General features: G+C 46.5%; 2 protein-coding genes across 4 annotated transcripts; both read left to right on the forward strand.

The window, feature by feature from the left end:
* The first annotated feature begins 6,557 nt into the window (after window positions 1-6,557).
* SEMA4A (semaphorin 4A) lies at window positions 6,558-74,517 on the forward strand. 2 transcript variants are annotated; one of them, XM_030187062.1, is made up of 16 exons: window positions 6,558-7,042; window positions 43,483-43,791; window positions 51,115-51,263; window positions 57,335-57,495; window positions 59,573-59,641; window positions 61,356-61,454; window positions 61,549-61,660; window positions 62,441-62,557; window positions 63,580-63,719; window positions 64,111-64,280; window positions 65,095-65,245; window positions 67,530-67,719; window positions 69,862-69,981; window positions 70,421-70,586; window positions 72,725-72,825; window positions 73,627-74,517. In XM_030187062.1, the coding sequence occupies exons 3-16, from the start codon at window positions 51,161-51,163 to the stop codon at window positions 74,319-74,321; spliced, it is 2,394 nt and encodes a 797-aa protein (XP_030042922.1). In that variant the 5' UTR covers window positions 6,558-7,042; window positions 43,483-43,791; window positions 51,115-51,160; the 3' UTR covers window positions 74,322-74,517. The 2 variants fall into 2 exon arrangements, with proteins under 2 accessions (XP_030042922.1, XP_030042924.1); XM_030187064.1 differs by lacking the exon at window positions 43,483-43,791.
* Window positions 74,518-81,951: 7,434 nt separating this feature from the next.
* Window positions 81,952-110,241, forward strand: SLC25A44 (solute carrier family 25 member 44). 2 transcript variants are annotated; one of them, XM_030188039.1, is made up of 5 exons: window positions 81,952-82,041; window positions 84,061-84,216; window positions 99,616-100,253; window positions 100,377-100,504; window positions 109,243-110,241. In XM_030188039.1, the coding sequence occupies exons 3-5, from the start codon at window positions 99,629-99,631 to the stop codon at window positions 109,432-109,434; spliced, it is 945 nt and encodes a 314-aa protein (XP_030043899.1). In that variant the 5' UTR covers window positions 81,952-82,041; window positions 84,061-84,216; window positions 99,616-99,628; the 3' UTR covers window positions 109,435-110,241. The 2 variants fall into 2 exon arrangements, with proteins under 2 accessions (XP_030043899.1, XP_030043901.1); XM_030188041.1 differs by lacking the exon at window positions 81,952-82,041 and having other exon boundaries at window positions 84,057-84,216.
* The last annotated feature ends 33,470 nt before the right edge of the window (window positions 110,242-143,711 follow it).

A 143,711-nucleotide genomic window follows, 5' to 3' on the forward strand; every position in this document is an offset into this window, starting at 1 on the left:
GATTTTATTATTGTTTAAAATGAACACAAGTGTGTATTTTGGTTAATTGTGAATTAATTAGCAAATCACAATTGAATCCAGTGCAATTCCTGATTTTAAATGGAGTCCAGGACTCGGAGAAACAAATCCCACTGAGTATCAAAGTCAATTTGTGTTGCGTTTTCCCTATGGTGCTGCCAGTGAAGTTCTATCTTCCTGGGATGAGGCCTCTGCTGGCGATTGCCAGGGTAATCTTACTACCTTTTTGCTAGGTAGGGCTGTGTGGGCAGGTGCTATGTTCTACAGAAGGTAGGTAGGGTGATTTTAAAGTGTGGAGACAGACAAGAGGTGTAAAGGAAACAGGGCTGGAGGAATTAGCCATCAGCGTGTAAGATTCAAGACCATGCATTTTGGGTCCAACTCCGAACAGAAGCAAAGGTATTAAAAGATCTGTTAAACCTTTCAATAAGTCTGGAAGGCCTGCTGGATCTGACTGTCACTTGAAAAACAGCAGTTTCTAGTCAGCCAAGTTTACATTTAAAAACAAAATCTCTGGCTAACTGTACCCAAGACACAAAGTCCTGGTATTTCTCAGCATCTGTATCCTGCTATAGTTTCAGGCTTGTGAGTTTAGGACACTAGTTTCTAAAAAAAGCTATACAATTAATATTGTTACATTAACAGAATATGTGGTCGTTACTGTCATACTGTAAGTATTTTGGGTCACTACAGCACCAGTAGCCCTGGTCAGAATCTGTTTCATGCACTGTTAGAGGGGTGGTCAAATTTTGTTGACCCCAGTGAGGTCAAAACTCTAGGGTTACTTAAGCATCGTAGGGTCATCACTGTAAAACACACTAAAATCCTTGTTCTGTATTGGGGGTGGGGGGGGGGGGGAATAATGTAGTTTCTCTTCAAAATTGCACTAATCGAGTGTTGGACACCCATTGTCCAGTCAACACTAGGGTCCACAGAGCTTCTAGGATCCATTTATGTTTGCAATATTGATTGAGTGGATAGGTCTAGGCCTCCAACGAGAGCACTTACAAATGTCTTATCTGGTACTGAAGGAACCTTGCATGAGTAGCAAAGGAAAACATCATTCCACTACCAAAAATGTCAACACAAATGTTGTTTAAGAGAATTCTATATCATTTTGAAAATCTATGCAAAGAGTAGTTTGAAATAACCAAAACGGTCCTTCTGGAGGGAGCCTTAGCAAAACCCCTATTGGTGCCTTTTTCTGTTCAGCTTGGAAGGGGCGTAGCTAGGTGGGGCCACGGGGGCATGGGCCCCAGCAGATTTAGCCCTGGCCCCCCCTGCTTTCACTTCCCCCGCCACATTCGCCCCTACTGCCGGCATCAGATACCATTGCTGATGGGGTTCCCCAACCCCCGCCAGCTGAAGTCCTCTTCAGCGCCGTTCTCTGGCGCGTTGCTGATCTGGATTCTGTTTCTCTGAGTCCTGACGTCCCGCATGTAGGAACGTGCAGGACGTCAGGACTCACAGAAACAAAATCCAGATCAGCGAATGCGCCTGACTTGAAGACTGGTGCTGAAGGGGACTTCAGCTGGTGGGGGTTGGGGACCCCCGCCAGCAAAGGTACATGGCGGGGGAGGGTTGGTGGCAGCAGGGGCGGGGGTCAAAAGTGGCAAGGGGGTCGGTGGCACCAGAGGGGGTGGGCTAAAATGTGCCCCCGCACCTCGGGCTCTGGACCTCTCTCCCACCGAAGTCTGGCTACGCCCCTGGAGACCTGTTGAGCTGAGCGGTTGTACTGTGGCCTCATTCCCTCTCGCTGCTGGCTTCCTCTGCTCGCCTTCTGTCGCTTGTAGCTTGGCTGCCAGTTCTGTACTGTAAACAGGTTTAACACACAGTGCTGTAACCTGAAGATTTTCATAAACCAATACAAGGAACCAAAGAAAAACCTGTGTCCCGTGTCTTTCTTTCGACGGCGACGCTCATCCTGGCTGTGACCAGTCAAAGAACAAACTCATCTCACTCACAGCTTGAACACTCGGCCTTGCGCTGGGTCTCTGCAGATATGGTAATGCTTCTGCCAACATACATTGGTCTGCAAAATCCCTAAGGGAAGGGGGGATGAGATTTGATATACTGCCTTTCTGTGGTTACAATCAAAACAGTTTACATATTTACAGGTACTTATTTTGTACCTGGAGCAATGGAGAGTTAAGGGGTCCTTTTATTAAGGTGCACTGAAAAATGGATTGCGGTAGTGTAGGTGCGTGTTTTGGCAAGCGCGTAATCATTTTTCAGGGCACCTGTAAAAAGTGCTTGGGGGGGGGGGGGGTGATGAAAATGGACGTGTGGCAAAATGAAAATTGGCCCATGTCCATTTTGGGTCTGAGACCTTACCACCAGCCATTGACTTAGTGGTAAGGTCTCAGGCATTAACTGGACAGTAATTAGAGCTGTGGTCAACCCGCGTTCAAATGCCAATTACCGCCCATTTTCTGATGCATGTATTGGACGTGCGTCAAAATTACCAGAGAAGGGCGATGAAAATGATAAAGGGGATGGGACAACTTCCCTATGAGGAAAGCCTAAAGCGGCTAGGGCTCTTCAGCTTGGAGAAAAGGTGGCTGAGGGGAGATATGATAGAGGTCTATAAAATAATGAGTGGAGTTGAACGGGTAGATGTGAATCGCTTGTTTACTCTTTCCAAAAATACTAGGACTAGGGGGCATGCGATGAAGCTACAATGTAGTAGATTGTAAGCTCTTTGAGCAGGGACTGTTCTTTTATGTTAAATTGTACAGCGCTGCGTAGCCCTAGTAGCGCTTTAGAAATGTCAAATAGTAGTAGTAGTAAATTTAAAACGAATCGGAGAAAATGTTTCTTTACTCAACGTGTAATTCAACTCTGGAATTTGTTGCCAGAGAATGTGGTAAAGGCGGTTAGCTTAGTGGAGTTCAAAAAAGGTTTGGACGGCTTCCTAAAGGAAAAGTCCATAGACCATTATTAAATGGACTTGGGGAAAATCCACTATTTCTGAGATAAGCGGTATAAAATGTTTTGTACATTTTTGGGATCTTGCCAGGTATTTGTGACCTGGATTGGCCACTGTTGGAAACAGGATGCTGGGCTCGATTGGCCTTTGGTCTTTCCCGGTATGGCAATACTTATGTACCACCCGGGCCGTGCGGTAACTGGCCGGTACTCGGAATTCACGCACATTGGGCACACGTAGGCGTTTACGTGGCTTTAGTAAAAGGGACCCTGGGTGACTTGCCCACAATCACAAGGAGCTGCAGAGGGAATTGAATCCAGTTCTCTAGGTTCTCAGGCCACTGTACTAATCATTAGTCTACTCCTCCACTTGAGGAAAATATCTATAAATACTAGGGCTGTACCGATTATTCATATTAGATTCAAAGAGTGCCCCAAATATATTATTTGTATTCAGCCAATTAGTGATTTAAATTCAAATATGAATAATCGGGCTCTGCTGTGCTAAATCCTACTGAAATAAACACTCGATCTCTGATTTCAAGTTGCTTCTTTTATTTATGTTAAAGCTCAATACCCATTTTTCGTATTTGACCAAATAGTAAAATACTAGTAAAAAAAAAAGGCCCGTTTCTGACACAAATGAAACGGGCGCTAGCAAGGTTTTCCTCGGAGTGTGTATGTTTAAGAGAGTGTATGTGAGAGTGACTGTGTGAGAGAGAGTGAATGTGCGAGTGTGTCTGTGAGAGAGTGTGAGTGTGAGAATGAGAGTGTGTGCAAGTGCATATGTGAGAGACAGTGTGAGAGAGAGAGAGTGTGTGTGAGACACAGACTCTCTGTGAGTCTGAGTGTATGAGACCAAGAGAGTGTGTGAGTGACTGTGTGACACATAGAGAGTGAATGTGATACAGTGTGAGACATAGAGTGTGTGAGAGTGAGAGATAGAAAGACATTGACTGTGAGAGAGAGTGTGTGTGTGACAGAGATACCTCCCCCCCCCCCACCTCCCTTTTTCTGGTGTCTGAGCGTTACTGTGCAGGACGCTGAGCTCTGGCTGTGCTTCAAGGAACTGACCAATCCTATTTAATAGAATGCACCTCCAACATTCTGAAGCCGAGAAACCTCGTGTGGTTGGTCACTTCTGCTTGTGACGAACCCGGAAGTACGTGATGTCAATTCAGGAGATGGATACAGAGAGCAGGTATGCCTCAGCCATGCAGTCAGCTTCAGAATGTTGGAGGTGCGTTTTATTATATAGGATGGTATTCGGTACAGCTCTAATTAATGCAGTTATAATGAATAGTTCACTGGGAAAACATTACAGAAATGTTCCAGTGTTCTACAGAGTAAGGAGAAGGCAAACTATGACCTGCTTATCCACAGAGTAGGGGTTCTCAACCCAATCCTCGGGACAGAACCCAGCCGGGTTTTCAGGATGCCCACAATTAATATGCATAAGATACATTTGAATACAATAGAAGTAGCTGCTTTGTCCTCTTGCCCCCGTTCCGAGGCAGACTTTCCATTGGAGGGGGCAAGACACTAGCAGTTCCAGCCAATGCTCTTATCATTTTTAAGTTCAGGGCTGGTGTGGGTGAGATAGGGGTCAGCAGCAGTGGCCCAAAAGGGGAAAAGAAAGGAAGATGAGATGCTGGCCAACCGAGAAGGGGGATTAGAGGGGGAAATGGAGATATTTATTTATTTGTAGCATTTGTATCCCACATGTTCCCACCGATTTGCAGGTTCAATGTGGCTTACATTTGCTGTTATGGCGGATGCCATTTCCGGGTAACAGAGTTACAAATGGTCTTGCATTAATGTGTGAACATACATGGTAAGAAGTATATAATGGGACATACATGGAACATAGCATAGATATTGAACTATTGGGGGGGGGGGTAGGGCCTTAAGCTGCCCTTCGGGGGGAGGGGGGACACATGGCTGAAGGTTGGCCTAGGACATCCAATACCCATGGGGCCAGCTCCATGAGGTGTTTGTTCCTTCTGCCCTTCAGAAGCCATCATGCTTATTTTTTAAGCATCAAATGGGCAAGGAGATTTTCCACCCCAGAGGTGGCTACGCGTGACCTTCTGAAGCAAAAGTGTGAAGCATGTTGGAAGAAAGATGCCTGGTGGTAAGTACATTAAGCAAGAATGAGAGTCTTTTAAAGCCAGGACACCGTCTACCAGTAAGAGGCGGGATCATCTTTAAAGGGTAGCGGATCTGACAGTTACAGGATTTCAGGAATCTCAGTTCTGCCTGCATTCCTGCTTTTGACGTATGTATGAAACTGACCTTCCGTGACCATAAAATCACACTGTATAAATCCACCAGAGGACACCACTGGGGCAGCCCCCATCTTCCTTCTGTCCTTTTCTACCCAAACTCAGGACAGAAAGGGGGAAGTGGATGGTAGGAAGAGCCGCATGCTTGAAGGACAGGGTATTTCTCAGTAGACAAAGCGAATGCTTTTGGAAATGCAAACCTCCTTGAGGATACCACCAATGAAAACGTTTGAAGATGGGCTGGAAAGGATGGGTGCCATTTTGAGACACACTGATTAGCAGTTCTGCGGCCCCCATATAGGAAGGTATTTGGCAGGGCTCCTCTTCAGCTCAGTTGGAGACTTAAGTGATAGCACCAATTCAGCAGGAGGACAGGAGGAGTGGTGGGTGAGGGAGTTAGGAGGAGAGAGACGAGTGAGAGGGTTAGGAGGAAAAGAGAAGAGAGCTGGGGTGAGGGGGTTAGGAGAGAGAAGTGAATGGCCTGTGTCGCTGTCGCCATTACAGCACCACAGCTGCTAGCACGGCTTACTAAACGGGGGGGGGGGGGGGAGACAGAGGGGAGGAGGAGTGGCCTAGCGGTTAGGATGGTGGACCTTGGTCCTGGGGGACCAAGCTCAATTCCCACCTCAGGCACAGGCAGGTCCTTGTGACCCTGGGCAAGTCACCCAACCCTCCATTGCCCCAGGTACAAATAAGCACCTGTACATGTAAGCCACATTGAGCCTGCCATGAGTGGGAAAGCACAGGGTACAAATGTAACAAAAATAACAATAAAATTCAGCTCCGTGATGCTCTTGATCAAATTACAATTGAATCTTTATTCTTTCCAAAAATACAAGAACTAGGAGGCACACAATGAAGCTACTAAGTAGTACATTTAACAACAAATCAGAGAAGATATTTCTTCACTCATCATGTAATGAAACTGTGGAATTTGTTGCCAGAGAATGTGGTAAAGGCAGTTAGCTCAGTGGGGTTTAAAAAAGGCTTGGACAATTTCCTAAAAGAAAAATCCATAAACCATTATTAAGATAGACTTGGGAAAATCCACTGCTTATTCCTGGGATAAGCAACATAAAATCTCTTTGTCTTCTGAGATCTTGCCAGGTACTTGGACCTGTTGGGAAACAGGACACTGGGCTTGATGAATCTTCAATCCGTACCAGTATGGCGATGCTTAATTACGTTCTTATGTGCAATTCAGACTTGCACTGCTAGGGGGCGCTTTCAGTGTGAAAAATGGCATTAAAAGAAAGCTGGCAGAGGGGAAAAAAGGGGGGGTGGCAAAGATGTTGTTCTTTTTACTTTTAACTAGGAACTGAAAGATTTAGAAATCGCTGCATTTTGTCTGCTGGTTTTAATCACTGGAGCCTGCTGGGACTGGAATCCATCCACTGGGTGGAAGCAGAACACAGAAAGGAATGAGAATACGCCAGGGGAGCCATAAGAGAGGGACAGATCAGGAGTGGGCTTCTGGGTGGCAGCTAGCAAGACGGGGACTGGGACTACATTTCTGCATGAGAAGGACTTTATCCATTTTGTATGCTTGGGAAAAATAGTCTGGAATGTCTGGGCCCCGTAATGTGCTGCTCCTGGTTCTCCATGCCGACTGACGTTAGCGGAGAGGGCTGCCAAGCTCGTGGTAGTGCTTATCCAGCCTCGAAAGCATCCTAAGCTGCTCTTCTGCTGCCCTCTCACTGCATTAAAAGGGTTCCAAGAAGTATTAACCTAGCTAAGCTTCCGGGAAGGCAGCCTGTCCGGTGATAGCCCAGCGAGGTATGCTGGGGACGCGTCATCCGGCTGGGGAGAAGGTAAGCATCAGCATCTCTTCTCGCACCTCCACTACATTTCTGGGGGATGAACACACTGTGCACGGTAGTGAATCTATACCAGAGACACTACAGGCTCGGGCGATTGCATCGTCCTGGTCCTTGCAGAGAGAATTATTCAGGAGGTTCTCGGGGGGCACTTTGGACCACGTTAAACTACCCTCCACACAGTGGCGTTCCTAGGGGGGGTGGTGGGTGCGGTCTGCCCTGGGTGCACGCCGCTGGGGGGATGCCGCGCGCCTGTCTGCTCTGCTCGTTCCGTGCTCCCTCTGCCCCGGAACAGGTTACTTCCTGTTCCGGGGCAGAGGGAGCATGGAATGAGCGAAGCAGACAGGCGCGCGGCACCCCCCAAGCAGGTAAAAATGCACCCGGGAGGGGTGTCCTTTCGCTGGGGGGGAGGTGTGTCCTTTCGCGGGGGGGAGGTGGCCTTTTGCCGGGGGGGGGGGGGAGCACATCGGCGATCCACCCCGGGTGTCAGCCACCCTAGGAACGCCACTGCCTCCACAGGAGGGTTCTGCAGCTCATTCGTGGGAGCAGGAGAGAGACCCACCAGCTTGGGGATGTGCTCATGATGGGGGTCGTGCATACACTCATGTACAGGTGCTGTGTATTCACACCTGTCTGTGGTGTTTTGGTGTGTGCTCTCACATGTAGTGTAGTGTGGCTGCAGTGTGTGTGGATGTTAATAATTATGAGGAAAACCCGTAGAGGTGCAAATTCTAGGATCTGGGGTAGTCTGACAGCACCAGCCTTGGCATGGTATAACCCTTTCTGGCAACAAAAAAAAAAATCAGGTATGTGGGGGTACTTCACTCAGTTTGCACCCTAAGTCAGATTTCCAAACTCTTCAGCTTGGGTTCAAAGAATGGACTGGGGAATGATCCCAGTTGCAGTGACAGGTAATTCCTCAGTTCAGGTTTATAATCTGCGGGGAACATAGAAACAGAGAGGAATGTAGGCAGATAAAGACCGTATGGCCTATCCAGTCGGCCCATCCATCCCATCTACCCTCCCTATCGTTCCCTTAAGAGATCCTATGGACTTGTCCAAAGCTCTCTTGAATTCAGATACTGTTTTCACCTCCACCACTTCCACCGGGAGGCCGTTCCACAAATTCACCACCCTTTCTGGACAAAAAACGAACGCTCTATACTTGATTGCTTAAGTTACACTGTCACTAATGAACTTTAACGCAATACTACTTTATTTCTCATTCCGGAAATGAACTCTTTATACCTGACTGCCTAAATTACTCTGTCATAAGTATAGCCATAGTGGGACAGACCAAAGGTCCATCGAGCCCAGCATCCTGTTTACAACAGTGGCCAATCCAGGTCACAAATACCTGGCAAGATCCCCAAAATGTACAAAACATTTTATGCTGCTTATCCCAGAAATAGTGGATTTTCCCCAAGTCCATTTAATAATGGTCTATGGATTTTCCTTCAGGAAGCCGTCCAAACCTTTTTTAAACTCCGCAAAGCTAACCACCTTTAGCACATTCTCTGGCAACGAATTCCAGAGTTTAATTACAAGTAGAGTGACGAAACATTTTTCTCCGATTCGTTTTAAATTTACTACATTGTAGCGTCATCGCATGCCCCCTAGTCCTAGTATTTTTGGAAAGCGTGAACAGACGCTTCACATCCACCTGTTCCACTCCACTCATTATTTTATATACCTCTATCATGTCTCCCCTCAGCCGTCTCTTCTCCAAGCTGAATAGCCCTAGCCTCCTTATTCTTTCTTCATAGGGAAGTCGTCCCATCCCCGCTATCATTTTAGTTGCCCTTCTCTGCACCTTTTCTAATTCCACTATATCTTTTTTGAGATGCGGCGACCAGAATTGAGCACCATGGAGCGATGCAAAGGCATTATAACGTCCTCATTTATGAACTTTAATGCAATACTACTCTGTATTTCTCGTTCCAGTAATGGCGATCGCCATTATGGCACAATGTAAGCCACATTGAGCCTGCAAATAGGTGGGAAAATGTGGAATACAAATGCAACAAATAAATAAATTATGTCCTCAGGTTACTTCTGAGTCTGTCCCCTTTCACCTGAGTTTGAATGCCGACATATAATGTCAGGCAGATATGTTTTGAGAGGCAGGGGTCATTGAGCTGTACTGAGGAGGGTGGGGGGGGGGGTGTCCACATGGTGTCTCAGGTAAGAAAACCCCCATAGCTGGTGTCTAACAAAACAAAATACAAATTGTGGGGTTTAAAGACTGAACTGATCGTATCTAAACTTGGGGAAAGACAGACATGCAAAACACCAGCCTTCGTGAATCACAAGCGGTAAACAACTGTATTTATTTGGGTTTGTTTACTGCCCAGGGTGGTGTACATAAGTCAGACATAGGCAATATGGTTTATGGTTTAGTTTATTTGATATACAGTCTTTCCTAATAACAGAACAAAGCAATTTAGAATAAAATAGCCAAGCGAAAAGGAAAAAGATGCCATTTCAATCTAGGAGGGAGGAACTAAAGAAAAATCATTACAGCAGTAAAAAGATTTAGGCTTGTTTTTCTGAAGTGGGTTGTTTTATTTTTATGTCTTATCTTTTCCTTACTTTTTATTCTTTAATTTGTTTAGGGCCGCATTTCAATTAAAATTTGTAATTAGGATTAATCATGCAATGAAAGATATTTTTTTCCCCACTGTAGTGACTCTGGATGAGTCACTTAACTCTCTATTGCCCAGAATCACAAGGAGCTGCAGTAGGAAAATAAATAAATAACCATACCTTTCATCGCATGATTCATAGCAATTAAAATTCTGATCGAAAAGCAGCCCTAAAAATATTCAAATAACAGTACATAGTATATAGTGCATTTTATGCTACTTACAATGTCAACAGAATATGCAGTAAAACACCTTAATGGACAGCACAGGGTGCAACATTTAAACCTTCCCCCCCCCCACCCGCTGTGTGGTGTAAGTGGGTGAAACCTCCTGGAACTATTCAGTAAATAAAGCTGGGCTGTGGACCCTGCTGCCCCCTTAGGTGAGGACTAAAGTTGGAAAGGGAGCCCTCAGCAGCCAGCTGTGCCACAAAAAAAAAAGTCCATCTACACCTCTGGACCCTCAGAGGTCCCATGTTTGCTGGATCTCTACTCCTTTATTCCATGCCCTGGGAACACTTCCCTCCTCTGGCAGGACTCGATGTGCCACACAAGGAGCTGGGAAAGGACACTGAAGCAGCTTCCTCTCTTTACTATGGGCCTGGCAGAAGCTTGGGACAAGGCCAGGGCATTCTTAACCTCCCGTAGCACCAGGGCTTTTTTGAGGGGGTACTGAGTACCGGCTCCTTTTCCATTGTCTGCTAAAATTGACCCATGGACCCCAAGTTTTAACGAAAGAGCTCAGGCTCTACACACCAATTTTGCCCTGTCGTAGATTCTGTGACTGGATGCAGGGGGCCTGGCTATTGTGGGGTAGTAGGTCCTTCAGTGATCATCCCACCCCTGAAGGGTGGCCTAGCATTTCAGTACCGGCACCTTTTTTGCTAGAAAAAATGCACTGCGTAGCACCCATCTGACCAAAGTGAGAAATCAACCCCGGGTAGAAGTGGGAAAGAGAGATTCAGGGACTTCAGGGGATGTCCGTTGAGCTCCAGCGATGGATTTCCCAGGTTCAGGAGTCAAAATCCATGGCAATTCAGAGCCTAAATTATGAGATTGCTCCTATAGAGTTAATTCCCTTCAGATTCTCAGGTTCTTATGTTCTTTTTCTGTTGTTTTGTGGACTGTGTTCCATCTGTGACACTGCCTACTCGGTTTCCCACCATCTCCTGCTGGCTGGGAGAAAAATCTTGATTTTGTTTTTCTAGTGTGTAGGAGACAGTGAAGCCTGTAACCCTCTGTCAGTCTGTTCTGCTCTTCTCCAAGTCAGAGTTGGCAGCACAGGCAGGGGAGGGATGGGAGGGAGGCCATGAGGGTCCCTGAGTGCTCCAGAACAGAGGATCCAGGAGGAGAGGAAAGAGTTAACCTGAAAAATGCTTTGCAGGCTTTTTATAGCTTTAATCTGGCTCTGACCCCCCACCCCCACCCCTTGGTTATAGGAGTCCACAAAGAAGGATCTTCTAGTTCAACCAGGCCAGCTTCAGTCCTCTTCAGTGACTGACGGCAAAGTTCCCCTAGACCCCCTCACTTTCGCTTTCTGACCATGTAGCCTTAATTTGATACTGCTGATCAACATTGTCCATCATAGGAGCCGACTCTGTGTTGTCATCACTGCCTCCCTACGTCTACCACCGGGCCGGGCCCCCCTGAATTCAAATCATAGCGCCTCATCTCGACCTCGCTCCGTGTGAAAGAAGCGCAGCAGCAGCAGTCTGTAGATCACCTCCCTTCGGGCCTTCCCTCCCTGTGTCCTGCCCCGCGGTGGAGGGGACTGCGGTACCGGGCCCCCCTTGGAGGCCCGGGGAATTTTGCCCCCTGCCCCCCCTCTCAGTGGCCCTGAGTAAAAGAGTCCCTTAACTCTCCCTTGTCCCAGGTACAAAGAAGTACCTGTATATACTATGTAAACCACTTTGAATGTAGTTGCAAAAACCACAGAAAGGTGGTATATCAAATCCCATTGTCTTTCCCTTTCTCACCCCTCAAAAACATTGTAAGGCACAATGTATGTGAAGAAACAGAAAGAGACCTCACTCAGAATAAAAGCAGGAGACAAGAACCCAGGGACAGATGAACAGAAGCTCTGTCTGAAGGGTCTGGCTAGGTTTAGGATTTGGGAAGCCTGGAGTTCAGGGGGATAGGGACAGCTCTGTACACTAAGTACACCAACAGAAGCGTGACATGCAGAATCTGCCTGGCACGCGTTTTGTGGGTATGGGGAAAATATTTAATACATCAGGCCCTGGAGGGCGGCTCTGCTACCTGTAAGGAGCCAGTGTTATCCAACTGGTCACTCCTTGTGCCCATCACATGGCCCCATCTTCTGTTTTCTTCTGAATCTACCCATTAATTTTTTTTTTTAATAATGGGCTTATCGGCTGTATTACCCACTGCAGTATTTCACTTTTCCACGGACAGACTTATTTTGTAATCATGGATGGACAACATAGGAGCCAACTTTTCAAAATTATTGGGGGTGCTAAGCCCAATGGAAATAACCCCTCCTTGGACACATACAAGGAATTTTCTCAATACTGGGGGTGCTCAAGCGGGGGGCAGGACACAGGGAGGGAAGGCCCGAAGGGAGGTGATCTACAGACTGCTGCTGCTGCGCTTCTTTCACACGGAGCGAGGTCGAGATGAGGCGCTATGATTTGAATTCAGGGGGGCCCGGCCCGGTGGTAGACGTAGGGAGGCAGTGATGACAACAACCTCGGAGGGGGGGGGGCGGGGTGGTGCCCCGGGGGCGGCCTTGCCCTAGACCCGGCCCAGTCTCTCGGCGGTACTGCTTTTACTATGCCGTATAAGCATCTAGGCATGCTCAACGCGTGACAATTTGGACTTACCACCCAGCTACCATGTGGCTCTTGTTGTAATTTCATTTTTGGCGCACGTCTGATATGTGTGTCTGAGAAATATTTTAATTTTCTGGCACATGTCCACTACATGCTCCAAGCGGAATTTGACACGCATAGGTCATTACTGTGCGGTTAACTCCTGAGACCTTACCCCTGGGTCAATGGCTGGCTGTAAGGTCTCAGGCCCAAAATGGATGCACACCTATTTTTATTTTGCCATTTTTGGCAAACATTTTAAAAAGGCTTTTTTTTTGTAGGTGTACTGAAAAATGGATCTGTGCATGCCCAAAACATGCGCCTACACTACTGCAGGCCATTTTTCAGTGCACCTTACTAAAAGGACCCCTAAATGAATTGCCCAGAGTCACAAGGAGCTGCAGTAGGAATCCAAACCAAGTTCCCCAGGATCAACACCCACTGCACTAACATGCACATGCTCAGTTTCATTACAACGAGCGTGCACAGCGACTGAAAACAGAACAGGGTGCCAGACAATGTGAGACCAGTGCAGGACAAATGCTTTAGGTGGTGGAGGTTGGGGACCCCTGCCAGCCAAGGTACCTTTGCAGTGGTGGTAGGGAGCAGCAGGCCAAAATATGTCCCGTTCCCCCCCCCCCCCCCCCCCCCAGTTGAGGTGAGCTCACAATCTATTTTGTAACTGAGGCAACGGAGGCAGAGCTGCCAAGTTACCCATTTCAGGAGGGAGACTGTTTGGCCGGTCCTGGATTTCTGCCAACCTCATCCTGGTGCATGATGGGACCTGCAGCACTGATTGCATGGATAGAATCATGGACTACAAGTCCCACACTGCTTTGGGATGTAAGTTTAAAACCAGGACCGGCCGAAAAGTCTCTCTCCTGGAATGGGTAACTTGGCAGCTCTGCAGAGGGTTGAGTGATTTGCCCAAGATCACAAGGAGGAGGAGGAGGATTTGAACCAGCCACCTCTGGATATCATGACCAGTGCGCTAACCACTAGGCCACTCATTGTACTGTGTTGTGTTGTGTTATATTGTATTGTACTGATAGTAAACCTCTGGAAGACTTTCTGGGTTACCCAGTCCCAAGAATGAGCTTCAACCAGTCCAGGATTTCTGACAGCCTCAACCTGATGTATTATGGGGCCTGCAGCATTCATTTCAATGAGTAGAATCAAGGCCTGCAAAGCTCACACTGCTTTGGAATGTAAATTTAAAACCAGGAGTGTCAAAAAAGTCTCCCTCTCCTGGAACTGGCAGCTGTTATAGGTTATTAAAATATGCTATACTGCCATTAGCTAACTAGCAGATCACAACAGGTAACAATCTAAAAGTAAAGGAAATAGGAAAGAAACAATTCACTCAGGCAGAACTCAGTCAAACATAAAACTAACAGTAAGAGACAGGGGAAGACAATAATTAGGGAACAAAACAAAGGAAAGAAAATGGTGCTATTAACAGAAAATAAACCTAAATGGAATTGAATGTTTAGTGAAAAATCCAGGTCTTTAGGGCAGATTTAAATTTCATAAAAGAAGATTCAGCACAGATTTGGAGAGGCAAGGAATTGCGTAGGGAAAGGAGCAGCAAAATAGAAGGCATGATGTCTAGCAGATTCTAACTGGGCAAGTCTGGGGCCAGGGAGGCCTAAGCGATGATCGTTAATAGACAGAAGAAGTCCAACTGGAGAATATGGAACGGTAAGACTGGCTTGATAAAAAGGAAGGCCTAGTCTACAGGCCTTAAAGGTAAGTTTGAGGGGTTTAAAGGGGGACATTAAAGACCTGGTGGGTATACGGACAATTACTAACAGCAATGATTGAATCGCGGTGAAGGAGCCACAAGAGCAAGGGCTCCTTCCCGGGGTAGTAATTGCCCACCAGTCATTAGCGACTCTGTATAGAGGCGGGCCACGTCCAAGATAAAGGTCAAGAGAATTGATAAATAATACGAGAAACGTGCTGGCCCTTGCACAACAAGGTTAACCCGTCCAACTCATGACCAGAATAAAGGGGGAAAGGGGGGAAGATAGGGGGGGAAAGGGGGGGGGGAGAAAAATGAAAAATATATTGATGGCAAACCTTACTCATTCTGTACTAATGTATGAGCTTAGCCGAGGTTGGGAGGCGGGGATAGTGCTGGCCAGATGTATGACAAATGTACTACACTGTTGAATTTGAAGTTATTTGGTTATGTATATTAGATATTGACTCATCAATAAAAAAGTTGAAACATAAAGAAACACAAGATCAAATTTTTCAAGCATGGCATAATAATTTTATAGCCCCCCATGAGCGTTACACTCATGATTGGTTCTGCAGCAGCTGTGACGACAGGAACCCTGTCCAGAACCAATGGGATACCACTGGGGTGTCCCCTTCCCTGTAACTCAGGTGCTTGGAGACTGACTCACCAGTGCAGTGTGATGCCCCTTCATGTCACCCCATCCTCCCCCCCAGCTTGGCACCATGAGCAGTTGCCCTGGTTGCCCAGCGCCTGGGAGCAGCTGTCTCCGACACTGTGGTACAAACGGCCAGTGCCCTCTGCCTCTGGTGTGATGTCATCTGCTGCTGACCAGTTCTGAAAGTACAGAGTGGCAGATAGGAACCAGGCAGGGGAAACTGCGGTTTCATTTGAGGAAGTCAGAGGAGAAGGGAGCACCAAACCTTCAAAGTAAGACGGAAGCCCTGACACTCAAATATTTATTGATTTTCCTTTTTTTGCACAGCTGAAATAGTTCCAGTCAGATGGAGTAAGTTCACTTTCAAGAAGGTATATTGTGAAATCAGGTCTCCTTCCTTATATGCATTCTTTAACATCCTATCATACTTGCTGACCTGAACATGTATACCCTGGAGGAAAGGAGAAACAGGGGTGTCCTTTCTGAACATGCTATCAGAACCCTCATCCACACTCTCATCACCTCCCGCTTAGATTACTGCAACTTGCTTCTCACAGGTCTTCCACTCAGCCACCTCTCTCCTCTTCAATCTGTTCAAAATTCTGCTGCACGACTAATATTTCGCCAAAGTTGTTATGCCCATATCAGCCCTCTCCTGAAGTTACTTCACTGGCTCCCTATCCATTTCCAAATAAAATTCAAGCTCCTCTTATTGACTTATAAGTGCATTCACTCTGCAGCCCTTCACTACCTCTCCACCTTCATCTCTCCCTACACTCCTTCCCAGGAACTCCGTTCACTAGGCAAATCTCTCCTAACTGCACCCTTCTCCTCCATCGCTAACTCCAGACTCCGTTCCTTTTGTCTCGCCTCACCTTATGCCTGGAATGGGCTTCCTGAGCCGTTACGTCTAGCTCCATCCCTGGTCGCCTTCAAATCCGGGCTAAAGGCCTACCTGTTTGATGCTGCTTATGACTCCTAACTTGTCATTGCTCGTAACCTTTATCTTGTCTTCCTCTCTTCAATAGTCCCTTTCCCTATGTGTCCTTCTGTCTGTCCTACTCTTATCCTTATTGGTCCTGTCTATCTGTCCTGATTTAGATTGTAAGCTCTTTTGAGCAGGGACTGTCTTTTCTTCATGTTCAATTGTAAAGCGCTGCGTACGACTGGTAACGCTATAGAAATGATTTATAGTAGTAGTAGTAGTGATATGATACAGACGATCAAATATTTGAAAGGTATTAATCCGCAAATGAACTTTTTCCGTAGATGGGAAGGCGGTAGAACTAGAGGACATGAAATGAGATTGAAGGGGGGCAGACTCAAGAAAAATGTCAGGAAGCATTTTTTCACGGCGAGAGCGGTGGATACTTGGAATGCCCTCCCGCGGGAGGTGGTGGAGATGAAAAAGGTAACGGAATTCAAAAATGCGTGGAATAAACGTAAAGGAATCCTATTCAGAAGGAATGGATCCTCAGAAGCTTAGCCGAGATTGGGTGGCAGAACCGGTGGTTGGGAGGCGGGGCTAGTGGTGGGCAGACTTCTATGGTCTGTGCCCTGAAAATGGCAGATACAAATCAAAGTCAGGTATACACACACATAAAGTAGCACATATGAGTTTATCTTGTTGGGCAGACTGGATGGACTGTACAGGTCTTTATCTGCCGTCATCTACTATGTTACTAAATTTGTCTTATGCAATATATAAACTGTCTTTTGTTACATCATAGATTGATATGTAATCTAGCTTTTCTTGGTTGTAACGCCTTTGAACTTATTTTTTGTATTAGCAGGCTATAAGTCAAATATATGGATCCTCAGAAGCTTAGCTGAGATTGGGTGGGAGGCGGGGCTGGTGGTTGGGAGGCAGGGATAGTGCTGGGCAGACTTATACGGTCTGTGCCCTGAAAATGGCAGATACAAATCAAGGTCAGGTATACACATGAGTTCATCTTGTTGGGCAGACTGGATGGACCGTGCAGGTCTTTTTCTGCCGTCATCTACTATGTTATGTTATCTAAATATCTAATATCTAAATCTAATACCTAAATCTGCACTACCCAAGCTGCAAAGGACTTAAATTCAAAACAACTTACGCATCTAGTTTTTCCTACATAAGCACACAACTGTGGAACGCATTACCAAAAGCCTTAAAAATTACGTACGACCACCTAAACTTCCGGAAATCACTAACCTGTTTAAAACGTTATACCCTACCAATCCAACATAAATGCCTGATCTCTGCAACACAACAAAACTAAAGAACGTAATGGACATAACACAACTCTTCCGTTGTACGATTCCCTAGTATGGCTGTGCCACATGAACTTGATCTTACCACAACATCACCCTGTATTTGTTCACACCGGAGCCTGCAAAGGCCTCTCCGGTACTATGTAAGCCTCATCGAGCCTACAAATAGGTGGGGAAATGTAGGATACAATTGTAACAAATAAATAAATAACGGTATCCCTAGATGCAGTGGGGGGTATGACCAGGACTGGCTCAACCTGTCCCTGAAGCAGGGAGTGATCTGGTCACTTTATGTCCTATTTTTCCGTTTGGTTCCTACCCCCCCCCCCCCCAACCCCTCATCTTATCCAGATCCTTAGCCTTTCGCATCATCAGTAAAATTCCTGCGAAAATCTCCAGCACATCTCCACAAAGTCTAGGAGCTGGCTGCGGAAGGGAGAACAAGGCAGGTCACGGATCCAGGAATCCTAGATTAAGAGTGGAGGCGAGTCCTCCGTGAAATTCGGCAGTGTGTGACTATCGGTTATCCAAGAGCTGAACCATCCACTTGGAGCAAGAAAAGGGCTTAAATCTTGGGTCTCGATGCACAACCTTTTCTGGGGGCAGTGGTATGAGTTACCCCCAAATCATCACTGGATTGTAGGATACAGGACAGCAACCAAGATCTCCCTAACTCAAAGCCATGTGTTCACTTTGGTGCAATTTCTCTGGTTGGGTTCCATGTGGAAACTACCAGGGTTTTCAGCAGGGCTTTTTTTGAGGGGGTACTTGGGGGTACTGAGTACTGGCACCTTTTCCAGTGTCTGCTAAAATTGACCCATGGACCCCAAGTTTTAATGAAAGAGCTCAGGCTCTACACACCAATTCTGCCTTGTCATAGATTCTGCGACTGGTTGCAGGGGGCCTGGCCATTGTGGGGTGGGTCCCTCAGTGATCACCCCACCCCTGATGGGCGGCCTAGCATTTGAGTACCGGCACCTTTTTTGCTAAAACAAAACGCACTGGTTTTCAGTAGCAGAAAGGATTCAGTTCCTATGCCATGTCTTCCCGTCCCACGTTGCATGATATCCATTAAAACAAAGGATTGGGACTCAAGATCTCAATCACAAGTCCTGTTGTTCAACCAGCCCAGAAATGCAGGAATGGGAGGGTAGTTTGGGCAATTGAGACCCAAAAGTAGATAGGAGAAAAATCCCCTCAGAACAACAACAACAACAACAACAACAAAAAGTAAAATGAAAGTGATTCAGAACAATGCATAATTGGAAGAACACATTCCCCTAACGTGATACATAACCTAGATGCTTTCACCTTGGTTATCTTGGACTTGAGTTGGGAATGTGGCCAGGAGATTGTGAAATTCAGAATCCTGTTTTTTCAGCCTGTCCCATGGCCAAGGTCTGTATACATATGAACACCCCCCCCTACATACCCTGCAACTAGAAGATCCTGAGGCCTAAACATGTGGACAGAGAGAAAGGGGCACAGGAGGAAGTATGAGAGAAATATTCAGATACCTCACAGGTGTAACTAAAGCACAAAGTGATCCTCCCTCAGAAGAAATAATGTTCTAGAACCACAGGTGACCCCCCCCCCCCCCAACAGGCTAGATTTTTTGGATATCTGCAATGAATAGTCATGAATGCCATTTGAAGACACTGCCTTCATTATAGGCAGGTTTTCCTCATGAATATTCGCCATGGAAATCTGGAAAACCCAAATCATAACAGAATTCGAGAAAAACCGGGATAGACCCCAGAGAACCCGTAACGGCAAAGAATAAAGGTGGAAGCCAGAGATTATTGGGGTTGTCTGGGATTTATTTATTTATTTAGATTTTGCTCACACCTTTTTCAGTAGTAGCTCAAGGTGAGTTACATTCAGGTACTCTGGATATTTCTCTGCCCCAGGAAGGCTCACAATCTAAGTTTGTACCTGCGGCAATGGAGGGTTAAGTGACTTGTACCCAATGAATGTGGTCAGACTGGATAGGCCTCCCAGTTCTCATCTGATTATTACACAGAGACTGTGTTAGCTGTGTCCTTCTTTCCCATATGTGACTTCAATTTAAACAGCTGCTCTTGAAACAATATGAAGAGTGGGCAGGTACCAATGACCGCCTATCACACCGCCCAGAGCTGTCTTTCTCACATAAAGAACAGCTGCCAACAGCTGGAGCCGTTGATTGCCAGCAGCAGCTGTCAGAGGAAGGTAGGAAGCGGTTGCTAAGGCAACACAAGGGGGATGCTCGTGAAGCAGAGGCCTACCTCCGGAGCATCTCCTCTCGGCACTGGGCGGCTCAGAATCGGACGGAACCTGGTCTTGGACGGCTGCTTCGGTTACAGGTGAACTCAGAGCAGGGCAGGTGGGGGGTGTTGTGAGAATGTGACCGTTTTGGGGAGGAAGGCAGAGTCCCAAAAAAAAGGGGGGGGGGGGTACAGGGAATTGCTATGCACGTTTGGATTTACAGAACTTGGACTGAATGAATCCATTGAGCTACGTGGGGAACTCATGGGCTTTAAAACCCCCTTTTCTGGGTCATTCCCCTCCCCACACCAGCCCATAAAAAATGGGCTTGTCATGCTTTTGGCTGCAGATAAAGCTTTTTGTAGCTGGTTCAGAGCCGGCAGCTGTAACCATGGCATTAAGACAGGATGTCCAACGACCCGGCTGGATAAAATGTGTGTTTTCCTTCAAAGTGTCTGATATTTTCAGGTCCAGCCGTGGACAGCAGGGCTGGGACTGGAGCGGCAGCGTACCTTGGCGGCCACGCTTGTCTCTGCTGGAAGGTTGGGGGAGGGCAGTGCAGAACATAGGTTTACTGGATTTAAATCTACTTCTCTGTGCTGCTCATTATTTTGGGTTTTCTGGTCACAAGCAGTGTCTTGGAGCACAGAAAGGTTCACCAAAGCAAAGATATTGAGAAAAAAATGAATAACATCAACACCCTCCCCACCCCCACCCCCTCCAGTCAACCTAACAGGCAGATCCAGGCCTGGTTTTGTTCCTATTGCATGCAGGGAAATGTAGTTTTGTTTTTCTTAGGGTAAGCATGGGTTGGGACGTGGGGAGGGGGGACAGAACTATAAATTCATAGCTGGCAAATTTACCCAGTTTCAGGAGGGAGATTTTAGGCCAGGCCTGAAGTTTTGACAACCCCATTTGTACTATTATTATTATTATTATTATTATTGCATTTGTATCCCACCTTATCCCACCTCTTTGCAGGCTCAAAGTGGCTTACATAATTTTGTTACACACAGTTAATCCTGGATGTCAGTTATAATTATTGTTGTGCAGAGATTAATTAAGGTAAGAAGTAGAGAGAAGAAGGAAGGAATTTAGTAGGAATATTAAACGATGGGTTTTCTTAGACGATGGGTTTTCAGAGGTGGATTAGTACAGTTCTGGGTTTTCATTGTAAGCTTTGTTGAAGAAATACATCTTGAGGGATTTGCGAAAGATAGTTGTTTCGTTGAATGTTTTCAGGTCTCTAGGTAGTGCGTTACATAACTTCGTGCTCATGTAGGAGAAGGTGGTATTATGCATCGTCTTGTATTTTAGTCCTTTGCAGTTGGGGAAGTGCAGGTCAAGAAATTTGCGGGATGATTTTGAGGTGTTTCTGGGAGGTAAGTCCACAAGGTTTAACATGTAGAGTGGGGCGTCTGCGTGAATGATTTTGTGTACCACTGTGCAGATCTTGAATGCAATACGTTCCTTAAGTGGGAGCCAGTGAAGTTTCTCTCTTAAGGGTTTTGCACTTTCATATTTGGTTTTTCCAAACATAAGTCTGGCCGCAGTATTTTGGGCAGTTTGGAGTTTCTTGATGTTTACAGCCTGCGTACAGTGCGTTACAGTAATCGAGATGACTTATCACCATTGACTGTACCAGGGTGCGGAATATGTATCTCGGGAAGAAAGGTTTAACTCTTTTGAGTTTGCACATGGAATAGAACATCTTTTTCGTCGTGTTTTTCACGTGAGCATCGAGAGTGAGGTTTCGATCTATGGTTACTCCTGCATTCCACCCCCCCCCCCCCAAAAAATGCATTGACAGTTAATCACCAATACGTTCACATAGACTCAGATCTCTTGATAAAGCCCTAGCGAAATGGGTACCTGTCGAGGTCTGAGGAGCCGTTAGAACATAAATGTTAAGTGATTACATTTTATTGTTCATTTACCAGCTTCAAATTTGGATAGAACATATTGAGAGGTTAAAAAACATTGAGAATAATAACTAAAAATATCGTTGCAAAAATATCATTATATTTGGAGGAGGGGGTTTTGCCCATGATGACAACAATCACAAAAGGCCAGGTTACCCAGCCATTGAATGTTGACTGCAATTGCCACAGGTTCCCTTTGTGAAACTATGAGGCTTTTTCTCCCCCTCTTATCAAATCCAGTTTGAGACACATGTGGACTAGCATTGTCTATTTTTCATTATTTATTATCCTAGAAATAAGCAGTGGATCTTCCCAAGTCCATCTTAATAATGGCTTATGGACTTTTTTCTTGTAGGAAATTATTCAAACCTTTTTTTTTTTAAACCCTTCTAAGCTAACTGCTTTTGTTACATTCTTCGGCAACGAATTTCAGAGTTTAATTACAAGTTGAGTGAAGAAACTTTTCTTCAGTTTGTTTTAAATTTACTACTTTGTAGCTTCATTGAGTGCCTTCTAGTCAAGAGTAAAGAAGTGATTCACGTCTATCTGTTTCACTCCACTCAGTATTTTATAGACCTCTGCCTTATCTCCCTTCAGCCATCTCTTCTCCAAGTTTGCCTCTTCGGTCTTTCCTCATAGGGAAGTCGTCCCATCCCCTTTATTAGTTTCATTGCCCTTCTCTATACCTTTTCAAATTCTGCTATATTTTTTTGAGATGCATTGACCAGAATTGCACAAAGCATTATAACATTCACATTTTTGTTTTCTATTCCTTTCCTAATAATTCCTAATATTTTTTTTTTTTCTTAGCTGCTGCCGAATACTGGGCAGATGGTTTCAACGTATCAACAACGATGACACCTAGATCCTTTTTCTGGTCAGCGACTCCTAATGTGGAACCTTGCATGACGTAGCTGTAATTCAGGTTCCTCTTTACCACATGCATCGCTTTGCACTTGCTCACATTAAATGTCATCTGCTATTCGGATGCCCAGTTTCCCAGTCTCGCAGTGGCGTACCAAGGTGGGGGCGGTCCGCCCCGGGTGCACACCGCTGGGGGGGGGGTGCAGCGCGCTGGTCAGCGTCGTTCGTTTCCATGCTCCCTCTGCCCCGGAACAGGAAGTAACCTGTTCCGGGGCAGAGGGAGCATGGAAATGAATGACGCTGACTGGCGTGCAGCACCCCCCCCCCCAGCGGCGTGCACCCGGGGGGTCCTTCGCTGGGGTGGGGGGTTGTCCTTTCGCTGGGGGGGGGTCGCGCTGTACCGGGGAGGCGCTGCACCCGAGGGGCGGGGCGCATCGGCGATCCACCCCGGGTGTCAGCCCCTCTAGGAACACCACTGCAGTCTCGTAAGGACCTCTTGTGATTTAACAACTTTGAATAACTTTGCGTCATCAGCAACTTTAATTACCTCCCTAGTTATTCCCAACTCTAAATTATTTATAAATGTGTTAAAAAAGCAGTGATGGTTGGTAAATTGTAATGACTTAATACTACAGAAGATCAATGTTATATTAGGGAACAGATTATTTGACTCACGAGTAACGAAGGGCTGTTTTTCAAACTATTCCCAAAGTAGATGGAAGCAACGATCTAGATCTTTTTCTCATTCATATTTAATTCCTATAAAATGCTCAACATCTTTCTTCGATGGTCTTGATTTGACCCCTATTCCTTTGACATGCAATCGGTTAACAACAAGTTATTGTTGCTGAATGATTTAATTGCGTCTTCTGATGGGGGTTTTATGTTCATTTCCGAAACATAGATAATAACACTCTTTTCTTTCATTTATGTCCTCCAGGATGTCATTTTATTAATTCACCTAGGTTAGGCAAACGTAGTAGGGGTTTAGCTAGAGTTTTTAAATTGATTTATTTATTTTATTTGTAGCATTTATATCCCGCTCTTTCCCGCTCAATAGCAGGTTCAGTGCGGCTTACAGAGTATGGTACAAAGTATCACAGATACAATACAAAGTATGTTACAAAGTATCACAGATACAATACAAAGTATGGTACAAAGTATCAAGGAGATAATACAAAGTATGGTACAAAGTATCATGGAGATAACACATTTATAAAAAGTGGGACAGTAGTGTGCGATGTGGGGAAGGATTGGAGTGTGGGCATTGTTTGTGGTGTGGATTAGGTCCGAGACTTTGTAGGGTCGTCTGGGTAGGCTTGTTTGAATAGGTGAGTCTTCAGCAGCTTTCGGAAGGGTAGGTGTTCGCTGGTTTTTCGGATATGTCGAGGTAAGGCGTTCCAGAGTTGGCTGCCTATAACAGAGAAGTTGGATGCGTAGTAGGTTTTGTATTTGAGGCCTTTACAGTTGGGAAGATGGAGATTGAGATATGTTCGAGAAGAGTTGGACCGGTCCCTGGCTGGAAGATCGATCAGGTTGGACATGTAGCTTGGGGATTCGCCATTGAGAATCTTGTGAATCATAGTGTGGGCTTTGAAGTTTATTCGTTCTTTGATAGGAAGCCAATGTAGCTTTTCTCGAAGTGGTGTTGCGCTTTCGAATCATGATTGGGCAGTTTGGATTTTTTTCATGATTTGGGCTTTGCAACCGATGAAGATGCTGTTGCAATAGTCGTCATGGGTAAGTACTGTAGATTGTACTAGATTGCGGAAAGTTTTCTGTGGGAGGAATGGTTTCACTCTTTTTTTTTAGACTCTTTGTAATTACTTCTTTTCTCTCTGTTGATTTAGAATATATAATATGTTCACTGCAAGATGATTCACCTACTATGCCAATAGGGATTGCATGTATATCGCTCTGCAGGTTATTGGCCAAAAGGGCCACCTCAACCAATGGAAGTGATTCTTCAAGGTAAATTTTCTAGACCTTTTCTAGTAGGTGATTTAAACCTGCATTTAGATGGTGATCGAGATGTAAATGCAGCTAATTTTAAAGTATTTTTAAAAGCTTGTGACTTATGTTTATTAGGAGAAGGACCCACCCTTGAGAAAGGTCATTCTCTTGATACCTTAGCCTCCTCTCCTCCAACTTTGGCTAGTTGGTTATCTCTGCCCTGGACTGATCATTATTTACTTCAACCTACTTTAAATGTTTGCCTATCTAAACATTTGATTTGATGAGCTAGTGAAACAATTACAATGAGTAAGAAAGTTGATACTGTATCTTTTTGGGATATGATAACTGATCATCTACTTGATACGACTCCTGAGACACATTCCTTGAAACATCATTGAGACTTGATTTCCACTACTGTATTGAATGAAATTTCTCCAGTAGTAACCAAGAGACCTTCTTGGTATACTTGGGAACTTTTGAGTTTGAAACGTAATTGTAGAAACAACTGGCATAAAACTAGAGATCCTAACACTAAGTCTCAATGGAGAATAGAATTTAATCAACAGAAGAAGAAAGCTAGCAAGGCCAAGAAAAAAAGTTATCGTAAATTGGTTGAAACTAATTGCTTAAATTCTGAAAAGTTATTTCTTTCAGTTAAAAGCTTGATTGATATTCCTTCTTCAACCAATTTGACTCAGCCAGGTTTTCCAGCTGCCCAACTATCTGCCCGACTATTTTGAATTTAAAGTTAGCCAAATTTGGGCAGAATTAAACGTGGAAAACATTTTTGCCTAAGCGTCTTCTATAAACGATGTCCAAATTTAGGATATAGAATACGCTTAGTTGATATTTCAGCGCCTAAAACTACACGCATCCATTTACACCAAAAAAAAAACCATGGAGTAAATCCCAGCTCATAGATTTACATGCACTGGACCATATTCTATAACTACACATGTAAATTTTGGAACGCCCACGAAACACTCATTTCCCCACCTATAACCACGCCCCTTTTGTCTGCACACATTGGAAGTTAGGCGCAGTGTGTTACAGAATATGCTTAATGAGTTGTGCGTGTAAATTCTAATGCCAAGTTGTGCTAAGGATGTAAAAAGAATTGAAGCAGTGCAAAGAAAAGCTACGAGAATGGTATGGGATTTGCGTTACAAGACGTATGAGAAGAGACTTGCGGACCTGAACTTGTATACCCTGGAGGAAAGGAGAAACAGGAGTGATATGATACAGACGGTCAAATATTTGAAAGGTATTAATCTGCAAACGAACCTTTTCTGGAGATGGGAAGGTGGTAGAACTAGAGGGCATGAAATGAGATTGAAGGGGGGCAGACTCAAGAAAAATGTCAGGAAGTATTTTTTCACGGAGACAGTGGTGGATGCTTGGAATGCTCTCCCACGGGAGGTGGTGGAGAGGAAAACGGTAACGGAATTCAAACATGCATGGGATAAACATAAAGGAATCCTGTTCAGAAGGAACGGATCCCCAGAAGCTTAGCCAAGATTGGGTGGCAGAGCCGGTGGTGGGAGGGGGGGATGGTTGGGAGGCGGGGATAGTGCTGGGCAGACTTATACGGTCAGTGCCAGAGCCGGTGGTGGGAGGCGGGGCTGGTGGTTGGGAGGAGGGGATAGTGCTGGGCAGACTTATACGGTCTTGCCAGAACCGGTGATGGGAAGCGGGGCTGGTGGTTGGGAGGCAGGGATAGTGCTGGGCAGACTTACACGGTCTGTGCCCTGAAAAGGACAGGTACAAATCAAGGTAAGGTATACACAAAAAGTAGCACATATGAGTTTATCTTGTTGGGCAGACTAGATGGACCGTGCAGGTTTTTCTGCCGTCATCTACTATGTTACTATGTTATGTATGTTATTATTGCTTGTTAATTGCTGTTATCAATGCTAATTAGCTTGTTAAGCCATCTATAACGTGCATTGTTATAGAATCCGCCTGCATTTTGGCTCAGATCTCTAGGCTCGCTATATAGAATCTGGGAGATAGGGGCTAGTAATATGTAAATTAGCCAAAACATAGTAGCAGATGGTTTTATTTATTTATTTATTTGTTACATTTATACCCCACATTTTCCCACCTATTTGCAGGCTCAATGTGGCTTACAAAGTATCGTAATGGCGATTGCCATTACGGTTGATAACAAATGCAAGGTTATGGTCACAGGTAGAGGTATTTCAGGGGTCATGGGGTCGAGGATAGTAAATTGTCCAGTACGATCATAGATTATCTTGTGTTGCTGGGTGTGGGGATTTATGTTGGATCAGTGGGATAAGCTTTTTTGAAGAGGTGGGTTTTCAATATTTCCTGAAGTTTAGGTGGTCATGTATTGTTTTCACTGCATGCGGGAGTCCATTCCATAGTTGTGCGCTTATGTAGGAGAAGTTAGATGTGTGGGTTGTTTTGTATTTGTAGGTTGTATTATCTAAGTATCCTTACCACATATTAAAATTGAGAGATATTTGAACCACAAAGTTGTCCACAAAGATGCACACCAAGGAGCTTGACATGCCCTTTAAGTGTGCCCCTTTGGCGGCGTGCCTCAGACTGGGCACACTAATGTACTCCCTCTTGAGGAGCGTGCAATGGTGTCGATGATGTCAGAGGTTGGTGGTGATTAGTGCCGTATCACCAAGCTGAAAGATGGTAAAATTCTCTAAAAAGAATACTTATAATGCAGCGTTCTCTCAGGCAGTTAAGTTGACACAGGAAGGCGTAGTGCCTCAGACTAATCACAGTAATGTACTCCCTCTGGAGACAGAGCAGATTTTACTGTTTTTAAATCAATAAAATTAAATTGGTATGTGCAAAACCAAAACACCCCCCCCCCCCCCCCCCATCTATAACTCCCACTTCAAACAAAAACAGCCTGACAAAGTAGAAATTTGTGATTTTCTTTCACTGTTGGCTAGATTCTGGGAAACCATCTGGTCCTGGCAGTTTTGAGTTAAAGCGTGTTCCCTTTTCCCCTCAGCCCAATCTGGCAGTTCCAGTATCCCTCACTAATTCTACCATACTTGGCACCCAAAATGGTGCAACACATCCTCGAACAGTGAAACCCAGTCATGGGCATTTCTTCCTCATATTACTCATTCTTGTAGTAATTCTAGTGCATACAATGCTGCTAAGGACAGGAAACGTATTATTTTTTCATTTGTCTTTAAATCATCTGCTTATTATTACACTTTTGACTCCTCCCCCCCCCCTCCCCCGCATCTTGTGGCCTTTCTTCCCCCACCTTCTCCATTTTATTTCGAGTCTTAAGAGAAATCGGTTTCAGTTCTGCCTAAACTGCAGGAAATCATTACCCTCCCTCTTAGACCGCAGTTACTTAGAAAAGTACCATTTGATGTATCAGGACTCTAAAATGCCTGAGATTAATGTACCCTTTAATTATCTGATAATTAGACTATTAAAAATGCTTTACTTCTAATGTGTGCCACAGTCGGTAATTCTCCTCACCATTCACCACTGCCCCCTCCCCTTGGATTTTCCCTCTACCTTGTTGTTGTACTCTGATATTTTTTGACTGTCCCCTGAAACCGGGCTCAACTCTATTTCAGACAGAGCTTCCACGATCCCTTCAGAGACACCGTGGTTGCCAGCCTGAGGCTAAGGAGACCACAGCAGCCAATGAGCCCCTCCCTGTGAGCTAACCAGGCTTCCATGTCACTTATCCAAATGCCCATCCCGTGGTGCACCATTGACACCAGAATGAGAAGTACAAGGCCACGACCTCTTTGCAGTCTCCTGGTGAAAGAGTTTGGGGGAAATCCTGGATTTGTGACTTCCCTCCCCTACAAATCCCACAGTGCATTGTGAATAAACTAAAAATCCAGGACTGGATGGAAACGGGGATTATGCTTGTTGGCAGTTCTGCTTCCTCAGGCCAGCTGTGTCCAGATGTTACTTTGCATTGTGCTTGGGATTGGGGTAGGTTGCACAAAACTCAGACACCTCTTCACTTCTCCTGTTCTGAATGAGGTGAACAGCAGATAATAAAACATGAATTAGTCACCTTATTTTCTTACTCCTCTTACTCTCTTACCTATCTATATGTTCCATCTTTGCTTATACCCTACACTGTCAATTAAAATGTTCTATTACGTATTGTGTTGACATTGTAAGTAGTAGACTATGAGGCATATTTTCAAAGCACTTAGCCTTCCAAAGTTCCATAGGTTTCTATGGAACTTTGGAAGGCTAAGTGCTTTGAAAATATGTCCCAATGCCATATTTTGTATTGTTGAATATTTTTACTGCTGTAATTGTCTGTTGACATATTTGATTTATTCTTACTGTACACCGCCTTGAGTGAATTCCACTCTCTGGTCTTACCTATCAGCACTAGTGTCGTGAAACGCCTAGCCACCCGCCTGGGGTTACCATGCGACCACTTAGAGGGTCTATCTCCTGCATAGCTCAGGTCTGCCTGCACCTGCTGCTTGTGCTCTACACTAGCATCCTCCTCCCACCGACAGTAACCGCCTCTAAATTATCCCCAGTGATTTCTAGGTTACTGAGGCCACATTCCCAGTGGTCCCACAGTTCCCAGGAAGCACACAGACCCACCACACAAACCACCAGGATCCTTTATCAGTCCAGACAGCAGACTCGACAAACAAAATTGTTTATTGTCTAAAAAATTGAACAGTGGAACAAAGTGCAATCAGCAAACAATAACAGGTAACTGAAATATGGATCAATTATAACACTAACTAAACATCTGCATACTGTCTAAACAGTACCTGGGAAGATCAGCACATATAATTCACTGAGTCTCAGTAAAGAGATCTGTCTCTCTTTCCTCCCGGGCTAAGACTGAAGCAACAACTGCTGGGTAATTTCAAACTCCAAGCCAATCAAAGTCCAGTGAACAAGTTTTAAAAGTATACTGCTCACAGTACTGTAAATTCACTTCTTCACTAAAGTGAAACTAAACGAGGGCAGTAACTTTTCTATAACAGCTTTAACGTAAAACATGCACCACCTGCTGGCCAAACTAGAGAAATGCACTTCAAGAGTTAATTAAGGCAATTTTACAGGTTTAAATCACACTGTTCTGTCACAACCAGCATCTTAAAGTTGGTCCTGGAGTCTTCCCTAGGTAGCCCAGAAGCCATCAGAAAGTGCAGGGCAGTGAGTAGACAAGTGTCCCAGTTCCTGAAAACAGAGCTGATGAAGCCTGGCTTGTTAACACTCTTCCTCTGGCCACCTTCTTAGTACCTGCAGTACTTACATAGTAACATAGTAAATGACGGCAGATAAAGACCTGAACGGTCCAACCAGTCTGCCCAACAAGATAAACTCATTTTACATGGTATGTGATACTTTATATGTATACCCGAGTTTGATTTGTCCTTGCCATTCTCAGGGCACAGACTGTAGAAGTCTGCCCAGAACTGTTCTTGTACTAAAAGTTCTGAAGTTAACATCGAAGCTCCTTAAAATTTACACTCCAGCCTATCCCTATCATTTCAGTTACGATCAGGACGTAGACCGTAAAAGTCTGCCCAGCAGTGGTTTTGCTTCCCAATTACCGGCGTTGCCACCCAAACTCCACTAAGATTCTGTGGATCCATTCCTTCTAAACAGGATTCCTTTATGTTTATCCCATACATGTTTGAATTCCATTACCGTTTTCATCTCCACCACCTCCCGCGGGAGGGCATTCCACGTATCCATCACCCTCTCCGTGAAAAAATACTTCCTGACATTACTCCTGAGTCTTCCCCTTCAACTTCAATTCATGTCCTCTAGTTCTACTGCCTTCCCGTCTCCAAAAAAGGTTCATTTGCGGATTAATACCTTTCCAATATTTAAATATCTGTACCATGTCACCCCTGTTTCTCCTTTCCTCCAAGGTATACATGTTCAGGTCGGCAAGACTTTCCTCGTAATCCCATACCATTTCTGTAGCTTTTCTTTGCACCACTTTCAGTCTTTTTACATCTTTAGCAAAATACAGCCTCCAAAACTGAACACAATACTCCAAGTGGGGCCTCACCAATGACTTGTAGAGGGGAATCAACACCTCCTTGGTTATACCCCTCTCTATTCAGCTTAGCATCCTTCTGGCCACAGCTGTCGCCTTTTCACATTGCTTCTTCACCTTCAGATCCTCGGACACCAACACCCCAAGATCTGTCTCATGAGCCAAGCTTACTAATCTCTCCCCTCCTATTTGCTATCTCTCTTTTGGGTTTCCGCACCCCAAGTGAAACACTCTACACTTCTTGGCATTAAATTTTAACTATAAACTATTTATCAGAAACCAAGTCAATATAAATCAAACAACTAAAAAACAACAAATTAAAACAAAAACACAAAAATAATTAAATATTTATAATGATGAATTGTGCTCAGTTTTTTTTGGTGTATTACAAGACACCCGAAGACTCGAGATAAGTAACTTCATCATACCACCATCATTGCACACCCTGCCTCCACTCCCTATTAGTATGAAATCAACAATTATTAATCTCATCAAAAAAATTTTTTTATATATGTATAAGATACTTAGCTTGAATGGAGGGGATGGAAATCGGACCTTTTTGGTGTTCTCAAAGCTGTTGAGACTCAGGAGATGGTACGAAACACGGGTCAGCGTAATACTTTTAAATCTCAATATCACCCCTTCTGTCCGTGACTCATAAAACTGCGCTTTCAGCGCTCATTGCTCACATTTTGTGTTTTTTAGTTTTTTGTTTTTTTAGTTCTTTGATTTATGTTGACTTGGTTTCTGATAAATAGTTTATGGTTCATTGATTGGGAAACCGAAATTTGACTAAAACCCAGAATACTAGTGAATTAAATTCTAACTGCCACACCCTCGACCATTCTTCTAATTTTTGGAGATCCCTTTTCATTGTTTCCACTCCCTCCAGGGTATCCACTCTATTGGCTATAGAATGGATACCCTGGAGGGTACAGATTACTGATTTTGAATGGTACTGCTTTAGCTGGGAAGGCAGTACATATAATTTTGAAACAAATGGAAGAAGTCAGGACTATAAATCCCACAAGGATGCAATTTCTAAATCCAAGACTGGCCTGAGAATAACTGGCAACAAGGTTGTGTACTAATTTGGGCGATTTCCAGAGGCAGCTCTGCAGGGAGTCTACCTTATATTTAATGAGTTGTTTTCCTTTCTTGTTAGAAAGGGCTTCCCCTCATGGGAACAGAGAGAAAATTAGCTACCTAGTACTGTTTCTCTGAGAAAAAGAAGCCTCAGAGGGGCTAGATGCAGAAGTAAAATGAGAAGGCCCCTACCCATCCCTCTGGGCTAAGGCGAAAAGAGTATTCCAGGTCGGCACGGGTGGGCTGAGCCTATCCCAGTTTCACCTCCTAAACCCGCAGTTCTCTTTCCCTACGAAACAGTACAAATTATAAGCTCATTAGTATAAGGGGAATAAAAACAGGACTGCCTCAATCTGTCCAGGGGACAGGGAGCCAGTAGGTGAACCTAAGAGAGGACACAGTACCAGGAAAAAGATGTTTGTTTTGTTTTACTTACGTCGCACTACACGGTTTAGGGATTTATAGTCCCTGATTCTACACCAGGTCCCAGAATGCACCATGGTGGAGGTTGGCTGAAATCCAGGACTGGCCTAGAATCTCCATTCTGGAACTGAGTAGCTTGCCCTAACCTCAGACTCGTGAGGATCTCTGGCTTTAGCCTTTGCTTCCCCAAGTGTCGAGGGTCCTCTGCATTGGTCCAAGGCTTTCATGAAGACTGACCACACAGTCTTGGCTCCCCAGTGCCCCCGGTTTGCAGCCACAGTGACACACGGCTGTCCTGTTTGTCTCTTGATATACTGTTGCTATGGGTGGGGAAAGGGAAGGCTTAATTGGAGGCATAATCAGACTTTTGTCTGCCAGCGATTTCCACGATTCTATATTTTGTTATATTCACACCCTGAAAAATTCCAGAATAATCATTGTATACGTAGAGGGAGATATTGGAAGCCAGCTGTCCGTGCTTGTAAGGAACTGCTATCAACCCTGCTGTTTGGAAGCTCAGGAAAAGGGAGGTGGAAATTCACTGGAAGAAGTAACTTGGGATTAGAAAAGAAAAAGCCAAATGTTTCATAACAATATATTGGGTGATTGGGTGGTGACACCGGTAACTGGGAAAGAAAACGGGAGCTGGGCAGACTTCTACGGTCTATGCCCTGATCATGACTGGATAGGGATGGGCTGGAGTGTAAAGTTTAAGGGGCTTCGACGTTAGCTTCAGAACTTAGTACAAGAACAGTGCTGGGCAGACTTCTACGGTCTGTGCCCTGAGAAAGGCAAGGACAAATCAAACTCGGGTGTACATATAAAGTATCACATACCATGTAAAATGAGTTTATCTTGTTGGGCAGACTGGATGGACCGTACAGGTCTTTATCTGCCGTCATTTACTATCATGCTTATTTTCAAAATAAAAGGGCGCTCATCTTTCGACACAAATCGGGAGATGGGTGCCCTTCTCGCAAGGCCGCCCAAATCGGCATAATCGAAAGCTGATTTTTTTTGACACCCTCGATGGCTTTCCGTCATGGGGACGACCAAAGTTCACGGGGACGTGTCTGCAGGGTAGCAAAGGCGGGACTGGAGCGTGATTAGGAGATGGGCATCCTCGGCCAATAATGGAAAAAAGAAGGGCGTCTCTGATGAGCACTTGGCCGACTTTACTTGGTCCATGTTTTTTTCATGACCAAGCAGTGAAAAGATGCCCGAACTGAGCACATGACCACCGGAGGGAATCGGGGATGACCTCCCCTTACTCCCCCAGTGGTCACTAACCGCCTCCCGCCATAAAAAAAGGTTTAAAATACTTTTTTGCCAGCCTCAAATGCCATACTCGGGTCCATCGCAGCAGTATACAGGTCCCAGGAGCATTTGTAGTGGGTGCAGTGTACTTCAGGCAGGTGGACCTGGGGGGGGGGGGGGGCTCAGCACCCAAAGTAAGGGAGCTATGCACCTAGGAGCAATTTCTGAAGTCCACTGCAGTGCCCCCTAGGGTGCCCGGTTGGTGTCCTGGCATGTGAGGGAGACCAGTGCACTACAAATGCTGGCTCCTCCCACGACCAAATGGCTTGGATTTGGCCGTTTTTGAGATGGACGTCTTTGGTTTCCATTATCCGCGAAAACCAAGGTCAGCCATCTCTAAGGTCAACCCAAATGTTGAGATTTGGCTGTCCCCAACCGTATTATCGAAACGAAAGATAGACGCCCATCTTGTTTCGATAATACGGTCGGGAATGCCCCTTTACGGGGCCGTCCTTAGAGATGGGTGCCCTTAGAGATGGGCGACCCCGTTCGATTATGCCCCTCCACGTTACTTCTATGTTACTATGTTAATGTATGGCATAAAACAGAAATACATTATATTGAAGGAACCAACTTCTGACAGGCCCGTCTCCCCATCCTGTTGCAATACCACTGACCCGACTGGATCTTCGTCATTTCCCCCCTCGTGAATCCACGGGAAATGATCCCTTGCGACTATCTTGAATTCTGTTACTTCTTTAATCCTCCCAGGAGACTCCAAGCATCCACAGCCCTTTCTGGAAGGAAATATTTCTTTATGTTATTCCTGAGTTTATCTTGTAAGTCACCCCAGGTTCATATGTTAACAGATTACTTTTCTATACCAATGGATTTTCCTGATCTGCCCCTGTATTTCTCCTAAAAAGACAGAATCAGTATATCTGATAGGCAGAGTCTAGTGGAGGAGTGAACAATCTTTATACACAGAGAACCGTATGAATGTCAGTAGGTAATGTCGCCCAGAGCTCCGTAGACCTTCTGTGATAGATAAATAAGTAAACATTTAATTGACAATGACGATGACCAACTGCTAGAGCGGCTATTCTGAAAATATTTGTGAAATACAGCATTTAAAATTGTCGAAATTCTGGCTTATGACACCTTGTGTATACTTCCCATGGTCTTGTGGGCTGCATAAAATTCAGTTGCAGGCCACAGATTGCCTGCCCCTGGTCTAGTGCGAGTTTAATAGAAGTAATTAATTATCTGCTTCTCTATAAGTTGGGTAGTCATGTGCATAGGAGCCAACTTTTCAAAATTATTGGGGGTGTTAAGCCCAGTAGAAATAATAATAATAATTATTATTATTTGTAGCATTTGTATCCCACATTTTCCCACCCATTTGCAGGCTCAATGTGGCTTACATTTGCCGTTATGGCGATTGCCATTTCCGGACTTTAGATATGCACATGATTTTGCAATCAAGTGCGTACATACATGGTAGAAGAATGCATTGTGTGCTTGCGTACTTGTTAACACGTGTTTTTGCAATCAAGTGCATATGTATGTGGTAGAAGAATACATTGTAACCGTTCCTTGGACACATACCATGAAATTTCTCAATATTGGTGGAGCTCAAGCACCCACAGCACCCACAGAGTCGGCTCCTATGGTCATGTGTCCCAATGGGAAGGTGGAGGGGGCAGGTTAGCATTTCCAACCTTTCCTGCTTTGTTTTGGTCCTTTCCCAAATCCTCTCAACTCCTTTTATTTATCTATATAAGTAGAGAGGTGTGGTAGCCGTGTTAGTCCACTCTTAAAGGTTATCAATAGAAATCAAACAAAAGAAAACATGGAAAAGAAAATAAGATGATACCTTTTTTTATTGGACATAACTTAATACATTTCTTGATTAGCTTTCGAAGGTTGCTCTTCCTCCTCAGATCAGAAATAAGCAAATGTGCTAGCTGACAGTGTATATAAGTGAAAACATTCAAGCATTACTATAACAGGGTGGGAGGATGGGGGTGGGTAGGAGGTATGCAAGGGGACATCCCCACAGTCATTCACAAAGGAAAAACATTCAACATAAAGGAATCTTTCACTTGCTCATCTTCCAATGTGGTATATATCATTCAGTGTAAAAAATGTAACGAAGGATGCTATAATGGAGAAACAGGCCAGATGCTTAAGACAAGATTTAATCTACATAGACATCACATGAAGAAAGCAGGTGCCAGTCAGGTTCCCACCCCGGTGGGCCAGCATTTTACAAGACCAGGACACTGTACCAGTGATTTCATAGTTAGAATCCTGAAAGGTAACTTTAAAACAATACAGGAACGTAAGACCTTTGAAGTCAGAATGATTGAATATTTTGACACCCAACAGACAGGACTTAACAAGGATCTGGGTTTTCTAGCCCATTTTAAACCATAAAGTTGTATTTCTCTGTTTACCACCCTCCTCTCACCTACCCATACCCATCCGGTTAGAATATCAATGAAATGCTTTGATGTCCCCTCCTGCCCACCCCCACCCTCCCACCCTGTCAGACTGTCAAAGTAATGCTTTGATGTTTCTCTTATATATACTATCTGCTACCACATTTGCTTATTTCCGATCTGACGAAGAAGGGCAACCTTCGAAAGCTAATCAAGAAATGTATTAAGTTATGTCCAATAAAAAAGGTATCATCTTATTTTCTTTTCCATGTTTTATTTTGTTTGATTTCTATTGATTTATCTATATAACAAAGGCTTATAGACTGTACTATCCACAACTGTAGGTGGGTACACCATTGTTGGAAACTCTATCAGGATTTCATTATGAGACACAAGCAAGTTCAGCTGTTTTCAGCTCCCAAAAGAGTTTCTGAATGAATTAGTTTGAGGGAAAGAAATTCCCTGACCTCTGTTGAATGCCTTGATCCTTACTGGACTCGAGCCAGCCCTCGGGTTAGATTGTGGAATCCAAAAATGGTAAAAAAAAAATAAAAAAAATTGCACAAACAAGAATGATGGGAATGTTCCCAGAACATTGACCTCCTCTGACTGTTCCTGGGGGTAGAGGGGAGGATACATGGATTCAGCTGAGAACAGCAGAAGTTGCTTCATCTCAGCCAGTGCCTGTCTGGCTCAGCCAATCAGCTCCCCTCTGGGCTTTGACGTCAAGGGGCAGGGTGCCTCCACACTCTGTATTACAAGAAGCTTTCTATCCAAAGTTTGGAATGTAAACCTTGCCCCTTCCCAGTTCCATGACTCACAGCCTCAAAGAACAGGACCAGCAAGATGATTAACTGGATCCATTTTTTTTAGCCAGGTTTATCTAGTCCTGGTTTGGCCCTTTTATATGCGTGGAGTTGTAATTCTTGGCTTTTCTAAGAGAATTCCATGGGGTAAACAGGACTACAAGTCCCTACATGCACTGGGGGAGAGGATTACATCAGCCTTTCTCAAAGTTGTTGTTTGCCTTGCCATACTGTTAATGGCTACACGCTATTCTTCTGATTAGTTCTCTGGTGGTGAGCTTTTTGCTGTCACTACAGTGGTGCTGTTTCTATGTTAACATAATAAAACACTGTCAGCTAGCACATTTGCTTATTTCCGATCTGAGGAAGAAGGGCAACCTTCGAAAGCTAATCAAGAAATGTATTATGTCCAATAAAAAAGGTATCATCTTATTTTCTTTTCCATGTTTTATTTTGTTTGATTTCTATTGATAACCTTAAGAGTGGACTAACACGGCTACCACACTCCTCTACTTATGTTAACATAGTTATCAATAGAAATCAAACAAAATTAAACATGGAAAAGAAAATAAGATGATACCTTTTTTATTGGACATAACTTAATACATTTCTTGATTAGCTTTCGAAGGTTGCCCTTCTTCCTCAGATCGGAAGTAAGCAAATGTGCTAGCTGACAGTGTATATAAGTGAAAACATTCAAGCATTACTATGACAGTCTGACAGGGTGGGAGGATGGGGGTAGGTCGGAGGTATGCATGGGGACATCAAAGCATATCATTGATATTCTAACAGGATGGGTGTGGATAGGTGAGGGGTGGGGTGATCAACATAGTAAATGACGGCAGATAAAGACCTGTACGGTCCATCCAGTCTGCCCAACAAGATAAACTCATTTTACATGGTATGAGATATTTTATATGTATACCCAAGTTTGACTTGTCCGTGTCATTCTCAGGGCACAGACCCAGCACAGTTCTTGTACTAAGTTCTGAAGCTAACATCGAAGCCCCTTAAAATTTACACTCCAGCCCATCCCTATCTATTCAGTCACGATCAGGGCGTAGACCGTAGAAGTCTGCCCAGCACCGGTTTTGCTTCCCAATTACCAGCGTCGCCACCCAATCTCCGCTAAGATTCCGTGGATCCATTCCTTCTAAACAGGATTCCTTTGTGTTTATCCCAGGCATGTTTGAATTCCATGTTATATCCATCAGACATCATGACCCCTGAGGCAGGCACTCGTGGTGAAACACAGATCCATGTCGGGCCCGTTTGCTCGGTTGCGCTATTCTCTGGTGGATGTTACACAGCAGTTGGCGAGATATCATTTTGACCTATTGTACCTTTCATGTAGATCAGTGGACATTAGTACCAAAGCACCTAGAAACAATAATAATGAAATCCCTTCATGTGTCACAGAATTACTGAATTCGATGATAAACAACTCTACTATTTTTTCAAAATAAATTTGGACCGTCAGAAGAGGCTGCTGTATTTTTAGTGCCTCAATAGACACATCAAGCCGATAAGCTTCCTCACTGGTCCTAAACTTCTTCATACATAATAAGCTGAAAATCTTCTCGTACAAAATTTTATTAGCTGAAAGCTTAGACTTATCTGAATAGTTTCAACAAGAAACGCTGACATTTGGAGAACCATCTGCCGACATAGCTGTGGTTCGTGAACCTGCTTCAGGGCAACACGGCCTCCTGCAGCACAAAAACTAGTGATTGAATCCAGTAATTCTGTAACACATGAAGGGATTTCAGTATTATTGGCGCTGGGTTCTTTTGTACTTATGTTCATCCCCCCACCATATGAATAGAGACTTTGGCCTGTGAATCTGGTATTGGTGGACATTTACAATATCAATCTTCAAAGCACTCCTTAGACAGATATACTGTTACATATCTTATTTGGGTGTGCTCTGTGTGAAACAATTACAGTGCAATACTTAACATTTTATCACAGCACTCCTTACATTCGCCCCGCGCGCGCTGACATTCAATCCATTTACCACCTTCCCTATAATTAATTCAATCCCATCACCTTATCATAGAACCCTGCTAGCACCAATCCGATCAGCTATAGGGGATCCAAAATCTTCACGGCTGTGGTCTCTCCACCGCAAACTCCATGCCACAGCGCACAACCACCACATTTGAGATGCAGCAATGTCCAAAAAGTCAATGTAAAGTAGACGGCGATGCAACTATATGTGAGAGTGCGGACTCTTCCTCTCCTCCATTCAAGGGTTATCAATTGGCGACTTTGCTGTTTCTGGCTGGATGACGGCTACTGCGATAACCGTAAATTTTCATTCGCCAACACATCCTTAACCGCCGCTGGTCCTGAATGCGGAATAACCTTCCTCAGGAGAGCCAAATCACCCATTAGCTGCTCGTCCACGGGATTCGTATCCCCGCCAGGGTTACCGGATATGATATCAAGTCGTACACTTGATGTCATATCCGGTAACCCTGGCGGGTTCTATGATAAGACGATGGGACTGAATGAATTATAGGGAAGGTGGTAAATGGATTGAATGTGAGCGCGTGCGGGGCGGATGTAAGGAGCGCTGCGATAAAATGTTTAGTATTGCACTGTAATTGTTTCACATAGAGCACACAAATAAAATAAAATAAAATAAGATACCTAACAGTATATCTGTCTAAGGAGTGCTTTGAAGATTGATATTGTAAAGTTAGTGGTACTCTGGGTTTATGATATTTCCCCTGTGGTACAGTAATTGGTGGACATTTGCCATATTTATTAGTTTTGATGACATTATTATTGACTTTTTACCTCTGGCTGCTCTTTTCTCCTCTTTCTTGGAAACCCGTGGTCCATCCCTACTTTACTTGACTTTCCGTTGGATTTACGTAGGGTGTTCTGTGGTGTTTTTTTTTTTGTTTGTTTGTCTGCTTTGTTGAAGTCAGTGGAGCCAGCTGGCAAGAATGGCCACAGCAATCAGACCAGAAAAATACATATCTTTAGAAAGCTCTTCCCCAAGTCCACTCTGCAGCCCGGGTTCCCGTCTAACTCCATGTCATAAGGAACTGGCTCATCCAGTCCTGATTTTACCCCACCGCAGGCAGGGAGGGACTCATAGCTCGGATTGTCCCATTCATTATACACAGAATTACAAATCCAAGCATGCAATGGTGTAAAACCAGGACTGAATTAGCTCATTTCATGCGACAGTATCAGATAACAACTCAAGCTCTGCCTGCTTCCCTCCGTTCTGCCCCAGAGCTTGCATGGTTTCCATCCATGTTATCTAGGCTGCTGAAAGCAATGAGGTCCCCTTTTACTAAGCCGCACATGCGGCCAAAGCGCACCGAATTGGACTTTCCGCCCGGTTACTGCATGGCCCTTGCGGTAATTTCAATTTTGGCGTGCATCTGAAATATATGTTTTATTTTCTGGAGCGTGTAGCGGACGCACGCAGCTCATTACCGCCCAGATTCTTTACCGCTAGGTCTATGGCTGGCGATAAGGTCTCGGACCCCAAATTTTGATTTTGCCTCGCATCCATTTTCGGCGGGAAAAAGAAAGAGGCATTTTTTTTGCAGGCGCGCTGAAAAATGGATCTGCGCGCGTCCAAAACCTGCGCCTACAGTACCGCAAGCCATTTTTCAGCGCGCCTTTGTAAAAGGACCCCTGAAGACCTGGAGGATAAGTTTACGATGAGCAGGCCATCCTGAGAGGCCCCACCAACTTTAGATCCTGTCAGAACTTCCTTTCTCCAGTATCAGGGATTCTGCGATCTGTCCTGGGGATCCCACGGCCAGCTGGGTTTTCAGAATCACTACAATGAATATGCATGAGGTAAATTTGCATAGAGCGGAACTCATGGTCACTGTTGATCTCCTGAAAACCTCAGTCTGCTCACACTAGATAAAAGAATTCTTAGAACGTTACAAGCCAGGGGGTCCTTTTAACTAAGGTGCGCCGAAAAATGGCCTGCGCTGGTGTAGACATGTGTATTAGACGTGTGCAGGTCCGTTTTTGAGTGCGCCTGCAAAAAAGGCCTTCTCTTTTTTTTTTGGCTGAAAACAGACGTGCTGCAAAATAAAAATTGGCGCGTGTCCATTTTGGGCCTGAGACCTTACCGCCACCCATTGACCTAGCGGTAAGGTCTCGCACGTTAACCAGGCGGTAATGGTCTACGCGCGTACAATGCCAACTACTATCCAGTTATCGCCATGTGCCGGAAATTTTCCGGCGCACTTAGTGGATGTGCGTAAAAAAACACACGGACCACGCAGTAGCCAGGCGATAGTTCAAAATTGATGCGTGTACATGCCTACGTGGCTTAGCAAAAGGGCTCCCAGATGCCCATTTCACTACACTGTGATGTCATCAACAGCTGCAACAGCTACTCTGTTGCCATTGGCCAGTGCATAACCAATAGTTTCTCCCGATCCTACTTACATTTACATTATTCAGTTTGCAATGGCCTTAAATACAGATCTACCTATGCATCCAGCTTCTCCTTCATAGGCACACAGCTATGGAACGCACTACCCAAAATCTTAAAATTAACTCAGAACCTTCCAAATTTCAGAAAACGACTGAAGACCACCCTGTTCAAGAAGGCTTACCCTCCAGACCCAACCTAACTTACTTCTTCTTTGTTATTGCCAAATTCATGGACCTTACTATCTTTTATTCTCTTTGTTGTTTTTACGATACCTATACAATTATTATCATCCATTACATTGTCTAATTGTAATTTCTGAATTGTAACCTGCCCTACGGTTTTGTGTAAGCCACATTGAGCCTACAACTAGTGGGAAAATGTGGGGTATAAATGTGTTAAATAAATAAATCAATATGCAAAAGCCCTTTGGTGGCAATTTCATCACCTGAAAGCTAAGGACACGGCAGAGACCAAAGCATCAGTTTTCGTGGCGTTTAATGGGGAGTTGTATAAATGGGGCCATTCTTAATTAGTAGAGTCAGCACCAGGTGGGGCAGGATAATTACCCTGGTCATGAAGTCAGGGTGACTGAAAGATTGCTCACTACTGGGGTTGTGATGTCATCAGCCCCTGAAGAAGCACCACCCTTTTCTGGGCTGTCAGCCACCGCACTGTGGCTCTAGGGTATAGTAAGCTGAGATTAGTCAATAAGGAATGGGATGTGAGATTCCCACTGCAGCCATGAGAGGAAGAAGAGAGACAATACTGCAGCCTAAAGGTCACATTTGAAAGGAAAGGTGCCAACTTGCTTTTTTTAAAATTGAAATTCTAGACCGTTTCCCCAAAAATCCCAAATTCCACCTCCAGTAATACTGTTTAGTAATGATCTGCTACAAGTTGCATTTTGTGGTTGTGTTTTTAATTTGTGAAATTATAGAAAGACCAAACCATAGTTTTCGGATCTCTTTTCTCTTGGCTTTAAGTCGGGCCAATAAAAAGGCAGAGTATATAATTATTTTTATTGTTTTGTACTGCTTTTACTAGGGATTTATTTATTTATTGCACTTGTATCCCACATTTTCCCACCTATTTGCAGGCTCAATGTGGCTTACAAAGACCTGGGATGGCATCGCCATTTCAGGGTACAGAAATACAATTGGTGTTACAAAGATGTCAAGAATAAGAAGGTTAACATGTCGATATAATCAAACGGTTATAGAATGGAGGCAGTCATTATCAGGGAGTCGTGGTAGTATGTTGTAGTTTGTAATGGATTCCCGTGGTAAGCTTTAGTGAAGAGAGAGGTTTTCAACGATTTGCAAAAGTTAGTTATTTCATTCATTGTTTTTAAGTATTTTGGTAGTGTATTCCACAACTGCGTGCTCATGTAAGAAAAGCTGGATGCATGTGTTAGTTTGTATTTTAATCCTTTGCAACTGGGGAAGTGTGGATGAAGAAAAGTACGGGCAGATCTTTTGGCATTTCTGGGAGGAAGGTCCACTAGGTCAAGCATGTATGACGGGGCGTCTCCGTAGATGATTTTATGAACTATCGAGCAAATCTTGAACGTGATACGTTCTTTAAGAGGGAGCCAGTGTAATTTCTCTCTTGGGGGTTCTACACTTTCATATTTTGTTTTTCCAAATATAAGTCTGGCTGCGGTGTTTTGGGCGGTTTGACGTTTCTTGATAATCTGTTCTTTACATCCAGCATAAAGTGCATTGCAGTAGTCTAGAAGACTTAGTAACATCGATTGTACTAGGTTTCGAAAAATGGCCCTCGGGAAGAAAGGTCTTACTCTTTTGAGTTTCCACATGGAGTTTGGACACCTAATAAATGTTTGTGTATTTGTATACTTACAGATTAATGCACATACAGTTGATTTACATGCACAAAATAAAGTTCTTGAATGGGATATGAGCAGAAAAACATAAATGTGTGAAAAAAACATAAAACAAATCCCACACAAAAATCACAAAAACATGAAAATCGAACACTCTTTTGGCTGTGCCAGGGCTTTTTTTGAGGGGGTACTTGGGGGTACTGAGTACCTGTAGCATTTCCATTGTCTGCTAAAATTGACCCATGGACCTCTAATGAAAGAGCTCAGGCTCTACACACCAATTCTGCCTTGTCATAGATTCTGTGACTGGTTGCAGGGGGCCTGGCTATTGTGGGGTGGGTCTCTCAGTGATCACCCCACCCCTCGTTTTTACATAGTAATTCAGATTTGTAACATGTCATTCTGTATTTCTCTACATTTTGTCATGAGAGATAGAAGTGGTTCAGCGACATACTTCATGTTATGTGAGTGACTGACTAATATTGCTGGGTTATTTATGCATTTCGAATGAGGAAACCCTGCTGATTGAAGATTTGGCCTGTAGCTTGTGGATTCTATATTTCCTGTAATCTGTTGCTCTGTAAACCACTTAGCTTATACAGAAGGTGAAATATAAAAAATTTTAATGCAGTGTTTAAATTTATCTACTGCCCCTTGTCTCTCTGTACTTTAACTCTGGATAGCGTTTCCCCCGGAAGTTGTGCAGACATGGGCTGGGTGCCACAATACAGACAGACCCGGAGGCCTTAATTTATACAACCTGCACAAAAACGGTTTGGTTGATTATTCTCCCCTCTCCCCTCACCCACACACACAGTAAGTGACATAAATGTGAATCTCTCCAACAGTTTTACCTTCTGATAGAAACATCAAACTTTGATCACAGTCATCAGGCCCAGGCCCCTTGACATCCCTTTTTAACTCAAGTGTGATGACACTTGAGTTTCCTGTGTTTTAATTTAAGAAACCCCAAAATATTTCAGATCCACTTTTGTTTCTTCTCTTGCGCAGATGTTACAGAGCTGACTGAGAGCTTGTTGCTACTTGTTGGCTTCTGGCTGGATTTTCTGGTTTCCTGATTCCTTTGGGTGATACACACAGAAGATATTAACTTCCCTCTTGAATTGGGCTTTCCGTTTCAGATTTGAGGAGCTCTGGTGTCGCTTGATATCCAGAGGTGGCAAGACCCAGAAACAGCTGGAAGGAGGGGGGGCGTAGCTCTATTGGTTGCTAAGATCACTGGTACCCAGTCTTTGCCAGACATGGATTCACTGAGTTTCAGAGGCGCATTCGAATTTTACAGGCTTTCAAGTTTAAAATGTAAGTATCATTGAGCTGTATGTTGTATATTTTAAAGTATTAGTTGAAGCCGAAAGAGCTACTGTTGGGTACAGAGACTCAAGCTGAGTCACAAGGCCTTGAGACCAGAACTAATGAGGATAACTTGTACAATGAAATCCCGGTACGTTCTCTGAAGGCTGGCATATGCGTTGTATGAATATATGTGTTGTGTGAACTCACATGTACATCAGAAGCAGAAAGCCTGTGAGGGAATCTGTGGGACCGTTAGATCATGAAGAAGCAAAAGGGGAACTCAGGGAGGACATATCATAGATACTGGATGAATTCTTTGCTTCAGTCTTTACAGAAGAAGATGTACAGAAAATGGTTTTCAAGAGTGATGACGCAGAGGAACTGACAGAAATCTCGGTGAACCTGGAAGATGTACTGAGACAAACTGACAAATTAAAGAGTAGTAAATCATCTGGACTGGATGGCATGCACCCTAGAGTACTGAAAGAACTCAAACATAAAATTGCTGATACGTTATTAGTAATCTTTAACCTGTCGTTAAAATTGTCTTTACTGCCTGAAAATTGGAGGGTGGTCAATGTAATGCCCATTTTTTAAAGAGGGTTCCAGGGATGATCCGGGAAATTACAGGTTGGGAAGCCCGACGTCAGTGCCAGGTAAAATAATGGAAACTATTATAAAGAATAAAATTATGGAACATATAAATAAACATGGTTTAATGGGACAGAATCAGCATGGATTCAACCAATTTGCTTCATTTCTTTGAAGACGTGAATAAACATGTAGATAAAGGTGAGTCAGTTGTTGTAGTGTATCTAAATTTTCAGAAAATTCCTCATGAGAGACTCCTAAGAAAATGAAAGCATCATGGGATAGGAGGAAATGTCCTTCTGTGGATTAAGAATTGGTTATTGGACAGAAAAGGGAACGGGAAATGGGACTTGATATACCGCCTTTCTGAGGTTTTTGCAACTACATTCAAAGCGGTTTACATATATTCAGGTACTTATTTTGTACCAGGGGCAATGGAGGGTTAAGTGACTTGCCCAGAGTCACAAGGAGCTGCAGTGGGAATTGAACTTAGTTCCCCAGGATCAAAGTCCACTGCACTAACCACTAGGCTTCTCCTCCACTAGCAACATTCCATGTAGAATCTTAAATAGTAGCAACACTCCATGTAGAATCTCAAATAGGCTGGGATTCTGGAATATTGTTATTCTTTGGGGTTCTACATGGAATGTTGCTACTTTTTAAGATTCTGCATGGAATCTTGTTAATGGGACTTGATATACCGCCTTTCTATGGTTTTTGCAACTACATTCAAAGTGGTTTACATATATTCAGGTACTTATTTTGTACCAGGGGCAATGGAGGGTTAAGTGACTTGCCCAGAGTCACAAGGAGCTGCAGTGGGAATCGAACTCAGTTCCCCAGGATCAGAGTCCACTGCACTAGGCTACTCCTCCACAGAGGGTAGGGTTAAGTGGCCATTTTTCTCAATGGAAGAGGGTGAACAGTTGAGTGCCACAGGGATCTGTACTGGGACTGGTGCTATTTAACATATTTATAAATGACCTGGAAATCGGAATGACAAGTGAAGTGATTACATTTGCAGATGACACAAAACTATTCAAAGTTGGTAAAACACATGCGGACTGTGAAAAATCGCAGGGAGATCTTAGGAAATCGGAAGACTGGGCATCCAAATGGCAGATGAAATTTAAATGTGGACAAATGCAAAGTGATGCACATTGGGAAGAAGAATCCGAATCATAGTTACCTGATGCTAGAGTCCACCTTAGGAGTCAGCACTCAAGAAAAAGATCTAGGTGTCATTGTAGACAATACGATGAAATCTTCTGCCCAGTGTGCGATGGCGGACCAAAAAGCAAACAGGATGCTAGGAATTATTAGAAAAGTGATGGTAAATAAGACCAAGAATATTATAATGCCTCTGTATTGCTCCATGGTGTAACCACACCTTGAGTATTGCATTCAATTTTAATTCTAATTCTGCTCTATCTTAAGAAAGATTTAGCAGAATTAGAAAGGGTTCAAAGAAGAGCGAACAAAGTAATAAAGGGGACTGAACTCCTCTCATATGAGGAAAGGCTAAAGAGGTTAGGGCTCTTCAACTTGGAAAAAAGCCGGATGAGGGGAGATATGATTGAGGTCTACAAAATCCTGAGTGGAGTAGAACGAGTAGAAGTGAATCGATTTTTTTTTACTCTTTCAAAAAGTACAAAGACTAGAGGACATGGAAATACTTTTAAAACAAATAGGAGTAAATATTTTTTCACTCAACGAATAGTTAAGCTCTGGAACTCGTTGCCAGAGGATGTGGTAACCGAGGTTAGCATATCTGGGTTTTAAAAAGGTTTGGACAAGTTCCTGGAGGAAAAGTCCATAGTCTGCTATTGAGATAGACATGGGAAAGCCACTGCTCACCCTATGATTGGTAGCATGGAAGGTTGCTACTTCTTGGGTTTCTGCCAGGTACTTGTGACCTGGATTGGCCGCTGTTGGAAACTGGAGATCTGGCTAGATGGACCATTGGTCTGATGCCATGTTCTTAGGTTCAGGCTCTTGAATCTAAAATTCCAGAGATGGGTTGGTAAATGAGCGGGCAGGTGACAGCGCTGTAGGGACCATTAAGTAGCTCAATGGGGTATGAGTAAGCCCTGGGCTTTGACGCCTTGTCTGCAGTCCTCGGGGTTCTTGGGCTGGCTAATTCGAGACTAGTAACGGTGAAGGTTTCTAGAGAGAGAACAGGCAGACATGGAAATGAAACCAGTCAAAAAAGCTGGCATCAAACAGAGAGTAAGCAAGATCCCAAGTGAATGAAGCCAGGAGATGTGTCCTCTGAACACTGTTTTACCTGCTCTAACCTGTTTGTTTTTAAGGCCCTTGGAATACATTTTTGTTTGACAGTCTTAAAAAGCTGGATATATGCTCCTTACTCTTTCCAGCAGAATCTCCTGCAAACCGGTGGCAGTGGGAAGCTCCTTGGTACAGACACCCTTCATTTCACCAAGTCTGTCTTAAAGAAAATCGCATTTGCGTGTTCTCTGTTGCAGGAATTGTCTTCCTTTAGAGCTGAGGCAGATGGATTCCTTAAGGTCTTTTTTTTTTAAATTTTTATTTGTTCCATTGTATTCCATATTTTTGCACCTATTTGCAGGCTCCATGTGGCTTACACAGTACCGTAGAGGCGATCGCCAATACCGGTTTGAACAAATACAGAGTGAGGTTGTGGTAAAGTAAAGTTCATATGTGAGAGACACATTGGGGAATCGTAAGGAGGAAGAGTTAGGTTATGTCCAGTGTGATCTTTGGTTTTGTTGCGCGTTTAAGTTGGATCGTTGGGGTATGCCTTTTTGAACAAGGTAGTTTTTAGTAGTTTCCGGAAGTTCAAGTGGTCATATGTTGTTCTCACGGCGTTTGGTATTGCGTTCCATAGTTGTGTGCTTATATAGGAGAAGCTGGATTCATAGGTTGATTTGTATTTCAGACCTTTGCGGCTTGAGTGATGGAGATTTAGGTATGTTCGTGTTGATCTTAATGTGTTTCTGGTTGGTAGATCAATGAGGTCTGTCATGTATCCCTGGGCTTCTCCGTAGATGATTTTATAAACCAGGGTGCAGATTTTGAACGCAATGCGTTCTTTGATTGGGAGCCAGTGCAGTTTTTCTCGTAGGGGTTTGGCGCTTTCGAATGTCATTTATCCAAATATAAGCCTGGCTGCTGTGTTTTGAGCAGTTTGGAGTTTCTTTATGATTTGTTCTTTGCATCCCGCATAGATTCCGTTGCAGTAGTCTAGGTGGCTTAGTACCATGGATTGTACCAAGTTGCGGAATATTTCTCTCGGGGGGAAAAAAGGTTTCACTCGTTTGAGCTTCCACATTGAGTAGAACATTTCCTTCATTGTAGTTTTCACTTGGCTCTCTAGTGTGAGATTTTGGTCGATTGTAACTCCGAGAATTTTCAGTCTGTCTGAGATAGGGAGGGTGTAGTCTGGGATGGTTATGTTGGTGGGTTTGTACGTGTTATATTGGGATGAGAGGATGAGACTGTGTGTTTTTTTTCTGTGTTAAGTTTTAGTTGAAATGCATTTGCCCATCTTAAGGCTTTTCTATTTCAGCAAGCTTTTAATTCATGTTTGTCCTATTATTGTTCGTAATTTGTTCTGTGTTTTTGTTGGTTTGGTTTTATATTTTACTATGTATGTAATATTGTAGCCTGCTAGATTTTTTTGATAGGCAGGATATAAGATTTTTGTTTTTTTCATAAATAAGAATTCATCTCCCTGCATTCAGCATGGAAGTGATTTTTTTTTTTCTTTTTTGAGACAACAGCCCCTGTCTGCCAGTCCGTCTCCATTCTGTCATACCACATGGCCTTCCTGCCCTTAAACTTACAGACTCTGGATTTTCTTAAAGATCTGCCAACCCGTTTCATCCCCCACTCTGAAAACCAAACCAAGGAGAGGTAATGCCAGACTCTTCCCCCCCCCCCCCCCCCCCCCACTTGTCAATTCTTTCACGCTTCAGAAATGCTGTGGTGGCACACGCATGCAGGTGTACATGTCAAGTTGTTTTGAAGGATGTTATAATGCCGTTGTATCGCTGCATGGTGCGACCGCACCTTGAGTACTGTGTTCAATTCTGGTCGCCGCATCTCAAGAAAGATATAGTGGAATTGGAAAAGGTGCAGCGAAGGGCGACTAAAATGATAGCGGGGATGGGACGACTTCCCTATGAAGAAAGACTAAGGAGGCTAGGGCTATTCAGCTTGGAGAAGAGACGGCTGAGGGGAGACATGATAGAGGTATATAAAATATTGAGTGGAGTGGAACAGGTGGATGTGAAGCGTCTGATCACGCTTTCCAAAAATACTAGGACTAGGGGGCATGCGATTAAACTACAGTGTAGTAAATTTAAAACAAATCGGAGAAAATTTTTCTTCATCCAACGCATAATTAAACTCTGGAATTCATTGCCGGAGAACGTGGAAAAGGTGGTTAGCTTAGCAGAGTTTAAAAAGGGGTTTGACGGTTTCCTAAAGGACAAGTCCATAAACCACTACTAAATGGACTTGGGATAAATCCACAATTCCAGGAATAACATGTATAGAATGTTTGTACGTTTTGGAAGCTTGCCAGGTGCCCTTGGCCTGGATTGGCCGCTGTCGTGGACAGGATGCTGGGCTCGATGGACCTTTGGTCTTTTCCCAGTGTGGCATTACTTATGTACACATGCACACCTACCAGGGCACGTATGCATTTCTTTTGGAGCACAGGCGAATGGCCTATAAGGGGAAAAATAGGAAAACTATTTCTGAATGAGGCCATTTCCCAGAATGGTCTTGTTTCTAAAACTCCTTTTCTTTCACATGACTGTGCTCTCTGGCCCATTCTGCAATATTTACACCTGAAAGGCATCCGTACAATCAAGGGAAGGGTTTCTGAGACAGATATACTTTTCGTTAAATACATTTGAAATGATAAAGCCATGGATGCAACAAGGCTAAAACCATCGCCAGCTTAGTCTGTCCCTACTGACCTGGAACCAACCAAGTTACATGTTAGTCTTGCCGGTACCCTGTAGCAACCCCTGCCATAGTCCTTATCCCCTGTAATGACTCCTGCTATAGTCCTTATCCCTTCTGAAAAAACAAGCACTCTGCTGTGTCACTATGTGAGTACACAACGGAAGGCCGGAGCCGCCATGACAGGCCATCTTTCTGTCATGAGCTGCAGTGTGTCTCTGACACATCCTGTTGCACCACTGGTATCTGTAAACTGGTGGCACATGCCCAGTTCATGAACCAGCATTAACGCTTGCAAACAGGAAGTGGGCTTTGTGAGCCAAACTCCCTGTAAATAACGGAAGCCTTTTCGTTATTATAGGGAGAGAAGAAAGACAAGGGCTGTTAGCCCCATATGAGAATTACAGTGCTGGTAGGTCCAAAGACTAGAAGAACCAGACAAGAAGCAACAATTGTTTTGAATTAACACAGAACATATGTGATAATATCAGATATTAAATATGACCGATCCCAGAAAACAGTCTACCATTTGCATATTAACTTCCATTTACACCAAGTTGAAATACATTTCGTACAGAAGGGATGGTGGATATGTGGAACGGCCTCCTAGTGGAGGTGGTGGAGACAAAAGACGGTATCTGAATTCAAGAAAGTTTGGGACAAGAATTTGGGATCTGTTAGGGAGAGGAGGACATAGTGGATGACAGGGCCGGTCCTAGGGTCTCTGGCGCCCCCCTGCAGACTATCAGTTGGCGCCCCCCTCCCTCCCTTCCCCCCCCCCCCCAGCATCTCCTTTCTCTCTTCTCCCACCCTGCCCGTGTCCAGTGATTCTCCTTCGCCCCCATCCCCCTCCCCCTCCCATTTATGGCCACCTGCCCGCCCTCTTCTCCCCCCAACATCCCCCTTTTTCTTCTTGCCACCCTGCGTGGTTTAAGTCTTTTTTTAATTTACCTCTGTCCCAGCGGCCGCGTCATTTCAAAGCCCTGCCCGTCTCTAGCCTTCCCTCCCTTTGTGAGTTCGTTCCCTCAGAGTCCCGCCCTCGAGGAAATGACATCAGAAGGCGGGACTCTGCGGGAACGAACTCACGAAGGGAGGGAAGGCTAGAGACGGGCAGGGCTTTGAAATGATGCGGCTGCTGGGACGGAGGTAAATTAAAGATTTAAACCCCCAAGGGTGGCGCGGTATGGCAGCGCAGCACCGCAGTGTCGCCCTTAAAGGCAGGCGCCCCCCTGCAGTGCTTACCCCGCTTACCGGGTTTGACCGGCCCTGGTGGATGATGTGAATGGGCAGACTGGATGGGCCATTTGGCCTTTATCTGCCATCATGTTTCTATTCATCCTGTATTATATCATAAATAAAAAATAACAAAATATAACCAACCCCACAAGACAGGGTAACCATGCTTTCTTCCCTAATTGTCAACGTAAAAGCCTATCCTAGGAGGGAAATTAATCATTCACCCTGCAAGTGTATTACCTATGTTCGTCTTAATATTGCAGTACACTGCCTTGAATCAATTTATTCAAAAAGGCGGTAGATAAATACCAATAAACAAACACTATTTAAAAAAATGCATGTACAAACCAGACATGTTTCAACCAGAAGGGTTTGTTTCTAGCGTAGGCTTTAGATAAATTGGGTTTCTTGCATTTGTAAATTGATAAATATTAGTAGTTTTTAGTGCTAGAAAATTACTTCTTCTTTTTCTTACTCCTTTGTGGTTAGACATGAGTATTTCTGTCAGTTGCTGAACATAACTGTAATCTTCTCTTCCTTTTTCAGAGCTCAGGAAATCATTAACGCTTCACTGGAGGTGTTTTGCGCCTGGATGCCCTCAGCCATGCCAAGCAGAGTTATCTGTCTGCTGTGGAGTTTTTTGCTGCCAGCTTCAGTGTGTGCGGACCTCTTACCCAGAGTGACTTTTCCTTATGGTAAGCGTGAGGGGGGGGGGGGGGGGGGGGACCTGATACTAACAGATACTAACAAACATTTGGAGGAGAGATGGCCCAGTGACAGTCTTGTACACAGCCATGCAAAGGACTTAAGTTTGATTTCCAACTCAGGTCTTCTGCGTAGGGTCCCTGAAGGCAGAGATACAGAAGGTTTTCTGGTGCATGGCCCCTGGCTGAGGATTATTGCTGCGGTGACTGGTCTAGAGTAACATAGTAGATGACGGCAGAAAAAGACCTGCATGGTCCATCCAGTCTGCCCAACAAGATAAACTCATATGTGCTACTTTTTGTGTATACCTGACCTTGATTTGTACCTGTCCTTTTCAGGGCACAGACCGTGTAAGTCTGCCCAGCACCATCCCCACCTCCCAACCACCAGCCCCGCCTCCCACCACCGGCTCTGGCACTGACCATATAAATCTGCCCAGCACTATCCCCGCCTCCCGCCACCGGCTGTGCCACCCAATCTCGGCTAAGCTCCTTAGGATCTATTCCTTCTGAACAGGATTCCTTTATGTTTATCCCATGGGTGCTTGAATTCTGTTACCGTTTTCATTTCCACTACCTCCCGCGGGAGGGAATTCCAAGCATCCACTACTCTCTCCGTGAAAAAATACTTCCTCACATTTTTCTTGAGTCTGCCCCCCTTCAATCTCATTTCATGTCCTCTTGTTCTACCTCCTTCGCATCTCCGGAGTAAGTTGGGGGAGGAGGGAAGATATAAAATAGAGATCCCACTTCAGGCACAGGCAGCTCCTTGTGACTCTGGGCAAGTCACTTAACCCTCCATTGCCCCATGTAAGTCGCATTGAGCCTGCCATGAGTGGGAAAGCGCAGGGTACAAATGTAACAAAAACAAATTAAAAAAAAAATAAACATTTAGTGCTAGATCCCTGCCCTGATATGGACTAAGCAGAAGGAAACTGCTGTCAAAAAAAAAAAGTTTGAAGATGTTAAGAATATGCTGGTTCCTCATCCAGGCCTGCTATGTGGCTATTTCTCGGAATTCAGTCAACTTGGATCCAGCAGTTATGTGACTGGGTGAAAGGGCTTTGTGGAATACAAACATTAGCTGCAGTGACACAATGATTCACTGATACCAAGTGAATCATTGTGAATATTGCAGGGGTAGAAGGATAGTTGAACAGGTATGAAGAAAGACTAAGGAGGCTAGGGCTATTCAGCTTGGAGAAGAGACGGCTGAGGGGAGACATGATAGAGGTATATAAAATAATGAGTGGAGTGGAACAGGTGGATGTGAAGCGTCTGTTCACGTTTTCCAAAAATGCTAGGACTAGGGGGCATGCAATGAAACTACAGTGTAGTAAATTTAAAACAAATCGGAGAAAAGTTTTCTTCACCCAACGTATAATTAAACTCTGGAATTCATTGCCGGAGAAAGTGGTGAAGGCGGTTAGCTTAGCAGAGTTTAAAAAGGGGTTGGACAGTTTCCTAAAGGACAAGTCCATAAACCGCTACCAAATGGACTTGGGAAACATCCACAATTCCAGGAATAACATGTATAGAATGTTTGTACGTTTTGGAAGCTTGCCAGGTGCCCTTGGCCTGGATTGGCCGCTGTCGTGGACAGGATGCTGGGCTCGATGGACCCTTGGTCTTTTCCCAGTATGGCATTACTTATGTACTTATGTAGGTAGAAATGGTTCAAAGCTGGGTGACTGGAATGTGCGATATCTCATTAGGGAGGAGATATCTTCAAGGTAAAAAAAAACCAGGTTCGTTACAGGGAGTTTCAGCAGGACAGAGCTGTCCGGAATGAGATGATCCGTGCTCCATGTCTCTGGCTAGATGGTGTTGGAATGCCTGATGGCTGAAAGGTGTTGCATAAGCCTGAGATTTCAGTAAATAGAGGTAAAATATTAGGAAAAAAAGATAAGAGGCGAGGAGGGAATGGAGATAGATGAGAGGTAAGGAATATAGAAGAGGGCAAGCAAGGGGAGATAGTTGGAAAATGCTAAGGAGAGCTAGTATGTAACAACTCTTCTGATTTGGAGAGTTTGCAAGTTGGAAATGTGCATATTTATTCTTTAGGCAATTGAATGTTTTTATGGGGTACTAAATAGTGTTTAGGGGTTTATCATGGTGCTAATTGTATTTTTACAAACATTTTTCATTGGATTCATTCTGAAATGCTCAAAGACCCAACCCATAGCTTCTAGGTCAGGGCTCAGGACACACCTAGCCAATCAGGTTTTTTAGGATATCCAGAATTAATATGCATGCACTACCTCCATTCTATGCAAATGTATCTCATGCATATTCATTGTGGCTGTCTTGAAAACCTGATTGGCTAGGTGCGTTCTGAGGGCTAGACTGAGAAGAACCCGTGGTCTAGGAGGACATGTTGAAGGGGAAGGGTAGAGAGGACAAGGAGCAGATGTTGTACCAGAAGAGGACAATTGGGTGGAGAAGCTCTCCTGTCCCTGGAAAACTCTGGAGGATTTGGCCAAATGAGCTTCAGAACCTGTTTGATGGCTTAGATTTATTAGCAAGCAGCTTAACATCTGGCTCAGTGCCATCCCACTTTAACATGCATCTGCTAAAGAAGAAAAACCAGAGCCGCCAAGCCACCCAGTTCCTGGAGGAAGACCTAGAGCCTTCCTAGCCACCTTTCTGATTATGATGCCCCAGTGCACTGTAGGACTTGTAGTGCTGCTAATACTTTTTTTTTTTTTGGGGGGGGGGGGGGGTTGGAAACTGACTACTACAGGTACCAGGGTGCATCGGTGTCAGTGGTGTGAGAAAATCCAGGACTGGTCTCCAGACCACTTAGCTGGTATCACAGCCTTTGGTTTTGGTTGGACCCTGGTTACCCTGTTATAATGGTTATATGATATGCTGGTTCTACTACTACTACTACTACTTAACATTTCTAGAGCGCTACTAGGGTTACGCAGCGCTGTACAGATTAAGAAAAAGAACAGTCCCTGCTTCAAGGAGCTTACAATCTAATGGGCAAAATGTCAAGTAGGGGCAGTCCAGATTTCCTGAATAGAGGTATGGTGGTTAGGTGCCGAAGGCGACATTGAAGAGGTGGGCTTTTAGCAAGGCTTTGAAGATGGGCAGGGAGGGAGCCTGGAATATGGGCTCAGGGAGTTTGTTCCAAGCATGGGGTGAGGCGAGGCAGAAAGGGTGGAGCCTGGAGTTGACGGTGGTGGAGAAGGGTACCAACAGAAAGGATTTATCTTGAGAGCGGAGGTTACGGGTAGGAATGTAAGGGGAGATGAGGGTAGAGAGGTAGGGAGGGGCTGTAGATCGAGTACATTTGTAGGTTAAAAGGAGAAGCTTAAACTGTATGCGGTACCTGATCTCCTGCAGAGATTTTCCCCAGGGGAGAAAGGGGAGTTGGCAGTCCCAATTAGTGGGTCTCCCATCACAGCTGGCAATATCAGAACAGCTCCCTTGAAAGTGCTCTGAATCTCTTCTGATTATGCTGGTTTTCAAAAGCAACTTGTGAGAGATCACATAAGTGCTTTAAATAAATTATGGCAATATATATATATAATATTGGTTGTTTAGACTCCTAAATGGTCAAGGTTGTAAGCGTTAAACAGGAGCAAAGAAGGGGCAGGAGAAAAGCCATCGGTTCATCTGAAGAATCTGACTGCTAAATGTATAGGCCTGTCTCTAATAATCCTAACCCTGTGGATTTAGTGTGATCAATAAAACCCAGAACTGTCACTGCTGCATCTTCATATGAAAAACTAATATCAGGCAGTGGCTTCACCCCAACCCGTCATCTGCTTCCCCCCCCCCCCCCTTCCGTTGGCATCACAAGATAGAAATACCTGAGCCGGCAGGGATTCCAAAGCCCCCCAGCTGAAGACTTCCTCCTCTGGCAGCCAGAACTCTCTTTCCAAGCTCTGCAGTCAGCAGCCCCCCTCCGTGTGCAGAGACACCAAGGGCGGCCCATCCCAAAACTGGAGATTTACCATCACTATACTAGAGACTGAAGGCCAATGAGTGAGGTTTTGCTCTTGGGCTCCAGCCATGTCAAATCCAGTTCTGGCAGAAACGCATTCCAAAAACTGACATATAAATTAGTTTTTCTACCTTTGTTATCTGGTCATTATTTTTCTAATGGTGTTGGTCCCAGTCTCTGGTTTCTGCTTTCCTCTGCCGTCTCTTAACGATCTTGCCAGAGTCTCCTTGTTCATTTGGCACTTCTTTTCTCTCCATGTCCACCATCCATCTTCTCTCTGCATCCTGATCTAGTCTACCCAGCATCACCCCTGTCTTCCTGCCCCGTTGAGCATCTCCCATCTCTGTGTCCCTATTCTTGCCCTATCCAACATAACTCTTCTGTGCCTCTATGCTCTCCACCAATGCAGGCATCTCTCCCTTTCTCTTCCTTCCCTCCTGTCTTCCCCTTCCCAAGCCATCATCTCTCCCCTTCTCTCCCCCCACCCCCAGGGTCCAGAAAGTGCTCCTCTCTCTTTCCGCACTCCTGTTCTGTCTCCACTTTGCAGATCCAGCACCTCTCCATCTTCCTTCTTTCCCCCACAGATCCTGGCATTTCTTCCTCTCCCTTCCCCCATCACCTAGGTATCTCTTCTTCTCTCCTCTCTCCCTCCCCCCCCCCCCCCGCCACACTATCTTAACATCTATTCTTCTCTCTATTCCCCCCACCACCACCATCTTGGCATCGGTTCATTTCTCCTCCCCCAACTCTCCCTCCCTTTTCTTCCATTCATGTGCAGTTTCCCCATCCCTTCCCTCCTATCCAAGTGCAGCATTTCCCTCATTCCCTCCCCTTTCATCCATTCCCTCCCCTTCCTCCAAATGTAGCTTTCCCACTCCTTCTATTCAACAGTATCAGACCCCCCCCCACCCCTTCCATCCGAATGCAGCTTTCTCACTTCTTCCATTCAAATGTATCATTCCTACCCCCTTCCTCCTGCATGTCTCGCATCTTCCTTCCCCCCCTCCCTACACAGGCCCTACAAACTTGCAGGTTCGCTTGCACTGTATCAAACTCTCTCCAGCCGCTCTGGGGCTTCTTTCCCTCTGCTGCATCTTGCCTATGCAGTAACAGTAAGTTGCAACAGAGGGAAGGACCCCAGGGCTGGTCATAGAGGACCTGATATGAGAGTGCTGGCAAACAGCAAGTTTGTAGGGCCCGCACTGTGGGGTGGGGGTGGGGAGACAGGAAAGGGACGGGGTGATGCTGGTGGAAACGGGGGAGGGGAAAGAGAAGTGAGACAATGCCAGACTTGTGCGGGAGATCGCTGAGGAGTACAGGAAGCCAATGCTTAAGATCAGGCCCTTAAGCCTGTGAGCTGGAGAAGGGGCCCGATTGTGTAAATTTTATTTATTTATTGTATTTGTATCCCAGATTTTCCCACCTGTTTGCAGGCTCATTGTGGCTTACAAAGACCTGTTATGGCATCACCATTTCAGGGTACAAGAGATACAATTGATGTTACAAAGATGTCAAGGCTAACAAGTCGATCTAATCAAACAATTATGGAAAGAAGACAGTCGGAATAAGGGAGGAGTGGTGATTTGTTGTGGTTAGTTATGGATTCTATTGGTAGGCGTGTGACTTGACATGTCTGAGCGTGCTCAGTTTTCACACTGGAGGAGGTCTTCAGCTGGCAAGGCTGCCAGCCACAGCAAGAGCGTGCTAATTTTGGGTGGATCCTAGGTTTGCCAACTAGATCCAGATTTGCCCAATGGGGCGATCCGATCCTAGGCTTACCCCATTGCATACAGGAACTTGTGGTTGTGATTTCCCCAGTGGATTCCCTAAGAAAAGCAAGGCTACAAGTCCCTACATGCAGTGGGGTAAGCCCAGGACTGCATCAACCCTGTTGAGCGAATCTGAATCTAGTTGGCAGTCCTAGTGGATCCCTGCCCACCCAGGCCCACCTGTAGCTACACTACTGATGTCAGGGGAAGGAGAAGTGGGGGTGTCTCCTTCCTGACCAGGAAAGCACTGCAATACTACTCCTCCCCCCCCCCCCCCCCCCCATCCTCACTGTTTCCCCTCTCTAAGGCTGTGTTAACACCTTCTGCTCTTTCTTCAGGGGACCCCAGGAGAAGTTTGAACAGTTTCAGCCAGAGCGGTGTCTCCAACTATGACGTCTTCCTCCTCAGTGAAGACGAGCAGGTTCTGTACGTGGGTGCCCGAGACTCCGTCCTCTCCCTCAACACCAGCGACACCATAGGACCACCGCTGCAGATGCTGGTAAGGAAAGAGCGACGTTATCTGGGTAGCTGAGCACCCCCAATATTGAGCCAGCTCTTTCACTGTGGTGTCCAGGAAGGAATCATTTGTATTGTGGTTGGCACTCTTAATCATTTTGTGGCAGAATCTCCAAGGCCCAGGAATCTCTCAGCAGAAGAATGGAACCCTGTTTGGAGGTGCTTTTGGGGGCTGGCCAGATCTTTGCTCAGCCTATTGGGTCATGTTGTCATCTCATCCCAAGTCAACCCAGATAGTGCTCATATTCTGGTTTTAGCCCTGTTACATGCCTGGACCAGGGGTGTAGCCAGACACCCAATTTGGGTGGGCCTGGGCCCAAGATGGGTGGGCAGAAGAACTCTGCCCCATCCTACAGGTGATTTGGTATCTCCTTCTCTCACCAGCATGCCATATGGTCTCTCAAACATCCCCCCTCTTCTGCATACCTTTGAAATAGCAGATTTTCACCACCAGCAAGCAGCAACTAATACACGCTGCTCATGTTGGCCTCACATCCTTCCCACTGATGCAACTTCCTGTTTCCACACAGGCAGGAATATGTCAGAGGGAAGGCTGTGGGGTCGGTGCGAGCAGTATGTATGTCACTGCTCACTGCAGGCGAAGATCTGCTACTTACAAGGTATGCAGGAGGGACACTTGTTGGGAGTTTTCGGCTGGTGGGGCTTGGGGATCTCTGCCAGCCACATCATAGGTGTGCTGCTACTGGGTGGGCCTGGGCCCACCCTTGGCTAAGCCACTGGCGTGGACCATTTCACTCCTCCTTAAGAAAATCAGAACTACAAGTGGACTGCATTTAGCAGGGAGAAAGCCAAGACTGCATCAAGCTGTCTTGGTTGATTTGGGTGAGGCGGCAGCTCTATTACTGGGGCTACTGGGGCTCTGTTCCTGCTTGTTTTTCACTGGCTGTGAGTTCTGCAGTGCCCCAGCCGGGGATCTGGGAACTTGAGACTAGCACCTGATGAAACTCCAGGTGTGGAATAAAGGGACAGTGTCAATGGCTAAACTAGTAGGAGGTCCCGGGGCAGGGCAGCCGCAGCCCCCCTCCCCCCCTCAGGCTGCAGCCACCGCTCCCCCCTCCACTTGGGCCGCCACCACTGCAACCCCCCTCAGGCTGCTGCTGCTGCCCCCCCCCCCCCCCCCCCCACACACACACACCCCTTACCTTCCTGCATCTACTCCTCCCTCAGTCTGTCATTTTCCTGCTCCTGTGTGTCGGGACCTGATTTATTGGGTTAATACAATCACTCGGACACACAGGAGAGAGACAGACCAAGAGAGCAGAACCTTCTGCCTGCCTTCGGAAGCCTTGCCAGTGCCGGGACCCCCATGGAGGCAGGGCCCGGAGAATCTTGCCCCCCCCCCCCCCTCGGCGGCCCTGTTTGCTATAACCTAGTGTCACAGCTCCATCCCCCTGTTACTCTACCCTGCCACAGAACCTGCCTTCTTCCTTCCCCTGGGTTACCCCAGAGAGCTGTCAGTAGTCAGGAAAGAGGGGATGTCATAGTTTATAGTTTATTGACACTGGCTAAACCGCTCTAACTAACAAAGCAGAGCAGAGCAGTGTACAATCTACATTAAATTAGATATGAGAAGAGCTCCATTTAAGATAGGAAAGTATTGCAATCACACAAGAAGGTAGAGAAGGGGGAAAGAAGGGGCTCAGAGAGAGGGGGTAAAGCTCTATGTATCTGTCTGGCAATCCTAATCAATCTGCACCCCCAAAAGCCCGTTTCTTTAGCTCAGCTTTAAAACTCTTAAACATGAGGTTACTGTGAATGGGAAGTGGAAGACTATTCCAGATGTGGAGTGAAAGGAAAAAGAAAACACTACATCTAGTTAATTGACTCAAAGCATGCAAACATGGGGCTTGGAATGACGAGGCGGTGGCCATTCAAGGAACGGAGAACCCTAGTTAGGGATTCTAAAGACCTTAAAAGTATTTTTGTTTTTTCAATTTGTATTTGTAAATTTTAGCAACTTTGTAACCGACTAGGGAACAGTACCCCAAAGACCCTTCATGCAATTCTTTGATGTTAAATCTCTCTCTGCTCGGTTTTAGAGTCAGATCCACTGGAAGCCATCTCCTGAGCAGATACAAAGCTGTGTATCCAAGGCCAAAAGCAAGGAGGTAAGAGGCAATGCCACCGTCCAAATTCTGCAGCTCCATATACCAGGGGAGGAGGGGGAGACAACTAAGGAGAGAGGTAGAGAGAGGGATGCAGGGAGAGAAAGCAAGAAGTTGTTTAGTTCCCCAGGCAGACGCTGCCCACGCCATCCCCTTACCTGTAATGTCCAGTTCCACAGATGGACGCTGCCCACGCCATCCCCTTACCTGTAATGTCCAGTTCCACAGGCGGACACTGCTCATGCTATCCCCCTACCTGTAATGTCCAGTTCTACAGGTGGACACTGCCCACGCCATCGGCTTACCTGTAATGTCCAGTTCCACAGGCGGACACTGTCCATGCCATTCCCATTCCTGTAATGTCCAGTTCTACAGGTGGGGTGTTTATAGTGGTGGGTTTGTTCGTGTTATATTGTGATGAGAGGATGAGACATTGTGGTTTTTTCTGCGTTGAGTTTTAGTTGAAATGCTTCTGCCCATGAGTTCATGATTTGGAGCCTGTGTTTGATTTCGTTTGTGATTTCTGTTAGATCATGTTTGAACGGGATGTAGATCGTGACATCGTCTGCATAGATGTAAGGATTAAGGCCTCGGTTGGATAGTGATTTGGCTAGAGGTGTCATCATTAGGTTGAAAAGGGTCGGTGAAAGCGGTGATCCTTGGGGTACTCCACATTCTGGTTTCCATAGTGATGATGTATTCGAATTTGATATCACTTGGTATGTTCTTGCGGTTAGGAAGCCTTTGATCCAATTTAAGTACACTTCCACCAATCCCGAAGTATTCTAGGATGTTTAATAGTATTTTGAGGTTAACCGTGTCAAACGCACTACACATGTCGAATTGTAGGAGAAGTACACTATTGCCTTTCGCAATTTCTTGTTTAAATTTGGTTAGTAGGGTAATTAGTACTGTTTCTGTGCTGTGGATGGAGCGGAATCCTGATTGTGATTCATGTAGAATTGAGAATTTGTTTATGTAGGGCCGTGAGATGTTTGGTTATAGTAATATAGCAAATTATTGTATAGCTTTTGAGGAAAGAAATCATTTTTATTGTTATGTTTTATTCTATTTGTATGTGGTTTGTTCCCCACTTAGACTTTTATAGATATAAAATCATCCATGGTAACGCCCCAGCCTACATGTCAGACCTGATAGATCTACCACCCAGGAACGCAAAATGATCCTCTCGCACACCCCTTAATCTTCATCCTCCCAAGTGTAAGGGTCTGAAATACAAATCAATGCACGCATCTACCTTTTCCTATACGAACACGCAGCTCTGGAACGCGCTACCGCGTAACCTGTAAACGGTCTATGAATTGACCAATTTCTGCAAACTATTGAAAACCTCTCTCTTCGACAAGATTTATCACAAAGATCAACACGTGTAACTGTATAATCTTTAAAACGTCCAGAACTGTTGTATAATGTCTTTTGCTTTATCACCATCATGTATTTGACCACCATGTAACACAAAACCCTCTGTAAACCAAATGTATATTCACTGCTGTTTCCAGTACCCATGTTGAATTGTAAGCCACATTGAGCCTGCAAAGAGGTGGGATAATGTGGGATACAAATGCCATAAAATAAATAAATAAACATAGCAGGTTATAAATAAGGTTTTATTATTAGTAGTAATATCCCTTCCTTTAACACCTGTAGCTAAATTGAACCGTCTGCCTCTGTTCCTGACTGCTGCATTATTTTACAGACCGAATGTTTTAACTTCATCCGGGTGCTTGTTCGGATGAACCAGACTCACCTGTACAGCTGTGGAACCAGTGCCTTCAGCCCCAGCTGTACTTACATTGTAAGTCAGAGCCAGTGGGAGAGTGAAGTGGGGGGGGGGGGGGATTAATGAGGTGTCTTGGATTCACTTCCTGTTTCTTTTCTCTTTGTTACAGGATCTAAGCAGCTTCTCGCTGGTCCGCCACAGCAATGGGCTCCCCCTGACTATGGAAGGGAAGGGACAGTCACCCTTCGATCCCCGCCATAAGCACACCGCGATCCTGGTGGGTGAGTGCCCTCACTGTTCACTGGGGATCCCTTCCTCCTAGATTCACCCCAATGGTCCAAGAGGCCCCTAGACAGATTTGCAAGTAGTTAAGGCAAAGCCAGTCCACAAGTGCCTCACACATGTCCAGTTTTCAGGATATCCACAATGAATATGCATGAGAATAATTTGCATACCCTGCCTCCAATACATGCAAATTGGTTTCATGCATATTTGTTATGGGTATCCTGAAAACCTGGACCTGTTTTGAAGTACCCAAAGCCTGGAATTGCCTATCCCTAGATTAAGGTGAATGAGAGGAGGGATGGATAGAACGCTTTTGAAAACAGAAAGGAGAGTCAGAACTTATGGGTCCCAGCTCTGACGCTGCCACTGATTCTGTGGTCTCTGGACCCCATTTTAACCAGCTCTGACTGGTTAATAATAATCATATTTTCAGAGATGCCTAGTCACCCAGTTCCAGGCTGGAGATTTTGGAAGAGTCCTAGATTTCTGACTACCACAGTCTGTGGGCAGGATCAGGCACTACAAATCCCTTGCTGCTTTGGGATGTAAGTTCAATCAGAGCTGTCCCAAAATCTTCAGCCTGGAACTGGGTAACTCGGTGGGTTCCTTCTGTTTTCCACCTCTTCCTGTTTGATGTAGGTTGTTGCAAGTGCTGGTATGCATCATCCCAAGAGTGGCAAATTGTAGCTCAGAGGGGCAAAGTATTACATGACCTCTTAAAAGCAGGGCACACAGGTGCTCTGTTCCCCAGTGACATCTCTTCTGGTTCCCCACAGATGATGAGCTGTACACGGGCACCATGAATAATTTTCAAGGCAACGAGCCCATCATCTACCGGAGCCTTGGGGCGAAGACTTCCCTGAAGACCGATTCCGCCCTGGGCTGGCTTCACAGTAAGAGAAAAACTGGTAGCTTCAGCAATTGCTTCACCAAAGTAGAACTAGACCAGGGTTGACCAGGGTCAGGTGGCAGCCCTAGTCTCTCTTTACTGGTTACAATCCATTTGTATGTATGTACATCCTGTCTAATGAGGGCAGACACCATGTTGAAGACTCTGGTGATGTTGCTGGACTCTGACATGGGCTGCAGCTGCAGGGAGAACACATCCTAAACTTCAGCCTTACATTTCTCTCTGCAGAAGCTTGGTGTGTGGGAAAAGAATTTGTGTGTTTGTACTATATACATTGGGCGCAATTCCTTTCTCTTTCTGAGCACATAAAAATTTAAAGTGGTGTACCAAGTTATTAGCTTGATTTGAAGTGATTATCTCTTGATTTATATTTTTGTTTTGTGGAAAAGAATTGTAAACAGATCTGCTTGAGCGGGGGTGTCCCCAAGAGGTGATATTTCACCAACTTCTCCCCACCCATGCTATGGGAGATTAGTTCCAAGCAAAAACCTCCAAAAACCAGAAGGAGCAAAAGACATAAGCAAACACCCAGTTCCCCAGCATCAGTTATCCAGATGATCCCATCTCATTTTCTAAGTGTGTGACTGCAAAATTATTTTGACCTCCACCATGTGACAGTAGGGTTTGACTATCTGAACTTAGGATAGAATTGGGACCCTTGCCAGAGAATGTGGTAAAGGCGGTTAGCTTAGCGGGGTCTAAAAAAAGGTCTGGACGTTCCATAAACCATTATTAAATTGACTTGGGGGAAAATCCACTGCTTATTTCTGGGATAAGCAGCATAAAATGTATTGAACATTTTTGGGATCTTGCCAGGTATTTGTGACCTGGACTGGCCAATGTTGGAAACAGGATGCTGGGCTTGATGGACCTTTGATCTGTCCCAGTGTGGCAATACTTATGTACTTATGATGTCAGTGGTGACCCCCTAATACTTTCCAAACTGTCATCGGTCTTCCATGTCTGCTCTTTCTCATCTGTTCTTGTGTCTCTCTTCCCCCACAGCGGATGCTTCCTTCGTGGCCTCCTTCAACCCATCTGGGACCCTTGGCAGTGACAAAGTCTACTTTTTTTTCGAAGAAACTGCCAAGGAGTATGATTTCTTTGAGAAGCTGACGGTCTCCAGGGTGGCTCGTGTTTGTAAAGTGAGTACTACCTCTATTCAGTCAGTGGCAGCAAGGATAATTCAGAAAGGCCCAGCTGGGACACAAGATCCACGTTCTAATCCTAACATTTCTGCTCCCTTACTTTGCAACCTTAATGAGATCAGTTCATGGGTTCTTGGGACACACCCAGCCAGTCAGGTTTTCAGGATACCCGCAATGAATATGTAGGAGAAATCTACATGCACTGCCTCCTCTTTATGCAAATCTATCTCATGCATGTTTATTGTGGTAATCCTGAAAACCTGACTGGCTAGAGAAACCTCCAAGAGGGTAGGCGGTGCATCCCTTCTGCTCCTCCAGAATTTTCTCCTTTGCTTGGTGTTTCAATATAAATCTTTTCTTTTCTTGTACTCTCCCTGCTGCTGAGCAGAATGACGTTGGTGGGGAGAAGGTACTTCAGAAGAAGTGGACGACCTTTCTGAAAGCCCAGCTGCTCTGCTCCCTCCCTGGCCACTTCCCCTTGAATGTCATCCACCACACTGCACTGGTGCAGACGTCGGAGGAAAATGCCATCTTCTATGGAGTCTTCACATCCCAATGGTAGGTTTGCAGGGGGCGCCTTATTCATCCCCTGCTTCTGGTGGGAGTAGGAGGCTTCCAATGAGCACCTGGTCTGCTCCCTGAACACCAGATCCACTCCCTGTTCCTGAGTTGCCAGCTCACATCTCCATCTGCCAGATGGGAAGGGGCTGGACAGGGTGATAGGATATAAGGCAGGGCTTGGAGAACCCCCCAAACATGGCAGTGGGGCAGGCCAGCGTAAACTACCCTGCAGGAGACCAAGGTGTGGGTCTCCTGGTGGCCGGGGAGAGACCTGGTCCATCCTTGGGATGTGGGGGATACACAACTGAGTGTGATTTGTCATTTCATCTCATTTTCATTGTACTAATTTTATATACAACCACAAAAAAGGTGTAAGCAGTTTACAATGCACGTTAACATTACAAACATGTACAAATAGCCATTGGGGTTGACTAGGCAGCCACCTAGGGCAGCAACTTCGTGGGGGCAGCAAAACAAGAGATCCTGACAGCCACAAACTCATAGGAGCAAAGGCCTACACTTTAACCTGCATTTTTACAGATTTTAGTGCGATGATCAGGGCTGTTGAGCTCAATTATCAGAAGCTTGGGGGAGCCTGCAGCCAGGTTAGGGGCCTGGAAAGTAATTGAGGAGGGGTGTATAGCTGAGCGTTTGCCAAGGATGCCCACTACCCTTGCGAGTAACACACACACACACACCAGAACGGAGGTTTATTGAGGCACTGGGAATGAGAGACTCTCTGGGACCAGGCCAGTCCCATCGAACGCTTTATAAGACTGTGGTTGCCATTCTTTCCCCTCTGATTTCACAGGCATATGGGAGGTTCTGGAAGTTCTGCCATCTGTGCCTTCACCCTGGAGGACATTGAAAGGGTGTTTAACGGAAACTACAAGGAACTGAACAAGGATAGCTTGAAATGGACCACCTACTCCGGCCCGCTGTCCAACCCTCGCCCCGGCAGCGTGAGTGACCTCTTCTGAGACATCTTCCCTTCCTAAATGTTTCCACTGTTCACTCTCTCGCAGCAAAACTCAGGCTGTTGATAACAGTCTGACAAGGAGATATTCTAGAGCCAAGGGAACACAGCCAAAGTTAGAGAGTGGGAGACAGCAGCCGGCACCATCTGTGTACTCCCTCCTCTTCGCTCCCGACAGCTCTCTCATCCCGTTTCCCTTCTGGCTTTTGATGCAGCGCTGGGCATTCGGATTCGCCTCCCCTTGTCCTCTCTGGGTAGGCGGTGAGAGAAAGTGTGCCGACACCCTCCTGTACTGAAAATGTGAAGTGATGTATGTGACATATCTCTTGTATCCTGCCGACTCCCACTATCCAGTGGTTCAAAGCGGTTAACAACGAAATGTAAAAAAAAATAAGAATGAAAGCAAAAATACTAAGTTAACTAACGTTTAAACAAATTAAGTCTTCAAATGTTTACGAAACTGAAAATAGCTAAAAGAAGTTCGTAATACATATGGAAGCGAAAGGCAAAAATGATGAGGTCTCCAAAATCTTTTTATATTTGATACCAACAAAAGAAGGGAGTAACAAACGAAAAGGATCTCGTGATCTTGAGCTGTCACGAGCCGAAGGAAAAGGAATCAAATTAAAAAGATATTCTGGAGATGTACCATCAAATATCTTACAAACTAAATAAGCTGGGGCGTGTTTACGCTTGCACCAGACACGCTCGCTGACACATGGACACACACACACACTCAAGGCCAGTGGCATTCCTTGGTCAGCTGCCACCTGGGACAGATCGCTACTGCGCACCCCCCTCGTGTGCAGCATTCCCCCCCTCCCGGCACGTCACCAACCCCGACCCCCAGCACATCACCTCCAAGCCCCCGCCCCCCCCGCCCCCCCGGTGCATTCTTCTTACCTGCTGGGGAGCTGGGAGCAGCCACGGGGCTGTAGAATCTGCTGGTTCCCTGCTCCCTCTGCCCTGGAACAGGAAGTAACTGCATAGTCCTGCAGTGTGCACCCGGGGCGGACCGCTCCCACCGCCCCGCCCTCGGTACGCCACTGCTCAAGGCCACCCCGACTTACATACTCACACACAGGCTACAATTCACATCTAGACTAATTTAGGAATAATTATTTACATACAGACGTGCTGTAAACCAGGGTTGTCCAATCTTGCTCTTTGAGGGTCACAATCCAGTCGGGTTTTCAGGATTTCCCCACTGAATATGCATAACTCTATTTGCATGCACTGCCTCCATTGTATGCAAATAGATCTCATGCATATTCATTGTGGAAATCCTGAAAACCTGACCTGGCGACAACTGAGGTTGGACACCCCTGCTGTAAACACAGCCCTATGTATGCACTCTCTCCCCCTCATGTCCACGCCATTTGCGTGCTCACATTGTGGAATACTAACTTAGGCATGTGAACGTCGCATGTTCACACGTATGTGTTAGTCAGCGCTAAGCGGCATTCTATAATCTTAGCGTACTGCACAGTTGCAAGTGGGCCATTCACGTGGGCGGAGCATGGGCACCTCTCACAATTTCATGCGCACATTATGGCAAATGGGTCTCAAGAATTGGTGTGAAGGAACAGGATTTATCGAAAGACCCGACACGGGCCGTGTTTCCAGGGCCACCGAGAGGGGGGGATAGGGGGGGCAAAATTCCCGGGGCCTGGGCCTCCAAGGGGGGCCCTGCACCACAGTCCCACCCGCCACCGGGCCCCTTCCACCCGAACCCCCACCAACAGAAGTGCTGATTTCTATTCTGACTCCGGCGTGCGCGGCCCACACAGACGCGCTCCTCTCAGCTGATCTTCACTGTACTCTGCAGGCCTTCTGTGCGTCTGACGTCCTGCAGGATGTCAGACGCACAGAAGGCGTCCAAAATCTCAACATTTAGGTCAACATTAAAGATGGTTGACCTAAATGCTGAGATCGCCGGATTTAGAGATGGGGGCCCTCGGTTTTCGCCGATAATGGAAACCGATGGCGCCCATCTCAAAAACGAATACATCCAAGGCGTTTGGTCATGGGAGGGGCCAGGATTCATAGTGCACTGGTCCCCCTCACATGCCAGGGCACCAACCGGGCACCCTAGGGGGCACTACAGTGGATCTCGCAAATTGGTCCCAGGTGCATAGCTCCTACAAACTTGAAAAACAAGTGACAAAATCAACTCTAACCCCCAGATGCTGTTCAGACCAGGGACTGCCCTGACCTGGTCTCACCATACTGAGTCTGTAATGCGCATCCCTCTCCTCTCTTCCCTCTAGTGCTCCAAAGGCACCTCCTCCGACCAAGATCTCTCTTTTATGAAGGAGCATTATTTGATGGAGCAGAAAGTTCATCCCAGCGGCGGGCACCCTCTCCTAATTAAACAGAATACCAGATACATCAAGATTGCAATCCACCAGACCCCTGGCACCTCAGGCAACCTCTACACAGTCATGTTTCTTGGAACAGGTACAGTACATGTATGACTATGACTGTGTTCCAGATCAAATGGGAGGGGTTGAGTCTACTTCTAGTTTTATCCCAGTGGTATTTATGGAATTGTGGTTCCAGTTGCTCGTAGACATCAGAACTATAAGTCTATGAATGCCTGAGGGACAGGGGGATAAATATTTCAGTGAAATAATTCAGAGAGAGAAGTTCTTCCGTTGGTGATTATGAATTTTTCAATCTTTCTTTGAAACTGCAACCCTGAGCCAGATATTGACCTGCAAAGGTGAGGGTGGGGTGATGCTTTGAATTATAATTATGACTGTAAGAACTTAGGTAACGCTTGGATAAATTCACAGACCTCCCCAGTCGGGCCTGCACGTTTATTAGAGCCATCAAACCTTTAAAGTCTTAGCTGTCTGCGACAGAAGGAGATTTAGAGGCTCCCCCTTGTGGATGTCAGGGGAACTGCGCTTAACTGGAACTCATCCGTCCCACACGTTCACCCCCCTGACCAGAAAGATTTTCCAATTCTTTTGTACAATACATAAATTTTAGCTTAAATGATTTATTCGTGGGTTTTAGCAGAACCATCAAAGCTGTAAGGTCTCAGCTCTCACTCAGGAACAGGAGGGGATTTAAAGGCTTCCCCTTGTGGTTGGCAGGGGAATTGCACTTAATTGGAACCTATCCATTCCACACCTTGAGCTTCCTGCTTGGAAGGTTTTTGCAACCTCCTGGTTATTTACAGAAGGCTCAGACTCTTTTATACAATGTATCAATTTAAGCTTATACCTTTTATTCATGGATTATGTCTAAGAAGCACACAGAATCAGCCTGTTTTGTTTCTTAGAAAAGCAGCTATCTCTGAGACTTTATAGGTGGGTAGAAAGATTGACATTGTTGAAACATTTAATATATAGGGTTACCAGATAAGGGAACAGGTAGGGTCAGTCCTGGATATACCATTAGAGGAGTGGCCTAACATTAGGGAACGGGCTGAGAATGAGGGAGGCCAGGATTCAAATCCCACATCTCTTACTGACATTCCTTGTGGTCTTAGGTAAAATCACTTCACCCTTAAACCATAAGCCCTCTGGGGCAGAAAAGTTCTAAATGTGTAATGCGGCTTCAGCTTAGATTTAGAAAGGTGAAAAATTAAAGTTAAAGCCACACCCCCGAAGCATCTGTGAAAGGGCTTATAAGCAGAATTATAAGTAGGTACTGAGGGGAGGAGGAGGTTTTTTTAATATGAAATTGTGGTTGAGTCCTGATGCTATGCTCACTGAAGGAGCCTCAGTGGGCACTGTGTAAAAGGTTAGAAATTTAGTAGAGGATTGAGTATAAGTGTGTGGGGATTGGTTTCAAGAGATTCTATGCAGTAAACACCCAGATTTGCGAAGTGTGAAGATAGATCATAGCATGCAGGTGTGCTAGAAGAATGATATGTAATATATATATACTGTGACAGACCAAAGGTCCATCAAGCCCAGCATCCTGTTTCCAACAGTGGCCAATCCAGGTCACAAATACCTGGCAAGATCCCCAAAAAGTACAAAACTTTTTATGCTGCTTATTCCAGAAATAAGCCGTGGATTTTCCCCCAAGTCCATTTTAATAACTGTCTATAGACTTTTCATTTAGGAAGCCGTCCAAACCTTTTTAAACTCCGCTAAGCTAACTACCGTTACCACATTCTCTGGCAACGAATTCCACGTTGAGTGAAGAAAAATTTCTCCAATTAGTTTAAGTTTACTACATTGTAGCTTCATCGCATGCTCCCTAGTCCTAGTATTTTTGGAAAGCGTAAACAGACGCTTCACATCTACCCGTTCCACTCCACTCATTATTTATAGACCTCTATCATATCTCCCCCTCAGCTGTCTTTTCTCCAAGCTGAAGAGCCCTAGCCACTTTAGCCTTTTCTCATAGGGAAGACATCCCATACCCTTTATCATTTTTGTCACCCTTCTCTGCACCTTTTCTAATTCCACTTATATTGTTTTATGGTATGAAATTTAATAAAATATCGATTAAAAAAAAGAAAAACCCCAGGATGGGCCCAGCACTCCTTACAGACATGGAGCTATAACACATCTGTAAAAATAGTTGGGAGAGGGAGAGGCAGGGTAACATCTGTGTTCTGTTCTCATCCCTGTGTAGACAAAGGCGCCTTGCATAAAGCCGTTGTTTTGGATGGAAATCGAGGCTCTCACATTATTGAGGAGATCCAGCTGTTCCCGGAGCCCGAAGCTGTCCAAAACCTGGTACTGGCCCAGAAAAGGTAAGAGCCAGCTTTTTGTGATCCAGGTCTCATATATCACAAGTTCCTCAACATCTGCAAGTGTGTAGGTACCATCCATCACTGTCTAATGGTTTCAGCTCCAGAAAGAATCTTTCTGGGCTTCTTAATCCAGTTCTTCTCTGCACTAATTTGAACGTGTCAGAAATGTCTTTATTTTGTTGGATTTTTTAATGAGTAGACTGAGAGCTGGCACAGCAGAACTAGCCCAAAGGAATCGCTGTTGGGAGATGGCTTTTGTCAGAAGAGGGACAAAAACCTCCCCAAACATTGGCATTTTGGCTTGGAGCATGAGGGGTGGTTGATGGGAATGGGAGGTAGAGTTAAAAGGAAAGCTGCTTGTGAAAGTCTGTATCCCTGTGGCTTATCATAGAGCCAGAGCGTTCCTGGAGCCGCTGACCCCGTTTGTCTTGTGTTTGTAGGGAATACTCTATGTGGGCTTTTCCAAAGGAGTTCTCCAAGTGCGCCTGGCCAACTGCAGTGTGTACAGTAGCTGCTCTGACTGCATTTTAGCCAGGGATCCTTACTGTGCATGGGACGGCCACAGCCACATGTGCCGGGAGACCCACCCAGCCAATGAAAACATGTAAGTATTTATGTATTCATTTATAACCTGCCAATTGAAACCTAGGCAAGGGAAATAAACCCAAAAGAAAAAAAAAAACATACAATCAAATAAAATCACTTAAACATAAAAAGCTTCTCTCTATATAAAAAAAATGCCTTCAACTTCTTCTGCCCCCGGAGCTGGAATGAATATCCATTTCCTAGAATCCTAGACTTTCCCCTATCTGCCTGGAAACTCCATGGGATCTTATACAAATGGCAGATGGAAAATTCTGGCCATATGTAGGACTTGCCCGAGAATGGTGTAGTAAATTCATTAGCCAGTCAGGGCTGTGCATTTGGGATGACACTAGAAAGAGAACTGGCATAATGCCCTCAGTCAATATTGCTTTCCCATCCACTTCTACACCTGATACCTGATACTGGCTCCCACTTAAAGAACGCATCACGTTCAAAATATGCTCCCTAGTTCACAAAATCATTCACGGAGATGCACCAGCCTACATGGCAGATCTGATAAGACTTACCACTCAGGAATGCCAAAAGATCATCCCGCACATTCCTCAATCTGCACTTCTCTAACTGCAAAGGCCTAAAATACAAACTAACGCACGCGTCAAACTTTACCTACTTGAGCACACCGTTATGGAACGCATTGCCGCGCAACTTAAAAACGATCCACGAACTAACGAGCTTCCGCAAACTACTGAAGACCCATCTCTTTAACAAGGCTTACCACAAAGATCAACCAATGTGAATACACACAACTCCTCCACAGATATTCAGGACTGTCTTACATATCTTCTTGTCAGTGGCGTAGCAAGGGGGGGGGGGCGTTAGGGGTGGTCCGCCCCGGGTGTCAGCTCAGGGGGGGTGCTCCCTGCCAGCCCCCCCTCGGCGAATTGACACCCCCCAACCAGCTCCCGCACCCTACCTTTAAAAGAATATCGGGAGACGAGGAGCAGCGCCTCGCGCCTGCCCTGCACATAAAAGAAATGTGGACCGTCTGGTCTTCCCTCGCTCTATCTGTCCCGCCCTCCGCTGATGCAACTTCCTATTTCCGCAAGGGCAGGACGGGACAGACAGAGCGAGAGAAGGCCCGACGGTCCACATTTCATTTACGTGCAGGGCAGGCGCGAGGTGCTGTGCCTCGCCTCGCCTCCCGATATTCTTTTTAAAGGTAGGGTGCGGGAGCTGGTCGAGGGAGGGGGTGTCATCGTGCTGCACCCGTGGGGGGGGGGGGGTGCAACGGCGAACCGCCCCACCTCGGGTGGCAGCTCCCCCTGCTACGCCACTGCTTCCTGTAATACTGCTATCATGTTTTATCATTATCATGTTGACCAAGACCCTCCTATAACACTAAATATGTATTTTCTAATATATTTCCACTATTCATGATGTATTGTAAGCCACATTGAGCCTGCAAAGAGGTGGGAAAATGTGGGATAAAAATGCAATAAAATACTGTATCATAGCCGCTGTAGGAAAACATAGGAAGTAATATTCAGGCAGTTAACAGCTTTTAAGCTGCTCCTAGCCCTAGACTGAAATAATCCCAGAATAGTCAAGGCTCCCAGTACTGACTATCCGGGAATGTCCTCTGTCCCAGAAGTTAACCAGGTATTGGCCGATATCCAGTTAACTCAGCACATAAAGTTAGGACAACCTGTTTTCTGACCTAATTTTATTCCTTGCTTAGTCAGTTAGTGGAACGAACGCTGCTAACCAGCTAATCCTCTGTCCCTCGTATTGATATGTAACTTTTCCTCTTTCTACTGTCCTTTTGTTATTCTGTGTTTCGTTCCTTTATTCTTCCCCTAAATTGGTTACGTACTGTAATCTGCTTAGACTTCTCTTTGAGAATTCGTGGTATGTCAAATAAATTGAACTCGAACTTGGAAGGGCTGGCTCTGCCCGAATTCCACCCCTAAGCTAGCCGCTTAGGAATTGGCTGATTAGCGGAGAAATTCAGCACCACGACCCAGTTAAGCGCTGCTGAATATCAGTGGCTGGCCAGCTCAGCGGGGTTTAACAGAGCAGAAGCTTCTCCTGCCCAGTTAAACCCTTTTGAAAATCTACTCCACAGAGCAGAATTTGGGGTCCTTTCCCCAAAGACCTTACTGACACCAGCGACATGCATGTTCTCTTTACTTCCAGGAAAGCCTGGCTGCAGGACATTGAATTTGGAAATCCGAATGCTACGTGCGAGGTCTCCAAAGGAAGAGGTGCCCAGAGACCAGAGAGCACATGGGTGCAAGGTAGTATGAACATGACACAGAGGGAGGTTGTTGCTATAATTGCTTCTGTTATATCGGGAAAAATCCCACATCTGCAAACACAGATGTGATTCCTAATGTCCCTTAAATGTCAAAACAACAACAAAATGTACTGTTTGACTTCCGGGTTTGAAATAAGGGTCAGTTTTTGGACTCGGAGCCTCTGCTCTGGGTGGTGGATGCGTAGAAAACAGCCTCCTGGTGGCGGTAGTGGAGCAGAGGACTGTATCTGAATTCAAGACAGCATGGGACAGGCGTGTGGGATCTCTTAGGGGGAGGAAGAGTTAGCGGATGATATGGATGGGCCATATGGTCTTTATCTGCCGTCATTTTCTATTGTTCTGTGTTGTGCCTGCAGATGTTGCCTTTCAAAACCCAGTGAAGATCTGGTAGTATCTTGACCGCTATAGCAGAAGAGATGCCACCTCATCTAGGCCATCCCCAACAGGCTCATCCATTCCTGGTTTTGCCCCAGTGCATGCAAGGAAATGTAATTTCTGTAAAGCAAAGGTTCTTAATCCAGTCCTCAGAACTCAAGCAGCCAGTCAAGTTTTCAGGTTATCCACAATGAATATGCATGATGGGATAGATTTGCATGCTCTGATCTTACTAGGCCTAGTTGAGAATGTAAGGCTTCTTACAGATTTGAGTATGGCTAGTTTAGCCCCTAGTAGACATCAGATTGGCTCAAAAAGTTATTGTAAGTGCATTATCACCTGCTGGAGCTTTCTGCTCCTTCACAGGAGTAATTGAAGATCAACCTCTGTCTCCTTCTCCTTGCAGTGGAAAACGTTACAGTGCCTCTGAACTCCATAGTGAAACTCCACTGCCCCCAACTGTCCGCACTGGCCAACTACACCTGGACACAGCCACAGAGGAGGGGACCGGAGGAGCAAGTCATGGTTTTTAGAGAAGCTCTGCGGTTTGTCGTGAATTTGAACACCTTGGGCTTGTACGAGTGCTGGGCCAGTGAGAATGGATTCCGTTACCAAGTGGCGCGATACTGGGTCATGGGCCCGAACAGGACAGGCACGATTGAGGTTGTGCCAGGGCAGGCGCTGGAGAATGGTGGCTACAGTGAAAGGTCTCCTAGCAACAATGTCCAGTCTTACTGGTCTCAGTTTGTCACAGTGACCGTCCTATTGAGCTTAACCGTGGCGGGAATTCTGGCTTTGGCCCTCTTTTCTTACCACGAAAAAGTCAAGGCCAAAAGCAAAGTGCAGGGCTGCAGCACGCCAGAGACGGCCAAGCTATCGCATGGCGAGCAACCGCAGGAGAAGGCGCCGCTGAACGTAGGCCACATGACGGGAGGGCCTGAATTTCAAAATGGAGGCTACCAGACAAGTGCAAATAGCCGTCAGTCGTGCTGCCTCCAGGTGGAAGGAACTTATGAGGTGATGGACCTAGACAATAACAGGCTAAACCTCACAGCCGCCGACGGAGAAACCACCAAAGATTCAGATTCTAAAATGGACTAGGTCCGACTGGCCTTGGACACTTTTCTATATTTTAAGAATCCATCCGTAACAGTTTCCTTTTCATCCTGTTTGTTTGCAGTCGAAGTGTTCTGCAGAAGGTTCAAACTGCTGTTTGCAGGCCTCCTCTTCTCTCCCTTCTTCCTCTCACGTGCACACCTATGGCAGGGGTTCTCAACCCAATCCTCAGGACACACACCCAGCCAGTCAGGTTTTCGGGATACTCACAATGAATATATACGAGATAAGTCTGCATACACTACCTCCACTGTATGCAAATCTGTAGCTGGCTGTGTCCTGAGGGCCATGTTGAGAACCACTGACCTAGGCTGAGGGGGCAATAAACCACTCTTTCACCCCTTCCCACCCACATGCACAAAAGCCACCTTGGAAGAAGGTATTTTAGATTTTTCTCAGAGAGCAGTGTGGAACCATATGGCCCAAACAGTGGCTGTCTGCTTCTGAGCCATCACACACCAGGATTCAGCTCTTTGAGGAACAGATACATAACAATTTGTAAGAGACCTGTCCATCAGACACCTGCTGGGACTCCTCTCCTTTCGGTGACCCTGAACTTTCATATTTAGCATAATGGATTGGTGCGAGAATATTTGACTACCAACAGATTATATTTATTTAGCAGAAGACACGACTCATTCTCGGAAAAGAGAATGATGGATGGGGGAGGATTCCAGTCACAATCTCAGTCAAAGAATTTCAGATAGTCACCAAAGCTGCCAATTGGCCCAGTTCCAGGAGGGGGATTTTAGGCCAGTCCTGAATTTCTGACAACCTCACCATGATCCATTACAGTACCCACAGAGCTGATTTCAATGAGTAGAATCAGAGACTACACATCCCACACGGCTTTTGGGGCACGAATTCAAAATCAGGACCGGGCAGAACAAGAGTCTCCCTTCTAGTTTAGCAGCTCTGAACCCCCCTGGAGAACCTATCGCAAGTTGGACCGGACGACCCCCCTTCTAAATTTTTATTCTGATCAATTGTGTTTAGTGAAAAAGAAATCTACCGTTTTAAGACCTGACTTTCATCTCTAAGCATTTGTCAACTTGGGCTATTCTAGATAGCTCAGAGGGGCCATGGGGTGAGGCCTTAATCTAGAGCACTCATGTGGTTAAGGGGTTTTGAAATGTACCCACTGCCCATACCCCTTTTTGTTGCCGACCACCCATTTCCCTCCATGTCTAAAGCCCTCCAGGAGACACAACGTGCCAGTCAGACTTTCAGGATGACCACAGTGTATATGCATGAGATAGGTTTGCATCTGTGCAAATGTCTCATGCATATTCATTGCGGTCATCCTGAAAACCCGACTGGCCAGTTGTAGCTCCAGGAGAGGCTTGAGAAGCACTGGGAGGACCTTATGAAGGACCCAGTAGCTCAGTATGTATAGCTTTCATATAGATACTGGGCTGAGCCTATATGGCTAAGTGTGCAGTATTATTTTCCTGGACTTTTCTGAGGCAAAGCACCCCCCCCCCCCCCGAGATATTATTTATCTGAAGATCTTACAAAGCAGCCAAAGACCCTGATCTAGGGTAACCCACCTGGCCATAAGGACAGGCGGACCCATGCCTGGTTTGGCCCCACTCCCATTGCCTACGAGGACTTAAATCTTGGTTGGAGGACTGGGGAAGCCAGCAATATGAGTCCCCATTCCCCTATACGCAGTAGGGTAAAATCAAGCATGGATCTGCCTACCTTGCTGGTCACCCTGTGAGCCAATCAGGTCACTGGACTGCCTGAACCAGCCATTCTCTCTTATCCTGGTAGAGGGATGCTGGAATGGGCTCCCTCTGTGCTTTTTACAGAATTGCCTTAGCTGGGCATAAGAGGAAAGCAACAGCCCAAAAACTAACTGTGTCTCAACTAACTATAACCCATCAGAACAGGGGCGTAGCCAGACACCCAATTTTGGGTGGGCCTGGGCCCAAGATGGGTGGGCAGAAGAACCCTGCCTCATCCCACAGATGATGTGGTCTCTCCTCTCACCTGCATGCCATATGGTCTCTCAAATATCCTCCCTCTCCTGCACACCTTTTAAATAGCAGATTTTCACCAGCAACAGGCAGCAACTAATACACACTGCTGATGTTGGCTCCATACCCTTCCCTCTGATGCAACTTCCTGTTTCCGCCTAGGCAAGAATACATCAGAGCGAAGGCTATGGGGCCGGTGAGAGCAGTATGCATCAGTCACTGCTCACTGCAGGCGGAGATCTGCTATTTACAAGGTATGGAGGAGAGACAGTTGTTGGGAGTTCGGCTGGTGGGGCTTGGGGATCCCTGCCAGCCACATTATAGCTATGCTGGTACTGGGTGGGCCTGGGCCCACCCAAGCCCACCCTTGGCTACGCCACTGCATCAGAAGAATTTGAGCCAGCTTTGTCCAGTGCAAAATGCAGAACTACAAAATCCCAGGATCCCTAGAGGCAGGTGCTGGAAAAACCATGGCCACCTACATTTCCACCTGTCTCCTTGACGTTTGTTCTCTTTATTTGAAAATTCATAAAAACATTGTTTGAACTAAAAAAAAAAAAAAAGAGGCTAATTCAGTCCTGGGTTTTTTTTTACACATTCTGTGCTGGGATTTGTAGGTCTGCCATAATTATTTTTAAGGTCCTGGGGACCCCATGGCTAGTCAGGTTTTTAAGATATTCACCATAAATTAGGCATGTGCATTTATTTGAAATGATATTTCTCATGGCCCAAAATGACCACGAGAAAAATCAATTTCCAAAGAGAAGGCCAGTGGTTCCCGAACCCATCCTGGGGGCTCCCCAGCCAGTCAGGATATCCACAATGAATATTCATAAAGGAGGCTTGTATGGCCTGCCTCCGCTGCATGCAAATCTCTCTCATGTATATTTACTATGGATATCCTGAAAACCTGACTGGCTGGGGAGCCTCCAGGACAGGTTTGAGAATCAGTGGAGTATGTAGACTTTCCAACATTGCCCCCCAAATGGAAAAAAACAACAACAAAAACAGAATAGAATAATTCTCACAAATGAAATGAGAAAGTAAACAAAATGAACATTGTTGGGCTGCACACGGTGGATGGAGAACGTGGGGTCCCCAAGACTCATTTGAAAGCCCCTACAGAAAGGGGAACCTTTTAACAACAGCCTTTGATTCTGTGACCAGATCCCTGGTTTCATGTAGCACTTCCTTGCACCTAACAAAGTAAAAACAAAAACATATTTATTTTCCAGTGCATCTGACTTCTGCTTAGTCTGATGACTCTTAGTGTGTCTCATTTTATACGTTAACAGTGTAATTTTGATGTTGCTGTCTCTATTTTTTATTTTTGATTAAAAAGAGGATGTTGTTATCAAACCATGCTTCGTCTTCTTTTAGTGATGCCTTAACACTACCCCTAAAACCCACTCAGGCTTAGGCCCTAGGCCTTTCCGTGACCTACCAAGCACTTCCAGGTTGGGTGGGCACCTGTACACATACCCCCATACTGGCAACCTCCTACCCGCCAACTGGGCAAGCCCCATGACCCACAAGCTATCCCACAGTGTTTTGCAGGAATGCTGTGACCCCACAAAATCCGGGGATCACCCCGTTCTCAGGAACGATTCTCATAAGATCAACTATCACAAAATGCTAAGATCACCAAGCAATTCGCTTCCACAGGTCACAGGTCAGACAGAGACGCAGCACTGAGAAATCCAATGTTTATTAAAAAAAAAAAAAGGTGTCACAATGGACAAGATGGGATTGATATTCAAATCATCCATTTGGGGCTAATCCCTAATTTCCAGCAGTTAGTGCCACTGAAAATGTGCCTGTCTGAAAATCAGCTATTTGGGGACCCTCTGGGGGCGGAGTAAGCACTTGGCTGGTTACGTGCCAATATTCAGACCAGGGGCGTAGCAGACTTCGGAGGGAGGGGTGTCCAGAGCCCGAGTGGAGGGGGCACATTTAAGCCCCCCCTCGGCGCAAATTTGACCCCCCCTGCGACAACCCTCTCTACCCCCCTCCCGCCACCAACCATCCCCCGCCGTCGCCTACTTTTGATGGCGGGGGACCCCAACCTCCTCCAGCCGAGGTCCTCTTCTTCCAGCGCAAGGCTTCGTTCTGTTTCTGTGAGTCTGACGTCAACGTGCAGGATGTCAGACTCACAAGAAACAAAAGGAAGCCTTGTGACGGAAGAAGAGGACCTCGGCTGGTGGGGGTTGGGGTCCCCCGCCAGCAAAGGTAGCGGACAGCGGCGGTGGGGGGATCGAGAGGGTCGTCGGCAGGGGGGGTCCAGGGCCAAATCTACGGGGGCACAGGCCCCCGTGGCCCCCCGTAGCTACGCCACTGATTCAGACCTTAGCTGGCCAGGTTATCCACGTAAATATGACCACGTAAAAGTCAGTCCTATCTTTGGAACCCTTTTACAGAGAGCTGGTACTCCCAATGCACTCTTACCGCGCGCTAATCTGGAACTCCTCCCGGCCCAACTTGGGCACCGGCAGTAGTTCCAGGCTTGGCTCGTGCCAGGCTATTTTCCAGAGCGGTGCTAACCCGGAGGTAATCGGGCAGCATCACACGCTACCCTAAAGTGCTCCCCCCTGCATGACCACATGGTAAGTGAAATCTTATCGCATGGCCATTCCATTTTTGGCCTTTGACCTGCTGAGGTAAAAAGGGCCACAGCGCAGGTGGCAAAAACGACCCCTGCTGCTAGCGCAGGGCCCTTTTTACCGCAGTGGTGCCCCATAGTGAATATCTTTTAGCTGTCAGCTCATCAGATGTTGAGATCTATTTTTTTTCTTATCTTTTATTTGGAAAAACAATTGGACGTGTTTTTTTTTCAGCTATTGATTCAGTTTAGAACGTTTTATATTGTTCTTCTAATGTATGTTATTTTGTAATTCTCGCTGATGAGATGTCTCTTTATTGTAATCAGCAATTAATCCTTGAGGAGATACAGCGGAATTAAAGCTAGGATTGGATTGGAAGAAGGAAAAAGGATTCCACAGGACACCTAATTAAGGTTTACTTTCAGTAGCCAGTGCCTGAGAAAGGTCCTGGAGCTGGATTTAAGATTGTGGTGCCCATACACAAGATTAGCAGATTCCCGAGTAGGTTGAGCACCTGATTCTCTTAACATGATGTCTGTTTTAGTGGTCCTTTATCAGGAGAAAAAAAAAAATCTCTGCACGAATATAACACATGCTAGGGTGTCCCTATAAGCATTCTCTCCAAATGACACACTGCTGATTACGATAAGCTTCAAGCTTAGCCGAAATTGGGTGGCAGAGCAGGTGGGGGAAGAGGGGTTGGTGGTTGGGAGGCAGGGATAGTGCTGGGCAGATTTATACGGTCTGTGCCAGAGCCGGTGGTGGGAGGCGGGGCTGGTGGTTGGGAGGCGGGGATAGTGCTGGGCAGACTTGTACGGTCTGTACCAGAGCCGGTGATGGGAGGCAGGACTGGTGGTTGGGAGGTGGGAAATACTGCTGGGTAGACTTACTGTATACTTTATCAGATTTCGTCTGTGACTGTAGCACTTAAGAGCAATGAGGGTAAACCACACCTGATGGAAAAGAAAGAGATGCAAGTATCATCATATCATATCTTTGCCCCTATGATTTTCAAAGAATGTTGAGCAGAAGCGTAGCCTGGTTGTGACGTCAGGGGAGCGGACAGCAGACTGTGTAGACCGGATGAAAATAGGTGCCATCAGCGGCGGAAATCCATTTGGGGGAGCAATTGCTCCTCAGGTGCCCCCCCCCTAGATATGCCACTGATACTGAGGCTTTGAAGACCCCCTGTTTATGAATTCTCCTAAGGAGGTAACTAACTTAGAGATTTGAAGAAAATGGAAATGACTCTTTCTAGAGGTTTGTCACAACTTTGACTCTTCTCTCTCCTTCTCTGCTCATATCCAGCAGATCGCCAAGACCTGTCGTTTCTTTCTTTACAACATCCGTAAAATCCGCCCTTTCTTTCTGAGCACACTACCAAAACCCTCATCCACACCCTTGTCACCTCTCGTTTAGACTACTGCAATCTGTTCTTGCTGGCCTCCCACTTAGTCACCTCTCCCCTCTCCAATCGGTTCAAAACTCTGCTGCCCGTCTCGTCTTCCGCCAGGGTCGCTTTACTCATACTACCTCTCTCCTCAAGTCGCTTCACTGGCTCCCTATCCGTTTTCGCATCCTGTTCAAACTTCTTCTACTAACCTATAAATGTACTCTCTCTGCTGCTCCCCAGTATCTCTCCACACTCGTCTTTCCCTACACCCCTTCCCGTGCACTCCGCTCCATGGATAAATCCTTCTTATCTGTTCCCTTCTCCACTACTGCCAACTCCAGACTTCGCGCCTTCTGTCTCGCGCATCCTATGCCTGGAATAAACTTCCTGAGCCCCTACGTCTTGCCCCATCCTTGGCCACCTTTAAATCTAGACTGAAAGCCCACCTCTTAACATTGCTTTGACTCGTAATCACTTGTAACCACTCGCCTCCACCTACCCTCCTCTCCTCCTTCCTGTACACATTAATTGATTTGATTTGCTTACTTATTTTTGTCTATTAGATTGTAAGCTCTTTGAGCAGGGACTGTCTTTCTTCTATGTTTGTGCAGCGCTGCGTACGCCTTGTAGCGCTATAAAAATGCTAAATAGTAGTAGTAGTAGTAGTGTACCAGAGCCGGTGGTGGGAGGCGGGACTGGTGGTTGGGAGGCGGGGATAGTGCTGGGCAGACTTGTACGGTCTGTGCCAGAGCCGGTGGGGGGAGGCGGGGGTGGTGGTTGGGAGGCGGGGATAGTGCTGGCCAGACTTATACGGTCTGTGCCGGGGCTGGTGGTTGGGAGGCGGGGATAGTGCTGGGCAGAGTTCTACGGTCTGTGCCAGAGCCGGTGGTGGGAGGCGGGGCTAGTGCTGGGCAGACTTGTACGGTCTGTACCAGAGCCGGTGGTGGGAGGCGGGGATAGTGCTGGGCAGACTTGTACGGTCTGTGCCAGAGCCGGTGGTGGGAGGCGGGGCTGGTGGTTGGGAGGCGGGGACAGTGCTGGGCAGACTTATACGGTCTGTACCAGAGCCGGTGGTGGGAGGCGGGACTGGTGGTTGGGAGGCGGGGATAGTGCTGGGCAGACTTGTACGGTCTGTGCCCTGAAAATGACAGTTACAAATCAAGGTAAGATATACACAAAAAGTAGCACAAATGAGTTGTCTTGTTGGGCAGACTGGATGGACCATGCAGGTCTTTTTCTGCCGTCATCTACTATGTTTATATATAATAAATTACTACTCTACCTATGAAAAGTTATTCCATTATTATATTTCCTCTGTGTGCATCCGTATGTTGTACAAAGTTGGCATGTTTGAAATAAATAAAAATGCTACCAACAATAAAGAACAACAAAGGAGGCAGTAGCGGCCAGAGCTTTGTTTGGAGTGGACGTGGAGAGACGGCTGCGCCTGCGCGGAGGAGAGGAAAGAGAGATTAACCCAATTGGCTTCAACGTTTTTACGTCATGCCGCTCCCGCTCTCTCAATCTAACCTTTTCGGTCCTGCCTCATCCCCCTCTTTTTCCGGTCCTGCCCGTTCGTTTCGATTGGCTGCGGCGCCTGTCACTCGGGCACCTGCCCACTTCCGCTCTCTAGTCTGTCGCTTCGCTCGCTTCCGCTTGCCGTTCCTTTCCTGGGCTGCAGGTGAGAAGACGGAAGGAAAGACTAAAAGGGGAAAGAGACGCCGGGCGAGGTGAGACCCAGAATAACTGTACTCGGCCTGGATCAGAGAGGTTAAAGGAGACGCGGATATTAGGTCTGTTATGTGTAGAATATGGGAGAGAGCATTTGTCTGTCTGTCTGTCTGTCCTGATTAGATTGTAAGCTGTGTCTTCATGTTACATAGTAGATGACGGCAGAAAAAGACCTGCACGGTCCATCCAGTCTGCCCAACAAGATAAATTCATATGTGCTACTTTCTGTGTATACCCCAGGGGCGTAGCCAGCCTTCCGTGGGAGAGGGGTCCAGAGCCCGGGGGGAGGGGGCACATTTTAGCCCTCCCGCCACGAACCCGCCGCCGCTGCCGCCTACCTTTACTTTTGCTGGCGGGGGATCCCTTCTTCTTAGTCGCTTCCCGCTCTTCAATTTGTTTGCTGACGTCCTGCACGTACAATTACGTGCAGGACGTCAGCAAACAAATTGAAGAGCAGGAAGTACTGAGAAGACGTCGGCTGGCGGGGAGTGGGATCCCCCGCCAGCAAAAGTAAAGGTAGGCAGCGGCGGGGGCGGGTTCGCCGGGAGGGGGGTCCTGGGGTGAATCTGCGGGGGCCCCCTCAGGCCCCACGTAGCTACGCCACTGGTATACCCTACTTTGATTTGTACCTGTCCTCTTCAGGGCACAGACCGTATAAGTCTGCCCAGCACTATCCCCGCCTCCCAACCACCAGTCCCGCCTCCCACCACCGGCTCTGGTACAGACCGTATAAGTCTGCCCAGCACTGTCCCCGCCTCCCAACCACCAGCCCCGCCTCCCACCACCGGCTCTGGCACAGACCGTATAAGTCTGCCCAGCACTATCCCCGCCTCCCAACCACCAGCTCCGCCTCCCAACCACTGGCTCTGGCACAGACCGTATAAGTCTGCCCAGCACTATTCCCGCCTCCCACCACCGGCTCTGGCACAGACTGTAGAAGTCTGCCCAGCACTATCCCCGCCTCCCAACCACCAGCTCCGCCTCCCAACCACTGGCTCTGGCACAGACCGTATAAGTCTGCCCAGCTCTATCCCCACCTCCCAACCACCAGCTCCGCCTCCCAACCACTGGCTCTGGCACAGACCGTATAAGTCTGCCCAGCACTATTCCCGCCTCCCACCACCGGCTCTGGCACAGACTGTAGAAGTCTGCCCAGCACTATCCCCGCCTCCCAACCACCAGCTCCGCCTCCCAACCACTGGCTCTGGCACAGACCGTATAAGTCTGCCCAGCTCTATCCCCACCTCCCAACCACCAGCTCCGCCTCCCAACCACTGGCTCTGGCACAGACCGTATAAGTCTGCCCAGCACTATTCCCGCCTCCCACCACCGGCTCTGGCACAGACTGTAGAAGTCTGCCCAGCACTATCCCCGCCTCCCAACCACCAGCTCCGCCTCCCAACCACTGGCTCTGGCACAGACCGTATAAGTCTGCCCAGCTCTATCCCCACCTCCCAACCACCAGCTCCGCCTCCCAACCACTGGCTCTGGCACAGACCGTATAAGTCTGCCCAGCACTATTCCCGCCTCCCACCACCGGCTCTGGCACAGACTGTAGAAGTCTGCCCAGCACTATCCCCGCCTCCCAACCACCAGCTCCGCCTCCCAACCACTGGCTCTGGCACAGACCGTATAAGTCTGCCCAGCTCTATCCCCACCTCCCAACCACCGGCTCTGGCACAGACCATACAAGTCTGCCCAGCACTATTCCCGCCTCCCAACCACCAGTCCCGCTTCCCACCACCGGCTCTGGCACAGACCTTATTAGTCATTCCCAGCACTATCCCCTCCTCCCAACCATCAGCCAGCAGGTGTCTTATTGAATGTGGGAGAGTATACAGTACAGAAGGTAGATAGGGAGGTAATTGTCCCTCTGTGTGTGTATACACGTGTCTTTACATTACCTTACTGTCCTTACCTCCTAATGTGTTCTGTATTCTCAGGAGACCTAATAAAGCTCAGTTAAATTGGGAAGGGAGGACATCACAGTAACAGCTTTTCTATTTGTGCTTGTACAGGGCAGGATGAGGAACTGTTGAAGAAGCTCTCTTGAGATCTTGGTTGGAAGGAACTGGTCCGAAGACCATGTTCAGCAAAGGAACAGCAGATCTTCTGACAGGCAAGCATGTGATGCTTAGTTGAAGACTGGACCAGTCTAGGTAGCAGGCTGAGAGGTATGTGGGAGGTTCAGCCACTCGGATCTGAATGATGCTTTGTGAGTGTGGCGCTTGGAAAAATTTTTTTTTTAATGTTCCTGTGCCCTGATGATCAGAAGCTCCGTGCTGTTCCAAACAACACTCTAAAATTAGCACCTGAACAGAGCGGGGCAATAACACCCCTAAGATCAGAACTAATAGCATGCAAAAGTGTGGGATCCAGTGAATCTCCAGCTCCCCTCACTCCCAGGAAAACCCATCCCTGGTGGGCCAAGTGGACTGCCAACACAACACTCCACCTGCCATGGTGGTCTACCATCCAACACCCTCCCCCCCCTCGTACTTCCAAAATGGTGGCGCCCTGTGATCCGCTATCCCAGGATGCACTGTGCAGGGTGCTACCATTTTGAAGGCAGTGCTGGAAGTGGAGGGAGGTATTTGGGGGGGCGGGGGGTTGGCCACTAGACCACCAGGACATGTGGGGAGTTGTGTTGGCAGCCTGCTTAGACCATCAGGGATGTTTTGTTTTGTTTTGGTTTTTTTTTTTGGGGGGGGGGGGTTGGGGAGCCTGGAGATTTGTTGGACTTCCTGCCCTCTTGTCATCTGGGGGTGGCACTAGGCCACCAGAGCTGAAGCAATGATGGGGATCCAGGGGTCCAAACAGCCCAGGCTGCCTGACTCCGATGGGTGGGGGGGGCGGAAACAGAGCCTTAACCCTAATGCCAGCTCTGAGCTGTCTTAGAGTTAAGGTGCTATTCTACTCCTACGATCAGAACGTTGTTCTCTGATCATAGGGGTGGAAAACTGCAGAGCTCATTTAAATCTAATTTAAATGAGCTCTGTGGTATTGAGAGGTGCGGGTGCTGTTTGCCCGACGATCATTTGTGCGAAGGTAAATGCAGGCGCTGGTCCAGTGCTAGTGACCTCTGGTGCCCTGCATTTACCTGTGATCATCGGGCTCTGTTTGCTGATGTATTGCTGCTCCTGCTCAGGGCCGCTGAGAGGAGGGAACAGGGGGGGAAAAAATTCCCCAGGCCTCCAAGGAGGGCCCAGCGCTGCAGTTCCCTCCACCTGCCCCCCTCCGTCCAAATTCAAATCATAGTGGCGCTCCGTGTGAAAGAAGCGCAGCAGCGGCAGTCTGCAGATCGCCTCCCTGCGGAACACAAGGAAGGCCCAAAGGGAGGCGATCTGCAGACTGCCGCTGCTGCGCTTCTTTCACACGGAGCGAGGTCGAGGTGAGGCGCTGTGATTTGAATTCAGGGGGGCCTGGCCCGGTGGTGGACGGAGGAGGGACGGCGACAACGATGACCTTGGGGGGGGGGCGGCCCAGTCTCTCGGTGGCCCTGCTACTGCTGCTGTTTGATATTGTATGGTCTACTCTATCAGTTTTCCTCTCAGTTAACATTTAATTTTAAGGACAATAATAATCTTCTTTATCCTCCAATCCATGATTTACTGTCTAAGAGAAACTATGAAAGATAATATTCTTTCCAGGCTGCTTTTATTTTTTTTTTCATATGAACTTTATTTATTAAATTTTCAAAATATTTTAACTATGAACACTAAAGAAAAATGTATTCAAATGAAGCATATCCACATTTCTACATTCCAATCCACTTCAAGGCTAATCTTTGCTAAACCAATGAAGAAAAGTAAAATTAAATAAAGCAATTAAAAGAATAAGCAGACCTGAAAAAGCTATAAATGTTGGATTCTGGTTTGGACCATGAAGATACAAGTTCATAAAATGATTAAACGGGTATTTAGGCTGCTTTTTTTTGGATGTCTTCACCACTTGATTTAAGACTTAAAAATTATTTTGTTTTATTTTGTAAAAAATGTTTAAACTGCTCTGTTTAACAAATATTTACTTGCTTAGTCAATTTAATTAATATTGTATTCTTATTTTGTATACCACTTTTGCACCTTTTGTAGGAGTTGGCAGCTTATAAGATTTAGGCCCATATTTGCAGGATTTTTCTGGGATTTCTCATTGTATGGGTGTAATGGGACCCTACATACATCCACCTGTAGGAAGCTTTAGTGATTCCTAAGGAAGCTGTGGGGTTGATGACAGACTGGGCTGACAGGAAGAGAAGAGAGAGATGGATTACAAGAAGCTGCTATCTTGATAAAACCTTGATAAAACTAGGTAGATTGGGTGTTCATGCCAGAGAGAGGGGTCACTGACCTTCCTTGGAGTTCCAGTGATGCCTCTCCAGCTGCTCTGAGGCAGGATATCGGTAGGATCCGGGAGTGTCACTTTCCTATGTAGGACTGGGAAGGCTGAGTGCCAGAGAGAGGGGTCGTTGACCTTCCCTGGGGTTTCACTCTGCCTGTTTAGGTGCTGTGAGGCAGGTTATCCGTAGGATCTGGGAATGTTGCTTCCCTCTAGGATTGGGAAGGATGAGTGGCAGAGAGGGGTCACTGACCTTCCCTGGGGTTCACTCTGCCTGTTTAGGTGCTGTGAGGCAGGTTATCCGTAGGATCTGGGAATGTTGCTTCCCTCTAGGATTGGGAAGGCTGAGTGGCAGAGAGGGGTCACTGACCTTCCCTGGGGGTTCACTCTGCCTGTTTAGGTGCTGTGAGGCAGGTTATCCGTAGGATCTGGGAATGTTGCTTCCCTCTAGGATTGGGAAGGCTGAGTGGCAGAGAGGGGTCACTGACCTTCCCTGGGGGTTCACTCTGCCTGTTTAGGTGCTGTGAGGCAGGTTATCTGTAGGATCTGGGAATGTTGCTTCCCTCTAGGATTGGGAAGGCTGAGTGGCAGAGAGGGGTCACTGACCTTCCCTGGGGGTTCACTCTGCCTGTTTAGGTGCTGTGAGGCAGGTTATCTGTAGGATCTGGGAATGTTGCTTCCCTCTAGGATTGGGAAGGCTGAGTGGCAGAGAGGGGTCACTGACCTTCCCTGGGGGTTCACTCTGCCTGTTTAGGTGCTGTGAGGCAGGTTATCCGTAGGATCTGGGAATGTTGCTTCCCTCTAGGATTGGGAAGGCTGAGTGGCAGAGAGGGGTCACTGACCTTCCTGGGGGTTCACTCTGCCTGTTTAGGTGCTGTGAGGCAGGTTATCCGTAGGATCTGGGAATGTTGCTTCCCTCTAGGATTGGGAAGGCTGAGTGGCAGAGAGGGGTCACTGACCTTCCCTGGGGGTTCACTCTGCTGTTTAGGTGCTGTGAGGCAGGTTATCCGTAGGATCTGGGAATGTTGCTTCCCTCTAGGATTGGGAAGGCTGAGTGGCAGAGAGGGGTCACTGACCTTCCCTGGGGGTTCACTCTGCCTGTTTAGGTGCTGTGAGGCAGGTTATCCGTAGGATCTGGGAATGTTGCTTCCCTCTAGGATTGGGAAGGCTGAGTGGCAGAGAGGGGTCACTGACCTTCCCTGGGGGTTCACTCTGCCTGTTTAGGTGCTGTGAGGCAGGTTATCCGTAGGATCTGGGAATGTTGCTTCCCTCTAGGATTGGGAAGGCTGAGTGGCAGAGAGGGGTCACTGACCTTCCCTGGGGGTTCACTCTGCCTGTTTAGGTGCTGTGAGGCAGGTTATCCGTAGGATCTGGAATGTTGCTTCCCCTCTAGGATTGGGAAGGCTGAGTGGCAGAGAGGGGTCACTGACCTTCCCTGGGGGTTCACTCTGCCTGTTTAGGTGCTGTGAGGCAGGTTATCCGTAGGATCTGGGAATGTTGCTTCCCTCTAGGATTGGGAAGGCTGAGTGGCAGAGAGGGGTCACTGACCTTCCCTGGGGGTTCACTCTGCCTGTTTAGGTGCTCTGAGGTAGGTTATCCGTAGGATCTGGGAGTGTCGCTTCCCTCTATTTTATTTATTTATTTATTTGTAGCATTTGTATCCCACATTTTCCCACCAATTTGCAGGCTCAATGTGACTTACAGTTGACGTAATGGTGGTTGCCACTTCCGGTTAACAGAATTACAAGTGGTATTGCGTTAAGGTGTGAACATACATTGTAGCATATATGGTACATTCATGGAACATAACATATAAGGAACAGCTCTTGGTATGTATATATACCATGTATATACATACGTGGTAAAAAAGAATACATTATGGTATGGCATGAAGGATCCTGAGTAATAAGTTGGATTGTAACATATATTAGGTCATCGACTATAGAGAGATCCTATTCGGTATAAGGTTTAGGGTGGTAGTGCTTGATTATTCATAGCAAGGAGATTAATCTGTCATGTGATAAGAGTTCGGTTTTGTATAGATCGTGTATAATGTTATTTAGTGTTTAAAGATGGATGTTTCTGGTATGCCTTCTTGAAGAGCTCTGTTTTCAGTAGTCTTTGGAAGATGGTTAGGTCTTGTGTTGTTTTTATGGCCTTCGGTAGTGCATTCCATAACTGCGTGCAGATGTATAAGAAACTGGTCACGTATGTGGATTTATATTTTAGCCCTTTACAGTTAGGATAGTGGAGATTAAGGAATGTGCGTGATGATCTTTTTGCGTTCCTAATAGGCAGGTCTATAAGATCTGACATGTCAGTTGGGGCTTCCCCGTAGATGATTTTGTGGACCAGGGTGCAGACTTTGAACGTAATTTGTTCTTTTAGTGGGAGCCAGTGTAGTTTTTCTCTTAGGGGTTTGGCGCTTTTGTATTTCGCTTTTCCAAATATGAATCTGGCTGCTGTGTTTTGTGCGGTTTGAAGCTTCTTAATGATTTGTTCTTTGCATCCGGCATAAATGGCGTTGCAGTAGTCTAGATGACTTAGTACCATTGACTGTACTAGGCTGCGGAATACTTCCCTTGGGAAGAAAGGTTTGCTTCTTGTAAGTTTCCACATTGAGTAGAACATTTTGTTTGCTGTGTTTTTTCATGTGGTCTGTGAGTGTGAGATTTCGGTCAATTGTGACTCCCAGTATTTTCAGGCTGTCTGAGACTGGAAGTGTGTAGTCCAGGGTATTTATGGTATTGGTTTTGTTTGTGCTGTATTGTGAGGACAGGATAAGACATTGTGTTTTTTTCTGCGTTTAGCTTTAGTTGGAATGCGTCCGCCCATGAGTTCATTATTTGGAGGCTGTGTGTGATTTCATTTGTGATTTCGGTTATGTCTTGTTTGAACGGGATGTATATCGTGACATCGTCTGCGTAGATGTATGGGTTTAGACCTTGGTTGGATAGCAATTTGGCTAAAGATGTCATCATTAAGTTAAAACGGGTTGGTGAGAGCGTTGATCCTTGTGGTACTCCACATTCAGGTTTCCATGGTGTTGACGTTTTTGCGTTTGAGATCACTTGATAGGTTCTTGTTGTTAAAAGGCCTTTAAACCATCTTAGTACGTTTCCTCCAATCCCAAAGTAGTCTAGGATGTTCGGGAGTATTTGGTGGCTGACCATGTCGAACGCGCTGGGCATGTCAAATTGTAGGAGTAGCACATTGTTTCCAGTTGCAATTAGTTGTTTAAATTTGGTTATGAGAGTGGTTAGATCGAAATCCTGACTGTGATTCATGTAGTAATTTGTTTAGGTAATTGGTGAGTTGTTTGGTTACCATGCTTTCCATAAGTTTTACTATCAAGGGGATGGATGCTGCTGGTCGATAGTTGGTTGTGTCATTTAATTTTTTCTTTAAGTCTTTGGGTATGGGTGTGAGCAGTACATTTCCTTTGTCCTTGGGGAAACGTCCGTGTTGTAGCATGTAGTTCAGGTGTGACGTAAGGTCTGTTATGAATCGTTTTGGGGGCGAACCTTATTAGGCTACTGGGGCAGCTATCCAGTTTGGAGTGGGTTTTGGAGAATTTGTTGAGTGCCTGAGTGATGGTATCTTCAGTTAGCAGATCGAAGTCATTCCAGGTTCGGTCTGCTGGGTATTCACCGGGGGTAGGGTCCAGGCAATCAATGAATTTTTCGTGATCATTGGTATTGAGTGGTAATGTTGCATCGTAGTTTTATGATTTTCTCTTTGAAGTATTTGGGAAGTTGGTCTGCCGATGGGGTGTCTGTACTGGCTGTGGTAACCGGTGTGGTGTCTATTAGTTTATTCACGAGTTGGTAGAGTTTATGAGCGTCTTTGTAAGCTGGTCCTATTTTGGTTTTGTAGTAGGCTCTTTTGGTTTGTCTTATTGTATATTTATATTTTCTTTGCATTTGTTTCCAAGCTTTGAGTGTATGTTCATTTTTTATTTTTTGCCATGCACATTCGAGTCTCCTGACTTGTGTTTTTAGTTTTTTCAGTTCTTCATTGAACCAAGGTATTGAGCTGTGTCTTCGTGTGGTTCTTGTTTGTAGTGGTGCAATTTCGTCTAGTATGTTCCTGCATCTGTCGTCCCAGCTTTGGAGATAGTGTTTGGAATCTGTCTGTGCTAACCATTCATCTTTGTAGATCTGTTGCCAGAATGTAGCAGGATCAATCTGTCCTCTAGTGGTGTAGGTTGCGCATTCTTGTTTAGGTTGCGAGCCTTTTTTCCGCCATTGTAGGGCTACGTTTAATTTATGGTGGTCTGACCATGGTATGGCCGTCCATTTTGTATCTGTTAGTATAAGGTTTGTGTCTGAGGATAGTTTGTATGTAATGAGGTCAATTGTGTGTCCTTTGACATGTGTAGCTTGCATATTAGGCAAGTTAAGGTCCCATAGTTGTAGGAAGTCTTTGCAGTCACGTGTATTGGTAGCATTTGGGTCTTCCAGGTGTAGGTTTATGTCACCTGTTATGAGTAAGTTGGGGTTGGATATACATGTACTAGCCGTTGAGCCTGTTAAAACGGGCTATTGGGTCGCTGCTGCCCCCTCCTCCCGAGGTCGCCGCTGGCCCGTCTCTTCACTATTCAACTTACATCTCCGGAGCAGGCAGATCAGCTGAGCTCCCGTCGGCCTTCCTTCTCTGCCTGTGTCCCGCCCTCGTGTGACGTAACGTCGGCGAGGGCGGGACAGAGGCAGGGAAGGAAGGCCATCGGCAGCTCAGCTGATCTGCCTGCTCCGGAGATGTAAGTTGAATAGCGAAGAGACGAGCTGGGTGGAGGGGAGGCGGCGGCACCGACTCCGGGGGGGGGGGGGGGAGGGTACCAGTGGCGGCGACCTCGGAGGTGGAGCGGTGGCGACCTCAGCGGTTCCCTCCCCTTCGCTTCCCTCTCTGTCCCGCCCCCGCCGTCGTCACGTATTGACGCGGGGGAGGGACAGAGAGGGAAGTCTACTGCGCATTTGCGAGTGAATACGGTCACTCGCCGTTTATATGTTTGATTCGATATAAAGTCCATAAAGTTTGAGTGGCATTCTTGCCAATTTCCTGGTGGTCTATAAAACAGGACCACGTTTAGATGGTCGAGAAGGGTAGCGTGGTGGATTCTAACTGAGGCAATTTCGAGTTTTGGTGTTATTGACTCAGCAGTTGTCGTTACGGTGAAGTGGGATCTAATTATTGCTATTCCACCTCCTCTTTTTTCTTTCCTTGTCCAGAGTGTGATTTTGTAGCCTGGGGGGCATAGTTCTAGGATTATGGGGTCCTTGTGGTCGTGGATCCAGGTTTCACTGATGAGTATTAGGTCAAGATTGTCTGCTGTAATCCAATCAGTTATTGTTGCTGCTTTATTTACTACTGATCTGGCGTTTATTTATCCCACTTGGATTGTTTGGTAGGGGTCTTTTATGTTTGTAGTTGTGATGATTTTCTTAAGTTGTCTGCTCTCTTGTTGTGTAGGTGTATTATGTCCTTTCTTTCCTCTGTGACATGTTTGTCTCCGTGGGGTGGTTTTTTCATCGTTTTGATTATTGTGGTTCTGGTGAGGTGTGTTGTGTCTGGTAATCTGAAGAGGTTAAGTATTGTGGGAATTTTGTTACTGTTTGTTAGGGGGGTGGTTCGTGTTTGGTGAATTAGGGATAGTGTGTAGGTTATTAGAATAAATTTGGTGATAATCATTTTGGGATTATCAAGTTGACAAGAAGCTATGCAAAGTATACACAATTAGTGGAGGAGTGGCCTAGTGGTTAGGGTGGTGGACTTTGGTCCTGAGGAACTGAGTTCGATTCCCACTTCAGGCACAGGCAGCTCCTTGTGACTCTGGGCAAGTCACTTAACCCTCCATTGCCCCATGTAAGCCGCATTGAGCCTGCCATGAGTGGGAAAGCGCGCGGTACAAATGTAACAAAAATAAAATAGATACTGTTGGAGATTCTACATGGAATGTTGCTATTCCACTAGAAACATTCCATGTAGAAGGCTGCGCAGGCTTCTGTTTCTGTGAGTCTGACGTCCTGCACGTACGTACAGAAGCAGAAGCCTACGCGGCCACATTGGTGATCTGCAAGGGCCGACTTCTAGTGAAATAGCAACATTCCATGTAGAATTTCCAATAGTAGCAGGAGTGGCCTAGTGGTTAGGGTGGTGGACTTTGGTCCTGGGGAACTGAGTAACTGAGTTCGATTCCCACTTCAGGCACAGGCAGCTCCTTGTGACTCTGGGCAAGTCACTTAACCCTCCATTGCCCCATGTAAGCCGCATTGAGCCTGCCATGAGTGGGAAAGCGTGGGGTACAAATGTAACAAAAATAAAATAGATACTATTGGAGATTCTACATGGAATGTTGCTACTATTGCAGATTCTACATGGAATGTTGTTACTATTGGCAATTCTACATGGAATGTTGCTATTCCACTAGCAACATTCCATGTAGAAGTCTGCGCGGCCACATTGGTGATCTGCAAGGGCCGACTTCTACATGGAATGTTGCTACTCTTTGAGATTCTACATGGAATGTTGCTATTCCACTAGCAACATTCTATGTACAAGGCTGCACAGGCTTCTGTTTCTGCGAGTCTGACGTGTCAGACTCACAGAAGCAGAAGCCTGCGCGGCCACATTGGTGATCTGCAAGGGCCGACTTCTACATGGAATGTTGCTACTATTGGAGATTCTACATGGAATGTTGCTATTCCACTAGCAACATTCCATGTAGAAGCCTGCGCGGCCACATTGGTGATCTGCAAGGGCCGACTTCTACATGGAATGTTGCTACTATTGGAGATTCTACATGGAATTTTGCTACTATTGGAGATTCTACATGGAATGTTGCTATTCCACTAGTAACATTCCATGTAAAAGGCTGCGCAGGCTTCTGTTTCTGTGAGTCTGACGTCCTACACATACGTGCAGGACGTCAGACTCACAGAAGCAGAAGCCTGCGCGGCCACATTGGTGATCTGCAAGGGCCGACTTCTACATGGAATGTTGCTAGTGGAATCTCCAATAGTAGCAACAGTGGAGGAGTGGCCTAGTGGTTAGGGCCTAGTGGTTAGGGTGGTGGACTTTGGTCCTGGGGAACTCAGTTCGAATCCCGCTTCAGGCACAGGCAGCTCCTTGTGACTCTGGGCAAGTCACTTAACCCTCCATTGCCCCATTGAGCCTGCCATGAGTGGGAAAGCACGGGGTACAAATGTAACAAAAATATATAAATATACAGCAAAGGGAGTGTGCTATGTGTCAGAGAGGGAATCGTGTCAGAATAATCTACATGAAACAGATAGCAGTTCAGTTATTAGAGCTGCATCGGAGTACTAATTGTAGTTAATATTGTATGCAGTTTGGTATTTTAAGGTCAACTCAAGAGGAGTAGGGAGGACATAGAGGAGCAGAATAGTAAAATCAAAGGTACAGAGGAGTATAACAATATCAATAGATTAGGTGAGAAATGGAACCTGTGCAATCCTCCTTTTCCTTGCGTGTTTCTAGACAGATCGTCTGCAGCAGGCTTGGATTGGGAAGGCTGAGTGGCAGAGAGGGGTCACTGACCTTCCCTGGAGTTCCAGTGATGCCTCTCCAGCTGCTCTGAGGCAGGTTATCGGTAGAATCCGGGAGTGTCACTTCCCTATGTAGGACTTGGAAGGCTGAGTGCCAGAGAAGAGGGGTCATTGACCTTCCCTGGGGTTCCACTCTGCCTCTTTAGTTGCTCTGAGGCAGGTTATCTGTAGGGTCTGGGAGTGTCGCTTCCCTCTAGGATTGGGAAGGCTGAGTGGCAGAGAGGGGTCACTGACCTTCCCTGGGGGTTCACTCTGCCTGTTTAGGTGCTCTGAGTCAGGTTATCCGTAGGATCTGGGAGTGTCGCTTCCCTCTAGGATTGGGAAGGCTGAGTGGCAGAGAGGGGTCACTGACCTTCCCTGGGGGTTCACGCTGCCTGTTTAGGTGCTCTGAGTCAGGTTATCCGTAGGATCTGGGAGTGTCGCTTCCCTCTAGGATTGGGAAGGCTGAGTGGCAGAGAGGGGTCACTGACCTTCCCTGGGGGTTCACTTTGCCTGTTTAGGTGCTCTGAGTCAGGTTAGCCGTAGGATCTGGGAGTGTCGCTTCCCTCTAGGATTGGGAAGGCTGAGTGGCAGAGAGGGGTCACTGACCTTCCCTGGGGGTTCACTCTGCCTGTTTAGGTGCTCTGAGTCAGGTTAGCCGTAGGATCTGGGAGTGTCGCTTCCCTCTAGGATTGGGAAGGCTGAGTGGCAGAGAGGGGTCACTGACCTTCCCTGGGGGTTCACTCTGCCTGTTTAGGTGCTCTGAGTCAGGTTATCCGTAGGATCTGGGAGTGTCGCTTCCCTCTAGGATTGGGAAGGCTGAGTGGCAGAGAGGGGTCACTGACCTTCCCTGGGGGTTCACGCTGCCTGTTTAGGTGCTCTGAGTCAGGTTATCCGTAGGATCTGGGAGTGTCGCTTCCCTCTAGGATTGGGAAGGCTGAGTGGCAGAGAGGGGTCACTGACCTTCCCTGGAGTTCCAGTGATGCCTCTCCAGCTGCTCTGAGGCAGGATATCAGTAGGATCTGGGAGTGTCGGGGTCATTGACCTTCCCTGGGGTTTCACTTTGCCTGTTTAGGTGCTCTGAGGCGGGTTATCTGTAGGATCTGAGAGAGTCGCTTCCCTCTAGGATTGGGAAGGCTGAGTGGCAGAGAGGGGTCACTGACCTTCCCTGGGGGTTCACTTTGCCTGTTTAGGTGCTCTGAGTCAGGTTAGCCGTAGGATCTGGGAGTGTCGCTTCCCTCTAGGATTGGGAAGGCTGAGTGGCAGAGAGGGGTCACTGACCTTCCCTGGGGGTTCACTCTGCCTGTTTAGGTGCTCTGAGTCAGGTTATCCGTAGGATCTGGGAGTGTCGCTTCCCTCTAGGATTGGGAAGGCTGAGTGGCAGAGAGGGGTCACTGACCTTCCCTGGAGTTCCAGTGATGCCTCTCCAGCTGCTCTGAGGCAGGATATGAGTAGGATCTGGGAGTGTCGGGGTCATTGACCTTCCCTGGGGTTTCACTTTGCCTGTTTAGGTGCTCTGAGGCGGGTTATCTGTAGGATCTGAGAGAGTCGCTTCCCTCTAGGATTGGGAAGGCTGAGTGGCAGAGAGGGGTCACTGACCTTCCCTGGGGGTTCACTTTGCCTGTTTAGGTGCTCTGAGTCAGGTTAGCCGTAGGATCTGGGAGTGTCGCTTCCCTCTAGGATTGGGAAGGCTGAGTGGCAGAGAGGGGTCACTGACCTTCCCTGGGGGTTCACTCTGCCTGTTTAGGTGCTCTGAGTCAGGTTATCCGTAGGATCTGGGAGTGTCGCTTCCCTCTAGGATTGGGAAGGCTGAGTGGCAGAGAGGGGTCACTGACCTTCCCTGGGGGTTCACTTTGCCTGTTTAGGTGCTCTGAGTCAGGTTAGCCGTAGGATCTGGGAGTGTCGCTTCCCTCTAGGATTGGGAAGGCTGAGTGGCAGAGAGGGGTCACTGACCTTCCCTGGGGGTTCACTCTGCCTGTTTAGGTGCTCTGAGTCAGGTTATCCGTAGGATCTGGGAGTGTCGCTTCCCTCTAGGATTGGGAAGGCTGAGTGGCAGAGAGGGGTCACTGACCTTCCCTGGGGGTTCACTCTGCCTGTTTAGGTGCTCTGAGTCAGGTTAGCCGTAGGATCTGGGAGTGTCGCTTACCTCTAGGATTGGGAAGGCTGAGTGGCAGAGAGGGGTCACTGACCTTCCCTGGAGTTCCAGTGATGCCTTTCCAGCTGCTCTGAGGCAGGATATCAGTGGGATCTGGGAGTGGCGGGGTCACTGACCTTCCCTGGGGTTTCACTCTGCCTGTTTAGGTGCTCTGAGGCAGGTTATCCGTAGGGTCTGGGAGTGTCGCTTCCCTCTAGGATTGGGAAGGCTGAGTGCCAGAGAGAGAGGGGTCATTGACCTTCCCTGGAGTTCCAGTGATGCCTTTTTAGGTGCTCTGAGGGTAGGCTATCCGTAGGATCTGGGAGTGTCACTTCTTCAAGGCAGTTGGTCAAGCTTTACCCTTATCTTTGTGTGCTTTCAGCATCGAAATGGGTGGGGTATGCTAATGGAGCACCATCGTCGGTGGAAAAGTCACTGCAGAAAGGACCAAAGTGAAAAGGCCTAACCCAAACTCTAGTAGTGCTGAATAAGTATCGATACAGACTGCTTGAGGGGACTAGAAGAAAAGTGTCCTCTGGCTAATGACATTGAAAAGAGGGGCAACAGCTGTGAAATTTAAAGTGTCCCAGCTTACGTTTTGATGAAAAACAGTCTCAAGAGACATGTACAAATGGTGAAAAATTCACTTCACCTTCCATTTATAATGTTTCATCCTACTCTGTGCAGCGCTTATGTGGCTGTAGTTATCTGCTTTCACGCAGCTACTGTCCAAGGCTGGTATACACAAGTGTAGGCACTTCCTGGGGAGGGGGACTGGGGAGCACTGATCTCTGTTCTGGTTACGGCATTTGCAGGATACCTTTCCTACTGAGCATTTGAGGTTGGGTGCATTAAGGCCTGTCTCTGTTCCAGCTCTTCTCATGTGTCCCATGTGAGGAGAGCAAATATAGCCCCATTTTTAAAAAATGGTATTAACCAACCATAACTGGAAGAAAGGAAGTGTTAAGCAATTTGGACTCTTAGGTGTGTTGGGAGAAACAAGGGATGGGGGAAGAAGAGAAATTAACAAGGATCAGTTGCCTAGAATGTTGCTACTCTGTGGGATTCTGCAGTAATGTGGCCGCTGTTGGAAGCAGGGTACTGGGCTAGATAGACCATCGGTCTGACCCAGTATCAGGAGTAGTACTGGCATAGATAATTCTTGAGGTTCTGTGTTAACATAGAACCCAATTCTATAACGGACACGATTGGTGCAAGAGTAATAGTTTGCCTGATGAGGGTTAATGTCTGGTCCCTGCTGTGGGTGTTTGGAGAGGTACCTTTTGAAAGTGTGTGAGTTCATTTAGCCTCTAGACGGGACAAGGTTGGGAGGGGAGCATCTGCGCATGATCCAGGCAGCAAGACAGATGAGCTGGTCTCTAGGGGGGCAGTTCAGTAAAGCTCACTCAGGTACCAGGATGATAAACATGAAACGCTATAAAGGCTGTTCCGCGCAGTTTAGTGCGCAATCGCCTGAGCACTTACGCCAGCCAAAGGCTGCTGTAAACGCTCAGACGCTAAATCCTGGGAACACCCTTGACACACCCATGCGCCTATTGGAGTTGCGAGAGATGTTAGGTGTGCAGGTTACAGAATACGGGAGAGGGGAGATATGTGTGTAATTACTAATAGCTCCACGCAATACGAAATGACAATCAGGGAAAAAGCCTCAAAGAGCTTAGAGCCAGATGCCAACAACTTGCGTTTTAAACTGGTTCCAGGCAGTTTAAAACGCAAGTAGTTTACCGGGGACATGCACCAAGGGCATTTTTCCTGTCACGGTAGCAGGCAACGAAAACGGAATGCAAATTATCCAAAGGCTGTTATAATGAGCTGCAGTACCGTTGCAGCTCATTATAATGAGATGCACTACCGTTTTTCCGATTCCCTTACCGTGGAAACCCTAACGTGAGGTTAGGGCTCCTGTGAGGGAATCGGAAAGGAAAAGGGCCCCAAAAAAAGGTAAAAAAGAAAAAAAAAAAGCAGCGAGCACACGTGAGGGGCGTTCTTTATGGACGTACTCTGCCTGCGCTTGTGAGTGACGTCTTTTCGTCGTTTTTTTTTTTCTTTTTTTTTAGTTTTGTCTCCCCGGCGCTGCTCACCTTCTGTAGCAGCGAGGAGAAGGGAATCGGGGACCTGCGAGTCGATCCGGAGTTCGGGATGTCCCTTTCCATTACGCTTCTCTTCCAGGTCTCTTCAGCCAATCAGAGTGCGTGTAGCTGACACCAGCAAGCTAGATGCGCTTTGATTGGCTGAAGAGACCCAAGAAGAGGAGCATAACCAAATGGGACGTCCCGATTCTCCGACTGGCTGCCAAGGTAATGGTGAATGCAACGGAGCTACAACGAGTAGCTCATTTGCATTCCCATTCCCTACCGATTCGCTATGGAATTGGTAGGGAACAGGAATTACCGATGACTTTAGTGCATCTTCCTCTTAGAGACTACGAGATAGGTCTCAACAAGCTAAACGGACATCATGGTCTCTCTTCATCATAGGCAAAAAATCCTGGGGCCACAGCTCTACAAAATCTATTCGCTGTAGCCAAAAAATACTTTATTTAAATATAAATTTTTCTTTTCAAATAATAGTAACTGATAACAGATCTTCAATGCATTGAACGCTACACTAGAAACACAGAAAGATATCGCATATATAACTGGTTCACTTATCTTTGTTCAATGTTCTCAATCAGATGCTGCTCCCTGCTGTGCGGTCCCTCAAAAGCTGCCCTGAGCCGTGTGTTCCTAGTGTAGCGTTCAATGCATTGAAGATCTGTTATCAGTTACTATTATTTGAAAAGAAAAATTTATATTTAAATAAAGTATTTTTTGCCTACAGCGAATAGATTTTTTAGAGCTATGGGCCCCAGGGTTTTTTGCCTATGATGAAGAGAGGACCATGATGTCCGTTTAGCTTGTTGAGACCTATCTCGTAGTCTCTAAGCTCTTTGAGGCCTTTTCCTTGGTTGTCATTTCATATTGCGTGGATTTTTTGCCTCTTTTCTTGAATTTTGTTCTATATCCACACCACATATTATCTTTTAGTGCATAATTACTAATAGCTGCCAGTTAATACTTGTTAATACCAATAATTGATGAGCACTGGGTTAGCTAATTAGTTTACAACTTTGGACAGCTTATACAGAATCCAGAGTAGATTTCCTTTCTTGGCCTGTCATTCTTGAAAATGTCAGATGCCTAGTTAGTAGTGGAGAGGAGGAAGTCCTTTTGTAGGAATGAGGTACTTGCTGAAGGCCACCCAGTGGTTCCCATTCAGAAGCTAACTGGCTCATGAGCAATCAGATCTTACGAGCCCAGTAACGGGAAGAACTGTGAGAGGAAAAACAAAATTATCATCCCAGATCTGATGAAAGACTCAATTACTGTTGATAAATAAAAATTCTGTTTTGTACGTCAAGAAGGGTCCAAGAAACGCTTGAGGAACTGTCTCTCCAAGTTATGATCCATATCCTGTAACGGAAAAGATCTGAAGGGGGTCAGGGAGCGATGAGAGGAAAAAGGCAAAAATCAAACCCTATTTCATTTGGTGTTTTCCAGGATCATCCGCGCCATGGAGAACAAGCGAAACATCCCGATCATCGAATGGGAAGACATGGACAAGAAGAAGTTCTATGTCTTTGGGGTGTGTATGACCATGATGATCCGGGTCAGCATTTACCCTTTCACCCTCATTCGTACAAGGCTACAGGTCCAGAAGGGCAAGAGCCTTTACAATGGCACCTTTGATGCCTTTCTGAAGATCTTGCGGACAGAGGGTGCGACTGGTCTCTACCGAGGCTTCCTGGTCAACACCTTGACCCTCTTCTCCGGCCAGTGCTATGTCACCACCTACGAACTGACCCGCAAGTTTGTCTCCAGATACAGCAGCAACAACACCGTCAAGTCTCTGGTGGCTGGCGGCTCGGCCTCGCTGGTGGCCCAGAGTATCACCGTCCCCATCGACGTGGTCTCCCAGCACCTCATGATGCAACGCAGGGGCGAGAGCATGGGCCGCTTCCGGGTCCAGTCGAAGGTAGAGGGGAAGCGTATTGTGGTGTTTGGCCAGACGAAGGACATTATTGTGCAGATCTTTAAGGCTGATGGGCCAAAGGGCTTTTACAGGGGCTATGTGGCCTCGCTGCTGACCTACATTCCCAACAGTGCTGTCTGGTGGCCCTTTTATCACTTCTATGCAGGTGAGTAAAACCAGGGGCAGTTTTAAGGGCTGTGTGGGCAGACTGGATGGGGTGGTTGGTCTTCTGCCGTCATCTGTTACGTTACTATGTCCTATGTTGCTCTCTCTTCCACGCCCCCCGCAGAGCAGCTGTCCAGGTTGGCTCCTAAAGACGTACCGCACCTCCTCCTACAAGCTGTTTCTGGGCCGTTAGCAGCCGCCACGGCAGCGACACTCACCAACCCCATGGACGTCATCCGGGCTCGAGTCCAGGTAAGAACCTAGATCTCGGGCAGTGTAGTCGATGATTCCGGGACTATGCACTGTGTTGGTGGTATTGCTTACAGCCAGCAGGTAAACCATGTTTATGCTATTGGCCAGTGTAAATTTCATCCTTGACCAAGCATCTTGCATACTGTCACCCATTTCCCAGCTCCGGCAAGGCCACTTTTGGCCGGGCACCTTGCTTGGTGTCCAAAGTAACCGAACAAAGTGAGCAGATGGGAGACACTTTATGGAACCAGCAATTTGCTGGTTCCATAAAGCATCTCCATTTCTTCACTTAGGTTGCTTTGCCATTTTTATGGGATGTTTGGGCCGCCTTCTCTGTCTTGGTGTCCAAAGCTCATACCTGCTTTCTCTGTCACTGCTGTCTCCATAGGAAAGTGATAAAAAGAGATTTATTCTCCCCTTCCCAAATTGTCTAGAGCTGGGCTTAACAAACCCCAAACACCAGGTTGCCATGGCGACTAAAAAAAAATTAGACCTGGCTCCTAAGGTTTGCAGGCTGAGGCCAAACACTTCTCCCACTTTTTCCCAAGCCCCCCTTCCCCCACGGCACTTCCAAACTTGTCTCCTTCGCTGGATGCAGCAGCCATGAAACTGTTCCTCTGCTGCATCCCACCCCTGAGCAAACAGGAAGTTGCATCAGAGGGGGCGGAACACAGCAGAGGAACAGTTTCATGGCCAGCTGCAGACAGCATGTGTTTATGGCTGCTGAAGCTGGCGAAGGAGACAGGTTTGGAAGCACTTCAGGCTGGAGGGAAGAAGCAGGAAAGGAGTTTGGACCTGGGGGGGGGGGGGGGCAGGAAAGGTGGTAGTTGGACCTGATGGATGGAGGGAGGGAAAGGAAGACCTGGATTCATGGGGGAGAGAGGGAGGATCAGGAGACTTGTTGGACTCATGGGAGGGGGCTAGGAGACATGCTGATCCAGCAGGGGGGAGGGGGCATGGGGAAAGGACAGAGATGATGAACTACTGGGGGGTGGGGGGGAATACTGGGGAGAGAGGTGGAAGGAAGAGATGCCGGACCCATGAAAAGAAAAAAGATGCTGGACGGGGAGGGTAGTAAGAAAGAAGCTGGACATGAGGAGGGATAGGGACACAGAAGGAGATAGTTGGCTTGGGGGGAGTATAGGGACAGAGATGCTGCTGGACAGGGAGAGGTTAGAGACATAGCACCAATGATGAACTGGGGGTGGAGGGGAGTTAGGGGAATGCTGGACATGGAGGCAGCATAGAGTCAGGGTGATGTTGGACATGGGGGGAGGGATAGGGGCACAGAAGGGTGATGCTGAACAAGGAGGGGGGACACAGGGATACAGATTGGAGATGTTGGGCAGGGGAAAGGAGCTGCTGAATATGGGGGCAACATAGAGACAGAGACCCAGAGGGAAGATGAATAATGGATACGGAGAAAGAAGAAATGTCATATGGACAGAAGACCCTGGCAAGAAAATTAAGAGAAGACAGAGAAAAGTAGAAACTAGCGATGGGACCAACAAAATAAAATCAAATGATCAGACAACAAAGGTAGAAAAATAATTTTATTTCCTATTGATGAGAAAAAGTCAGTTTTCCAAGGACAAGCAGGCTGCTTGTTCTCACTGATGGGTGACGTCCCACAGCAGCCCCAGGTCTGGAAAATCTTCCTAGCAACAAAGTTTGCTAGAGCCTTTGAGCGCGCAGGTACGCGGCCATCTTCCCGCGAGAGTGCCGCCTTAGTCCTTTTTTTTCCCCCGCGGTCAGAGCGGCTGTTTTTGCCATTGCTCTGTTGCCCCAGAGAAGAAGAGCCTTCACTTTGCGGTTTTTCGCTGAGTTTTCTCGGTTCGTGTCAGCTCGTGTTTGAGCTGTTCTTTCTTTTCAAAGGAAAAAAACAAACAAAAAACTTTTCCTTTATTTCTTAGTTTGTCCCTCTAAGTTTCCTTTCGTGCGGCCTTTTTGGCCGCCCGTACGGGTTTTCTTCCTTTTTGTGCCCTTCTTTTTGGCACCATCGAGAATTTTGATTTCGCCGCCGCTATTTTTCCTTCCCTGACATCGAGGATCGCAACGGCTTCAAGAAGTGCACTCAGTGCAACCGGGCAATCTCAGGCACCGACCCCCACGCATGGTGGGGCCGACCATCGCCCAGACGCATGTAAGTTGTGTCTTAGCCTTAAAAAGCAGACACAGGCGTCGAGACAATCTCAGTGGGAACGTTTGTTCGCAGCTTTGCCCGGTACTTCGGCGTCGAGGTCGGCGGTGTCGATGTCGGCACCGGAGATGGCGTCGATGTCTGGAGCGCAGGTAATGGCTGTCCAGGGACCATCACACGCTGGCAGCAGTGGGCCATCGAGTGCGTCTCCACCTGCCTCGAGGGCTCCTGCGGTGCAGGTCCATCCCCGACCTCTTTCGGACACGACCCCGAGGAGGCGTGTGGATTCCACATCCTTGTCGGTACCGGGGGTTACTGGTGACGTGCTTCGAGCGAAGGCGAAGAAGCACCGTCATCGGTCTCCTCCTAGTCACGGTACCGAGAGCTCCGGGGCGTCGAAGGATTCGGCGCCCGTGAAGTGTCGACGCTAGGAGGACCGCTCACCTTCCATACAAGAGGTGTCGATGCGCCGGTCCCCGGACAGCCTGGTACAGCCTCCTCGCCCTAGACAGATTCTGGCTTCGTCTCCTGCACCGACCCCACAGCCTTTCTCGACAGACACTCTAGACGAGCGCCTCCGAGCCATTCTTCCAGGGATTCTGGAAGGGCTGCTGCGACCGTCTGTTCCGGTACCGGTGGTGCTTGCGCCTTCGGTACCGTTGATAGATGCGGTGGCTGGCTCCCCGCCTGTGGTGACGTCTGCGACGCCAGTGCCACTTGCGGCATCGGCCTCGGCTGCCACCCAAGTTGACTCCTCGTCGACATCAATGGAGGGAGCTTCATCGCCGCCGGCGCAGGAGTCCACTTCTCGACATCGCCATCGGGGACACGATTCCTCGGTGTCGAGACGGGCCCGGCTTCGGACTGCAGTCAGAGAACTAGTGTCCGATACCGAGGGGGAGGCCTCATGGGAGGCAGAGGAGGACCCAAGATATTTCTCTGATGAGGAGTCTTGGGGTCTCCCTTCTGATACTACTCCTTCACCAGAGAGAAAGTTTTCTCTCCCAGAGAGTCTGTCTTTCTCTTCCTTTGTGCGGGAAATGTCTACGGCTATTCCCTTCCCTGTGGTAACTGAGGATGAGCCCAGGGCCGAGATGTTCGAGGTCCTTGACTATCCTTCGCCACCTAAGGAGTCGTCCACTGTTCCTCTGCATAATGTCCTTAAGCAGACATTGCTGAAGAACTGGACGAAACCACTATCTAATCCCACCATCCCCAAGAAGTTTGAGTCCCCATATCGGATTCACGGGGACCCGGAGTTGATGAAGACCCAGTTACCTCACGACTCTTCAGTTGTGGATTCCGCTCTCAAGAGAGCCAAGAGTTCTAGAGATTACGCCTCGGCGCCCCCGGGGCGGGAGTCTAGAACTTTGGACTCTTTTGGGGAGGAAGGCCTATCATTCCTCTATGCTCGTGTCCAAGATTCAGTTGTACCAGCTCTACACGAGCACCCACTTGCGGAATAATGTGAAGCAACTGGCGGACTTGGTCGATAAGCTCCCTTCGGAGCAGGCCAAGCCTTTTCAGGAGGTGGTCAGGCAGCTGAAGGCGTGTCGTAAATTCCTGTCCAGGGGTGCTTATGACTCTTTTGATGTTGCATCCAGGGCCGCTGCTCAGGCTATAGTGATGCGCAGACTCTCTTGGCTGCGTGCCTCTGACCTGAAGAATCGAGTCCAGCAGCGGATTGCAGATGTTCCTTGCCGGGGGGGATAATATTTTTGGCGAGAAGGTCAATCAGGTGGTAGAGCAGATCCACCAGCGGGAAACCGCCCTCGACAACCTCTCCCACCAGGCGCCTTCAGCATCTACCTCATCAGGTAGACGTTTTTACGGGGGAAGGAGGAACGCTCCCTGTACTTATAATAAGCGTAGGTACAATCCACCTTCCCGACAGCCTGCTCAGGCTAAACCCCAGCGAGCTCGTTCACGTCAACAGCGTGCGCCTCGACAGGCCCCTGCAGCTCCCCAGCAAAAGCAAGGGACGGGCTTTTGACTGGCTCCAGTTGAGCATAGCCGCTATAAAAGTGTCTGTGCCGGACGATCTGCCGGTCGGAGGGAGGTTAAAATTTTTTCACCAAAGGTGGCCTCTTATAACCTCCGATCGGTGGGTTCTTCAAATAGTCCAGCTAAGAAACTCCCTCAATTTGATCGCCAAACCTCCAAATTGCCCACCGGGAGCTCAGTCCTTCAGCTTCCAGCACAGGCAGGTACTTGCAGAGGAACTCTCCGCCCTTCTCAGCGCCAATGCGGTCGAGCCTGTTCCACCGGGGCAAGAAGGGCTGGGATTCTATTCCAGGTACTTCCTTGTGCAAAAGAAAACAGGGGGGATGCATCCCATCCTAGACCTAAGGGCCCTGAACAAATATCTGGTCCGAGAATAGTTCAGGATGCTTTCCCTGGGCACCCTTCTTCCCATAATTCAGGAAAACGATTGGCTACGCACTGTGGACTTTAAAGGATGCTTATACACACATCCTGATACTTCCAGCTCACCGGAAGTATCTTGGATTCTGTCTGGGAGCGCAGCACTTCCCAGTATTGTGTGCTGCCCTTTGGGCTCGCTGCTGCGCCCAGGTTACTTACCAAATGTCTGGCAGTTGTTGCGGCGTCGCTACGCAGACTGGGAGTATATGTCTTCCCTTATCTCGATGATTGGCTGGTGAAGAGCACCTCAGAGGCAGGAGCTTTACAGTCCATGCAGGTGACTACACAGCTACTGGAGCTACTAGGGTTTGTAATAAATTACCCCAAGTTCCACCTTCTTCCAGTTCAGAGACTAGAATTTATAGGAACCCTGCTGGACTCACAGACGGCTCATGCCTACCTCCCCGAAGCAAGGGCAGATAATCTTCTTAACAAAGCTTGCCCGCTTGTAGCAATTCACAATGGTTGCCTGTGTAACATGATTCCAGGCTTCTTTCTGCATATGTAGGGAATCCAACAGTGATAGATTACAAGCCAGTTCAACAGCATGTTTATCCTTGCCAGTCTAGTCATCCATAAATCTCATCAGAGGACGTAGCACAAGAGCCCGATAATGTTGTTTGAAATTGGCTGTTATGCCCTGATCCATAGGTTGGATCAGAGAAGTAGTGTTTGGTGACAGAAAGACCACCTTAACGTTAGCCTTGACATCATCCCTGTGTGCAGCACAATTATCGCAAAGCAGCAAAATCTGACGCTTTTGTGCCCGCATTCTAGTGTCTAACTTCTTTAGCCACCGCTTCCAAATTTCCCCCGTCATCCATGAATTTGCGTTAGCCTCGTATGACACAGGAAGTCGCTTGACTTTCTTGAAGCAACGGGGCTGTTTGCTCTTTCCAATGACGAGGGGTTCCAACTTCTCACTCCCATCCGTATTGCAGCAAAGAAGGATCGTCAGTCGGTCCTTCGAGGTTTTACCTCCAGTAGTTTCGGCATGTTTGAATGCAAGTGTTCCATCAGGAATCGCTTGCCAGTAGAGACCGTTTTCATCAGCATTGAAAATGTCACGAGGTGCAAACTCTTTCAGGATGGTAGGAAGAACTGAAACAACCCAATTTTCAGCACCAAAGTCGTCAGCGTCTTGTTTCTCACCATGTTGTTTCTTGAATTTTATGCTGTTCCTCTCCTTCCATCTTTCCAACCGTCCAACAGTGGCTTTGAATTCAGTTAGTCCAAGACTTTCAGCTAGCTGGTTAGCTTTCTCCATAAGTAGTGGACCACAGACAGGAAACTGCTCCTGACTCAAGAAAACCACCGAAGAAGAGCATCTTCTACCTCCTCAGCTTTTCCCGCCCGTTTTTGTTTCCGTTGTGGATTTGTATTGTTTTGCCAGTCTTCCAGAAGCTGGTCTTTCTGCTTGAAGCCACGTGAAATTTGACTGGGATTGACACCATATTCTTTAGCAATAGATGCTTGACTTTGTTTGTTTTCTAATTTTTTAAGAACTTCTATTCGTTCAGCCAGTGTTAGTCTTAGTTCCGCCGCGACGACGACCCCGGTGTACGCTCTAACAACATTCGTTCACGTATTCTGCCTGTGGCAGTTAGAGGCAGTAAATTTGAAATCTCGTTTGTTGTCACGCGCCAATCGGCTTCCATATTCCATGCGCCCACTTATGCGGAGTCTTTCCTGCAGAGGAGCGGTCTTGAACCATGCATGTAAGCGAATCTTGCACTTATCAGTGGTGCGCTAAACCGAAGTTTGTCCCCATAGCAATCGATGGTGCCAAAAATGGGACCGAAGTACGGCATGCAGTTAAACGGAGCATGCGCTTATCCGACGTGCACCTATTTCATTTGTATCCCACATTTTCCCACCTATTTGCAGGCTCAATGTGGCTTACATTGTTCCGTCATGGCAATCGCCATTTCCGGAGTGAGAGATACAAGTGGTATTACATTAAAGATCTTGATTGACATAGTGGATTAGGCAGTCAAGTATAAGGAGTTCATATTCGGAATAAGAGATAGGGCGGTATCGCGTTAAAGGTCATTAATGGTAGAGTAGGCCTTGGTAGTCGAGTATAGAGCGATAGGTTTTATCCAGTTCAGGCTTGAATTCCATTGCCTGGTAATTAGGATGGGTCGATATGGTATGCCTTGTTGAACAAGCTGGTCTTCAGTGATCTCCGAAAGTTAGTTAAGTCAGGTATTTTTTTTCACGGCGAGTGGTAATGCATTCCATAGCTGCATGCCCATGTAGGAGAAGCTGGATGCTTATGTTAATTTGTATTTTAGTCCTTTGCCGCTTGGGTAATGGAGGTTCAGGAATGTGCGTTCTGATATATATATATAGGGGGGCTTGTTGGCTGTAGGTGTGTGAGGAACAAAGATGGCAGTATGTATGGGATGGGGGGTGGGTCAGAAAGAGGTGGCAGTTGGGTGAGAGCGGGCAGAGAGATGAACAGGTTGGCCGTGCTCATGGGGGGAAGAGGGAGAGACAGGTTGGCTGTATGTGCGTGTGTTGGGAGGGGCACAGAAAAATATTCTGGCTGTAGGTGTGTGTGGAGGGGCAGAAAGAGGTGACGACAGTGTGCATGGCGGGGGGGGGGGCAGTTGGGAGGGCAAAAAAGAGGAACGGGTTGGCCATGTTGAATTGGGGGGTGGGGAAGATGAGAAGGACAGGATGGTGGTGTGTGTGTGGGATAGTGTGCATTGTGTGAGGGGACAGAGATGGAGAGGCTGGTCATGTGCATTGGGAGGACAAGAGAGGACAAATTGTATTAACAGAACATAATTGTAACAAAGAAAGTGCCTGGGACCATTTTTGGGGGGTATAGCAGAAGGTGAGGGGGTTCTGTGACTGTAGAGCTCCACAGCCAGGGAGACAGGCCAAGCCAGTCCTGGTTTGAAAAGAAGGTATTTTAACAAGTACCTATAAATTAATATGTAAAGTGCTTTGATTGTAACCACAGAAAGGCAGTCTATCAAATCCCATTCCCTTTCCCTTTAATGTGGGTGAAACCAGGAGTGGTTCAGCTTCTTCCCCCTGACATGGAACTACTCAAGGTGTCGATCCTGCCAACTCGGTGATCGTGCTTCCTCCCTAAACAGTCCAAATGTGCCTTGAATGCCTGTACAGAAGGTGCCCAAATGCCGACTGACCTTTGGCTTCCCAGAAACCCTCTGTTCTCATTTGCATCATACTGATACCCTGTAGTTGTAGAAAAATAGGATCCTGGGCAAGTTGGGCAGTTTTTAAGTAGACGAATATAAACAAATTGTACAGCAACGATTGGATTGTGCAAACTTCCAAAGAACCCTTGAGGCCCTGAAAACTGTGACAAATGTCTCTGTTTTGTGTCGGTTCGATACGAGATATCGTGACCTCTTGTAGCTTTCTAATGCAGCACAGAAGACCAAGGAGCTGAAGTCTGGGCTCTGAGTCTTCACTTGGTGCCACTTTCCCTGGATTCTGTGTAGGGTGCCCAGGTCCGTGTGCAAACTCATTTAGTCAATTAGGTGCCAAGAAGCACTCGGCAGTAATTATGAGTAATGCATGCATCCGTCCTACACCCTGTTATGTAACGGAACTCCAAAGGGGGCATGGACGGATCAGGGACGTTTGCACTCTTTAACTCTCATCAGTCAGGCAGCATTTCACCAGCCTTTGGCAGGCAGAAAATGTGCGCTCAGCTAGTATCCTGTAAAAGACGCTCTGTGCGCAGCACCCTTTACAGAATACTAACTTAGATCATCCCGGGCTAAACCATTTCTTGAACCTAGCGCTATGTGATCAGCTTCCTCCTGCTCTGTCCTGCAGCCGACTGATGCTTTAAGCCCTCATTCACAGATACCTATTGCTGTATTCTCGCCTATTCTTCCAGCACACACACACACTTATAACCCAATCACTAAGCAAACCTCTTTCGTCTATGTTCCTTTGGAATGTGGGACAAGTATACTGTCCAACCAGACAGTGGCTGTTGCCCTCGAGGAATGATTCTTGACTCCATCCCTCCTGGGCAGGATCCAAGTCTAGGAAGTGGGGCCTGGTTGTCCCTCGTGGCTTCTGCACCAGGCCGTTAAGCCGGCCCCTTCTAATGATATTTTGTGGGGAGGGTGGGGAGGAGGAGGCTTGATTAACAGGACTGATTCTTATCTTCGTTTTGTAGGTTGAAGGGAAGAGCTCCATCATCGGCACATTCAGGCAGCTGATGGTCGAGGAAGGGCCCTGGGGTCTGACTAAGGGGCTCTCTGCCCGCATCATCTCCTCCACCCCTTCCACTATTGTCATAGTGGTGGGCTACGAAACACTGAAAAAGCTGAGCCTCCGGCCGGAGCTAGTAGATTCCAGACATTGGTAGCCTACTGTGGACTGGGAACATCCACAGGTCCCACGCGAGATGTATAGCCACTTGGGAATGTTTACCAGTAAGACCCTGTAAGACTGGATCTGTGTCCGCTGTGGTGTGTGTGTTTGTGAAGCAGATGGGATTCATTAGAAATTGCCCGCTTGGGAGCAAGGTTTACTCTGAACAGCTAAAAGGGTGAACTTTCAAGGACTCTTCTTCCGGTTTTGAATATCGGACAATATCGGCAGATTACTGAAGAACTCCAAGTGGGGGCTGACTTCCATTTGCTGCTAGGTTTTGAAAATGAGAGAACCATTAAAGTGCACTGGATCAGGGAGAGGGGAGGGCAGGGGAAAAGAGAGAACGGGCAGCAGCCAGGTGCAGAGTGTAAAAGCAGTTGTACATCATTGGCTTGCTTTAACGAGACTCTCTGAAGAGGGCAGATGTGGCTGAGTTGGGATTTGGGCAGTGGGATATGGGGAAAGAGCAAAAAAAAAAGTAATAATGACAATTTTCCTGCATACCCCTTTACCAGCTTTTTCATAGATGTGGTAGGCAGCAGGAACAATATTTGGAACAGTTTTAAAAAAACTTTTAAAATCGGCCTGTCGCATTTTTAAGAGATATGTATATGAGGTTTAGAGATTTGTTTTGCTTTGGGGGGGGGGGGGGGGGGGTCTTCATTTTTTTTTTTTCTTTCTTGTCTTCAGTTTTTATGCCACGGCATTCTGGTGCCACACACAAGGGGAACGACTCGGGTACAAGCAAGGGTATTTTTCTGCATATCAGTGATACCTGCAAGAGCCAGTGTTTTTTATTTAAAAAAAAAAATGAAAATTGGAGCTGTAAAATTATATATTTATATGCAACAGATGTACACGATGTGGTTGCCAAGCAAGTCAGTTTAGCCATTTTGTAAAATTGATGGCATAGTTCCCCCCTACTCCTGCAAAAGTGCTTTTCTCACTCCTCCACCGACACTTGGGTGGGAGGGATGTTTAAGACGGAGATTCCATAGTAGCTGGAGCCTTACTAGCCCCAATCCTGAGGGGGTAAGAAACTTGGGCATTTTTCCATAATTGTGAGATGATCTTTAAATGTTTCCTGCCCGTGGACATAATTCAGGAGAGGGGGAGGGTTTTGTAAAGCGGTTGTGACGGTGACCGTTCAAACAGTGGAACCCGGACCGTATCGGTCTTTACTTCAGATATATCTTTCCGTTTATTTCCGATGGTCATACAGGACCCTGTGAAGATTTCCCAGGGTGGGCTGCAGTAGAGGGGCCTACGAGGGCACTTTCAAGCGCATTCTGAAGCATTGAAAACTTCTCGTTTTGAAGACCAGCTCAAAGTTGGTTATAATTGTGCTTCATGAGCAGACAGCTGGAGTTCATGACCTTGAGGAGTGGTAAGGCCAGGGACCAGTCACTGACTGTCTGGGGAGGGTCTAATAAAATCCCCCTTATCTACATGCACGGGGAGGTGGTGCCGGTGCTGGGTTAATCACGTGCCTCTTTCCTATCTAGAAGCGTAGGGCGTGACACGGGAGTTGAGAAAAGTTACTTTGCACCCCTGCCCTACGCTGAAAGTGTAGCCTAGGAGCAATGCATGTTAGCTGAACTTTCTGGGTGCTAAAATAGCTTCATTGTCTAGTATTTACAGTTCTCGGGTCCCAGCGACTCTTACTCCCCCTCGACCAACATACCTTTTGAGTTTCAGCAGATTCTGAGACATAGAAATCTGTCAGACTGGATCAGAACTAAGAACCATCTTGCCCAGTGTCCCGCCTCCCAGGACTGTGAAAGACAGGTTGTATGCGGGATGTACCCCATCCCTTGTCGCCGGTCAGGAGTGTGTGGAATTGGGTGAGGTCCCTAGCTGTTAAGATATGTCAGGCCAGTACAGGGTCACGAGATTTCCACAGTGAATATACACGAGATTGATTTGCTTGTACCGCTTCTATTGCATGCAAATCACGCATATTCAAGTTTATTAATCCCGCCCATCATATTCATTGTAGAAATCTCGAAAACCCGACTGGATTGTAGCCCTCGAGACCTGTGGTTGCCCACCCTTGAGAGCTAATTGGTACATCTTCCATCAATAGATGAGCAGGCTGGGGGCATTGACATTTGGATGCACATTTGGTTTTCGGGTGTGGAGGTAGGTGAGACTGCTGCAGGTCAGAAGCAAGACCTTCCCAAACCACTCCCTTCAGGAATCACCATTTTGGTAAATATCATAGACTGACTTCTTTAACTCCTTCTGTGTGATTTGTATTCCTTTTCTAAAATGGAGGCTGCTAATCCCTCCCCTAAAAGTCCAGGTAACTAAAGATTTTCCTCCTGTCTTTGAAATAGATTATCCTATGGTTTTGTTTTTTATTTAAATTGAAGCGGGTGGCCTATGGCTATTTTTTTTTTTAACATAGTCCCCTTTCCCTTCTGTCTGGTGGCTGTAAACACCTATTAAGCGTGTAGCACAGACAGTTTGGGAACGAAGGGGGAGATTAAGTTCATTTATGTGGTGGGTTCCCGTCTGTAAATTGGAGTTGGGCAGTGTTGGCTGAGATTCCACAAAGTGTTCATAGAAAGCAGGCCCTCCAGCTGTACATCTGTGCATTTGTAGTTCCCAGACTTGTGCACAGCGCCAGCAAGCGACACCTGGGTCATAGCATCCAGTTCAGCGCTGCAGGTAACAGTTGGCTGCCTGTGACCTGTGGAAAAGAAAAGGCTTTGTTCGGGCCCTCAAAACGTTTCCCAACCCCGGCATCGTATTTGAAACCAAATGTAATCACGGTACCAGATGGACAGCTGTATCCCATGTAATGCCTCAGTTCTCATCTCTGGCTTTCTCCCACGATAAGACTAGTTTTCCAGGTTACTCAAACAAAATTCAGGACAGATGAACTCGGTTCAGGTGTGGACTATGGGCTCTGGGGGAAGCTCATGGACCATTACAAAGAACCAGTGACTTGGATCAGCCTGTTAGCGTTACCAAGGCACACACTTTTTTTTTAAAACTTTTAAACTAACGAGCGATTGATTTGATTTTAGGTTCTTCCGGGAAGAGCTGGGAGTGCTAACTTCACAAGAGCAACCCAGACCCCTGTGTGGGTGCTTCAGTATTAAATCGATAGTGCAAAGTTCAAAGTCGTGGTGATTTTGGATGCTTCAATGGTTTTGGGTTTTCTAGCAGAATTCCCAGTCTGTTGGCTGAAGTCATCTCTGTGGATAGAGTAGTATGGCTTTAGCTTTTCTGTATTTTCTTATTTGGACTACTGATAGCTTATACAACTTTAGAATCCTATTTAAATGCTGCAGATAAAAATGACCAAAAAGGGCTTCTACCAAATGAAAATAACTTATTTTTTTTTTATTTTCTCATTGTTTCACACAATCGCATGAACTTAAATTAAAATTATAAACCTTATCACGCTTATAAAAATATATATATTTTAGCGATAGATCCTTCCTTCTGTTCAGAAGATTAGAGCCAATTCATTCCTCTTTCTCTAACAAGTGACTCAACAAGGAAAGGAGCTTCCAGAAAATGGAGGAAACAGCCGAGCTCAATAATACTCCAAAAATGACCTCAAAGGTCAGAATAAAATACTCAAGGTTAATGATGTCATCACCACTCACCCAAAGAGCTTTTGTTTTTGAATTACTTGTTAGAATGAGAGGAATGAATTGGCTGTAATCTTCTGAACAGAAGGAAGGATCTATCGATATAGACCTTATCACACTCGCAAAAATATTCTAAGAAACAGAAAAATGTAGGCAGATAAAGACCGTATGGCCTATCCAGTCTGCCCATCCATCCCATCTACCCTCCCTATCGTTCCCTTAAGAGATCCTATGGACTTGTCCAAAGCTCTCTTGAATTCAGATACTGTTTTCACCTCCACCACTTCCACCGGGAGGCCATTCCATGAATTCACCACCCTTTCCGTGAAGTATTTCCTCAAGTTACTTATGAGTCTGTCCTCCTGAAAGAGACTCACTTCCTTGTCATCAAGCAGATGAATCCATTACGTATGTGTTGTGTCCATCAACCAGCAGGGCGAGATAGAGAGCACTGAAAAACCATAGTGCCTCATGGCCAGCTAGCTTCAATATTCTCTATCTCCCCAGCAGGGTGGATGCAACTTTTTCAGCTCCTTCAGAAATCTGCCTGGGGTGGCTCCTGTGCTTTGGCCAGTTTGTAGCAGGGGTGTTGTGGCTGATGGTGCCCACTTTAAAGGCACATAGGTTCGCCCTTTCCCTGCCTTACCCTGAAGGACATGCAGGACCGAAGCCTGGAATCAGCTATGAAACGGTCCTTTGAAATTTCAGGCCTATCCTTATGGGCGTCTGCATGCAGCCGTTATGCTGCCCGAGCCTGCCTCGCTTGGTTACAACAGGCAGTGGAACAGCCCGGAGATGGAGCGGAGCCCCTTGCAGGGGTGGCACCGCGGATGGAGTGGGCATTGTCGTTCTTGGCTGACGCCCTTTATGATCTGGTCAGAGCTTCGGCTAAACAGATGGCCGTGGCGGTGGCGGCTCGCCGTCTTCTATGGCTACGGCACTGGGCGGCTGGCATGGTCTCTGAGCAAAGGTTGGTGAAGTTGCCCTTCCAAGGTCTTCTCCTATTTGGTGAGGAGTTGGAGAAAATTGTTAAAGGCCTGGGGGATGCTAAACCCCAGCGCTTACCCAAGGATAGGCCGCGGCCTTCTTCCAAGGGTCAGGCGGTTCCCTCCTCTTATAGACCTTGCTTCCGTGAAGCTAGAAGGTACCACCCGGGGCGTTCTGCTGGGTTCACTTCTCGTGCCCGCTTTCAGCAGAGGAACTCCTTTCGTTCGGACAAGCGTTCCGCAGCAACCGGCTCAAGGCCTGGAGTTCAAGGGCGACCCTCTCAATGTTGGTGCGCCGGCCCTCTCCTCGATTCCTGCAATAGGAGGACAGCTTTCCCTCTTTCTCGAGGAGTGGGTCAAGATTTCCTCAGATCAGTGGGTTTTGGACCTGATCAGAGATGGCTACAGAATAGAATTCAATGCCCCGGTGAGAGACGTGTTTGTGGAGTCCCGCTGCGGTTCTGCCGTCAAACGGGCAGCGGTAGAGGAGACCTTGCAAGGCTCGATTCACCTAGGGACGTTGTCCCCGGTGCCTCCCGCCGAACACGGCTCAGGCTGTTACTCCATTTACTTTGTAGTGCCGCGAAAAGGCGGGTCTTTTCGGCCCATCCTCGACTTAAAAGAAGTCGTCAAGTCTCTTAAGAGTGCGGCATTTTCACATGGAAACCCTGCGCTCCGTCATTGCGGCGGTACAGCCAGGAGAGTTTGTCACGTCTCTGGACCTGAAAGAAGCTTACTTGCACATTCCTATTTGACCCCTGCACCAAAGGTTTCTGTGGTTTGCTGTGATGGGAAAACATTTCCAGTTTCGGGCCTTGCCTTTTGGCCTCGCCACAGCTCCCTGAACCTGTTCCAAGGTAATGGTGGTAGTAGCTGCCTTTCTCAGGCGAGAGGGTATTCGGGTTCACCCGTACCTAGACGACTGGCTCATCAGAGCAGACTCGACAGAGGAGAGTCATTAGGTAACAGCCAGAGTGGTCTTCAATCTCTGGACTGGGTCGTCAATATAGCCAAAAGTCACCTGACCCCCCCTCTCAATCTCTAGAATATTTGGGGGTCCGGTTCGACACGGCCTCGGGCTTTGTTTATCTACCCGAGCAAAGGCGGTGCAAGCTTCAGAATCGGGTCCGTCTGCTCCTGAGGATGCCTCGCCCCCGCGCTTGGGACATTGTCCAGCTGTTAGGGTTGATGACGGCCACCTTGGAAGCGGTGCCCTGGGCGAGAGCGCTCCTGAGACCTCTGCAGTGCTCCCTGCTTCAACGATGGTCTCCAATTTCTCAGGATTATCAGTGCAGACTCACATGGCTCCCTGCGGCCCGGCTCAGTATGGAGTGGTGGCTCTCAGACAGCATGCTGCGGCGAGGAATACCGCTAGCGCTCCCCGATTGGTGCCTGGTGGTAACAGATGCCAGCCTGAAGGGCTGGGGTGCACATTGCCGGGGAAGGCATGCCCAGGGTCTTTGGACACCCGAGGAGTCGGAGATGTCCATCAATCGCTTGGAGTTGAAAGCGATATTCCAGGCGCTTCTGGCCTTTCACTTGATCCTGGAAGGATTGGCTGTCAGAGTTCTGTCGGACAACACGATAGCAGTGGCCTACATAAATCGACAAGGCAGAGCACTGGCCGCGCAGGCCGCACAGATTTGCCACTGGACCGAGCTACATCTGCAGTTTCTGTCAGCAGCTCACATTGCAGGTCAGAGCAACGTGCAAGCCGATTATCTAAGCAGGCATCAAATCGACCCAGCGGAGTGGGAACCGGCAGACAAAGTGTTTCTTCAGATCTGTGCCAAGTGGGGGACGCCCGTAGCGGATCTTATGGCTTCAAGCGCAAATGCCAAAGTCCCGTGCTTTTACAGCAGACAGAGAGATCCTCGCTCGGTGAGGTTGGATGCCTTGGCTCAACCCTGACCTCAGGGCCTCCTGTATGTGTTCCCTCAGTGGCCCTTGATAGGGCGAGTACTCCTACGGATTCGGCTACATCAAGGAGAGGTGGTTCTCATTGCCCCGGATTGGCCCAGGAGGCCGTGGTATGCGGACCTCCGGCGGATGCTGGTATAGGCTCCCCTTCCTTTGCCTCTGGTACCGAATCTGTTGTCACAGGGACCGGTGACCACGGAGGACGCCTGCCGCTTTGGGCTTACGGCATGGCTATTGAGAGGGCGCAATTGAGAGACAAGGGCTATTCCAACAAGGTCATCTCCATTCTTCTATAGGCCCGCAAGCGTTTCACTTCCGTGGCTTATGCCAGGATTTGGCGGCAATTTGAGGCTTGCTGTGCTTCTAAAGCGATCACACCCATGTGGGCTTCTGTCTCGCCGATACTTGACTTTTTGCAGGATGGTTTACAAAAAGGCCTTGCCTATAATTCCCTGCGTGTTGAAGTGGCAGCCTTAGCATGTTTTCGAGGGAAGGTCGCTGGCCTCTCTCTGGCTGCTTATCCGAATGTAGCATGGTTTCTTAGAGGGGTGCTTTGGCTCCGTCCTCCCGTGCGGGCTCCGTGTCCGGCCTGGAACCTGGGGTTAGTTTTAAAGGCCCTTCAGTGTTCGCCCTTCGAGCCGCTAAGGCGAGCTTCAGAGAAGGATGTGACCCTAAAGACGGTCTTTTTGGTGGCCATTACTTCAGTGAGACGGGTGTCTGAGCTCCAGGCACTGTCCTGTCGAGACCCATTTCTGCAATTCTCAGAGTCCGGAGTTACGGTATGTACGGTGCCTTCCTTCCTGCCTAAGGTGGTTTCAGCGTTTCACCTAAACCAGCCTATTTTCCTACCTTCCTTTTCCAGAGAAGAGTTTCTGGAAGCCTTTGGGCAATTGCACCTCCTAGATGTGCGAAGGGCTCTGTTGCATGTCAAATGCTTTTAGGACCTCTGATCATCTTTTTGTCTTGTTGTCAGGTCCTTGCAGAAGGTGTCCGGCGTCTAAAGCCACTATAGCCCATTGGCTCAAGGAAGCTATTTTTTTCAGCCTGTCTGCTGTCTGGCTGGCCTCCGCCTGAAGCCTTTAAGGCACATTCCACAAGAGCAATTTCCTCCTCTTGGGCTGAAACTGGAGCACTCTCTCTTCAGGAAATATGTAGTGCAGCTACTTGGGCTTCTAAGCTCTCGTTTGCCCGATATTACAGGCTGGATGTGGCTGCCAGGAGAGACGCACATTTTGGAGCACAAGTGCTGGCGCATGGTGTGGCTTGTTCCCACCCTATATAGGGATTGCTTTGATACATCCCGCTCGTAATGGATTCATCTGCTTGATGACAAGGAAGGGAAAATTAGGTTCTTACCTTGGTAATTTTCTTTCCTTTAGTCATAGCAGATGAATCCATGAGCCCTCCCTCAGTGGTTCCTTATGTGATCGATGTTAATTTTATGTTCATTTTTTCCTGTAGATATGCTCCCTCATTGGGAGAAGTTGGAAAACAGTCTTCAGGATTTCTGTTCTGTTACAGGAGGTTGAGTTCGTCCCTCCTTTGAATTACTGCTCCTGTTCTGGGGCATTCATCCGCTGTGAGTAAAGTTCATGTTATGCTACTTTGCGGTGTTACACTGCTTTGGAAGCTTCAAATACTGAAGAGGTGTACGGAGCTAGCTGGCCATGAGGCACTATGGTTTTTCAGTGCTCTCTATCTCCCCCTGCTGGTTGATGGACACAACCCATACATAATGGATTCATCTGCTATGACTAAAGGAAAGAAAATTACCAAGGTAAGAACCTAATTTTCCCCTTTTGTGCATTTATGCCGCATAGGTATTTAAATGTCTCTGTCATATCTCCCTTCACCTGCCTTTCTTCCAAAGTATGCATATTGAGATCTTTAAGTCTGTCCCCGTATGCTTTACGACAAAGACCACTGACCGTTTTAGTATCTGCCCTCTGGACCGATTCCATCCTGTATAAATCTTTTGAAGGAGTAGTACACAATATTCTAAATGAGGTCTCGCCAGAATCTTATACAGGGTCATCATCACCTTCTTTTTCCTACTGGTCATCCCTCTCCCTATGCACCCAAGCATCCTTCTAGCTTTCACAGTCACCTTTCCTACCTGTTTGGCCACCTTAAGATCATTGCATACAATTATACCCAAGTCCCGCTCCTCTTTCGTGTACAAAAGTTCTTCACCCCCTAAACTGTACTGTTTATAGCCCAAATGCACGATCCTGCATTTTTTAGCATTAAATCTAAGCTGCCAAATTCCAGACCATTCCTTTAGCTTCGCTAAGTCCTTCCTCATGTTATCCACACCGTCAGGATATTTGCAGATTTTGGTATCGTCGGCAAAGAGGCAAACCTGATCAGACAGTCCTTCAGCGATATCACTTAAAGAACCGGCCCAAGGACCGAACCTTGCGACGTACCACCGGTAACATCCTTTTCCTAAGAATGAGTGCCATTTACCACTACCCTCTGTCGCCTTCCACTCAACCAGTTCCTAACCCACGCATTCACTTTAGGGCCCGTATCGAGGGCATTCCGTTTATTAGTCATCTATGTGGAACCGTGTCAAAGGCTTTGCTAAACTCTAAATATATCGCACGTAGCGCTGTCCCTCGATCCAACTCTCTGGGCTCCCAGTCAAAGAAATTAAATAAATTTGGCTGACGAGACCTTCCTCTAGTGAAACCATGTTGCTTCGGGACCCGTGTTGCATCGGATTCCAAAAACTTTACTGTTCTCTGTTTTAAAAGCATTTCCATTAATTTACTGGCCTCTAGTTCCTGGTCTCTTCTTCCACTTTTGTGGAGAAGGGACCACATCTCCTCTTCTCCTGTCCTCTGGGATCACTCCTCACTCTAGGGAAGCATTGAAAAGGTCAGCCGGCGGAGTCGCTAGAACTTCCGTACGTTTCTTCAGAACCCTCGGACGGATGCCGTCCGGACCGTCGCTTAGTCCACCTTTAGTTTAACCAGCTCCTCACAAACCTAATCCTCTGAAAATCGTTTGGGGGCTACCAGCCCTCCATTCCTATTTGTGTTTGTCTTCTGCGATCTTGCTCCCGACCCTTCAACTGTGAACACAGAACAGAAATATTTGTTAAGCAATTCCGCCTTATCTTTATCAGCTTTTACGTATTCCTCCCCTTCATCTTTTGAGTCTGACATATCTAAAAATGTCTTCCCCCCCCCCCCCCACCCTACCCATTTCCATCTTTTCTTTCCCGACTACCAGCTCTTAGTTTTTGACGCCTGTCTTCTTTCTGCGATCTCTTGTTTCTAAAGCCTTTTCAGCTACTACTTTTGAGAACCAAAGCGGCCTCCTTTTCCTCTTACTTCATTTACTTTCCTTACCCTAAATAGCTTCTTTGTTTGTTTTACCTAGCGCTTTCTAACTTCTTCCAGATGTTTCCATCCAGACAGCAATTCCTTGAAATAATTCCCCATCTGAACAAAGTTAGGGGTGTTTTTTTGTTTTTTTTTAAGTCTAGAACCTTCACTTTTGATGAACCGTCTCCACACCTATCTTAATATTAAACCACACCATCTGGCCAATGTATCATCAGAAACACTCTCCCCATTAGTAAGCACTAAAGTCCAGTATGATCCCATCCCGTGTTGGTTCCATTACCAGTTGATGGAATAGTTCCCCCTGTGGAGAATCCAAGATCTCCCTGCTTTAGGTATACCCCAATCAACCTCTGGCATATTACAATCACCTATTAGTAGTGCTTCCCCTTTCACAGCTGTATTTGGAATGTTTTCAATTAACTCTGTCCACTTCTGTCCGTGAAGGAAGCCTGTATTATCACTCCAATAATACATTAGCCATTCCCTCTTTCTAGGTTTGACCCAAAGTGCCTCTCCCTTACCCTGTAGGTTCTGCAGTTGGGTGGCTTTAATATTATCTTTAACCTATAATGCCACTTCCTATCGCGTCTTTCCCGAACACATTATAGCCTGGTATATAGTGACCCATGCCACTGTAATCGCCACTAAATCCAAATCAGCCTCTTCCATCACAACCGCAAGATCTGAAACCTTATTTTCCCATACTTTGGGCATTAGTATATACCCTGTTGTCCAGACATCACCCTCTTTCCCCCATTAAGGTATTTAATGCTTCACTTTCTAAGTAAGATTTATGTGATGGTATGAAAGAAAGGATTATGTAAAACAATAGGGAAAAATATTGATATTTCCATTTGGAAGAACCTCTCTTCTTGCTATTTTTTTGGATGTTCCTCTTTGGGTTTCTAGAGATAATTTGAAGATATTTTTGTATTGTGCAAACAGCGGCAAACCTTTTGATAATAAAAATGAGCCTTCCAGCCCCACCACTGCTAAAATGGAGGTGCAGATTGTCTCGTAGCTGATGATGTCACAGCAGTGTTGCTCTGGCTTGGGCTGTTTAAGAGTGATATCATCAGTATGGGACACCACCTTCCTGATGTGAGGGCAGGCGGATGTGGTTTCGTCCGTTCTCAAAAAAAAAAGTGTAAATAGGATTTCAGCACTATTAAGAGGGAGTAAATGTGAATATGTTTTGAGCAGGGGTGGGAAATTTAACATGTATGTAAAATTGTTAAAAGAAATGATTTCATGGTAAAATAAACGCTTTTGTGGGCCTGGTAGTAATGCTTATTAATGTGTGATATAATACTTGCAGATCATCAGTGTTTGAAATTGCATTGCAACAAGTGACAGGGTACAAGGTGATCTATCCTAGGATGGGAATTTTTGGTTTAATGGAGATCTGTCCATACATAATTGGTTGTATGTAAAAATCGGCCAGATTTTTTAAAAATTAAATTTGCATTTCTTTTTAAATGCGCCCTTTCTAGAACTTTTTGTCTGAAAAAGAGCTTTAGCGGTGGTTGTTTTTTTGTCTCCCGAGGTACATTAGTTTTCAGAGAAGCGGAACTCGTTAGGCTCAGAGTTTGCAGGTAAATCTTGACCGTGGTGCTAGAATTCTTTCTTCCGCTGCTTTGGTAGCGACAATACTGAAGTTAAGGTGACTGCACGTGACCACATATAGTAAACCTCTGAAGTTCTCTCTATCTCCACCTGCCGGTAGAGGGACATAACCCACAAGTCTCTGGATCGATCTGGTGGGAGTAACGGAAAGAAAATGATCAGGTAAGAACTAATTTTACCTTAATGAAGGAGCAGTGTTGGTGGCTAAGGTCGGAGCGAAAACCAAGCGTGTTCTGTTCAGAGAACACTAAATAGATTAGAAACGTTATCCTGCTTTTAAAAGTCCAAACCTCAAACGCTGATCCAGAACTGCACAAGTCCCTTTGAAAGGACTTCCATTTAGCTAAAATGCAAGGCAGCGGACGGCAGTTGTAAGAGGGCATTAACCGTGGCTATTTTAAACGTAAAATAAAAAATAATGCGATGTCCATAAGCTGTTTTGGAAAGTACGTTTTGATGTGCATTTTCTAGGAAATTCTCTGTAATAAAATTTATGGACACTAAAGTGTTGAAACACCACTGCACCATGACCTCCAGAACTTGTAACATTGTGTTGCTGAAAATGTAAAAATCTTTATTTCAGAATGTCTGTAGGGCTCGTTGGGAGTTGTTCAAGCTTTAGCACACAACAGTCGTTTTCCTTGGCAGGTGTCAGAACCCGGAGGAGTGGCCTAGTGGTTAGGGTGGTGGACTTTGGTCCTGGGGAACTGAGTTTGATTCCCACTTCAGGCACAGGCAGCTCCTTGTGACTCTGGGCAAGTCACTTAACCCTCCTTTGCCCCATGTAAGCCGCATTGAGCCTGCCATGAGTGGGAAAGTGCAGGGTAGAAATGTAACAAAAATAATAGATACTATTGGAGATTCTACATGGAATGTTGCTACTATTGGAGATTCTACATGGAATGTTGCTACTACTGGAGATTCTACATGGAATGTTGCTATTCCACTAGCAACATTCCATATAGAAGGCTGTGCAGGACGTCAGACTCACAGAAACAGAAGCCTGCGCAGCCTTCTACATGGAATGTTGCTAGTGGAATAGCAACATTCCATGTAGAATCTCCAATAGTAGCAACATTCCATGTAGAAGGCTGCGCAGGCCACATTGGTGATCTTCAAGGGCCGACTTCTACATGGAATGTGGAATAGCAACATTCCATGTAGAATCTCAAATAGTAGCAACAGTGGAGGAGTGGCCTAGTGGTTAGGGTGGTGGACTTTGGTCCTGGGGAACTGAGGAACTGAGTTGGATTCCCACTTCAGGCACAGGCAGCTCCTTGTGACTCTGGGCAAGTCACTTAACCCTCCATTGCCCCATGTAAGCCGCATTGAGCCTGCCATGAGTGGGAAAGCGCGGGGTACAAATGTAACAAAAATAAAATAGATACTATTGGAGATTCTACGTGGAATGTTGCTACTATTGGAGATTCTACATGGAATGTTGCTACTATTGGAGATTCTACATGGAATGTTGCTACTATTGCAGATTCTACATGGAATGTTGTTACTATTGGCAATTCTACATGGAATGTTGCTATTCCACTAGCAACATTCCATGTAGAAGGCTGCGCAGGCTTCTGTTTCTGTGAGTCTAACGTCCTGCACGTACGTGCAGGACGTCAGACTCACAGAAGCAGAAGCCTGCGCGGCCACATTGCTGATCTGCAAGGGCCGACTTCTACATGGAATGTTGATAGTGGAATAGCAACATTCCATGTAGAATCTCAAATAGTAGCAACAGTGGAGGAGTGGTCTAGTGGTTAGGGTGGTGGACTTTGGTCCTGGGGAACTGAGGAACTGAGTTTGATTCCCACTTCAGGCACAGGCAGCTCCTTGTGACTCTGGGCAAGTCACTTAACCCTCCATTGCCCCATGTAAGCCGCATTGAGCCTGCCATGAGTGGGAAAGCGCGGGGTACAAATGTAACAACAAAAAAAACCCTGCAAGAGATTGAGGGGCTGCCTTGTTACACTTTTTGGGGTGCTTGGACCAGCTCCCTGTGCTACACCCCAGCTTACTGATACTTCACTCATGCGTTCCTCTTCCTTATTTACTGCATTGTGTTAGCTGACCTATAAATGGATTTGGAGCTGCTGTGTGCAACATTGATTTTGGCATTATTGAAAAGGGGGGGGGGGGGGGGGGGGGGGGGTAATATTCCAGGTATGTGGATATTGTTTCCAGACTGGTCTTAGGGGGAAGTTATTTAGAATAAACCACACCCACAGGCCATATCATCCTGCAAGGCTGTGTTTCTTTTTTTGCTTTGTATTAGTTTGAAACCTGCACTTTAAGACCCTGGGCCTTAGTTCTGCTATTAAAGTTAAAATGACAGTTTAGAAGCACATGCCCCAGGAATAGAAAGGTGGGGGCTATTAATCTGTCTCTGGGGAGCTCTTAAGGGTTGCGGGATGTATTATGGTGCTCTATCCAATCGGCTACTCAGTCTATTTTATATATGTACATAATATGACATGTCAATGCACTGTATGAAGTCTTTTAAAGTGATATTAAAATAGTCACTCTGTACTTTGTATTTCCTTAGCGTCCTTCTGCACCGGACCAGGATTGGACTGATGGGTTGTGTACGCCTACCAGCAGGTGGAGACTGAGAAAATTCTAAGACTAGAGAGCCAATGAGAGCCCTGGCCATGTGACCCTAGCCTCAGTATTTTCAGTCTCCAGCAGGCAGGAGGTGAGCCCATTAGTCTCTCTCTTTCTCTTTTAGAACCTAATAAGAATAATGATAATAGTTCTTCTGTGCAGGAATCTCAGTTAGAGGCTTGGCTGATAGGGATTTCTTTTCTTTTCTAGCCTCGGGTGTTAAACTCGGGTGTCCCCGAGTCCCTCCCCCCCTTCCTCCACATCTAGGGCTACTCTTTCGATGTAAAGATGTATTGCCTTTGGGAGAGGCAGCCACTCTTACTTTAAAGGAATTAAAAGAAATAAAAGGATATTATAAGGATATTTAAAGAAGAAGCCTTTTCTTTCCCCAGACTTCTAACGAGCAGGCAGCTTGAGGAGTTTTTTTCTTTCCTAGCTCAGTTTAAAAAAAAAAAAAGTCTAACAGAAGAGAATAATACAGTGACCATGGCTTTAACGAGCGATTTTATTGTTCAGGATTATTTTCCTACGTTTCCTTGCGTTTTGGCAGCGGCGGCTTGTTTAAAAAAAAAAAAAAAGAGGCGCGAAGCGTTGTTTCTCAGGCGGAGAGAGCTCCGCTATGCAGGAGAGGCTAAAGCATGTTTTTGTAGGCGCCGGGGTGTAACTGCTCTCAGCTCGTACAAGTTTTTTCTACGGAATTAGACGTCCTTTTCGGTGCCTCTTCCTCTGCCGGTGTCAGCGATTTTCTGCTTCTTCGGTTGCCCGGTCCGTCGCGTTTGCTTCAGTGTCCTCCGTGTTTTTTCCTTCGAACCTCCCTCGTTCTTTTAATTTTGATGCGGAATGCCGCCATTTTTTGCCCGCAGCTGCAACTTCTTCTCCGCTGCAGCGCTTCTCTGATTCTCCTTTGTTTTCAGGAGCGCAGAAGGGAACGGAGGTATTGTTTCTGGGGTAGTCTAGAGATTCGCAGGAGAGGGGAGTTCCCCCTGAGTTGTCTTCCACATGTACCACACGTTCTCGAAGAAGAAATCTGGTCTTCAGGATGAAGTTCCAGGAGAGTCATCCAGGTCTTTTCTTCATTCTAAAGACCTTTAGGTTGAGATCCACAAGTGCGTTCGTGGTTGCCCCAGGATTAGTCCACTGTGCTATTAGACTACACTTCTATGCAATGTATGTTTTCCCTGGAACGCTTGCTTGCTGGCTCCTTTTGGCGCAGCATTTGGACACCCTGTTTGATGTTTGTTGCTTTGTAATCTAGGGTGATTTTTGTCTGGGGGTCCCCAATGTTGGCACCGTACCATTTCTTTAATTCAATATCTACCTTCAGTGCACAGTTGTAGTTTCAGTTTTTACAACTTTCAGAATGTTTTTTCAATATGCCATCGTTTCACTTTATGTTTGCGCAGTTTTCCTTTTCCCAGGCACGGTTATACTCGCGTATGGTTTTGACTGCAGCTTCGGCAGTGGAAATAAATAATTAAATAAAATAATGCCCAGGTACGTTATCTCAGGTAGCTTCATTTCTAGCACTCTCAAGTTTAGTCTCCAGCACAAAAGCCACTGGTGGTTTCTTTGCAGGGGCAGCATCTTTAGGCGTTTACTGTCTGGTATGTATTGCATTTTGAGACATATTTCTTTGCATAACATATGTGCCTGAATGGTATTTTGTGCAACTGCAGCAGCTGACAGTTCATGAGATTTTTTCTTAGACTGTTTTATTTAACCTTGTTCTCACCTCTTTAGCTTCGGGTGATGAGGTAATTTCTCGATGACAGCGTTTACATACATCGCTATGTCTAGGTATGTCGGCAGTGGTCTATGATCCAACTGTAGGATTTTGTAGTTCAGAGTTCCTATTTCCACTTTCTACAGCTGAGGTGGACCCATATTACCTCTGACCAGTGGGTCTTGGAGATTTTTGAGACGGGTATGCCTCATCCTTCGACGACCTTCTTTCAGCCGTCTTTCTAGATTTTCTCTGTCGCTCTCAGTACAATGTGGGCGCGGTAGGGGACACTCTACAGCGGCTCTTGGGCCTTCGAGCCATTTACTTTGTAATTCCTAAGAAGGAAGATTCCTTCATCCTATTTGATTTTTCAAGGCCGTCTATTCTGTTTTCAATGTCACTTGTTTTCGTATAGAGACGCTTGAATACGTCATAGTGGTAGTTCGTGCAGAACAGTTTTTTAATTGCCTTAGATCTGGCGGAAGCTTATCTACATATTCCTATCGGGACTGGTCTCCAACCGTTTTTCAGTTTCGGGCTCTACCGTTGGTCTCGCGACAGCTCCTCCCAATTTCATTAAAGCTTTCAGGATAGAAGGAATTCTAGTTTCCCATATCTAGATGACCAGCTAATCAGGGAAACTTCTTATCAAGAGAGTCGGCAGGTCTCAGACCGAGCGGCACAATACTTTTTGCAGTTCTTAGGTTGGCTAGTAAAGGTGCAGCAGCCGTCTGGTTTCTTTGCAGTCTCTAGAATATTTAGGGGTTACCTTTGACACGGCATGGGGTCGTGAGGTTTTTTTCTTACCCAGGGCAGAGTTCTCCAGCTGCGATTTCAGATTCAAGGATTACTTTTAGGTCGCGTTCTTTGTTTGACATTATATTCAGGTTCGGTTCCAGGGCAACGACTATAGAGGTACTTTCCTGGGCCAGACTTTTCATGAGGTCTCTCGAATTTTCTCTCCTATCCAGATATTCCTCTCGGACGAAATCCCTTCAGCTGAGGTGGTCTCTGCATTCTCAGCAGCGCAGCAGTCTGTTCTGGTGGTTGAGGTTGACGAATCTCACTGCAGGTATGCCTTTAGAGTATACACAGTGGACGGTTTTTAGCGATCGTTGTCAGTCTCCGCGGCTGGGGGAGCCCATTGTTTAGGCAAGCTACCGCATGTTCTGTGGTCTATTTTGACAACTTTCCACTTCAATTTCTTTTTTTTTTTTTAATGCATTTTATTGATAATACAGCAAAGTACAAGCAAGTCGAACCAGTTACATATGTCTTCAACTACCTTCTTCCACCTATTCCCTTAAACTACCCTCCCTTCCTCCCCTAGTCCAGTGGTGCCGGCTCCTGTTCTTGAAATTGTTCATATAATGACCATATTTTTGTGAGGGTCATCATGGAGCCTCTCTGCATAGCCGTCAGTTTCGGCATCTGGTAGAGAAAGTCCACTTTTTGAGTCACTATATGTATTGCTGGTGTTTCTGCTTGCTTCCAGGCTCGTGCTAGTGCTAACTTGGCCGCTACAAAATATTGGGTGGCCAATCTGTGTTGTCCACTAGGTACTGTTCGTGGCCTGAAATGGAGCAGACAATGTTCTGCCCCATACGGATATGGTTGTTGCAGCACGTTATTTACCAGCTCCACCACCTTACCCCAATACACTTTTTTACTTTCTCACAGTCCCACCATATATGGTAGAATGTGCCCTTATGGCCAGAATTGCCCCGAGGTTCCCGGGTATATCTTCTGCAGCCAGTCTTGGGTGTAATACCACCAGTATAGCATTTTGAACCCGTTCTCATTTACAGACTGCGCTAAGGATGTTTTAAGTAAATATTTATAATTCCTCGTCCACAGTGCTTTGGGATAAGTGGTTTGTAGCACCTTCTCCCACTTCGCGTGATAAAGTACCCGGGGCTCAGTCCTTCCCAGCAGTGCTAGATATATCCGGGATATGCTACCTCTGCCCCCTCCTCTGCGCATCGCTAATTCTAAAGCTGTTTCTTCTAACCACGTTACCCTTTTCATCCTTTTGTTAACTGATCCTGCACTCCTTCACTTCTTATGTATGTCTACTGACGCTACTCTTCTGCCTTTATTTCACTGGACTGGCATATACCCTGGTGAAAAGTGCCCACTTGAGGGGTACTGGGAACTGGTATTCAGTCCGCTCCTTTTCTAACCCCTTCCTCCGGCAATTCTCTACCTGAACTACCTGTCACTTTTTTTTTTCCCTGCGTTTTGATGGCGCATTTGGGGTTTTTTTTGTCCTGTCCTTTTGTGATTTTAATTATTGATTGTTATGTGTTAATTGTCTTTGTACCTGCTCTTCTATTCATTATCTATTTACTGTCTCTTTTTGATTTGTGTGGTGCGTGCAAGGGTATGCTTGGTGCATGATTGGCGCATTGCTGTTAGGCCAGGCGACTGCGACCTAACGGATGCTGTATGGTTATTTCTGGCGCGATTCTCATGGGACGGTCTTCATGCGAGCACTTCTGGCTCAACGCCCTGAGATTTCGTGCCATTTCTACTGTTATTCCACCCTTTCATAATACGCTCCCTCCCTGTGTCACGCGTCTGTATTGAACTTGGTTTTGTTCTCTTTGTTCTTGTCTTCCCTATTTGTGACTACACTTTCCTTTCCTGATCTGTTGATCTCGGGTTGAGTGAGATCCAGAAACTTTTTCCTGGATGTGTGTTTCTGTGCTGTTTAGCTCCCTAGGCTGTAACGCTTTCTACGTTGTGACGTGGCTAACCTGGATTCTGTTTGGTGTTTTACATGTGAAACAGTCTCCTCATATCTTTGACCTTCCCTGTATTACTGATACTCTATCCCTTGCGTTTAATGTCTTGTTAGCAGGTCTTCTGCTATCCTTCTAAGGCTATTCTCTCCATAAAGAATAGCCTCTGTCACAGTGTGGCCCCTTGCCGGTTTGTGACAGATTGTTTGTCTATATAAGTAAGGTGTTGGGGAAACTTGCTCTCGCCAGCCGGAAGCACGGGTTCACCGTGCCAAGACTTTTCCTGTTGTGCCACATATTGAGCAGGCGTGACAGGTGGATTGGATAAAGGTAGAGGTAACGGTAGGGTATCAGTAACCAAGTGTTGTACATCACTATCAGTAGCAAGGAGCACTGTGGGTTTATGGGGCCTAACATTATCAGTAAGGCACCGATTAGTACCATCGGCCGTAAGGTAACCTTTAGGTTGACGGCGCCTAGTATTGTTGGCAATATAGTCCTGTTGCTGAGGTAACTTAGATGTTATAGCAGCAGCGGCTACTGTCTCAGAAACATCAGACAAAGGGCTTGTGGCAGCAGGAAGGGACTTGCGTATTGTACGGAGTCCCTCAGCGAGCAAGTTTATGTCGTCACCCATCCGGGCCAGAGTCTGGGCGAAGGGTGTTTGTGCAGGTCCGGGAGGTAGAGGACCAGAGCCAGAAGGGTTCTGTGCATCACGTAAGGGGGCTGCCGGTAGGGTTAGACGAGGGGAGTCGTCTGCAAGAGGAGGGATAGGTTCACAATCCACAAGAGAGGAAAATTAGAACACTGGTGAGGGCTCCTCATAGGTAATAAGCGTATTACTCTTACCAGGTTTGGTAGGGAGCAATAGGGGCCGTGTGAGAACTTCTAACTCTTCCTCCAACGAGGAAGGCCTAAGCTTAGGGCGTGCGCCCAGGGAGTCCCATCTAGAGGGAGTGCCTATTTTTCGGCACACACCACCATCCGCTGCTAGTACTTGACCAAATGCTAGCAGCGGATGGTGGTGTGTGCTGTAAAATAGGCACCCAGTGTTGTACCTTTATCCCCAACAATACCGCTCCAGATGGGTCAATTACCAGAGCCTTGAAAGGCCTTACCTCACTTGCTGAAAACTCAGGGTCCCGGGGCTTTACCATTTGCACTATCTGCTATCGCCCAACTGATCTCTTTGAGCGTTATGGGGGCCGACAGGGACTCACTCCCCCTTCCTCTCAGATGTGGGATATCGCTATCTTGTAAGTATTGCTCCATTGCTTCTGACCCTAGCGTTTGTTCTTTCTCATATAGCAAAGTGTAGTAGTCTAGGAAGGCCTTCTGTATTTGCTCTATCTGTGTGATATATTCCCCCGCTGAATTCTATATCCCCCCCCTATGTAATTACGTTGGGCTTGTTTTTTAAGCTTATTGGCCAATAGTCTACCCGCTTTATCTCCAAATTCAAAGTGCTCCCGGTGGACAGCATGTTGTAATTGTGTAGCCAAACTTTCTAGTTGGAGTTCAATAAGCTTTAATCTCAATTGATGTAGTTTCTCTGCCCCCTTAGTGTCTGCTGGGTGTCCTTTATGGCTCTGTTCTAGTCTCCCAAGTTCCTTTCTGATGATATTTTCCTGCTCTGTGCGAGTTTTTACTATGTGAGTGCGTAATGCTATTAGTTGTCCTCACTGCCTGGATCTCACCTACATCATTAAATTTAAGATATTCAACAATATATTTTTCTATCTCCAGGGTGTTTTTCTCATCATGTAATAGGGCTTCATCCAGGCGCCAGTATCTCGGGCCCACAAATTTGGCCCCCGCCTTCACTACCAGCATCACCGGAGAGCGGTCGGACCACGTGCGTGGCTCAGTATACGATTCCTGTGTCTTATTCGCTATGTTAACATCTCCCAACCAGCCATCTATTCTAGAGTACGATTTATATTTAGAGGAGTAGTCTTTCTCGTTTCCATGTTTCTCTATCAGTCCCCATCGGGCCATGAACCCTTTCAACAACCTCCTATCTGCCTTTGCGTATATTGCAGAACCTGTGGAGTTGTCCTTAGGTGGGTGTATAGTGACGTTAAAGTCTCCCCCCATTAATAAGTGGCCCTGTTGGTGCTGCAGCAGCCGCAGCTGTTCTATCTGTTCCCAGAATGGCCCCTGGCTCTGGTTGGGGGCATATACATTAAGGATAGCGTACCGATTATTGTATAGGGAGACCACCATCAACAGATACCTGCCTTCTTTATCGCTTATAGTTTTTAAGACGTGCCATGGGTGGGACCCCGAAAGTGCAGTCAACACCCCTCTTTTTTGGGGAGTGTTTGTGCAAGATGAGAATTTGATAATGGGGTATCGTCCATGGCACACTAGTTTCTCGTGGCATTTTTTCAGCATGTCTTTAAACATTAGCTTACGCTTTGTAGACGAATTGAGACCTCTCACATTCAATGTAACACATTTCAACTCTTTATCAGCCATGGTCGTTTAAACCTCTATATACATAGCCGCCCCTGGTGCCCCCTTCCCACTTCTCTACCTCCTCCCCAAACAACCATAAATAACACGCCCTTCTCTCCGGATGAGACGTGTCTGATAGGAGAGTGATTTATACCCCGATAACATTACCAGCCATCCGCATTCATCTGTCCCTCAGTCAATTAATGCGGTAGACCGTTCAAACGCTGCTTCTCGCATCGAATCGCAAGTCCCGTCTTTTAAAGTCCATTAGCGTGTGTTAGAACCTGTGTCTTTTCCCGCCATCCCTGTGTGGCCCGATTGCTGCCTTCTCAGATGCTTACCAGCTGCAGAGGTAAAAGATTCTCTAAAGAGCATTTAAAAGGTTATGCCTGTGCCTTTTCTATTTCTGGAATGGCTTTGTTCATTTGCGCACATACGAGCTCACAGAAACTGTTTTGGTAATCCATTTGGATTCCGTACATAATTTTTATTTTGTATAATACTGTGTTTACTTGCAGATTAAGTCCACTACTGAATCCGACAAGACAGATCTGATATATATGGCCTCTTCAAACTCTGTCTTTTGTCTGTTTGTGTGTGTTTTTGTGGGACCCATCAGATACATTCAGTATTTCTGATCTTTTTTTTTTTTTTTTATTTTGTGGGCAGCACAAATAGTTTCTCTCCTGAATACATATTGGTTGTGTGTGAAATTCAACAAAAGTGTTCTCTTCTGAATGCCCTACTAAACACATTAACTACTTGTGTTCTGTCACTAATCAACATTTTAGTAAATTAACTACAGGCAGAGTGTAATTTTTTTTTCCCCACATTCAGTACGGAATTTTGTCTCTCTTTCCAAAGTATACTTTTCCTTAAAGATTACTTTTACCTGGATGATATCTTTGCCCCACTTTTTCTCTGTCTCTCAGAATACTGATGATGTCTCTTTATTTCTCAATAACACCCAACAGAGTCAGACTTGCCATCGGCGCCAATTTGTCGCTACCAACTTGCGGATCGGGTATACCTGAGAAACCGCCGACCCCGTCTTTGGACTGGCCTCGGTTTAAGGGTCCACTGAAAGTCTGCAAGTTCACACCTTTTGCTGTCCAGACTCGGAACTCCGATGCTTACTACCACCTTTCCACGACGCACAGCCTGCACCAGACTGATCTTACGTTTTGGACATTTATACCAAATACTCTATACACTACTGCTGCAGAATGTTATTTGCTCTTTGTGGACTTAATTATCATTGCCTTTTTCTTCTCAGTACTATTTTGATCTGATTTTGCATTTCTTAAGCTACAATATTCTGTGAATCAGTTGAAGTTTAATTTTCTGGTAGGTGCATTCCTTTTTGTGCCTCTCTTGCCCTGTGTTTTATTTATATCTGTGTGGACCTCCCTCGCATAGCCCGTCATGCTACATTTAAATTTCTGGACACTCACTGGTCTTGCATTTTGTTTTAGGGGAAGGTTATGTTTGCCTGTATATTACTGTATTACCTCTAATGTGAAAGAAAAAAAATGCAAATTATCCTCTACCCCTATCATGTATTCTCACCTTTATCTTTCCCTTTGGCTATCCTTTTTGTAGCCTTACTTTTGGGGGAAAAATGACCTGTAGATCCCACGCCTGGCCAGTTCTGCGCATCTCTCTGATTGCGTGGACTGTACACCCTTAGTGCCTAGCTCTAACTCGGCCATCCCCCTGCTTCCTGGTCCATCTCTGGTAATTTAGCTTGTTTTCTCTCTACAGATGTTTTCCCTACTTACACTCTAGCTCATGTCATAGTGGTTCTGTGTATGAACATGCTCAGTTGTGATCTTCCTTTAATTTGTTCTCTTTTGTTTGTTACATTTGTACCCTGCGCTTTCCCACTTATGGCAGGCTCAATGCGGCTTACATGGGGCAATGGAGGGTTAAGTGACTTGCCTAGAGTCACAAGGAGCAGTGGCGTACCAAGGGGGGGTGGCCCGCCCCGCGTGCACGCCGCCGGGGGGGGGGGGGGGGTGCCGCGCGCCGGTCTGCTTCCTTCGTTTCTATGCTCCCTCTGCCCCGGAACAGGTTCCTGTTCCGGGGCAGAGGGAGCATGGAAATGAAGGAAGCTGACCGGCGCGCGGCACCCCTCCCCCCCCCCCCCCCCCAGCGGCATGCACCCGGGGGGGGGGGGGAGTTCTTTCGCTGGGGGGGGGGGGGGTCGCTGCACCCGGGGGGTGGGGCGCATCGGCGATCCGCCCTGGGTGTCAGCCCCCCCAGGAACGCCACTGACAAGGAGCTGCCTGTGCCTGAAGTGGGAATCGAACTCAATGCCTCAGGACCAAAGTCCACCACCCTAACCACTAGGCCACTCCTCCACTCCTTTTTTTTTTTTTTGTTTGATCCAACTACCCCCCCACTCTTTTCTGCTTTACTAACAAGGGCTCGGGCCCCGCTCTGGGCAATACCGACGCTTCCGTCGTAATTAGATCAATTGTGTGTCCTTTGATACGTGTAGTTTGTAGGTTAGGTAAGTTAAGGTCCCATAATTGTAGGAAGTCTTTCCAATCCCGTGTATTGGCTGCATTAGGGTCTTCTAGGTGTAGGTTTATGTCACCTATTATGAGTAAGTTGGAGTTGGCTATACATGTATTCGATATAAAATCCATAAAGTTTGACTGGCATTCTTGCCAGTTTCCTGGCGGTCTATAAAACAGGACCACGTTTAGATGGTCGAGCAGGGTAGCATGGTGGATTCTAACTGAGGCAATTTCGAGTTTTGGTGTTATTGACTCAGCAGTTGTTGTTACGGTGAAGTGGGATCTATAGATTAGTGTTGTTCCACCTCCTCTTTTTTTCTTTCCTTGTCCAGTGTGTAATTTTGTAGCGTGGGGGGGGGGGGGGGCAGAGTTCTAGGATCGAGGTTTCGCTGATGAGTACTAGGTTAAGGTTGTCTGCTGTAATCCAGTCAATTATTGTTGATGCTTTATTTACTACTGATCTGGCGTTGACGTATCCCACTTGAATTGTTTGGTAGGGGTCTTTTATGTTCGTAGTTGTGATGATTTTCTTAAGTTGTCTGTTCTCTTGTGTAGGTTTATTATGTTCTTTCTTTCCTTTGTAATATGTTTGTCCCCGTGGGCTGGTTTTTTCATTGTTTTGATGGTGAGGGGTGTTGTGCCTGGGTAGTCTGAAGAGGTTAAGTATTGTGGGTATATTGTTGGTGTTTAACCACCGCCCTCACAGTGTTTGGTGAATTAGAGATAGCGTATAGGTTATTAGAATTAGTTTGGTGATAATCATTTTGTTGTGTCTGTGGGTGGACAACTTAAGTTTATAGTGTTTACTTAGGTGCTGGCAGACCATGAGGTTAGATTCAGTGAAATGGTCAACTAAGAGAGACACTCGAGGCCTGTTTTTTTACAGGTCTTAATCATGGTTCATAGTTCATAATTGCACTATAGAAATAAGTAATAATAAGACCCACAATATACAATATGGGGACTATACAGGCAGGAGAGAAGTTTCATTTTTTGCCTTCACCGCTTTGATATCAACAATACTGAGTTTAAGATGGCTGCACATGTCCACATATACTAATCTCTGAAGTTCTCTCTATCTCCCCGTGCCGGTCGAGGGACATAACTGTAATGGAATAGAATTTTTAAAAGATTGTTTTTCAACCCTGTCTGGATCGACCAGTGCACTCGGGGTCTGTATTGTCGACTAGAAGTAATTCTGTTTCGTTCATCGTTTAAGTGCTATCTTAAAGGATTGCTTTTCAATCCTGCTTTTGTCCGATAACACCCTTTGCAACCTTTGTTAATATATGTTACAGCTAGAGACCCCTCCACTGGAATAGTGGAGGGCAGAGCCATAGAGCTTACGCTGTTAAGAAGCACTGACCAGGCCAGAAAATCTGATGATGGCTTTGCAACTGGGTACTTGCTGAAGCAGGGCCTAACTGACAAGCCTAATCAGGATCTGGTGTAACTTCTGTTGAGAATTAAGGGGTCCCAAACCCCCCCAAGAAGGCTTAAATGACCTTAATCTGACTCCATCTCTAAATAGCCCTAGAACTGGGGCAATCAGGGGGTTGTGAAGTTCTAAGAGGAGTTGCCACTGAGAGAGACGTTAGATCTAAGAGACCCGCATTAGTCCGCCTCTCAGCACTGGCAAGGAATAGATACCAGCCTTATGACAAACTGGATTTAGGTTACAAGTTATATAATGCAGCGAGTGATAGCCTGATACAGCAGAAGCATTTATACTTACAGCCTTTCATCATTAAGTTAAGCCCACAAATCATCATTTCGAATAAGGATTTTATTTGTACATCAGACTTTAATCAGGTACATTCAGCAGACAGATTCTGGGTACAACCGGACAGAGCTTCGCCGTCTGAGATAAGCGTTGGGGCGGATACCAAAGCTATGGCAAATTGTCCCCTCTTTTATACACAAACTCTCCATAGAAGTCAATGGTGAGATACCTAGCTCTCAATTTCTGAGATGATACTTTCCCACACAGTCTTATCAGCATGTTTTGGGAAGCGTTGAGATAACAGTTCCACATCTGTCTGTGTCGCAATACTTTTCACGCCATCTTAAGAACCCTGTATAACCTCTGTAGCCTTCTATACAAAACTAATAGACTCCATTTTGTTCATCTGATTTAAAGTGACAGTTGTACCTGTTTGTGTCAGAACTCATGGTTCAGACCTGCTTTTTACAGATATTTGGCCTAGTCAGTACTTTAGTTATTTTAGCTGTTAAAGGTATGTAAATTGACCCATCATTATTCCAGTGGATGGATCCCAAGCGGGGACACATATTAACTTACAGGAAAGCAAGTCCTTGCGCAGCCAGTCATAGATTTTTAAACCTGGCTGGTATTTTTACAGCCTGAGTCCTAAAATCTGGCCTTCCCACCCTTCCGGTGGGCATCCAGTGAGGGTCTCTTGCTGTACTATAATTATACACTTCCAAATACAGTTTTAAAGTTTAGATGAAGGATTAAATGACTTTAATAGCTAAAAGTTAGGTCAAGTAATTGAATTTAAAATGGAGTCCTTTTCACAAGATGGATTCACGTCTCAGTATTTGAAGATAGAAAAAGTAAAGTTGTTTATTACAAAGGATGTAGCAAGAGTTGGGAAATAGGTAGAAGGGGGAGATTTGGGCTTCCGATCTAGCTTGCGGTCACTACCTGAAGAAAAACAAGATTTGTATACTAAAATATACAGTATTAATGAGTGAAAAGGGTATTTAAGAAGTGTGAATCTGGGAGAATTCCCCAACTCTACCCAGAGAGGCGCAGAACTACGGTCGCTTGTCCTGAAACTTTGACTGATGAACGTGCCTGATTGATTGAGGTTACACTCGGGTAAGAATAAATTCAGTATAAACACTTATCTCCCTTGTCTGGATCTGTTTCTTGGCTACATACCTATTTCTCTTAATACACCTACACAGACAAATTATTCTCTATAATATCCACATAAGCAAGTAAACTCCTACCCATTAACACATTATGTGGGTGAGCAGATGCACAACGATGCTGTTAGATGTCAGGAGTCAGAAAACAGAGGTCATGTTAAAGGGACTTATTTTGAGCCTTCTGGAACCCTGTGGACAAGGATCCAGCGGGGGTCTAGAGAGGGGTAAATAAAAACAGCGGTGACGCCTCGATTGCCGATTTCCTGAACACTTTTCTGTCGCTTTTCTTAGGCAGTCCTTGGCCGCTGAGGGGATATTTCCATTTCATGCGTCCAAGTCCTGTACTTTTTTTCTCTCTATTCTCTGCAGCTGGATTTTTAAAAACACTGTGATGTGAAATATTTCCTTCCCTTTTCGCTCCGTGGTTTCAGCTCGCTGCCACACTTTCCTGTTGTTTGCTCTCCAGGCTGCAAATTTCTAATAGTCCCTGATACACATATTTAGTTTCATCTCTGCCCCGTTACCCTTTTCATCCTTTTGTTACACCTGCACACTTTTATGTCGACTCACGCTATTCTTCTCTCTTTATTTCACTGGAATGGCATATACCCTTGTGAAAAGTGCCCACTTGTGGGGTGCTGCGAACTGGTATTCAGTCCGCTCATTTTCTAACCCCTTCCTTTTGCAATTCACTCCCTGAACGACCTGTCCTAATATTCTGCTCCCTTTCTCTCTCCTCTTACCCGCATCTAACTTATTTGCTATCCCTTTCTTCTGCGCTTTGATAGCGCTCTTGTTCTTTGTCCTGGCCTTTTGTAATATAACTTCTTGCTTGTGATGTGTTAATTGTCCTGATACCTGTTTCCTATTCATTACCTATTTACTGTCCCTTTTTGATTTGCGTGGTGTGCGCAAGCGTACGATTGGTGCATGATTGGCGCATAACCGCTGGGCCAGGCGACTGCGACCCAACTTATGCTATTTGCGTATTTCTGGCACGATTCTCGCCGGGACGGTCTCATGCGAACATCTCTAGTTCAACGCCCTGAGATTTCGTGTCATTTCCACTTGTTTTCCATGCTTTTCTAGCATCCCTACTCCCTGTGTCCTTTGTCGGTGCCAATTTTAGCTCTACTCTTTTTATTTTTGTTTGTATCTGAGCCTATTCTTACCTTTCCTGATCTGTTGATCTCGGATTAAGTGAGATCCAGATTTTGTTTCGTGTACTTCTGTTGATCTCGGGTTGAATGAGATCCAGAAACCTTATCCTGTGTGTGTCACTGCGCTGTTCATCATCACTTTGTTGCCTTTAACTCCCTAGGCTTGAATGCTTTCTGCATTGTCACGTAGCTATGCCTGTCTCGATAACTTGAATTTTGCTTTGTGCTTTACATGTGAAACTGTCACTTCATACCTTTGATACTCTATCCCTTGAGTTTAATGTCTTGTTAGCATGTCTTCTGTAATCCTTCTAAGGCTATTCTCTCCATAAAGATTAGCCTCTGACACGTGAGTGGGGAAACTTGCTCTCGCCGCCAGCTGGAACCGCGGGTTCACTGCGCTCAGCCCCTTATCTGTTACTCTCTCTCTCTAGTCACTACAAGCGTGTTCTCTCTATAAAGAACAGCTTCCCTATAGATCTACGCTTGTTGTATTCCACATAAACCCTACTCCTCGCTCCTGGACTTCACCTTTGCTATGGGCCTTTTCACCACTCTACTACTTAACCTTTGACTACTTAACCTCTATCTCGTAATGCCTACATATTCGGGAAACTCCCATCTGGTTCATCTTCAGCTCTTCAACTCTTTACATCCTTGTCCGAAACTCTCTTGATAATATTCTGCAACTACCCGGTGAGTGCAGTCTTGCCAGTTCAAAGCCCTGGCCAGTTGTTGGCGGGTTAACTGCTCGCAAGATCTCTTTCTTCTAAATCTTTAATCTTTACCGAGAAAAGTCCCTTGTTTTTCTGACCGAAAGTAACTTTCCTCGTGAATACAAAATAAGTTGGAACGTGGAAGATAAGGCACGTCTCTAACCAATTCAGTTTGTGCAGGAGGGAAACAGGATACGCTCAAAGCCCAAGAGAGGAGCCACCCGGCCAGCGGTTTGTTTACTTGGGCCGGAAGCGTGCGACTGCATCCTAGTGTACATTCTGTAATTTTCCCTTAGAGGCGTTCCCGTAACTTCCCATAGCTCTGGCCACGGGCTCGGAACCTAATAAAAGGGAGGGCTTAGCACAGCACAGCGGGGTTCATCTGTGAGCAACGTACGGGCTGCACAGAAATGTGTTGTTCCCGGTCCAAAAAGCTCCTAGTTGTTTCGCTGCGTGTGTCGGGGCCCTCCTCAGCTGATGATGATGATGATGGAGATCAGTGACGATTGTACGTATGTAATTATTGTTTCCTGGTCAAAGAACTCTTTGCATTGCTTAGATGTGGAGGCCAGCGATGTAATAATTGTCTTATCATTGCGTTTGCTTCTTTTCCTGGTCTGAGCGATGTAACCATTGTTTTCATATAGCTAGTTACTGTATATGTGGTAACCGGTATATATATTAACCAATTGTAGAATCTAGCTTCCTCTAATAAAAGGTTTCATTTACTCATTAGGAATCCAAAAGAATCCACGGTAATTATCGGGTAGTCTGCGTTAGCGAGACGGGCTGTAAATCCGTAGCAAATCAATAACCCACTCGTCTCCGGATCGATCTGTCGGTTCTAACGGAAAGAAAACGATCAGGTAAGGACTAAATACAAAGTGTATAAAAATAGCTGTTTCAGTTGTGTGCGTTGGAGAGATAGATACTGCCACAGCATATTTATGCAGTAGTTGTATCCTCCCATGAGAAAATATTAATCGTATCAATACTCGGTAAGCGAATTAATTACCTTTCTCATAGACTGCAGCTTTTGGTCTTTTACCTCTCCTGCTCTCCGCCGGTGACATCGATCCCAATCCTGGTCCCCCACATCAGCCCTCATCCTATTCGTGCAGGCCTTACCGTGCGATACCTCCTCCAATCTTATTTCTATTCCTCTCCAGCCCTCTTCTTCTCCGCCCTTTTCTTGCGCTCTGTGGAACGCCCGCTCTGTCTGCACCAAACTCTCTTTCATCCACGATCTCTTTATCTCTCATACCCTTCACATCCACGATCTCTTTATCTCTCATACCCTTCAACGCCCGCTCTGTCTGCACCAAACTCTCCTTCATACACGATCTCTTTATCTCTCATACCCTTCATCCGCTCGCCCTAACTGAAACCAGGATTTACCCCGAAGACTCAGCTTCAATCGCGGCCCTACGTCACGGAGGTTATCTTTTCTCCCGTACTCCTCGCTCGGTCGGCGGCGGAGTCGGGCTACTACTCTCACCCTCCTGTAAATTTCAACCCATTCTCACTGCTTTTCTTCCGTCCGAGTCCACTCGATCCGTCTATTTGCTCCTCTACCTCTCCGGGTAGCGGTCATTTATCGACCCCCCGCTAAATCCCCCTCTTCCTTTCTCACTGACTTTGATGCCCGGCTCTCCTTCTTTCTTGAACCTTCATCTCCCTCCCTCATTCTCGGGGATTTTAACTTTGACGTTAATGACCCCTCTAACTCTTATACTTGTCAATTTCTCGCCTTAACATCCTCCTTCAACCGTGCTCCACCGCCCCTACTCGCCAGAACGGCCACTGTTTTGATCTTGTATTCTTCTCCGACTGCTCACCCTCCAATTTCCTTGCCTCAACTCTACCCCTATCTGACTATCATCTTCTAACTTTCATACTTTGACACCCTCCTCCTCAGTCTCGTTCTATTGTAACCGAGACGTTTAGGAATCTACAGGCTATTGAACTCTTCTACCCTGTCCTCTAGTATCTCTAATCTTTTCTCCGGTGCTATTATCGGACGAGGCCGTCTCTTCCTATAATACTATTCCGTCATCTACTCCGGACACTCTCGCTCCTCCCGTAAAACGTTCCAGGCCTCGGCCGACCCCTACTATCCGCTACCTACGCTCTTGCGCCCGCTCCGCCGAACGCCTTCGGCTTAAACGTCGTGCCCGTGCTGACTTCTTACACTTGATATTCTTACTGACTTCTTGCCAAACAGGATTATTATATCCAATTAACTAACTCTATCGGTTCAAACCCGCGACATCTCTTTGCCACGCTAAAGTCTCTCCTCAAAGCGCCTTCTCCTCCAACTCCCTCTTCACTTTGGCCGATTACTTTCACGATTAAACTTGAATTCGCAACCAGCTCCCCTCCACCCCTTCTTCCCTTCGTCCGCTCTCTCAACTCTCTTACCCCCCCCCCCCGCCTCCTTTCCTTCCTTTTCCGAAATTACTGAAGAAACGTTACTTGTTCTTTCATTCTGAAAACTAACCTGTCCCACTGACCCTATCCCCACTCATTTACTCGACACTATCTCCCCCGCTGTCACCCCTTTTCATTTGTCATATCCTCAATCTGTCACTTTCCACTGCCTTCAAACATGCCGTAGTCACCCCGCTCTTCAAAAAACCTTCTCTGGATCCTACCTCTCCTTCCAACTATCGCCCCACTTCCCTCCTCCCTTTTTTTATTCAAGATACTAGAACGCGCTGTCCTCCGTCGCTGCCTCGACTTTGTTTCTTCTCAAGCTGTTCTTGATCCACTCCAATCTGAAACTGTACTCAGTAAAGGCTCCAACGATCTATTCCTGGCTTAATCCCAAGGGTTCTACTCTATCCTCCTCCTTCTCGATCTTTCTGCCGCTTTTGGCACTGTCGATCACAGCCTACTTGAATTCCAGAACTCTGCTCTTTCCCCGGTTTTCTTCTTATCTGTGTACTTTTAGCGTTTACTCTGGCGGATCCCGCTCTTCCTCTATCCCGCTCTCAGCGGGTGTACCTCAAGGATCCGTCCTAGGACCTCTCCTTTTCTCCATTTCTATAGTTCCTCCCTCGGTGCTCTGATCTTAGCTCACGGTTTTCAATATCACCTTTACGCCGACGACTCCTAGATCTACCTCTCCACACCGGAAATCTCGGCAGAAACGCGGGCCAAGATATCCGCCTGCCTGTCTGACATTGCTGCCCGGATGTCTCACCGCCACCACCTGAAGCTCAATGCGTTCAAAACCGAGCCCCTTATCTTCCCACCTGAACCAACCTCTCGCCTTCCCCCGCTCTCTATTTCTGTCGGCAAGACGCTCATTCTCCCCGTTTCATCCGCTCGTAACCTCGGGGTCATCCCTCTCCTTCTCTGCCCGTATTCAACAGATTGCTAAAACCTGTCGTTGCTTCCTCTATAATATCGCCCTCTCCTTTCTGAACACGCTATCAGAACCCTCATCACCTCTCGCTTGGACTACTGCAACTTGCTTCTCACCGGTCTTCCACTCAGCCATCTCTCTCCTCTTCAATCTGTTCAAAGTTGTGCCGCACGATTAATATTTCGACAAAGTCGCTACGCCCATATCGGCCCTCTTCTCACTTCACCGGCTCGCTAACCGTTTCCGAATACAGTTCAAGCTTCTCTTATTAACCTATAAGTGCATTCACTCTGCCGGCCCTCACTACCTCTCCACCCTACACTCCTTCCCAGGAACTCCGTTCACTAGGCAAATCTCTCCTTCTCCCCCATCGCTAACTCTAGACTCTGTTCCTTTTATGTCGCCGCACCTTACGCCCTCGAATAAGACTCCCTGAGCCTTTACGTCAAGCTCCATCCCTGGCTGCCTTCAAATCTGGGCTAAAGACCTACCTGTTTGATGCTGCTTTTAATTCCTAACTTGTCAGCTGCTCGTAACCTTTATCTTGTCTTCCTCTCTTCAATAGTCCCTTTCGTCTGTCCTGTCTGTCTTGATTTTAGATTGTAAGCTCTTTTGGTCAGGGACCCTCGGGGGGAGGAACGCTGGCTTCGGCCTAACCCCTGGTAAGCCTTTCCTCAGCTGAGAGGTGCCCAGCTCTAGAAATTCTGCACGGAATTGTGTTATTCTTTAGAATTCTTTGGTACTCTTTGGGGTTTCTACGTGGAATGTTGCTACACTTTGAAATTGTGCACGGAATCTTGTTATTCTTTGCTACTCTTTGGGGTTTCTACATGGAATGTTGCTACTGTTTGGGTTTCTGCAAGGTACTTGTGACCTGGATTAGCCACTGTTGGAAACAGTATGCTGGGCTTGATGGTCCTTCGGTCTGTCCCAGTATGGCAACACTTCTGTAGTTAGATATCTAAATGGAATCTTGCTGCTACACTTTGAAATTGTGCAGGGAATTGTGTTATTCTTTGCTACTCTTTGGGGTTTCTACATGGAATGTTGCTACTGTTTGGGTTTCTGCAAGGTACTTGTGACCTGGATTAGCCACTGTTGGAAATAGGATGCAGGGCTTGGTGTGTCTCAGTATAGGAACAGTTCTGTAGTTAGATATCTAAATGGAATCTTGCTGCTACACTTTGAAATTGTGCAGGGAATTGTGTTATTCTTTGCTACTCTTTGGGTTTCTGCAAGGTACTTGTGACCTGGATTGGCCACTGTTGGAAACAGGATGCTGGGCTTTTGGTCTATTACCACTACTAGGGTTACACAGTAGTATAGCAATACTTATGTCCCCTTTTATCTCCCATCCATACTGTGATACTAGAACATAAACTGCACACTTAACGGTAGCCAAGAGTTTCTTTATTTATTGCAGATAGAGCTCATGTTCCTGCTGTAAGTGGGTAGTTTGAAATTCTGTGCAGAATTTGTTATTCTTTAGAAATCTTTAGGGTTTCTGCATGGAGTGTTATACACTTTGAAATTCTGCTCTTCTTTAGAATTGTAGAATCTTGCTACTCTGGGGTTTGATGTGGAATGCTGCTACTGTTTGGGTTTCTGCAAGGTACTTCTGACTTGGATTGGCTACTCTTGGAAACTGGATGCTGGGCTTTTGGTCTATTACTAGGGTTACACAGTAGTTATCTACCATCCATACTAGAACATAAACTGCACACTTAACGGTAGCCAAGAGTTTCTTTATTATTGCAGATCGAGCTCATGTGCCATGACGGTGTCAATCCAGAGCAGGAATGGTTTTCCTTCCATAGCATCCTGCGGTAAGAGGGTAAGAGGGTAAGAGGGTAAGAGGGTAAGAGGGTAAGAGGGTAAGAGGGTAAGAGGGTAAGAGGGTAAGAGGGTTAGAGGGTTAGAGGGTTAGAGGGTTAGAGGGTTAGAGGGTAAGAGGGTTAGAGGGTAAGAGGGTTAGAGGGTTAGAGGGTTAGAGGGTTAGAGGGTTAGAGGGTTAGAGGGTTAGAGGGTTAGAGGGTTAGAGGGTTAGAGGGTAAGAGGGTAAGAGGGTAAGAGGGTAAGAGGGTAAGAGGGTAAGAGGGTAAGAGGGTAAGAGGGTAAGAGGGTAAGAGGGTAAGAGGGTAAGAGGGTAAGAGGGTAAGAGCGTTAGTGCGTTAGTGCGTTAGTGCGTTAGTGCGTTAGTGCGTTAGTGCGTTAGTGCGTTAGTGCGTTAGTGCGTTAGTGCGTTAGTGCGTTAGTGCGTTAGTGCGTTAGTGCGTTAGTGCGTTAGTGCGTTAGTGCGTTAGTGCGTTAGTGCGTTAGTGCGTTAGTGCGTTAGTGCGTTAGTGCGTTAGTGCGTTAGTGCGTTAGTGCGTTAGTGCGTTAGTGCGTTAGTGCGTTAGTGCGTTAGTGCGTTAGTGCGTTAGTGCGTTAGTGCGTTAGTGCGTTAGTGCGTTAGTGCGTTAGTGCGTTAGTGCGTTAGTGCGTTAGTGCGTTAGTGCGTTAGTGCGTTAGTGCGTTAGTGCGTTAGTGCGTTAGTGCGTTAGTGCGTTAGTGCGTTAGTGCGTTAGTGCGTT

Source organism: Microcaecilia unicolor, chromosome 14 (genome assembly GCF_901765095.1).
Source record: "Microcaecilia unicolor chromosome 14, aMicUni1.1, whole genome shotgun sequence".
Taxonomy (NCBI): Eukaryota; Metazoa; Chordata; class Amphibia; order Gymnophiona; family Siphonopidae; genus Microcaecilia; species Microcaecilia unicolor.

Excerpts from the sequence above, each read along its gene's own strand:
- SLC25A44 (XM_030188039.1), top strand. The coding sequence starts at position 99,629 with ATGGAGAACAAGCGAAACATCCCGATCATCGAATGGGAAGACATGGAC. Across the intron at positions 100,254-100,376 it reads CTTTTATCACTTCTATGCAG|AGCAGCTGTCCAGGTTGGCT; the intron begins GTGAGTAAAACC and ends CGCCCCCCGCAG. Across the intron at positions 100,505-109,242 it reads TCATCCGGGCTCGAGTCCAG|GTTGAAGGGAAGAGCTCCAT; the intron begins GTAAGAACCTAG and ends TTCGTTTTGTAG.
- SEMA4A (XM_030187062.1), top strand. The coding sequence starts at position 51,161 with ATGCCCTCAGCCATGCCAAGCAGAGTTATCTGTCTGCTGTGGAGTTTT. Across the intron at positions 61,455-61,548 it reads GCCCCAGCTGTACTTACATT|GATCTAAGCAGCTTCTCGCT; the intron begins GTAAGTCAGAGC and ends TCTTTGTTACAG. Across the intron at positions 61,661-62,440 it reads GCACACCGCGATCCTGGTGG|ATGATGAGCTGTACACGGGC; the intron begins GTGAGTGCCCTC and ends GGTTCCCCACAG.